The sequence below is a fragment of the Sturnus vulgaris genome, chromosome 17, assembly GCF_052056855.1.
Source record: "Sturnus vulgaris isolate bStuVul1 chromosome 17, bStuVul1.hap1, whole genome shotgun sequence".
NCBI classification, from domain to species: domain Eukaryota; kingdom Metazoa; phylum Chordata; class Aves; order Passeriformes; family Sturnidae; genus Sturnus; species Sturnus vulgaris.
The window spans coordinates 8,725,990-8,838,774 of NC_142259.1; the positions used below are offsets into that span (position 1 = coordinate 8,725,990).

The 112,785-nt window shown below is 48.5% G+C and overlaps 7 protein-coding genes and 1 long non-coding RNA gene across 20 annotated transcripts; 5 read left to right on the top strand and 3 right to left on the bottom strand.

The window, feature by feature from the left end:
• Nucleotides 1-740: 740 nt before the first annotated feature.
• Nucleotides 741-2,241, top strand: TP53RK (TP53 regulating kinase). The gene is made up of 2 exons (XM_014888937.2): nucleotides 741-1,113; nucleotides 1,623-2,241. Exons 1-2 carry the CDS (start codon nucleotides 744-746, stop codon nucleotides 2,099-2,101), a joined length of 849 nt encoding a protein of 282 aa, XP_014744423.2. The 5' UTR covers nucleotides 741-743; the 3' UTR covers nucleotides 2,102-2,241.
• A 543-nt stretch (nucleotides 2,242-2,784) lies between these two features.
• On the top strand, nucleotides 2,785-34,423 carry SLC13A3 (solute carrier family 13 member 3). Of its 2 annotated transcripts, none has more exons than XM_088174965.1 (13): nucleotides 2,785-2,805; nucleotides 17,478-17,743; nucleotides 18,074-18,237; nucleotides 22,684-22,750; nucleotides 23,480-23,665; nucleotides 24,556-24,681; nucleotides 26,893-26,988; nucleotides 28,683-28,787; nucleotides 29,785-29,882; nucleotides 31,159-31,271; nucleotides 31,556-31,717; nucleotides 32,061-32,198; nucleotides 32,782-34,423. In XM_088174965.1, the coding sequence occupies exons 2-13, from the start codon at nucleotides 17,508-17,510 to the stop codon at nucleotides 32,965-32,967; spliced, it is 1,677 nt and encodes a 558-aa protein (XP_088031091.1). In that variant the 5' UTR covers nucleotides 2,785-2,805; nucleotides 17,478-17,507; the 3' UTR covers nucleotides 32,968-34,423. The 2 variants fall into 2 exon arrangements, with proteins under 2 accessions (XP_088031091.1, XP_088031090.1); XM_088174964.1 differs by lacking the exon at nucleotides 2,785-2,805 and adding an exon at nucleotides 8,402-8,549.
• A 3,687-nt stretch (nucleotides 34,424-38,110) lies between these two features.
• On the top strand, nucleotides 38,111-42,914 carry OCSTAMP (osteoclast stimulatory transmembrane protein). 2 transcript variants are annotated; one of them, XR_015807338.1, is made up of 4 exons: nucleotides 38,111-39,293; nucleotides 40,167-41,205; nucleotides 42,163-42,646; nucleotides 42,695-42,914. XR_015807338.1 is itself a non-coding variant. In XM_088174966.1 (3 exons), exons 1-3 carry the CDS (start codon nucleotides 39,250-39,252, stop codon nucleotides 42,529-42,531), a joined length of 1,452 nt encoding a protein of 483 aa, XP_088031092.1. In that variant the 5' UTR covers nucleotides 38,111-39,249; the 3' UTR covers nucleotides 42,532-42,914. The 2 variants fall into 2 exon arrangements, 1 of the variants encoding a protein (XP_088031092.1); XM_088174966.1 differs by having other exon boundaries at nucleotides 42,163-42,914.
• A 1,843-nt stretch (nucleotides 42,915-44,757) lies between these two features.
• LOC148221820 (uncharacterized) lies at nucleotides 44,758-52,510 on the bottom strand. 2 transcript variants are annotated; one of them, XR_015807339.1, is made up of 2 exons: nucleotides 52,473-52,510; nucleotides 44,758-45,400 (listed from the first exon to the last, which is right to left on the bottom strand). It is a non-coding gene; the product is annotated as an uncharacterized LOC148221820 (long non-coding RNA). The 2 variants fall into 2 exon arrangements; XR_015807340.1 differs by lacking the exon at nucleotides 52,473-52,510 and adding an exon at nucleotides 51,055-52,459.
• A 481-nt stretch (nucleotides 52,511-52,991) lies between these two features.
• LOC106860854 (thyrotropin-releasing hormone receptor-like) lies at nucleotides 52,992-60,155 on the top strand. The gene is made up of 2 exons (XM_014888929.2): nucleotides 52,992-53,778; nucleotides 56,826-60,155. Exons 1-2 carry the CDS (start codon nucleotides 53,017-53,019, stop codon nucleotides 57,192-57,194), a joined length of 1,131 nt encoding a protein of 376 aa, XP_014744415.1. The 5' UTR covers nucleotides 52,992-53,016; the 3' UTR covers nucleotides 57,195-60,155.
• A 3,368-nt stretch (nucleotides 60,156-63,523) lies between these two features.
• On the bottom strand, nucleotides 63,524-95,281 carry JPH2 (junctophilin 2). Its single transcript, XM_088175013.1, has 6 exons — nucleotides 94,467-95,281; nucleotides 86,579-87,362; nucleotides 72,428-72,546; nucleotides 68,135-68,910; nucleotides 66,937-67,034; nucleotides 63,524-66,026 (listed from the first exon to the last, which is right to left on the bottom strand). Exons 1-5 carry the CDS (start codon nucleotides 94,843-94,845, stop codon nucleotides 66,954-66,956), a joined length of 2,139 nt encoding a protein of 712 aa, XP_088031139.1. The 5' UTR covers nucleotides 94,846-95,281; the 3' UTR covers nucleotides 63,524-66,026; nucleotides 66,937-66,953.
• A 3,092-nt stretch (nucleotides 95,282-98,373) lies between these two features.
• Nucleotides 98,374-104,243, bottom strand: OSER1 (oxidative stress responsive serine rich 1). Of its 9 annotated transcripts, XM_088175004.1 has the most exons (5): nucleotides 104,172-104,243; nucleotides 102,982-103,061; nucleotides 101,822-101,938; nucleotides 99,920-100,033; nucleotides 98,374-99,183 (listed from the first exon to the last, which is right to left on the bottom strand). In XM_088175004.1, exons 3-5 carry the CDS (start codon nucleotides 101,899-101,901, stop codon nucleotides 98,496-98,498), a joined length of 882 nt encoding a protein of 293 aa, XP_088031130.1. In that variant the 5' UTR covers nucleotides 101,902-101,938; nucleotides 102,982-103,061; nucleotides 104,172-104,243; the 3' UTR covers nucleotides 98,374-98,495. The 9 variants fall into 9 exon arrangements, with proteins under 9 accessions (XP_088031130.1, XP_088031126.1, XP_088031132.1 ...); XM_088175000.1 differs by lacking the exon at nucleotides 102,982-103,061 and having other exon boundaries at nucleotides 104,172-104,239; XM_088175006.1 differs by lacking the exon at nucleotides 102,982-103,061 and having other exon boundaries at nucleotides 101,822-101,935; nucleotides 104,172-104,235.
• On the top strand, nucleotides 104,201-109,342 carry LOC106860889 (oxidative stress-responsive serine-rich protein 1-like). Of its 2 annotated transcripts, none has more exons than XM_014888992.2 (4): nucleotides 104,201-104,339; nucleotides 105,190-105,309; nucleotides 106,945-107,055; nucleotides 107,708-109,342. In XM_014888992.2, the coding sequence occupies exons 2-4, from the start codon at nucleotides 105,233-105,235 to the stop codon at nucleotides 108,390-108,392; spliced, it is 873 nt and encodes a 290-aa protein (XP_014744478.2). In that variant the 5' UTR covers nucleotides 104,201-104,339; nucleotides 105,190-105,232; the 3' UTR covers nucleotides 108,393-109,342. The 2 variants fall into 2 exon arrangements, with proteins under 2 accessions (XP_014744478.2, XP_014744479.2); XM_014888993.2 differs by having other exon boundaries at nucleotides 104,274-104,335.
• Nucleotides 109,343-112,785: the final 3,443 nt, after the last annotated feature.

Consider the following 112,785-nt stretch of genomic DNA (forward strand, 5'->3'; position numbering starts at 1 on the left):
TGCCCAGCATGGGGACCTGAGGTCACACCATGCCCTGCTGCAGGCTGCTGATCCCCTGCAGCTTACGGGCAAATCCCTTCTCCTTCCCAGCCACCAGCTGGGCAGCTGCAGTGGGTCTGCACAGGCTTCTGGCACATGAAAGAACAAGAGGCGGTGATGGACCGTGCTGGTGGTGATGTCGCAGAGATGGAGTCCCCATGGTGATATAGCAGGGATGAAGTCCCCATGGGGATGCTGCAATGGTGGGGGTGATGCCGTGGTGTCCCGGGGATGATGGCCTGGAGGGGGGTTCCACGGTGATGCTGGGAAAGCTTCGGGGGTTCCCGAGCTCCCACTTGCCACTTCGGGAAGACGTGCAGCCAACATCTCCCTCGCAAGCCCTGGGGCAGCTGCAGGTCCCGCTCTTGCACCGGCAAAACCACGGGAGCACGCGCCGGCTCGGGAATGCTCGGGAACAAGTCCCACCATGCTGCAGTTACCCAGTGTCCCCCGGCAGGGCAGAGGCAAGCAGAGGGCAGCGGGATTCACGGGGGGAAGCACAGGGAAGGGTTTGGAAGGAGCAGCACCAGGAGCAGAGCGGTGCAGGGCGCGTTATAGCGAGGGCAGCGGAGCGGTACAGCCGGGCCGGGCCTCGGCAGCTCGTAGGTTTCCGTCGCGGCCAACCGAGCATTGCCGAGGATGGCCGGAAAGTACCGAGGATTGCCGAACAGGAACCCCGCGCATGCGCTGTGTGGGTCCCAGTGATGGCGGCGGCCCAGGCGGAGGCGGGCGGTGCACGGTCGGTCACGGCCGGGCCCGCGGGCCCTGGGATTGGTGACGTGGGGCCCGTGGGCCCCGCCATGGGCGAGCAGGGGGCCGCGGGCCCCGCCGTGGACGGTCCCGAGGGCGAGGCGGGCGCCGCCACGGCAGCGGAGGAGCCGCCGGCGCTGCCGGGGCTGCGGCTGGTGCAGCAGGGCGCCGAGGCGCACGTGTACCGCGGGCTGTTCCTCGGCCGGGCCGCGGTGGCGAAGCTCCGCGTCCCGAAGCGGTACCGCCACCCCGCGCTGGAGGAGCGGCTGAGCCGGCGGCGCATGGCCCAGGAGGCGCGGTCACTGCTGCGGTGCCGGCGGGCAGGTGGGCACGGGGACGGGCGGGCCGGGCCGGGGCTGCCTGGCAGGACAGACGGACGGACAGACAGACAGACAGATCCCGGGGCGGGGTGAGCCCCATCAGCCCTGCAATTCACGTCGCTCCGAGCGGATCTCAGGCACTTGGCGCCATCCTGAAGGATGCGGGGGCTTCTTCTGAGCCCGGGGCGACACGCTCTGCTCTTTCAGAGCGCCCCTAAAACTCGTATTGCCCTCGGTGTGTCCCAGAGCCTGTTTTATCGGGGATCTCTCCCCAGGAAGGGCTAGGCTGTCAGAAGGTTTGAGCTGCCAAGTCGTTGTAAGACTGCAGGGCAGTGCAGATGGCTCGGAAGTGAGTGTTGGCCGGGCTCTTCCAAGGGGTGGATCATCAGTGGCGGGGTGTGATCTCAGCTGGCATTTCTGCTTAAAGGCTTTTGTCGCTTGTGTTTTGTTGTTAAAATAAAACTGGGAATCATGTAAATTAACTGCTGGCATTTCATTTGTTCTTTTAATTAGGAATTCCAGCTCCAGTGGTCTACTTCGTGGATTATGTCACCAACTCCATCTATCTTGAAGATATTGTAGACTCAATTACTGTTCAGGATCATATTTATTCTGTACAAAAGAGTGGAGGTGATACCAGTGGCCTCCATAAGTTAGCAGAGAAGATGGGTGAGCTGTTAGCAAGGATGCACGATGAGGATATTATCCATGGGGATCTTACAACTGCCAATCTCCTCCTGCGGCCACCCATGGAGAAGCTGGACTTGGTGTTGATAGACTTTGGACTCAGTTTTATTTCAGGTCTTCCAGAGGATAAAGGAGTTGATTTGTATGTTCTGGAAAAAGCCTTCATTAGCACTCATCCAGATACTGAAACAATGTTCCAAGCTCTGCTAAAGACCTATGCAGCCACGTCTAAAAAGTCTGGTCCTGTGATCAAAAAGCTGGATGAGGTTCGGCTAAGGGGAAGGAAGAGATCTATGATTGGGTAGAAGAGAGTGGGGTTAGGGATGGAGAAATAATAGGTTTTGCAAATAGGGTTATTTATATTTCTAGTTGGTTTTATTTCACAGATCACTATTTTGATAACTCTGTCTTCAAATAAATAAACTTGAAAGAGTTTTAAGTGTCATCAAGTAACCGAAGTAATTGTGAGACTGGGGCAGACCCAAGAGAGAAAGAATTAGAGGTCACTTCTGTCCTAAATGTTAAATATTTCTAATACAAAGTAGTTTACAGTATAATTCTACTCATCTTTGTGTGATTAGAATCATTCAGAGCAATCTTTCTCAGCCTGTAGACCATAAATTCGTCGGAGGTTCTTACTTCAGAGACTACAAAACAGCATGTATAAAAGGTAACTGAAAAAAACAAGTGTGTTGTTTTTCTCAGAAGATTTTACAACAAAGGGTTTAAATCTGTTACGAATGACTCAACACGTCCTGATTATTTTTAGAACTGAATTCTGGAACATGGCAATGCTGAAATACCACACTAAACATAAACTATTTTTTTCTTCCAGTAGTAAATTTTGGCTTTTTTCACTCTCAGTCAATAGTACTGTCTTAAGGAAATACAAAATTTGTTAATCTAAAATACTTTTCTACTGGGAAACTTCCACTTTAAGCAAGAAGTCTGCTGTAAATTTCCTTTTTTGGAGCTTTTGGGACTGCTGGTATTGCCATTGCCTGCCCAGGTAGGTGGTTGGCAGAGGTCGGCAGTAATACTCTTTCTTGTAATGTTTTCTCTATATTACTTCATTTTTCTGCCTTACTGTATCTAATAGTGTGAATGGAAGGTGTGGCAGAGGAGAATCTTGCACACCCCGCAGTGGGTGGGTTAGAAGATTACCAGCTTTGTGAGCAGGTTGGGATGTGAATTGGGTGAATGCGGGAGCATCATTCTCTTCCGGTAATGATAGAAAGAAACCGTGAACTTCTTGCTGAGCGATTTGCTGTGCTGGGCACTCTTTCTCCGTCGGGAAGATCCTCTAGTGTTGTGCAGTCCCTTGTGCTTTGAAACTGATGGTGAAAAAAGAGGGAGCGGAGTCCCTCGCCTCTACACAGCCACGGGCGCGTCCCGCACGGATGCTGGAGGGAGAAGGCAGCTGTGAGAAGCCGCTGTGCCAGGCAGGGCAGAAGGGATGAGGGCTTTTCCCTTCCCTTGGAGCAGCACGGCCCGCACAGAGGAGTGGGCGGGCGGGGCCCCGGGGCGGACGGCGCGAAGAATCACAAGGCGGCTCGACAACCGTAATCCAACTCCGCTCGGTGGCGCCGGCGCAGCGTCGCTGTTTTCGGTCCTGCAGGTGGCAGGTTCGAGTCCCGCAAGTGTCCTAGCGCGGCGGGCTGCCCGTGCCCGGCGCGCATTCACCTCTTGCCAGAATGAGCGCCTGGGCGAGTGCCCGACCCCGGCGTGTGGGGCTCGGGTTCCACCGCCCAGCCACAGCTTTGGCTGCCGCGCCGGGCACCCTCGCTCTCCGCAGCACCGACCTTGCGTTTTGTTTTCATTGCCCGTGTGCGCTGGGCGCTCGCCCCGCGTGGCACATGGGCGAGGAGCGGCTGCTGCTTCTCCTCCGTGCCCGGAGAACACACACGGGCACTGGGCTCGGTGGTGTCCGTGGTGGGAGCAGGTGGCTGTGAGCTAACGAGTCCCTAACGAGGGGTCTGAGCCCCGAATGCCGGCCCCGCTGAGGGCAGGCAGAGCCTGACCCCCCCCTTGCCCGCCGTCCTCCATCTGTACAAACAGCTCTCTCACCGTGTCCCGCTATGCCAGGATTGAGTTCTGTTTGCAAAGCCCTTTGAAGAAGTCTGTTTCCAGCTCTCGTGGTGTTTGTTGAAATGCAGCTCTCCCTGCGGGGCAGCGGAGCAGGAACAAAGCCGATCCACGGGCGGTGTCCGCGGCCGGCGCGGTGCCCCGAGCCGGGGTCGGCAGCCTGTGGTCAGGCCAGTCCTCCCGGGGAGCTGCTGCGTGGGACTGGCCTTCGAGCGGGGACTCCTGAGCTGGCCTCTGCTGAAATCAGCTCTGCCAGGGAGCTTCAAAACAAAGCAGGACAATACTGGTCATGAAAACCAAAATGTTTTGCTTTTTCACTGCGTGATAAACCCCTCCTTGTTATATAAGTGTTACTTTCTGCACATCTGTGTTAGGGCTTGTTGATATTTCCTCTTGATCAGCCTGGTGTGTCATATGGATTGCTGTAGAGAATGCTGAACTGTTGCTGTTTGAAGGTGGAATCTCAGCAGGCTCGTGTTAAGCAAAAAGGACCTGCAAAGCATCCACCCCACATCTTCTTGCAGCCTCAGCTGTATAGTCCATCAGGACTCAATGATCCTTGGGGATCCCTTCCAACTCACTCTGATTCTGGGACGAGTTGTGTCTGCAGCAGCAGCTCCTTGGATGAAAACCACTGGTTCCCTGCTTGGTTCACAGGGCAGGTGGAGGTTCCAGTTTTTGTTGGCTTGGAATAGCTTGACATGCTGCTGTGTTCGCTTTCCATGCATCCATGTGATCATAAGCAACGCTGAATTACTATTATTATTGTTATTAAAATAATTTACCATTACATTATTAATACTCAGGCATTATGTCCTGTGCATGTGCATTCTTGTAAGATAAATAGGATTCCATTTCCTTCCTTCCTTCCTTCCTTCCTTCCTTCCTTCCTTCCTTCCTTCCTTCCTTCCTTCCTTCCTTCCTTCCTTCCTTCCTTCCTTCCTTCCTTCCTTCCTTCCTTCCTTCCTTCCTTCCTTCCTTCCTTCCTTCCTTCCTTCCTTCCTTCCTTCCTTCCTTCCTTCCTTCCTTCCTTCCTTCCTTCCTTCCTTCCTTCCTTCCTTCCTTCCTTCCTTCCTTCCTTCCTTCCTTCCTTCCTTCCTTCCTTCCATTTATCTGCTGAAAATCCAGTTTTGAGTCACCAGTATTCTTCCAGAGTTTGGCCTGACTTTTTACAAAGTCCTTGCAATCCACACTGGCAGAAGTGGTGATGTCCAGAGGGGCTGTTCTCCCAAAGGCTTTGTTGTCCTTCAGCCCCTCCAAAATCTTCTTGCTTGCCTGTTGGGAGGACCTCGAGATTGTGAGATGTGACAAGTGGTGGCTGGTGGTGCATGAAGCCACTGGGGGTCTCTCTGCCACCATCACTAGCACCAGGAAAATCTGTATGTTCAGAGAAAACCTTTGAGCAGAATGTATTTACAGCTGTGTGCTGTGTACAGTTGATTACTCTGGGTCTTTCTACTGCTTGAATCTTTTTGCTTTTAAGAATGAATTGTTGTCTCAGGGCATCAACTCCAGGCTTGTTGGGAACAAGCAGCACCTGCTTGATCTTGCTCTACACCTGGATATCACTCAAAAATGCCTTGAATACAAGGAGATACAGATGAGATGTGAAAAGAGGAATGAAAGGAAAGAGGGAAAGAAAAATCAAAATAGAGGCATTTTATCAGCAGAAAGTACAGTGTAGTATTTCTGAGGGAATTGCTGATTTTTGATGGAGTTGCCTTTTCTGTTTATTTTGGTATCTATGATTTCTGTGGTGAGAGTGAGGAGCTCTTGGCAACTAGCCTGACGTTAGCTTGGCAATAAGATCAAGTTCTGTTTTGCCCACTGATGCTATGAGGGCAGAGCTGAACTAAGGGGATTTTTTAAGATAAATGTGAGTTAGAGACCTAGAGGAGCACTAAGAGGAAAAAGAAACTTGAAAAAAACCATACAAGCAAGGAACAGGGATGGAGACTCTGCTGAATAATCTGGGAATGCTGTTGCCATGATTTTTGGACAGTGGCTGCTCTGTGATGGCAGTTACTGTGTGTATATATAAAAACTGCATACAAGATATATGGTGTAGCTTTTTCAGTGAACTTTTTATAGTCTAGGACTTGATGGAAATTTATATTTTCCAGTTTTGCAAGATGCAGAACACTGATAACCTTTTGCAACCCTCTTCTCCCATCACTGCTGATAGAAAAACCAAGTTAGTGCAATAAAAGCATAAAAGCTCATTTGTAACCCAGGGTTCACTCCATGGGGGTCACTACAGATAAATAAAGCCTCTCCCTGGCCCAAGCACAAGCTGTGTCCCACAGTGGTCCCTTTGGGCACTTCACAGCACCTTTCTTTTGCCAATAAACTAAACTCTCTTTAAGTAATGGCTCAGGAGTGGTCTGACCCCAGTGATGGCCGTGGAGCACAGGGAAGGCACAGGCAGGGCAGCTGCAGCTGCTGCTGGCACTGGAAATGAGGGTGATAGAGATGGAGTTTACAAGGAAACAAACTAATTAGAAGTTAATTCCAGCTGAAGTCCAGGAAGGCAGAGAGAACCAGCGTGTAGCCCCTGCACAATGGGCTCGGCTGGGAAGCTGTGAAGGCTGAGCCAGCGTCTGCCCCGCTGAGCCCAGAGGGGTCGGGTGGGGTTGGGGAAGGGGCTGGCCAGGACTTGGAGGGGAACGTGCTGCCCGTCCCCTCGCCCTCCACACTGCCAGAAATGTGCATCCTTGTAAGAGAAAGAACAAACTGTGCCCGTTGTTACGGTTTTGAAGCTTTTTTTAACTTTCAGGGTTGATTTTGAGAGAACAAGTTTTTTGTAGAGCTCCTTTGGTCCGGCATGTGGCACACACTCAAACACGGGCTCTCAGTCTCTGGCTGATGGGTATTTTGGGTAAGCTGAACCTTTTTTAAGCAGTTGCAATTTTTACTGGCCTGAATTTTGCTTTCAGTTCTTCAGTCATCTCTCTGCCCATCCTCTCCATCACGCACCCGAGTGATGAAGCAGCTTCTGCTGCCACAGCCCGCTGTAGTGGCATTGGGGCAGCACTGCAATCTCCTACCATTTACTTTGGCCGTGATAACTTTGCATTCATGTTGTTGAGCAGCTAAGAAAAAGCAGGATAAGAATCCTCATGGATTTCTCTCTCGGTCAGCTCTGAGCTCTCTTCTGGGCCCCGGGGGAAGGTGCGTTTGCCAGCGGGGCTGGGCAGCCGCGGGGCCGGGCGCCAGGCGGATGCCGGATCCTCGCCTTGCCAGCGGCCCCCGGCAGTGCCCGGCAAAAGCTTTTGTGTCCGTTCTACTGTTTGAAAAGAGCCGCAGTGGTGATGCAGCCACCCTTTAGCCCCTGCTCGGGATGGCTGAGGGCATTAACTGATTTGGTACTATTTGTGCAAAATTACATGTATGTTGTTAAGGAGAGGGAGGGGAACGGAGGAGGTGGATCCAGAGCCGGAGCAGAGTCCCGTCAGATGGGAGCACAGTCCTGTCTCTGTTGCTGATTGTACCACCACACTCTAATTTCTTGTTCCCTGTGTGCCAGTGATTCATGGTTTGTATAAGGGGGACGAGGCTTTGTCACATCTGCTTTTTAATCCAATACATTTGACTCCAACTTCCTTGATGATCTGGGAAGTAGTATCATTAATAGTGAAACGGAGAAGTTTCTCTGCTGAACGTGAGTTTTATGCATCCGTCATATATGGCACTCAGAGGATGCTCGTGAAGTACTGTGCTAATTTGCTTTCCCGTTTTTCTCCCCACCACTCAGCTTTGTTTAGCCTTCAATTCCAAGAATCCAGGCGGTGCAAAAAGCAGCTCCCTTGGCTTTGATCTCTTGCTCGTCTTGATAGTGGAGCAGCTCGGTTTCCTGGGGTGTTTGCCTCTCACTGCGCTCAGATGAGACTGGCAGCCTCCGCAGCCCTTGCTGAGACTCACTGCGGTCAGGAGAGGCGATCCTGTCCTGCCCCACACACTCCCCCATTTTCTTTCTGATGACCCCGATACAGGGCACGGCTGGCAAGAAGATCCATCCTCGGACTTCAAATTGGGCAGCTTTTGTGTTTTCTTTTTGGTTCTTGAAGCATCCTTAAGGTTCAGCCTGATAGGACACACAGGGTACAGTCATATGCTCGTCACTTGCTTGCTGGGGCTCACACTTGTGTGAGCCAAGACTTTGCCTCTTGCTTTTCCGCTATTTCCCATGGCTCTGTCCCGCTCCGCACCACTGACCTTTTGTTTGCTTATTTTTAATAAGAAGAAAAAAAAAAAAAAGAAAGAAAAAGAAAGGAAAAAAAAAAAAAAAGAAAGAGAAAGAAAAAAGGCTGGGAAATGATGAGATGGGGGAAAGGAGGGGGATATAATAGGGGCCGTATGAAGGGGGGGTATAGGGGATGGAGGCGGTATAGCGGGGCGCAGTGCGTGGGGCGGTGCGGGGCCGCTCCCGGTGGGCGAGGCGGGGTGGAGAAGGGCGGAGGGGTTCCGGGGGGGTTCCGGGGGGGTCCCGCCCACCGGGAGGGCCGTTCCCGGGGGATAAAGCGGGAGCGCGGCCGTGGATGCGGCGATGGGCGCGGGATGGCGGCGCTGGGGGCGCTGGTGAAGAAGGCGTGGAGCGTGCGGAGGTTCGTGGTGCTGCTGTGCGCGCCGCTGGCGCTGGTGCCCGTCCTGCTCAGCCTCCCCCCAAAGGTATTCGGCAAATTCGGGACCCCGGGTGGGCACTGCGGGCTGTGGGGACGCCGGGCACCACGGAGCAGGAGAACAAACTGGGGACGCTGCCTCGGGACCAAGGGTACGGAGCGGCGCTACACCCTGGGAGCTGTGGGACACGGAGCGGGGACACAGCCCGGGTGCTCCGTGCCACCGCCTGCCTCTGGACCAGCAGAGTTTGGCTCTCCAGAGGGTCACCCTGCTGCCTGCCAGGGCTTGGCCATGGAGAGAGGGGATGGCAGAGTGTGGGCTGCGCACCTCCTCACCCTTTCGCAAGTGCCAATGGACGGGGCATCCTGCGGCCACGTCGGGTTTATAGGGGAAAGCAGGGATAGATAACGTGAACTTGTGATTAATGTTTCTCATATAGACATTGGGAGGTGGGAGGATCGAATGGTTCAGCATCAGCTCAAGCTCAGTGGCACTAATCAGTGCCTCTTGCTGGTACCCAAGTGCCCCGTAGTTTTTGTCAGTAGTGCCCAAATGGCATCTGGGGAAACTGAGGCTAGACCAGCATCACCCAGGGCGGGGTTTGCAGAGCTGGGGCAGAAGATAAGTGCCCGGTGCTGAGAGTCTGCCTGGCATCGCTGGCCCATCTCCTTAGCGATGGGAGTGGCAGTGGGACAGGGACCTGTCCTCTGTTTGTGCTGCAGGGCTGGGACCGCCGGGGAGACCCGAGTGCCACCCACACCGCTGCGGGTGACTCTCAGGGGGACCTTTGGTGCCGTATCTGAAAAGGCTTTGCGAGGGAGATAAGTGGTGTTTTGTAAATGTGGAGACTGGTCTTCTCTTAGGGTTTGTGCTTTAGCATGTGATGAGCTGCACATAAAGCAATCTGTGGCAAGGCTTGGGGGCTGGAGGTTTTTTGGCTGTCCTGCATACACAGCTCTTGTGCACCAGGAACCTCTGAGCCTTGGGTGGAAGTCCACGGGGCAGTGAAGACACTGTGGAATTTTGCACTGTTGACTTCAGCGCGAGCAGGATTTCACCCTCAGGTTCTGACTCAGATCCATTTGAGAATGACTTTTTTTACATTGGAAAATAAGTAATGATCCATATGTAGTGAATAAAGAATAGTTTAGGTGTTGTAAGCACACAAAGTTGGCACTTAGTTCTTCCTGTTCAGTGCTTGTCAGGTGAAACCTTCTTGTTTGAGATACAAAATGCACCTGTGAAATTAAAAATTAATGTAGATTGACCATTGCTTTATTTAGTGACACCGTAAAAGAGACATTTCTTTGGATTTAATGTCACCTTTTTTCTCTGTTTTATATTATTGGCTGAGTTATGAATAGGACTGTGTTAAATGTGTGCCTCAAGGAGCAGAAAACACATTGCACAACAGGTGCTAAATTCCCCTGCGGATTCATAAGTGAATAGTTACATTTCTACACTCATTTTCAATAGCTGAGCAAATGACTTCAAGTGTATTTACTAGCATCTTGTTTGACTTTGGCACTTGGTAAAATTGTGAGATAGGATTATAGATGAACCCAGTGCAGTGGGAAGGGCCTTGATCTGGGTGCTCTGTGTGCTGGTAGAAGTGCATAGTGTCACCCGGGCTGTACCAGGATTTGGATGTTCAGAAAGGGATTTCTCTATGAGTACAGAATTAAATGTATCTCTGTGGTGTAATGGTGCTGCTCACACCCACTGAGCCCCTTCAGTGAGCTGGTAGCCCTCTCCAGCGTGCAGTCCATGGAGGATCTCATGAACAGGGTGGTCTGATCAATGCTGTTTTATTAAAGAAAAAATGTGTTGGGCAATTGGAAATGTTTGCAGCTGAGCTGGGCAAAGCAGGGATACAGCTGTGGCAATGGAAGGAGATCCTGGCAGAGCTGGGTGCTCTGCTGCTCACCTTGGGGGTCTGTTCTTCATTCTCCACGGGCTTTAAGGCATCAGAGGAGGTAGCAGTGACACTGGCTGGTACCTGTGCTGGTTCCTGTCAAAACCTGGATGCTCACATGAGCGAACCAATGCAACTTTTCAAGCAAGTCCAGCTGCACCTTCCCTAAATTCTCCCAGGGTCTGGCATGGGGGGGAATCTGTAGCTGTTAACTCCTGTAAACAATTGTATCTGTTCATGTTCAGGGGTCAATGATTCATCCAGGGTTTCAACACTAAACTCTCTCACTTGTTCAACAAGAAAAGAAACTTGCTGTTGCATCAACAGGGGATTAAGTTCTGACGTCTGGAGCTTGCCTGACCCCCCTTCTGCAGCCCGAGGGGCTGTGGGCGAGGAAGGAGCAGGTTACTCTTCTAACCACAGTGTGAAAGCACCGAGGGGAGGAACAGGTCAGCAGGCAGGGATCAGGGTGGCAGAGTGTGGAAGTTGTCCTGGCACGTGATGGCAGAGGCAGGGGTCGGGAGGGCTGGCCTGGCACAGGACTGAGCCCAGCGCTCTCCAGGACAGCCAGGTCACCAGAGCTGTGCAGGTGTCCAGCAAGAACTCAACTGACTGGGCTGCTGCACTGGGAGCCTGTCCCGGGCAGGGCATCCGAGGACAGCAGGGCAGGAGGAGCTCCTGCAGGATGTGCAGTCACTGTAACAGCCGTGATGGTGCTGAGTGCTTGTGCCTCTGGAACACGGGGGCGCTGGACGAGCTGGAGAGCCCTGTGCTCCTGCTGGGGTGGTCGGAATGCTGCCTGGCAGGGTGCAGCACAAACTGGTGGGAGATGAGAAGCGGTGAGGCTCAGCCTCTGCTGGTGCCAGGATGAGCCTTCCCTTGTGAGAATGTGTCTTACAGGCACCTCTGAAGTAATTTCCTGCTCTGTTGATGTTAAAAATCTGTTCTCACATCATGTCACCATTTACCTTCTCCCTACTGGGATGCTCAGCAATTTTAATCTCCCAAGGGATTTCCACCATAAAAAGCCACCTCAGCTTTGGTTTCAAGGGCAGCATTTCACTTGGATCTGGAGACTAAGAAATCTTGACTTAAAGCTGATAGAACACAGCAGGATGTGGCTTCTTGGATTAGTATGTCCTTTTTGAGTGATACCTTGTGATGGGGGTGCAGTGAGTTTTCCAGTGAAACCTACACCTAAGTGACATCCCCCTGGAAACCCAAAAAGGGAAAAAACATCCATCAAGTCTGCTCTTGCTTACTGGTGAGGGACTTCAGCATCCACATCTTCAGGCTTTGATTAGAGCTCTTGCCAGCTGTCACTTTGCAGTGGATTTTCTTCAGATCCCTATGTGAGTCCCTTTACAGAGGGATGGCGACAGGACTGGCTCTGCTGCTGTTGTGTTAATTGCCCTCGTTTTTAATTGATAGGTGATGGTTGTGTAGAGGGAGGCTGGTGTAAATGGTTTTGTCTGCAGCCTCCTTTCTGTTAAACAGAGAAATGAAATTTCTGCTTTGTGGGTGTGTTTGCTGAGACCTCAGGGTGTGCTCCCCAAGCTGTGTGGTGGAACAGTGGTTTGTGTCCTTCACATCAGGCAGCAGAAGGAAATACTCTGTGTGGAGCCACTTCCCAGGGGGCAGTTCTCTGCACAAGGGTCTGTGTGTCACCTCACGCTCTGGTTGCTGCTGAAATGGCTGAATATTTGTCCCGTGAGTGGAAGTGCCTGCGACCCCCCTGCTCGGAGGGCTGTGAATGATTGCAAAGAGCTGGGGCAGGGCAGGAGGGGCTGGAGGAACTGTTCTGCTGGAAGGGCCATGGGGGCACTTTTAATGAGCTGTGCAAAGAGCTTGTTCCAACAGCTTCTAATGAACTCAATGTCTACAGCCTCTTGGCTTGGTAACAGCTGAGGCAGCCAAATCTGCTAAAAGGAGCTCTGAGCAGGCAAATAGGGCCCAGTGCCTTCAGAAAACAGACTTGACTTCCTCGGTGGCCATAGAGCAATTTAAAATTAACTTGGATGTAATGGGTCCTCCTGGTCAGAACAAGGAGACTTTAAGATCTTCCAGAAGAAAAATTCCATCGCTTGCACTGGAAAGCAAAGAGCATGAAGGGCATCTTTGTGGGCAGAGGGGTGACAAAGGGGATGGGACTGGGTTGTCCTGCACACTGGGGGGGAGCTGAGTCCTGGCTGGAGAGCATAGCAGGAGCATGGACAGGCAGGGAACAGTTAGAGAACAACTTGCCAGGAGAAATAAGTGATTGTAGCCTGATTTCACATTTCATGCACAAAGTCCATCTCTGCAGTGTTTGTGTGTGGTGATTTGAGAAGGCCAGTTTCACAAAACTGGGAGCAATGGTCAGTTAAAAGATGGGAGCAAGAACTTCAGTGGGGAAAGAAGGGGATAACTGAAAGTACAGTGATTACATTTTACCACGTCCAGAGAGAGGGCAAGCCTGGCAAAGAGCGAGCTGGCACTGGGAGGATGTGAAAGCAGCAATACCTGGGTTGGGGGAAAGGGAAGTCTTTATTGACAAGAGTCAATATTAATTGGAAAACACGACTGCATATCAAACATGCCTGCCTGATTCCTGCCTCTGTCTGCAATGATCGACTCAATGGTTGTAAAGGTCTTTTCCAAACTAGTTTCTGTGGTTCTGTGAAAAGAGATGTGGAAGAATTGAGGGAGAAATCCCTGGGCAGGGTGTTGAGGGTGATGAACACAAATGTTGTAATCTGTTGCCAGATGGACAGTGCAGAAAAAGCCACATTCAGTGAAGCATTTTTGTTCTATACTGAGCAAAGTTCTGATAGTGCAATCCTACAGCATAAGAAATTGACTGATAATAAATATTTTTACTGTGACAGTAATTAAGCAGAAATTTAAAATTTCATACATCTAAACCTGGTTTCTTTAAAATCTGTACATTCTGACAATGTACATACAGTAATTTTGCAAGAACTGCCTGAAGAGTTTGTTGTGTACCAATAAACTGAATGTATTTCTACAAGCCCCAGTACAGATGGAGATCACCAGGGATGCTGACCCCATGCCAGGCTGATCTGTAGCCTCCCTTGGGAAGTATTAAAAAAAAAAAAAGGTGGGAAATCATGATATGTGATTAGCTCAACACAGCTACAGGACTGGCTGCCCACAGCCTAGGTGGTTCATGTGACATTTGTGTGTATGGGATGTGTGAAAGTTGACAAAAGCAGAGAAGAGTCTTCCAGGCTGCTATTTGTTGAGTTGGTGATTTTTTGCCACACACTCAGTTTGCCCACTTTATCTGACTTCAGCTGTCTCATTTTAAAACAGAGATTTTTTTTTTTCTTTTTTGGCCAACTATAAAATACCTCAAGAAGTTTACATAGAAGTGTTTAATAAGCTTTATGTCATTTTAGCAGAGGAAAATAGATTCCCTGAAGGTCTTGCAGCTTTGTGGCCCTGTATTACTGGCCCCTTTGTAGCCACTCTGCAAATAGCCAGCGGGAGCAAAACTACTCCACTGCCAGGGAGGCTGGTAAATAGGGCTTGGGTTGTGTCCAGATTACATAATGCTAGCAGGAGCTGGGTTAGTAGAAATCAGATTCACATGTCCATCCTGCTGGAGAACAGGTTGGAGGCTGGTAGCACAGTTACAGCTGTGACATGACAGCACTCAGCGCTTATTTTTTGCTCCAAGTAGTTCTGTATACCACAGGTACGATGTTTCTTTGTGATAAATGGGATAAAAGGGCTTGAAAAGCTCCAATTCAGCCAAAATCTCTCTTGGTATTGCTCTCAAGGTCCTGGAGGAGCCCCATCTGCCACTCTTTGACCCTGTTATAGGGTGGTTACAGGGGGAGCCTGTGTGGGCTGGTGGGGCTGTGATGACCATGCAGCTCAGGGGCTGATGGAGAAAACCCAAAGCTTGGCAATGCCAAGGCAGGGCTGCTCTGAGAGCTGAGTCTGCCTGGTGGGGAAGCTGTGGGCACTGAGTCTGATGGGGAACAAGGTCCAGCTGCAGATCCTGGTGTCCCTTTCAGGCTGGCACTGGGGGCTGGTGGCTGTGTCTGTCTCAGTGCCTGGCTGAGCCAGCCTTACCTGACCCACATTCCCTGCCAGAGCCTCCTTTCCCTGGGACACCTCATCTGCCCTTCCCGGAGACCACCAGCTCTCCTGCCCACAGGAGACAACCTCGTGGCTTGGCTTCCTCTGCCACAGCTCAGCAGGTCCCCCAGGGTGGAAAATCCCCAGTGCCTTGGGTGTAGCAAAGACAGGATCTGTGTCTGGAGGGGCAGAGGTCGATCCCAAGGCTCTTGAGCAACAGGAAGAAGAGCTGCTGCAGTCCAGAGCCACAAGTGCTTTCCTGGAAATCATTAAATGGCATAAAATTAACCTGATCACAAGATCCATTTTAAAGTTCATATGTGCCATCATGAACTTTGATAGAATTCTGTTGAAATACATAAATACAAAGCTGCAGGGAGATATAAGAAGTAAAAGGAGTCTTAACAAGGATGCAGCCAAGGGATTGAAGGATAAAGATGATGTGGAGGGGATGGTGTCACACAGAACAGCGAGCTCAGCTCAGCCTGTCCAGGAGCACCCTTGGCCAAATCCCTAAAGGACCATTCTCCTGCCATTTGTTAGCATTTACTGTTTGTGTACTAACCAAACACTGGGGACGTCAATTAAATTAACATTTGCGAAATATCCTGAAATCAAAGGCTTTCAATTTCATAGAGAGTTTGGTTTAATTTTATTGATGACTTTTGTTTTTTCATATGGGGAATGCTTGGTTGAAATTGAAGTTGTTGTGGATTGGTCTTGTTCCTTTCTTTTGTTCAGTGGTGGTCCTGTCTCAAAAACCTTTTCAATATAGCTGCAATTTGTCATCTTTTAGGGTAGAAGAAATTGGATAAACAGCACTATGACTTACTTCAAGTGATTTCCTGTTGATCCATACAGGTTTCAAAAATCCAGGGAAGCCTTTCACATAGCAGCTCTTTCTGCCCTGTTTTGATTTTACCCCTTGGCTTTTGATCTTGCAGTGAAGAGGAGTTATTAGATTGAAGCTGTGTCTCATTGCAGTGTTTTCCAGAACATTTTCCATACACTGGAGAATAAATATCCATTACTTATAATTAGTTTTGTAAATTGTATATCATCTATTTTGTAAAGTCAATTAAAGCCTTCACTGATATACTCTTATATCATTGTTAAATATTTTCAGTTGCTCTACTCCTGTAAGATCCAAAGTGTTTTTATTTTGAAGTTGACTTTGGTGCAACTTTCCTTGCAGGAAACTCAAGAATATTTTGCCAGTGGGAGAAAAAAATTATCCATATGGCCGTTGGAAATCAAATGGAAAAGAGCTTAATGAGAGCAAAGCTACTTCTTTGCCTATAAAATGAGCCACAGTAAAGAGGAATCATCATTTGGCACAGGAATTAAATCACTAATCTAGTGGCAAACGCTTTAAAACATGATTCTTCATTTTTGTAAAGTTTAGCACTGCCAGGTTTGCTGCTCTGGTCCTGCTGGTTTGGGGGCAGTGAAGCACAGGGAACCCATGAGAGCTGCCAGGTGCCAGGGCTGAGCTGAGCCTGAGGCTTTTGCTTCACACACTCTCCTATGTCATTTTATTGGCATCTAAAATTAGGTCTGAAAGTGATCTTTAAATCCAGATCTTGGGCACTTCATATGAGGCGTTGACACTGCTACAATTAATGTAAAATGAGTTACACTCAGTTCTGCTGTGTTCATGTTCCCATGTACTCTGAAGTGCTGGGGCAGGATCCCTTGTGAATGCAAAGCCTGGGTGCTAAAAGCAAATCAGAAATTCTATCATTTTGTCCACCTTTCAAACTCTCACTTGCAGATGTAGTGAACAATGAGTCCCTGTTGGCTCATTCAGCCCAGGCCTGCAGGTGAACAGGCAGGTGCTGGCTGTGCTGTACCTGCTCTGGTGCTTGGCTGAACCCTCAAATGATGTGGTTGAGACCACATTACCCCAAAATGGAGCTGCCCACAGTCCCCAGCCCACGCTGTTCCCAGCCTTGGCAGGGAGCAGAGCCATCATCTCCCTCTCAGAAGCCCAGACTCAGTCCAGGGGAGGAAGGTCCTAGCAGAGGGACAGAGGTGCCTTTGAGTAGCAATTCAACCTGCTCAACAAGCTGGAAAAGTGATAAAATAAATAGTTCTGTGGCTTCCAAGTGATTCTCAGCAGTTATTTATAGTGCTGTGGGCACTGTGCCTGTGCTTGCTGACAATATCCCTGTTCAGCCCTGCCGTGACCAAGACCAGTTCTGCACTGGGCTCTCCCATCCTGGGCTTGGGGCCGCTCTCCTGACTTCCTTCCACTGCTCATTATTTTGGCTGTAGTGACAGATGGCTTTGGTCTAGTTTGTGCCTCCCGGGTGGAAGGATGAATTCACAGTGCAGTGTGGGGGCACTGGGGTTCTGCCAGCCTTGGCCAAGGCCGGGGTGATGCCGGGCGATCCTGCCTGCAGGAAGTGCTGTGACACCAGGGTGCTTGATTTACTGATTTCCGTAGGGGCTGGGATCAGTTGCCATGGAATGGGCTCTCACAAATCTCTTGGGAGACTCTGATCCAAGACAAGAAACCTTTCTGTGTGCTGCCTGTTGCAAATGTGTGGTGTATATATCTCCCAAGGTTGTCCTTGCATGGCTTTGCAGAGCACGCTCTGTGGAATTTGGAGGGAAAGCACAAACATTAAATGGGTCATACACTTGAGCATGGTAACAGAAATGCCAGCCCTGGTTCAACATTGTGGGACTGTTCCTGCTCTCCAAAGGTTCCTTGGTTGATGCCTGTGAGCCTGCAGCGCATGGGAAGATCAGGCAATCAAGGAGGATTTTGGTTTTGCTGTGGTCTCAGATCAGCCCTGAACCCCTTACACAATGTAGGGGGGAAGATGTTGTACTTGATGGAAATGATTTGGAGAAGTACTGTATCCTTAAGGGAGTAACTGGAGCATTTTGCTTCTCTACGTGTCTCCAAGTGACAAGATGTCTCTGCAATGCCACATCTCACTTTTCCTCTCCTCCCTTTGCAGGAAGGAAGATGTCTCTATGTGATCCTGCTGATGGCCCTGTACTGGTGCACGGAGGCACTGCCCTTGGCTGTGACAGCTCTGCTGCCCATCGTCCTCTTTCCCTTCCTGGGGATCCTCCCGTCTAACAAAGTTTGCCCACAATACTTTCTAGACACCAATTTCCTCTTCCTCAGTGGTTTAATCATGGCCTCGGCCATTGAGGAGTGGAATTTACACCGCAGGATTGCTCTCCGGGTGCTCATGCTGGTGGGAGTGCAGCCAGCCAGGTGACTATGGGAGCAGGGGCTTCTCCATGGGGGATGTGAGCTGCAGGTGCTTGCCAAGAGGCTCTGCTGTGCTGCTCCTACAGTGGGGCTGTCCACACCTCCAGCTTCTTGTGTTTGTTCAGCTGTTTGCCCCTGGGCCAGGGGAGCACAGACAGAATCGTTTGGTTCATACTCGTGCCCCATACCTGTGCTCCATCCAGTTTCAGAAGGGTCAAAGAAATCCTTTTTGGTATTGATATTGTTATGTCTGCACATGAGCTTTTCTTCCTAATGTGTCAGAGAACTTGCCAAAATGAAGAAATTCAGCTTTTCCTTTTTTCTCTCTTTCAGACTAATCTTAGGGATGATGTTGACAACGTCTTTCCTGTCCATGTGGTTAAGTAATACTGCTTCCACTGCTATGATGCTTCCAATTGCAAATGCAATTTTAAAAAGCCTCTTTGGGGACAAAGACACATCTAAGGATATGAACAGGGAAAATGAAGAAAGCCAAGGTAATTGAGACAGGGCAGTAGTATACGCCAGCTGAGGTCTGCCCTGCTGCTCTCAAATCTGCCCCATTTTATTGACTTCACTGCCACAAATAACATATTCCTTAGCTTACAGCTCGATCTCAGGGCTGGTCCCACTTTATTCCCGTGGTGGAAGAATATTGGCAGAAAACTCCCTTTTATCCTTCCCCTTCCTCATGTCGTGCAAGAGGCACTGCTTGTGAGTGGCCTGGAAAACCAAAAAGTGGAGATGCCCAGCCAACCTGCTCCATAAAGCTGCTGCTGGCACAGGGTGAAGTCCAGCTCTGTGGCACGGTGGTGCTGGGGTTTGCAGGGATGCTGTGGGGATGGCTGGAGCCAGGGAGGGCTGTAGACAGGGCAGGTCCCTCCCTGTGGCACACAGAGCTGGACACGTGTGTTCTCTTGTTTTCCTCTTTGTTCACCCATGGGACTGGAGCCTGAGCTGGAGGAGAAAGCAAGGACTCAAGGGAAGGCTGGCAGGTTAAATATCTATCTGTAAAGTGCTTTGTGATTTTTTTTCATCTCAATGCTGCTGTTTGGTGTTGTTCCTGAGCAGGTTGAGGACAGGTCAGGGGTGTGTGGCCAGGTAAGGCTTTCCTCCAGCCCTCTCTTCACAAGCCATTTACCAGAACTTTGGGCTTCTGGCAGGCAGTGATGAGAAACAGCAAACCAGAAATGATATCCTGACATCCCCTTTGCAGCTACTGCTGATAGCTGGAGCAGTAGTCACAGCTTCTTCCGCTTCTTCTTGCACTAATTAGTAATTCATCTGCCTGTGTGATTTAAAAGCAATGGCTTCTTAGTTCCTGCTGAGTGCTGAGGCAGATAAAGGAGTCCCCAGAAGAAGGCTCTAACGTGTGCACACTCTAATAAAGATATAATTAATCATTCATCACTGATGCTTAGCAATCACGAGATATTTGCACTCTAGGTTGCTTTATCATGTTTGCTTTATGAAGTTTTGACTGTTCACATCTATTAAAATCAACCCAACTGATTTCCTTGCTATAATTTCCTGTTCTGTGTTTTGTCAATCTGCTTTTAACCTTTTTGTCCCCAGCCTCTGAAACTGACTGTGTAGTTGTGACTGTAAATACAGTAGAGTTTGGGAACACATAAAAGGAAGATTCCCCCTCTTGTCCTAGACACTGTTAAGCACAGAATTAACATCCTTGACTCACAACACTTGCAGTGGTAAGAGAAAGCAGAAAAGGCAAGGGAGGGGCATGCAAGTAGAAGACTGAATAAAGTGATGCTTTGCAAATATCCTGTGATGGTGTGATGATGGTTTGTTTTTTGGTTTTTTTGGGGTTTTTTTTTTGAGATAAAGGCTTTTAAGAGTTATTTATGATACAACTGAAGGAGCAATCATCTGTAAAATGTGCAACTTTTTTACATCAAAATCTGTATTTTCATGTAGACTTTTTATTTGACCTTTAGTGTCCCAAGGTAGACTCATCCTTTTCTGTAATCTTTCTGAATGGATGAGTAAAGTGGAGTTCCTTGAAGGAAGCCCTAAACCTGAAGTCAGTCATAAGTGATGCATCTGATGTTACACTTAGGAGTGGAGATGTGCAGATAAGAAAAAGGTATACTCATAAATTTCATAGTTTATTAACTGTTTATAATCTATCTGAATTGTGATCTGTGCTCCAAAAAAGACAGATTCATTTGTGAAGGGAGCTGTATGTGGAAGAAAACTTGTACAACAGCATGTGGTAAGATCAGCTTGCCAATTGATTTGGTTTCATAACACTGTAGTAGAGTCCATGAGGCTAAAATATATTTGAGTAGTTAAAAATAATAATTTAAAATATAATAAAAAATATGTGACATTTCAAAGCATTTGACTTAGAGCAAAAAACCTCAACAAGTGTGTGAAACCAGTTTTGTGTAGGTCTTTGCTTACACAACACAGTGCCTGAATTTAAGTGATCTCACATCAGTTGGTGACACTTTTTTCCTGATGAGAGAATTCAAGCTTTTGATCACTTATGTCCATGCTCAACCATGGGGGCAGCATGTTATAGATCAGCAAATATTTACATTCTTGTGTCATTGACAGCTAAAACTGGGTGTAATAATTTGTTCATTTTCACACACTTGGCTTCTGATGCAAGAGAGCAGGTAGTGAGGCTGAGTGGCTGAAGTCCCACGTGGTTTTGGTGGATCAAAGCAGGATTATAAATTTATAATCACCAACAGACATTTTTCAGCTTCTAGGACTTTCCTTTTGGAGGTGAGCCCTGCAATTCTGTCTGACATCTCCAGAAATAGGTGTGTGACAAGCTGGAAGCTGCTGTGCCTCTCCTCACTCCTGCTTCTGCCCACTAACCCATCATTGGCAATATTTCATTTCTCTGAGCACCTTAAATATCTCCCAGAAAAAATCACAAGAAAATATTTCCATTAGTTTTTCCTTCATAGAGAATATTCTGCAAATTCAAGATAAACTGCATTCAGTGCTTGAGGTGCAACTGAGTCACAGACCTGGAAATTATGTCTCTAAAGGGGAAGGTGGGAAATGTGAATTTTTGGACTCTGCTGCCTGGTTTGACTGCCTAATCCCAGGCAGTGCTGGCAGGGTGTGGCCACAGCACTGTTGCCTGCATCCATCATTAGGTGGAAATAGTCCTTTTCATGTCTTCTCAACCTTTTAGAAACAGTAAAAATGTCATTAAAGAAAAAATTATATAGGAAAAGCATTTCTGCCTCTAGGATATATGAGGTATTTTGGTGAAATAGTCACAGAATCCTCATACTGCTCTCTGGGAGGTGTGTACAGATGGGTCCAAACTCTGATATCTTTGGTCTTTTCTGACTTACGGATGTGTAATAATTTTCAATTCCTCTTTTACAAGTTTCATAGGAAGAACTCTGAAGTATGCCTGGCTTTCCTTTGCATGGTTACCTTTGCAATCCTTCCTTGAAAGATAACTCACAGATGGTCCTGCCCAGATGGGCTGGTAGTCTGAGCTTAGCAGGGGAAAAAAATTAAAAAATGTTGAGGTAGAATGAAATGTTTTTGCAGAGCCAGGACTGGGCTTCAGTGGGACAGAAGTGTTCGAGCCTTTGGGTTAAATCCATTGAGGGTTCAACAGTCAACCATGGGTTAATATTCATCCTTCTAATTACATCCCTTCATCGTGGCAAGGTTGGGATGAAAGCTCAGCATGTGTGTGTCCAAGGCAATTAACTCCAATCCAGTAAATTAGCGATGTGTAAAACATGACATTGCAGGAATCCTTGGTTCACTGAGCTGCAGTGAGCACAGTGCCTTTGGTGCACACGTGAGTGAGTGCACAGACTTTGACCCCTGCCTTCTCTCCGTGCTCTGGATCTCTGGGTCATGCTGGGTGGAAGGGGATTGGGTTTTGGGCTAGGAAGGGGTGCAAGGAAATTTGGGCAGTGCTTGGGTGGCAGTAGCAGGGATTGGGCTCTATCTGTAGCTGTCTGCAGAGTGCAGGGAAGTGCAGGCACACAAACCTCTGGACCCAAAACCCAAAACACAGAGAGGACAAGGAAAGGCAGCAGGGGTGGGGAAGGACCACCTGGGCTGAAGGTGGATAAAACTCACAAGTTCCTGTGAGGAAGATGGGAAATGGAGTTTGGCAGCACATCTCCCAACCCCAAGCCATGACCACAAATGCCACGAGCCTTAATGTCAGGTCTGCTAACAGAGAGCGATTGTATTGCATTTCCATTTTTTGATTTCTGAGTTCTCCCGTGGGTTGGTGTGGTCAAGTGGTGTGCAGCTCCCAGTTTACTGGGACTGGCTGCTCAGCCTGCAGGGTCTGTCATTTATGGAGAGGATGATGGGCTTGAAGTGGTCCTTGCTGTCAAGGTGGCTTTTGGAGGACCTGGTACAAAACCTAATCCCCAAATGTGTCTCACTCTTGTCTTTAAAGAAGGAATTACAGCCTTATGGTGACTGCATTAGTTGTCTGCAGGGTGTAAAATTCTCACCCCATGGGAATGAAGCTCAGTGACAGAAGTGCTCCTGCTGTGCCCTGGGGAACCTGCCTTACAGAAGGCCCAAAAGTGTTTCTTCCTATGAATGACTTAAGGTTAATCCTCCCCCAGGAAAACCCACCCCAAACCCGTGACTTGGTAAGGGATGCCCTGGAAGTTTTGCCTGTGTTAGAAGATCCCTAAGGCTGGCCTGTGGCAAAAGCTGTAAAGGAACCAAGAGGCGGGGTGTTGGAGGAGAAGCTGGGTGCTGTGGTGGGGCTGGAGCAGTGGCAGGAGGAGGTGGGATCCTTCATCCCTGCCAGGTGCTCCTGACCCCATCCCTTGGTGTGAGCTCATCCTTCCTTTGCACAGCCCCTCCTCTACAATGGTAGTTGTTTCTTCTGTCCCTCTGTTTGGTTCAAGGAGAATTTTCTAGATGCTTTGAACTGTTTTAAAGTCCTCATCTTTCTTTTTCAGCATGTTTACAGCAGAATAAACTTTACACTGTACCAACTGAGATGCAGTTTCTGGCAAGTACTGAGGAGTAAGTTAACTATAAAGTTTGTATTAGAGAGTTGAGAGAGAATTATCCCCTGAGCTAGACCAAGTGTTAGGAATTTGAAATTCAATCATTGCAATGTTTTGATTATGCCAAACATCCCAGTCGTTAGCAGCCTGATGATAAAAACCCTCCTCTGTGTGTCCAGCATCCCTCTGCATGTCCAAATCACTACAGAGGTTTTTTTTCAGCCACTGTGAAATCATAGCCAGAGGTGTCTCCTGCTGAGGATTTGTGCCTTGATTTTCTCAGGAACATCAAATGTGTGAAGCCCATGATGTAAAATCCCCCAGAATTTACACACTGGCAATGGTTCTGCTTTGATAACGAGGATAGGGAGGAAGCATCTTTTCAGGAACACAGTAACAGATGTTTCTTTCCTCAAATTTGTCAGATTTTAGTTCTTTTTCCTTTCGGCAGTCCTGTGGACTGTATGCTCAGTGTTACCAGCTGCTGAGGGGCTGGGCAAGGCACAGGCACCCTCAGCTCCCGTGGTGGGTCTGAGGGTGCTCTGTCCTCTGCAGGGCTGACAGCTCTGTGTGCCACTTCACCACACAGACCCGTCTGCAGCACTGAGCTGCTGAGCTGTCCTTGAGCACACTGGTAGCTTGGATTTCTAAAAACTGGGAATTTTCTTTCTGTCAAGGCTCTGAAGTGGTTGCACTGTATTTAAACCAGGGCTTTCACCGGATTCTCTTTTGGACTATTTTAAAGCAAAGATCTGGCGGAGGAGAAGGCGCTTTCCAGTGATGCTCTCTCAGACTTAAAGAAGGAGGAGGAATACAAAGCAAACATATGGAAAGGTTTCCTCATCTCAATCCCATATGCAGCCAGCATTGGAGGTACAGCAACGCTGACTGGAACTGCACCAAACCTCATCCTGCTGGGACAGCTGAAGAGGTATGGGAGGCTGTCCTGGGGATCCTTGTAAATCCTGCAAGATGGAGACACCTTCTTCATCCCTGTAGGAAACTCCTTTCTGTGCTGAGTGCTGGTTTGGAAAATCCATGTCCTTCCAGAATGTTTTGGGGAATGAAAGCAGGGAGTGCACCAGCCTTAGACTTAATAAGCAGGTTTGCAGCAGGCAGGCAGGCTGTCAGCCAAACTGGAGCATGTGTGCTTCACCTCACTGATGCTTTTAATCCCACTGAATTTAATGGGACTTGACTCCACGCCTACAATTAACCTGGTAACTGTTTTGATGAAGCACACTGTGTAGTGCTTTGTGAGCAATTATAGCTACTGCTGTGTGGGAGAAAGAAAAATAATGAACTCACTACTTCTGGCCTGTTTTCTTAGTCATAAAAGGTTCCTCCTATGTGCATAGGAAGAGAGATTTGTGCCAGCCCAAGTGCCCACAGATATTTCTTACTTTTGCTGAGCTCTACAAGAAGTACATACAGCCTGTCCTGGGCACTGCAGCATCCCTGTGAGGTTCGTGTCCAGACTCTCCAGCAGTTTCTGTAGCAGAATTTAATCCTGGGTGTTCAGGAGTATCTTTGTATGAAGACATTGACCATCTGGAGAAGATTTCCAGATCTTTCCCTGCAGGCTTGCACAGCTGGGCTGGGTGAGATGGGGGTGGCAGGGTGGCCTGGGAGTTGTCCCAGCACAAGTCTCCTCACATTTCCTTAGGTGCACATAACTCCTAAGGCACATACAGGGATAGTTTTTAAATGCACAGGGGCAGGTTTGTGGGATATTTCACTGCTGATTTTAGATGTTTTTTACCCGTGGATGGAAGGGTGCTTTCCCATCTTGCATTAACTTGATTTTTCCCATTTGCTTAGTTATTTTCCAGAATGTGATGTGGTGAACTTTGGTTCTTGGTTTATGTTTGCATTTCCTTTAATGCTGATTTTTCTTCTCATGGGATGGCTATGGATCTCCATCTTGTATGGAGGAATTAACCTCAGGTAGGTTGATATTAACTATACATATATGTAGTCTGGTTGTATCAGCATTATTAAATACATATTCATCATGCTTCTCAAGCCTAAATCTACCCTCCTGAAAAGTGGGGGAATTTACAGTCATCTATTTTTTAAAAGCTGATATACAACAGGAAGATTTTAAAGATATCTCATAGTTACATATACCTTATCCAACTGAAATACGTGTACAGAGTATGTATTATATTCATTCAGTTAAATGTATAATTTTTAAAGGTTGTTGTTTACCTTGGTCTCTGGAGGGTAAATGGCAGATTTTTAATGACAGAAGGAAAAGCAGGATCTAGCATTGAAGACTGTGATAAAATTGTAGTTCCCCATAAAAGAGACAGGATTTCTTCTTGGGGCAAAAATCTGGGTTTGGAACAGATTACCTCACAACAGGGCTTAATTTTACAACAACATGTTAATCTGTAACTGAGAATAACATGTTTTTCCAGTAAATCTTTGCTGGACACATGCAACCCCTTAGTGTGCACAACCTGAAGTGATTGCAGCACTGCTCAGACCTTCTTCCCCCTCCACACTCTCACAAGTGACAGCAACAAAGTCAGTCTTGCTTCCTCCAGGGATCATACAGAATTTGTGATATTTAGAAAAGCCTTTAATTGTTGTTTTGACTTTAAAATGCAAATGTGGAGAGGGGAGAAAAAAAGAGAACAGGTGTCCAAATATTTACATTGTCTCAGACATAGGGGAAAAAAAAGATCAATGGGAAAGTTTTAATCCAGAAAATGCCAAAGGCTTGTCCTTAACTTGCTGGTGGGGTTTCTGAGGAGGCTCTGCATGCTGCTGTGTGATGCTGGGCTGGCTCCCACTGCTGAGAGCTGTCACCGTGTGCCAGGGCTGGTGGCACCCCAGGCTGGATGCCCTGGCGAGGGCTGGGCACGGCACAGCCCCAGCCCCGCAGGTGAGGGCACAGCAGAGCCCTGGAGTGCAGAGCTGCTCTGGGGCTCCGGGAACGTGCTGCTCTGTGTTTGCTTTGGCTCCTGCCCCCAGCACAAGGCTGGCTGTGCTGGGAGAGCTGGAGCAGTGTGGATACCAGAATTCCCCCGTGGTGGGAGTAGAGGAGACCTGCAAAGCTCCACAGGCACAGCCACGGCTCCACAGGAGCCTCTTGGGGTGCCTGGGCTGTGGCTGCTTGGGGATCGTGGCTGGACCTGCTCTGTGGCAGCTCCTTGGTGCCTGCAGCAGGTGACTTTGGCTTTGCTTGAATGCAAAAGGCATTAAAAGGATGAGGTATGGGCTGGCTGAGCTGAGGCTGCTGTTAGTAACACCTCCCAAAAACCAAGAAATTAAAGGGCCAGGAACTTGAAGTGCAGGAGCTTCTGAATGATCAACCATTCATCTATACAGAACATCCAGCCACCATATCCCTTTGAAACAATAAATGAATTAAGGAAGGGCAGGGACCATGGTGATTGGCAGATGACTCTGATACAGAAATTTGGGGTTGTAGGTTTAATCAAGGTCACAGGCAGTGTTAGAAAGCAGGTTCAGTGTCATGGGATATGATGGGAGATGAAGTGCAAGATATGAACATATAATTTGTATGCACATGCTACAAAGGAGCAAACTGTGTGCAGTCAGTGCAGCCAGGCTAAGAGGCTTAGCCAGGAGCACATTAACATTCCCAGCCACTTAGAAATTCCTCACATTTTTGTTGATCCTCAGCAGCATCCTGGGATCACCCAGGAAATTACAAGTGACTTGAAAAGTGAAGGGACAGATTAATTTTCTGTGTCACCCTATTCCTAGTCTTTCTGTCCAAGTAGGTAACTTGCTTGGAAGGAAGACAAGGAAACCCTGCAATGTTGGAACTTTCATTTGGCAATCACAGTCCATGCTGGAGGAAACAGTTCAGAATATAAATGAGAGGAAACTTCCTCACCTCTGCAGGGTCTCCTTTGTATGAATGCAGAGACAAAGGATATATAAAATAAAGCCTTATTACCTTTACCTCAGCAGAGATTTTCATTGTTAGTCTTCATAATCTGAAGATAACACAAACTGAGCTGCCAGAGATGTGCAGCTCTTTGAACCTTGAAGAGCAGATGCTGGAGGACACTGAGTTCTGCATGTGCTGCATAGAAAATTCATATTTCCTATGTGTCACTTAGGTATGTCAGAGGCATGTAAAAATGCACGTGAAAATATAATTGTGTTTCTTGGCAGGGGCTGGAAAACAAAAAAGTCAAATATAAGAGTGGATGCAGAAGCCCGAGCCAAGGAGGTGATAAAGGAGGACTATCAGAAACTGGGTCCAACAAAGTGAGTTGTAAAGTTGGGATAGAAATGAAAAAGAAATGAAGTGGGTTTGGAAATATCCTGTCTTAAGAGTGGAGGACTATGGGGAATGGAACTTTTTAAAGAAAATTATACCTGTATTTCTACTCAGTCTGTTTGTAACCTGCTGAACTTTGCTTTTTGCGTGCTCCAGCCTCCTCACCTTTGCTAGCATGAATAACTGCAAATAGCAGCTTGCACTCAAATCTTCTGAAGAACAACATTCCTGTTACAGAGGGAATTCATGCTGTGTTGTTTAATTAATCTTTATGATTTTTCTACTCCAGGAACAAACCCAGTTCTGTGTGTGTTAGGTGCTAACCAACACAGGCTGGATTTCAAAGGTTTGTGCATAGCTGTCCTGCAAAGCAGGAGGTGTTTGCTGAGAAGGCTGGTGAATCATATTATGGATATGAATCATATGGATTGTGGATATACTTTAAGAAATCTTGAAGCTCAGAGAAAGTATACAGAAAGAAGTCAGATCCATGCCATGGAACAAATTATTTTTTCTGAATAATTCCCTCAACTATGCTAGTCAAGTGAGGAAAGTAAAAGCTGGTACAAACTGCCATGATGGGGATTATATTTTGGAGTAAGACACCAGCAGAAAGAAACATGAGTTTTAGACTTCTGAGAAATGCCAAAAAAAGGAGGAAGTAGGAAAAGCTGAGTATCTCCAGAAACCATCCACTGATATTTTGGGCAGCCAAGGCAACTAAAGATCATTGAAACTGCAGGGTTTATCCTTAAATGGTCTGTGCTTCCCTATCTGTAAAATAATATTTTCATACTCAGGGCAATGCTGTGAATATCCAGCGATGTTTGTGTCGTGCTACCGACATTGTAATTATTTCTGTTGTGTGGAACATGGAGTGGTTCTTCAAAGACAGCTCCCTGTGCCTGTGCTGTAAATGAAAGAAATTGGTTTATTTGTTCCATTCAGTACATTATCGAGCAGCCTGCAAAATGTCTCTGAAAGAATCAAAGTCCCACTTTGAGGTCTAGGAGTGGGAAAGTGCATTAAGCTGAGCTCTACCAATTTGATTAGCACCCCCATAACTAAAAATCAACTCGAGCAGCCTCTTCCCAAGGGCTTATATGGCCTTGCTTGTGCTCAGAGAGATTTTAAATAGAATTTCGAGGCATCATCTTAAACCTTGGTTAAATCTTAACTCCACTAGATACTTAGTGAATGATATTGCCTTTTACCTGCTGTTTGTCATGTGTCTAAGGGACAGTGTTTAGATTCTGACCTTGGAGGAATTTGTTCCTGCTGTCTCATGTATGATTTGAATCTCAATCATCCTTTTGTATTGCTTGAGCTGCAGTGCCACCATCCCTGGCTGCCATCCTGGAGGGACAAGGTCAGAGGAATGACCATGGAGCTGCTGGGCTCTTCCTCTCTGCCACACCCAGAGGGTTTCAACCTTGCATCCAACTGTTGTCACATTCCTGATCCCCATCTTGCCTCTCCTTAATGTCTTCCAATAAGAGAGTATTGCTGGCAAACACCAGTATTTGAAAATAGATTTGCAATCTGTTCCAATGTTTCACTGTAGCTGTTTTTAGAAAATCAGCCTGACTTCTCAGCCAAGATGCTGCAGCAGGAGCTGGATACTTGTTCTAGCTTGGATCCACCCCATCAGCATTTTAACCTCATTTTTTTTTCATTTCAGGTTTGCAGAACAGGCAATTTTCTTCTTCTTCTGTCTGTTTGCAATCATGCTGTTCTCCAGGGATCCCAAATTCATTCCAGGTTGGGCCAGCTTGTTTGCACCAGGGTAAGACTTTATTTTCATTCCACTCTGCCATTTTGCAGTAACATTTCCGAATTATTGACATTCCTGAGTTTCTGATTGTGTTGCTTAACAGTATTACTCAGGTTTCCTGGAATAAATTAACTGAGCATCAAGTAGCAGAGCCAATGTTGCTTTTTCTCTCCCCTAGAGGAGGTGCATGAAGCTAGTGGGAAGTTGTGATGTGTCTGTTTGAGGCCATCCCTAGGATTTAATGCTGGGAATGCTGTTTATAGGTATATTTACAGTGAAATACTGAGTTCTCTAGTCAGTCCACTGATTTCACTGGGATCTGAAGACTGAAGAAAGATGGCAGGAGCTGATTCCAAGTGCTATCCTGTCTGTTTCCCGAGTTTGTGTCCCCTGTGACAACCATACCTTGTGAAGATGAATAGATACAGCAGTTAGGGAATGCTACAGCTCAGAGAGGGTGTTGTTATTTCTTTAAAGAAGAGACCTTCATTGTTTTGTGGGTTTTTAAAAAACAAAATCCTAGTTTGATAAATGGATAAATGTTTCCTTAATATAACAAAGTAGTTATGGACCTTTTCCTCATCAGTTAGTAACTCCTTAAATCTCACACATGCTTAAGCTTTTTACTGGATGGAGCCTGGCCTTCACCTGAGAGTTTGAGCATTTTGCAAAGAGCTCATATAAATAAGATGGTTTGGGCTCTGTCTCTCTTCGTCCCTGCATCAGGCTGAGAAAACTTGTCCCTATAACTCTGCAATCAGAAAACCAGAACATGAGTGTGGAGGGGATTAGATCTTGGTTTTTACTTTTGTAGAGCAGCTTTTCTGGGGGGTTCACAGCCCATGGTGGAAATGTAGCTCGACAGGGAATTAAAAAAGAAAAGTGAACAACAAGCTTTGTTCAAACCTGATGGAAACTTGTAATCTTCTTTGGTAAATCCCTGTTCTCATAAACTTTGTAATTCTACAGGCTTGTGCTTCTTACAAGTGTTTTTGCTGCTTTTGGACAGGTTTATCTCAGATGCAGTTACGGGAATCACCATTGTGATTATACTGTTCTTCTTCCCTTCACAAAAACCTTCCTTCAGGTGGTGGTTTGACTTGAAAGGTGAGTAGGAGACCCCTCCAGGCAGGGACTCTGTGCTTGCCTGTGTCCTGGCAGGGCAGGCATGGAGCAAGAAGCAATGGTCTCTCCCCTTGGAGCTGCAGCAGCAGCACTGGCTGTGTGGAGCAGTGTGGCCTGAAGGTGCCATTTGACCCTAAAGTGGCTTTTTTTTTTTTTTTTCCTGAAGTACCAGCAGAGGTTTAGCAGTCACTGCCCTGCTGCTGATGGCAGGAATGACTCAGTTGCTCATGTAGCTGTCAGGGTTGATGCCATGGTGGGATGAAGTGACCTGAAATGGGTGTTCATTTACCATGGCAGACCTGATGGTGGAACAGAGGTTTGGTGTTTGACTTCCCAACAGCTCCTGTCCTTCAAGGGGAGCATGCACCTCTGAGAGAGCAGAGCTGGGCTAGTTGTCTATTCTCAGATAAGGTGCACTTCCTCAGTTTCTAGAATAATTTAGAATTTGAACTCCCAAAGCTCAAACTCTCCAGCAGGTTTTGAAGTCTTGGGTCAGTCTTCTTGAGTAGCAATGAAATACAAATTTTAATTCATAAACCACTTGAAATAAGAGATAATCTGTATGTGGAGAAGTAGCTGATGAAGGACCTTTGTAGATGATGGAGCTTTGCCTGGGCTCTGTGGGAACAGAATAGCAGCTGCTCTGAGTCATGCACATTTGTTGTGTTGTCCATACACAGGAGGATGTTTAATCAGGCCTCCTGTGGATAAAATATTTGCCCTTTTCAACAGAAAATTTCAGCCCCATTAGTGCATCCTTCCATACAACAGAGCTCACTTTATCACATATTAAGAAATGGCTTTTAGGGGAGATGAGCTCTTCGCTGTAAAACTCACTGGCTGTTGAATGACAAATGGGTAATTAATAACATCTTTGGAATTCAGATGGCTGAAAATTTCCTCGTTCTATGGACTCCATCTCTTGAAGACAATGTTTATGTCTGTTACAGAGAGAAAATTAACCCGATATTAAATATTAAGAAAGCCTCAAAGAAGACTTTATTATATATATATATATATATATATATATATATATATATATATGTATATTTAAAAAAAAAATTTTTTTTACATCCGATTCTAAGTTAAATGTTCCTTTAGTTGGCTACCTCAAGACACTCCATGTGTGTGTTTGATCAGCAGCTCCTGGTCAGTGAGCTCCAGCACTGCTGTCAGACTCATGCTACCATTCAGGCAGGACATGACTGATGCTCCTCTTCGGGTGGGTGTTTGACACAGCCCTTTCCTCTTTGTCCAGCACCAAACACAGAGACCCAGCCCTTGCTGACTTGGAGGAAGGCCCAGGAGACCGTGCCCTGGAACATCATCCTGCTGCTTGGAGGAGGCTTTGCCATGGCCAAGGGCTGTGAGGTGAGGCCCATGTGGCATCACCCTGCCCAGCAGGGTTGGATTTTATCAGGGTGTCACTTGGCGTTCTCATTTGGCTTTGGAAAACTTGTATCAGTGGAGTCATCACACTCACAGGACATTTCTCAACTCCGAGTGACAGCAATACACAGCAGATAACTAAGGAGGCTACGACTCCTTGCCAGCTGCTTGCTGTGAGATGCCCTGAGGACAAGTTCTAGGAGAGGACCAGGTCCCCTGCAGGGATGCAGGAGGATGACTGCTGTTTTTACTCTGCCCTTCTGCAGGAGTCTGGCTTGTCTGTGTGGATAGGAGGGCGTCTGCATCCCTTGGAGGGTGTGCCACCCCCCGTGGCTGTCATCCTCATCACGGTTGTCATCGCCTTGTTCACGGAGTTTGCCAGCAACACTGCCACTATTATCATCTTCCTGCCTGTCTTGGCAGAGCTGGTAAGGTCCTCCCATGGCAAGACCAGCTCGTCCTCTGCTCCCTCCTTGCCCTGCCCCTTGGGTGGGCAGGTTTGTGTTGGGTCTGTGTTGGGATAAGCTCTGGGTAATTTTCCTGCTCCTGAGCTTCAGACTCTTCAAAACCCTTGGGAGCAACAAGCCCTGTAGCATAACGTGGGCACTGAAGGATAATAATCCTTCAGATTTTGTTGTGAGAGATGTGATTATTTATCCCAGAGTGTGGGATAGGCCTGTGCACGGTGCACTGGCTATTTGCATCCTTTGATTCATCTCTTGGCAGCTCGAATCCCCAAGGTCCAATTTCTGTTCCTTTCTGGTTTTCCAGGCCATTCGTCTGAAAGTAAATCCCCTCTATTTAATGATACCAGGAACTATAGGATGCTCCTATGCATTCATGTTGCCAGTCTCAACACCTCCCAACTCAATTGCATTTTCCTCTGGACATTTGATGGTCAAGGATATGGTAAGTTCCTTTAGATAAATAAAATGACGAAAACAATCAGCCTGAGTGTTTAAAGAAGGGATTTTTCTGTCCTGTTAGTACTTCAATATGTAGTGAAATGAGAAGACAGAAGTCTGATACTGTTCTCAACAGTGTTTGAAGTTACAGGATGGGAGGAGCTTGTATGAAGTTGAAATTTGGAGCCACCATGGCTCCAAATGGTGACAAAAGTGGTCTTGAATGTGGTCAGCATTCCCCAGCCCCTTGTCCTGTTCCTCTAGTGCCAGTAGCTCAACTTTCATAGGTTTCTGGATGCAGGAAAATTTCCCCAGCTCCGTGAATAAATTTTATGAGTAAAATTAGGCTTAGTCCCAGTTCCTGCTCGCATTCCTGAGGCTAAACAGATGTTAATGTTTTTGATGGATCAAAGCTTGGTAAGCAGCTGCAGAATGGCCTTTGTGGCTTTAAGCCTGCTTAAAATGTTCCTAATATTAGCAGCAATTATATTCCATTTTTATAATGTTTGCATTCAAATAACTTCGTGCTTCACATGCTGTAGATGTCCAGTCTAAACTCAACAGCTGTCTTTGTATTTCTTTTGTAGGCAAGAACTGGGTTACTCATGAATCTTATGGGAGTTCTGCTTCTTAGCTTGGCTATGAACACATGGGCCAAGAGCATCTTCCAGCTGGGGACCTTCCCTGCATGGGCCAACATCCATGCAGAAAATGCCACCTCACTTCTGACAGCTGTAGAAAATGTCACTTTAAGTGCACTAAATAAAATATGAACAAAGCCACCCCCGGGGAAGGACTCGCTCACTTAGGCCTGGGGCACTGGAATCATCAGAGCTTGCACAGGAGGAAAAGCCACGTGGCTGCTCACACTGTGTGGGACCTTCTGGTTTAATTTTATTTTTAGAAATTCTGGTCAGTGTCACAACATCCGTTTGTTATTTTCTCTGGAGATCTTTCCCCACCTTTTGCAGGTACAAATCTGACTCTCCCAGAGTCCTTCTGTCACAGGTGGTTGTTAACTGGACAACCTGTAAGCATGGAGCATCTTTGGGTAGATGCCTGTCCCCCCATGAGAGCTGACGAGCCTTGCTGCTCTAGCTTCTGATACCCTACCTCGTTTTGGAAAGCAGCCCTGGCAGCAGGGTGGAGGCAACTGGATTATTTATGTGCAACCCAATGTGAGTGAGTGTATCAGAATCTGCCCGGGGAGAAGGCAGCGTGGCCAGGTGCTTCTGGCAGGGTGTGAGGCTGGGGTCCCAATGCCACCTCATGAGGAATTCTCTCGTGGAGGATGAAGAGAATTTCCTCAGGTTTGTGTGTGAAGGGGTGACTCAGGAGATGTGTCGGCAGGACTCGGTGCATTGCTCCATGCTTTGGAAACTGGAAGGCCACAGTTTGTTTCCAAACATGTTCAATGTTTTGGAAACCTGGGACAGCGATTGCTGCCTGGTTCTTTGCACTGAGTACAGGGACGGGGGTTTGGGACCAAATTAATTTCTGACGTAACTTTGGACATTGGTGGTGTTTCACCATTGGTAACTGTGGCCAGTCTTAGGTTTGTGAGATTGACTCACTCACAAATGACCCGCTGAGTCACAGGTCAGTGGACAAGATGCATTGGAATATTATTGACCTTTCTTAAAAATAGGCTTTGATTCTTAACGTCTTTTTTAATCAGATTGCTTGGGTACTTTCAATGAAAGCATTGCAAATTGACAGTGATTTTAATCACCAGTTTATCTGATTATTTTTATTTTATTTTCTGTAAGAATATAAAATATTAAACTTAAATCATCAGTCATTGAAATAGATGATTGAATGATAAAAGATCTGATTCTTGCTTTATGGAAGGTGAGTGACTGGATCCCTGTGCTGGGACTGGTTTCTCTGACAATGTAAACTGGTGGAGCTGACAAGATGAACTGGCCTGGGGTATGGATCCAGTGCATCCCCCTGCTCCTGAGCTGCTGATAACCCCCAGGGCCAGGTGGGAGGGCTGGCAGGGAGATGTTCACCAGCCACAGCTGCTGCTGCACGGGTTACCCTGTGGGGGTTACCTTGGGGTGATGTGGCAGGTGGGAACTCGAGGGGGTTGAACTGAAATCACCAAAACCAATTGAATGTGGAACTTTGATCATCAAGTTACAAAAAAAAAAAAAAATCCTTAATGTTCCAACAAAATCCTTAATGATTGTGGAAAACTTAAAATAAAGCACGTTGGTTAGCACATCACATGGTCCTGTTTGCTCTGTAGTTTGAGGGGAGAAAAGCAAAGCCCGAGCCTCCCCCTGCTCCAGCTTCATCCCTGATTTGGGCAGTGGCTCCCCAGGAGGGCAGTGCAGTCCTGTTAAGCAGCAGAGCAATGGGAAAACCCCTGGCCCAGCATCTCAGGGCAGCTCTGCCAAAGAGCCTTTGAGCATCCCCCAAATCCCTGTTCTGCTTGGCTGTGCTGGGCTTAGGCACTGTCGTTCTGCTTGCACGCTCCTCATCATGATTTAGCAAAGATGGGCTGAATGGGAAGGGAAAATTGCTCCCTGCAGTTTGCTTTCTCAGCCAGCTGTCTGTGAACAGCACGGGATTGCTGTCCTGGTCCAGGGAACAGGGATGAGGGAACAGGCTGTGCCCGTAGGTGCTGCAGGAAGGAGCCCTGCAGTCCCACTGCCCTGAGCCACCTCTGCTGCTGCAGGGAATCCTCATCAGCCACTGGACAGAGCTGCCTCTGTCCCTGCAGCCTGGAGCATAGGCAGCAAGGGCTTTGGGATCATCCAGTTCTGAAGGGTAACATCCAGGCCAGCTCCCTTGCAGATGCTGGGCTCACAGCTGTGTTTATGGTCTCAGCTCTGACTTGGTGCATCCTTGGTGATTGAATCCAGGATGGTTTTCCTTGGGCTTGAAAGCTGAGCTGAGACCACAGAGTTTGTGTAGAAGTCTCCAAAAATCACCTCCAGTGTCCTGGCATGCCTGTGGCACTGTCTATCCAGGGATCAGGAAGTATTTCACAAATGCAGCCAGGGCAGGGTTGTGATCTCTGTGCCAAAATGAGAAACTGAGGCACAGAGGGGACCAGTGACTTACTCAAGGTCCACAACGAGGCCTGGGAAAGGTGTAAGAAGCACCTGGATCCTAAAGCTCTTTAGTCCAAGACCTGTTTGCCAGCTCTGTCAGCATCCCCTGTGTTTCCCAGGGCTCCCCAGAGGATCTGATTTAAGGCATGTGGACAACAGCATTCCCTTTTAAAAGAGCACTACCTGCTCTTTTATACCCAGGCATCTGTGAGACTAGGACTAGTCTGGCATGCTTGAGTTTTAATTAATTTTTTAAGCAGAGCTTTTAAGATTTAGTATTTCTGGGGTTCACAGGTGAAGAGGCCTGCATGAATAATTTCTGATTCCATTTGCTGCTGCTAGTACTAAGATTTGCCAAAAGCAGCTTTTAATGGCAAGTCAACCCCATTCGTCTTGAAGGGTCTGTGATACTTGTAGAGATATGAAAATTCCCAGGAAAGGGTATTTCAAGTGCTGTAGTGACCTTCTGTAACTTTGACTGTGTTATTTTAAAGGAACTTTGCTTGCCTATGCACCGTTTCTCTAGGAATGTAAAAATCCAACATCACAAAAGCCATTCACATTAGCAGCCTCCTTGTGAATTTTAATTAACAGGAAATGCCACTCACGCATTGAAATTCAACATCCAGAATATCTCTGCTTTACTCCTTTGATGTTCCCCATCCAGTCCTGGACCACCATCCATATGTTCTCCTGAGACACTCGGAGGAAAATAATTTTGGTTTATTTATTGTAGGAAAGCATTTTGTCGTTGTCTTTTATCCCAGAAGCATTCAAGCTGCTTTACAAACTGTTCACACGGAGGAGCTCTCTGTGTGTCCTTACAGCAGGGAGCTCTGGTCCTTACATTCCAGAGCTGTGCTCCTCAGTTTGCACTCAGCAGCCATGCTGGAATTTCAGGAGAGGCAGGGAAAGAGTCATGAAACAAAAGAAAGTCCAGCATAATAGGGAATTCAATTATTACAGGTTAAATAGTCTTGGTTCCCTGATCACATTTATCCCTTCAGGATTTTGCTGAGGTTTTCCTATATTTCTGTAGTAGTAACCTAAGAAGAGATGATCTGGCTCTGTATTACTGTAAGTCATTCATTTGCAAGTGATTTTAACAAAAAAAGAATCACCCCTAATTAGTTAATCTTTCCTACACCCTCAATTTCTCAAATGGGTAGAATAACATGATCAACAGGTGCTGATGATACTTCCATGGAGAATTATTTTCAAAGTTAAATCATTCAATTTTAGCCCTTCATTCATCTTCTTTCTCCAGCCATTTTCTTAAGCTATATAGAACATTTACCCCACCCTCTGCCTGGGGTACAGCATTGTACCCCCTTCCACCCCTGTCACCATGACAAGGTGACACTGTCACCACGGGTTGAACTTGCAGGTGTCTTGGCACAGGCCCACCCCAAACACTGCAGTCTGCACTCAGACCTGAGTTTAAAACCTCTGTCCTGGTGGGTACAAGCTCAGGGCTCATCCCTAGTCCAGGTAAAGCCAGGCTCTGCTTCCTGGCAGTGATGCCAATGGAATCCTCTGCTGTCTCACAGTTCCAGCAAGCTGCTCACAGGCATGTGGGGCTCGGTTTCCTCCTGTCGTGCTAAAAAGTCAAAATTAGTGATGTTAGAAAACTTTAGAGCTTGAGCTCGACAGAGACTGGAGCTTGTCAGGAAATCAAATTATTTTTCTACCATCTGGAAACGACATGGGATAGGAAAAGGCACCTTGGAGCATCCCGGGAGGACACAGTGTTCCTCCTTAGAACTCTCCCAAGCACAGTATTTTTTTTCATAACCAAAATGAGCCAGACCTCAGGGTCCTCGGGCAGAGTGTGACCACAAGATGTCACAGTTGCTTCACTGCCATGTAGGGTCCTGCCTTTCCCGTGTCCCAGTCCTGCCCCTTTCCCACTCCCAGGTATCCCTATGAACACACACACTGGTGTTTGGTTTTTTTGCTGCTGTGTTTTGTTTGTTGGGTTTTTGTGTTTTTTTTTTTTTTTTTGGCAAAGCATGTGTTTGTTCGTTGTGTTCTGGGGAAGGTTAGGCATTTAGGTTAGGTTCCTAGCTCATTTACAGATGGTATAAAATCGAAGTTACCCCACATTTATGCCCTTGCTGTAGGTCCAGCTGGCAGACAACAATTTTGACTAGAGTCAGAGGAAAAAAAATCTAAGTATGACTGCAAACAAACACTTCTTGGTGCTGCCAGAGTTACTGCTCAGTGTCCCCACAGACCTCAGGTGCCTTTGCCAGATGGTGTAGCAGACTCAGAAAACACCACAATATTGTGGACTTGAGAGGTTTCTGTTCTTTATAGCCTATTGCTAAATTTATTTCTTTTTCTGCCCCAGAAAGCTGCTTGTGTAGCCTGGATGGGGTCCCAGGGGCTGATGCTAATATCAGCTCACTCTGAAGTAGAGTGAGGGAGGAGTTTAGTCGTAGCAGAAGCTGATGAGCCTTGCAGGATCCAGCTATGGGTCTTTTGGGTTAGTCCCTTATAGAGTGCACATTGAATTCAAGACCTAATTCATGGCCTGTGCAAGCCATTGCTATGGATGCTCCAAACAAACAGCACTTTCTTTCCTGCCCGCCTGGCTGGTGCCTCTTCCCTGCTGGAGCCAGGCAGAGCTTCTCCTCTGGCCCCTGTGCTCCAGGGAACCAGGAGGAAAGCTTTGCTCCACCAGCCACACAGGAAAAACAAAAACCCCCAGCTATGAAAGCAGAGCTGTTGAGTGGAGCAGCAAGGGCACAAGGGATTGGTGCCTGCAGGAAGGGCAGAGGAAGGGGGCAGAGGTTTGCTCGTCATTCCTTGTCCTCCAGTGCCTGCCGTGGTCCAGCCATGTCCCCCCTCCTCTCTCGGGAGGGCAGAGCCTCACGTGCTTTGTCCCCAGGGGTGGTTGGGACAGGGCTGACCTCCAGCCCTTTGCCCTTTCCCACCCAGGGGAGCATGAGAACATCCCGGGGGCCCCGCAGCTCCCAGCTGGAGGGAGGGCTTGGCTTGGGCCAGCAGGTCCCCGTAAGGATGGGCTCAGTGGCAGCTGGGTGAGCTGTGTCACCTTTGCCCACAAATGCTGGCTTAGCATGAGAGTGTCTGGGCAAGGGGCAGGTTTGGTGGGAGCCAGGGAAGGCTCCTGTAACCCCTGAGCTCATAACCGAGGAGCAAACACCGTGGCTGGTCCTCATCCCCAGGTGAGCAGGTTTGGTGGCTGGAGCTCTGCTGGGCACATCCTGGAGGCCAGGCAAGCTGGGAGCTGCACATCCTGGCCTGTACATCTGGGAGCTTCTCAACAGTTTGGGAATCCTGACTGTGGCTGGGTTTTCTCTCAGTGGATTTTCTGGCTATAAGGAATTCAGAAATGTTCAAGATTAAAACTTCCTCTTTCTCTGCTAGGACTGTGAGCTGAGCCTTGAAGCTGTTTGTGAACTCTGCACACAGTTTCAGCAGGGAGCAGCAGCCTGTCAGAGCAGATGAGCAGTTACCAACTGGGATGCTGGATCCTCTGTGCCCTTTGTGCCATGACTGATGTCTGAAAGAGGAAAAGATCCCCTTAGCTCTGACAGATGCCAGCCCTGCCTGCTGCTTGCTGGTGGGCAGTGTGAGGAGTAGTCATCTGATTTCCCCACAAGGAATGATGACACCCCAGGTTCCATATGGTCCTTGTTCCATCCTCGTCAGCCCATGTGACTGTTTTTTTTTTCAGCTATGTGTCATTAAAATAAGCCTTCTCTGCAATAAGAGTAAGAGCAGAAAAAGTGTGAAGCCCAAGCAGTTCTGTGCGTCCTGGCACTGTTCTGTAGTGCTGTTATTCCCTGGGCTTCACTCACCAGGTTTTGCACACTTCAGGGATTGCCAGTGTTGCTGATCTGAATTGCCTTAGAACATCCTGGGTTTTGTGTCCTGGCTCTCTGGTGCTGCCTTGGTTTCCTGCCCTGCCTCTCCCAACAGCCACGTCCAGGACCCTCTCTCAGAGCAATAAGGCACTGGAACATGGAAAGTTTTTGGGCAAGTCTGAGGCACCTCACTGCCACTGGGTATGTAGAGTCAGCTTTAATCCCTCTCTTTCTCTCTGTCTTGATAGCTGTTGTATGGCTTTTCCACAGAAAACCCCCTTTCCTAGTTAAAATTGGCCCTCAAAGGATAACTGAGGCTGCTGTTCAACAGTGGGAGACAGGGATTGCCTGGCTGGGTTTAACCCTTGGGACAGGCTCTTCTCCCCTTTTCTGGTTTCTGGAGAGCTATTCCAGATATGAGGCCTGAGAAATTATATTCTTTCCCAATTTATTTAAATAGCTTTATGAGACATTTCATCCTGTCTGTAGTGGCCAAATTCTTGTCCTTGGAGAATTCCTCTGGCACTTTAGCTCCAGTGTGACAATGTTTTCTCTGTTTGTCACCCTTAAACATGTAGATTTGTGTTTGGCCTCCTCTTAATAGGCAGGGAGAGCACCACACAACTGCCTCCTGTCCATGTAGCACCTTTGAAATACGGAGCTGGTCTAATCATTTCCACAGAAGCCAGTTGCCTCCTCTTTCCCCTCCAACATCCTCTGCATAAGCACTAAAGCCTCAACCACTGCCAATGAGGTGGCCCCTCAGAATGAGTCTATTATGGTTTTTATAGAATAACACAATGTTTTCCCGTGCTTGCATTAGTAGAGGAGCAGTTGCATCGTACTTAGTATTTATTTTTCAATAAATGCCTTGAACTTCCCCGTCCTGTTGCTGCCAGGGGAGATCTCAGCCCCAGCTACTCAGGGAAGTTAGCAGGGAAGTAGAGAAGGGTGAGACCAGAGTCACTCAGGAAAGGACAACATAAAACCCTGTAAGTGATCATCTCAAGAAAGCCCCTAATCAGTATTTATGAACTTCTTCTGCTAACACCCAGGTACTTGTTCTGTTCCCAGGATGAGAGCCCGTGTTTACTGTGAAGACTTTCTGTTCCCAAAGGTGCACAGAACTATGGCAGAGCTGTGGTGGATTTACTCCAAACCTGTCCCAGCAGATGGCAGAGAGCTATGGACCTTGTTTCTGCAGTGTTCCTGCATTACAGTAGTGATTGGAGGCCTTTTTTACAACTGGATGTTTGCTTCCCTGGAGTACTCCTGGCACCTCTCTGTTGCCATGGCCATCTCCTTCAGTCCACTCCTTCTCCTGACTCTCTTTCTGGTGCATCCTGCCCGTTGTGTCTTCAGCATGATCATGCCCACCTTAGGCACCAAACAGGGCAGGAAGCTTCTCTTCTCCACCTGCATCATGATTGCAGTGGTGAACATAACACCCAACATCATAAGCAACATTAAAACCATACTGCAGGTCATTAAGTGCATCTCCAAGAATTCCTCTGACAGCCTTTTGAACTCAACTGCTCTGCTAGAGACAGTTTCCTGGGAGTTTGGAGATGCAATCCAAGAAACCATTCATTCCATTTATAAGCCTATGAATGGACATTTTCGCTTTTCATTGCTTCAGAACAGCTCCTTGATTTACCAAAAAATGCACCTTGCTGGTGAGAAAATTAGCAGAGAGTTCTTGTCTGTTGAGGTACTGGTCAAAGACTCTGTACGAGTAGCCAACAGACTGGCTGCTGGTTTCTTCATGCTCTATCTCTGTTTTGAATCCACCTGGTATTTGAAAAATTATCTCACCAACCTCCGCTTTGACAACTTTTACATCACCAAGAAGCTGGAGCGTTTAGCCGCCGACAGAGGAGCAGCTCATCTCTTGGTGGGCTCCTCCAAAAAACTCATCCGCCCAAGAGGCTTGAAGCTGTCCTGGGAAGAAGTGGTGCTGTGCCTCGTGCAAGCCATGGTGGTCACCGTGGCCCTGATGCTGATGCTGGTGGTCGTGGCCATGGACCACTTTGCGTTCAGCGTGGCAGGCACGGCGGTGACAAAGGCAGCTCAGTTCTCTGCAGTGCCTGTCACCCTCAACATCAAATACAAGGTGAGTGCTGGGGTGTCCTGCCCTGCCCTGCCCTGTGTGGGGACCCCACTCTGTGTCCCTTCAGGGAGGTGGTGGTGGGGATTGCAGTCTTTGTACTCTTATTTACACAATCCTGACTTCCCTCCCCAGCAGTCAGCTGGATGAGCAACAGGCTTTGGGGGAGGAGGCAGTGGCACAGCCTCAGTTGCTCCCCTCAGTGCATCAAATAGCAGCAGACACACTCTGCAAGTTACAGCCCCTAGGGAGCTTGGAGGGGAGCAAACAGTGCCTCATGCTGCAAAGACACTGCTAGACCAGGCGTGGATGTCCCTGAGCAAGGTGGAGGAATGGGAGTGCCTTGGACACTGTCCCCCCACTGCAGAGTGCGTGCAAGTTAAAAAGGAAGGGGAAGCTATGAAAACTGAGAATGACTCCTCATCCTATTGCACAGGCTGTTTCCTCAGTAGAAATCCCTGCTTGCTGGCTTTGTTGTCACCCTCTGCAATCCTTTCCACAAACCCTCACAGTTTCTGTTGCAATATTCTTGGGCTTGGTATTTTAGCTTCCCTCTTCTGCCGCACAGCCTGCCTCCTTCCCCAGCTCCAGGATCCTTAGTGCAGATATCTGCTTATGATGGATTTACAGGAAAATAGTCAGGCTTAGAAAAAGCCTCTAATATTCAGATATTCAGCCACTAATGCCACAGTGTGAATGGTATCTTTCACCATAAATCTCATACAGTGAATGCTGTTATGATGTGTGTAGCAGTGGATGAAGATGACAGGTAGGACTGGCTCTCACCCTGCCCAGTACTCAGTGCCTACACATCACACTGTTACTCAGCCTGATCACACACTTCAGTGTCCTTCTCTTAGTGCTGGAACAGTGATTCCACACCCCTAGGCAAATGCTTCTGTAGTAATCAGTTGATTTTGGTTTCTTCACACACCATTTACATTTTAACTCTCCTTATTTCAGGTTGAAATAGGGATCACACCCTTTCTATTCAAAGTTTTCGGGCGTCCTTCTGAGGAATTACTGCTCGGGGACTTCAACAAGACCTACCACCATTCTCTGGTCTTCAGCTCTGCCAGCTGCAGGATCAGCCCTCCCACACCTCCCAACCCCTCTGTGCTGCTCGTTGTGGGGCTGCTCTTCTGCATCCTCTACAGCACCGTGTTCCTGGAGACCTACGCGCGCCGCCTGTGCCGGGACATCGCTGCCTCCTTCTTCCCGAGCTGCGAGGACAAACGAGTGCTCCACCTGTACAGGAAACTGGCCAGGAGGCACAGGAAGGACCAAAATTGTGTGAAGGGTATCAGGGATGGAAGTCAGGGGGATGTCTGACACCACAGCAGCACAGGCTTCTGCCAAAGGATCATACATTTAATTTTCCAGAGTTGGCGAAGTGTTTGGATGTGGATATTGGAGTCAGGGAAAACAGTAATGTGAGATTTCTTAGGTTACTTGAAGGAAAAGTCAAGGAAACCAGTAATGTGAGTTTTCTCAGGTTACTCAAAGGATAACAGAAAGGAAAGAATTAATAACAAAGTTGTACTTGGTGTTGTGGACATGGGCAGTGCGTGTGAGACATGTTGGTATGGTAAAAGCATGTTTACAAGAAGTGTTGCCTTCCTTGGACCCATGAGCTGATCCTATTCTTGGTTCAGTGAAGGAGTCTATAAAAACGTGTGTACTTCTACAATAAATTGCTCCTTCTGTTTTCTGGAGGAAGCTGTGTTACTGTCTTCCTTTGCCACTCTCTAGCAGACAGCGACACTTGGAGCTTGGGGAGAAAATACTAAAAGAAAAAAAGAGAAAAAGGAAGTCCAAATGTCACATTTTTGCATTAATTTGAGAAAAATGGGCTACATTTTTTTTTTAATATCTAGAAGGTCTGGAGTCAGCTATTGCATATCTGCAGCACTAGGCAAGGCTAACTGGGAAATACATGGGAGTTGGGGTCAGGGAGGAGCTCATTTACCTTCTCCACCACATCCATACTGGAAGAAGTACACACTTCGTTTCTTTTTGAGTTATACCTTCAGGCAACAAAAAGGGAAGGTCATTTGACTTGATAAATTTATTTTTCAATGAGCTTTTCTTTCAGGGTTTGTGCACAGAAACCTGGGTAGACTGGATGAATTTAGAAGTTTATTCACCAAAGAAAGTGTCACCTCAGCCTGCTGAAGTAAATTCAAGATCAATATGGCCATGAGAGGCACATCCTGGGCATGGGTGGTGGAAATCAGCACATGAGGGCTTTACAAAATCTCTTCAAAATGGTTGTTCAAAATAAAATATAAATAAAATAGCTGCAGGACCTCAGAAGAGAATGAGAACAGTCAATAAAAGTCAATTTGGATGTCAATCTCTTTTCCCAAGTAAGAAGTGATAGAATGAGAGGAATAGCCTCAAGCTGTGCCAGGAGAGGTTTAGATTTGATATTAGGAAAAAATTCTTCAAGGTTTACCAAACACTGGCACAGGCTGCCTAGGGCAGAGGTGGGGTCACCATCCCTGGAGGGATTTAAATGACACATAGATGTGGCACTTGGGGACATGTTTTGATGGTCCCTTGGCAGTGCTGGGTTAATGGTTGGACTTCATGGTTTTAAATGTTGGGTTGTTTCAAGTTCAGAAACTGTGTTATTGTATCTGAATTAATAAATGCATCACTTGGGAAACATCTGAAATGTGTTATTTTTGATAGAGAGGCAGATTGGACACCTCTGTAAGGGCAGCAGCCAGAGGAGAGGGAGATAAATCCCTGCCAGGTTAAAAACCAAGCAACTTCACAGCTTCATTTCTTCGAAGCATGTCTATTATTTTCCTCCCTTCTTCCATTAAAGTCTTCATTAAGGTAATTACTTGACATAATGCACCTCAATGAGATTAAATGACAGAAATTGAGTGGTAGCTGCTGCCAGATGAACTGCATTTTCTCATCTTCTGAGGTACTTGAAACAAGTAGGTTTGGATTATATTTTTTTAGCATCTATCTAACAAAACCCTGGTGAATTCATCTCCCCAGGTTATTTTAATGCCCTGTTGTTCTGATGATTAATCCAAGCATGTTTATGCCTCCACAACAACTGGGGGCTTTGTCATGGTGTTTTTGTAGAAAATACCCTGTTCTCTATTGTTTGGGTGAAAGCGAAAATATTTCCACTGAGCAGCTTAAATTATCTGGAGCTGGGGGTTCAAATAGCTGGGAGGAGAGAAGCCCTTCAGGCAGCAAACCTTCTGAGCAGCATGTTGTCTTCCAACAAGAACAACTGGAGAGGAGTTTTTCCTCAGGAGGACTTCTCTTTTTGACATCAGCCATGTTGTCCCTGGTGCTGAATTGGGCTCTCATGTTTTCCCCTGACAGGGGAACTGGCAGGAGGCAGAGCTGCTGGAAATTGCTCTGCTCTCCTGAGAGGCATTGTTCCTCAGCCAGATAAAGGTGTGACAAAACAGAAAACATTACCATTATAAAGCTGTATTGCCCACTGGAGGGGTGAGCTGCCTTGCCAGGGTTTGCTTGATGTTGCAAGAGAGAAATGCTGAACAGATTAACCAGCAGGAAATGTTAATTTATTCACGTATTTTTTATTAAGTACAATCAATGTACAAGTCTCGTTATTTGCTGAGGAATTTTCACCCCTCAGAGCCTCATTCTCACATCTCACTCCTGCTCACTGGGGCTCTCATTGCTTTGTTTTCACTCAGCACATCCATCCCATCCCACAGGCAGGAGGAAATGGGGAGCAAAGCTCTGTCCTGTGCCACTCGCCCAGGTCCTGGGTGACACGTCCCCCGTGGGAACCCTGCTGCTCAGTGCTGCTCCTGCTCATTCCTCATGTGCTGTCCCTGACTGCAGGGAGTGTTTCAGCACACCTGGGCTCTGGATACTGGTGCAGTGCAAAGTTCAGGGTCACAGGCAGGGCTGGGGTGCCCCGAGGGGCTGGGGAGCCTTTGGTGATGGGCACCAAACTTCCTTGCTGCTGCTCATGGTGCCAATGCCAGCCCCCAGCTTTGCTGATGTCACTCACCCAAATCTGCTGCAGCTGCCACCAGTGGAGATGTGGCCCTGGATGTGTATCCACAGCTGCCATCCTTCCCAGGAGTTACCACCACATGTCAGCCTGGCAGGACACACAGGGGTGGGCCAGGCAGGTCTGCTTGCCTGGTTTCTTCTTTGCACTTATTGAGATTTGAGGCTTCTTAATTATCTAGAGAAAAATTTAAATCACAAGAGAGAAAGGCCCATGGATTGCTCTTTCCTCCACCAGTGCAATAAACCCAGGGGACAGACATTCCCACAGAGGACAAATTCTACCCTGAAGCCCCTGATTCCCTTGGAATTTTGTGGTGTATTTTAATGAAGGGATGGAGGTGAACTGACTCCATTTCCTCAGCCTCAGGTATATGAAATAAAATATATGCTAAGTTCCTGCTTATGGCTGGCTGGCAGGCAAGAATGCATGGCCTTAATATACTGAGGTGCAAGTGTAAATAATCCAGCTCAGTCTCTAGGAAAAATCTCATTCATATCCACAAATCTCCATCTATCAGAGCAGACAGGCAAGCAAACAAAAACCTCTCTCCAGAAGTATTTTCTGATTTTTAAGCAAACTCCATTTTACTATGTTTATCCTATCTAATAATACTCTTAGATGGTAATACTATCTATATTATATAATACTACTATTAGATAGTAATAGTATCTATAGTATTTGCAAATTCCATTTTTTATTGCATTTATCCTATCTATAGTTTTTGCACTGTAATTGCACTGGAGAAGAGACACTTCCATGCACCAAATTTTAGAGAAGGAAATATTAATGGACATAAATAAAAGCAAAAGGCTACTTCATAGCATTTTGCATATAATTCAGCATGAGAATTTCCCAAATACTGGCTGTTTGAATTGCAGATTGTGTCAGGGTTTCACTTTTAACTCAATGCCTCACATTTTGCAATAGAAAATTTCCAAATTAGTTTTAACTGGTTTTCAGCCTGCAACACAAACAGTGGAAATGAGGTAGAAGCAACACTGGTTATCCCAGAAGGCTGCTAAAAGCTGGGATGTGGATACAGAAGCCAATCCTCCAGGCATGTTTCCCGGTCCCCTGATTTCCAGAACTCTGAGCACATCACTGATTCTCAGCGTTCAGGTACTCAGAGAAGCTCTGAGACGTGTGACTTCAGGAAGAAACTCCAGGGGTTCACAGGATAACATTGGCACCTTGAGGGGATGCTGAGGGAATGGAGTCAGTTCACCTCCATCCCTCAAGCCCTTCCCAAGGACTGAGGCAGAGGCAGTTCTGTGTTTCTTTGCTGATGAGCAAAGATTAAATCTCCAGAAGAGATGTTTTCAATGCACAAACTGAACATGAAAAAGTACCAGGATTTTGCACATTTCTTATTTAGATGATATTCCAGTTGAACATTCTGTAATTTCTCATCCCACCTGGAAATAGCTGGGGAGATGCTTTCATATCCAAGAAGGGAGAGAGGCCAATTCTGTGAATTTATTTCCCAATAGATTTAAAATAAAAAGGCCTGAGTAGTCAGGGGTGATCCACGGCTTGGATGAGGGTTTTTCCCTTGAAGTAGGTTGAGAAACTGAAACAGCCAAGTTGAAAGGCTGAAAGCTTCCTCTTTTGCACTAGGAATTAATCTGTTCAGACAATAAAGTGGGAACTCTGTGAATTATAGGAAGGAGCAGGTCAAGCCAAGGCTGTGGCTGGGATGGGATGAATCACCTTTTCCTTTTAGCAGGAGAGGGAAGAAATTGTTCCATGTGCCCAATGCTCTGCACTGCCAGGGCATCAGCAATGCCAGCTTCACAGCCACAGCGAGGAAGGGAGGAACTTAGGTCCCATCTACACCTTTCCTAAAAATAAATGCCTAAAACCATGTGAATTTTGCTCTCTCAGGAGCAGCTGGTGATGCATGTGTGCTCCTGGGCTCTGCAGGAGGTGAGTATGGGACTCTTATGGGGCCAAAGGGAGGAAAGAGCTTTCTCTGGCATTAGAATAAATTCCTCTAAGAACAGGGAGATATTTGCCCTCTGTCTGGACACTGCAATGAGCAGTGCACACAGGAAAGACTGAAAAAATATTTGAAACCACAAATTGGGTGGAGGCTCCTGAGCAGCAAGAGGTGTTGCAATTTCAGCATCTGTTCTTTCAGACTAACCAGATCAGCTCTGGGGAGTGAAGGCTGATGGATCAGAGACATATTTTGGGGGAAGATCTGCAGCAGCAGGACCAGAGAGTTCAGCTTTTTTCATGTCCTAGACAGTTGTGTAGGGTGCAGTGATGGAGTTCAGTGATGAAGAACTTTACAGACACCAGTTCCAGTGTTTCCTGGGTGTTTGCACCACTGTCAGCAAAGGACTTGGAGCATTTGTTACATCCATTTTGTCACACCTGTTTGGTGTGACATCTAGTCATGGTATGAGCCCAGACCTGGATACCAAGTGAAGGTGGGCTCGTGTTTCCTCCCTGAGGCATGTCGTGGCTCTGCCTGCATGGATGGGGAGTGGGAGCAGAGCTGGAGGCTGCTGTGCTCTCCCAGGGCTGTGCTCAGGTGAGCAGAGTGCTGTACCAAGTGCTTGTTGTTACAGAGATGGTGTTGACATTTAGATGTCACAGAACATGAAATAACCCGTAATTACAGTTTAATTGTTCTGTCAGAGTTTTATTCTTTCATAATATTGCATGAAGAGCTTTTATCTCCCCTTAGCATTATCGTGGCTATTATCCCCCCGGGATGCCCTCCAGCATGCATCCACCCTGATTATTGTTCTGGGAACTGCCAATCTCTGTCCTGACTCCAGGCACATCCTCCCCTGCATGCTGGGAGGGGAGCACTCGGGATGAGCACTGGGATGGGTGATTGAGGCAGGATGTGTCACAGACAGTGCCCCAAAAACACAGCAGAAGATGTGTCATTTTTCACAGCACAGCTCCAAGCCTTGCTGGTTCTGACAAAGGCTCAGCTTTGGTTGCCCAAACCAGAGTTTCCTCTCACAGACATCAAGACCCCAGAAAGACTGGGACTCCCAATGCTTCCATTTCTTTGTGCTGCCCTGAAAGCCAATGCTTCCACCTGCTTCTCTCTTTTTGCTTATCCAGGCAGATTTCCTGGAGGATTGAGCACACTGGAGCAAGTGGCAGGGTTTATTGGTGACAGCAAGAGCTGTGAACCCTGACCTGATGCTGTGGCTGATGCCCAAGACCTGCAGAAGCCATGGGGTGTGCGGGTGATGCCATCCATGGGTGTTGGGCTCAGTGGGAGGGGAAGGGACACTTTGGCCCCATTCTCCCATGGCACTTCCAGGCTCCCCCAGCCAGCCCAGAGCAGCAGTGCTGGTGACACAGGGTGGAGAATCCCCTGGCACAAAGGATGACAATGTTTATTTTCACAGGCTTTGTAAAACACACTGTGTCCCACGCACACTTGGCCTCACTCAAACCTTTCTCATTCTGGTATTCTCTGCAGGGCTGGATAAATCCCCAGTGGTTTGGTTCATTGACTTATCAAATCAGTCCAATGTATTTTGCTGCAGATTTTTTTTTAAATACTTTTTTTTTAACTATTCAGGCTGCTCAGCCCTTCCAGGAGCTACCTGGAGCAGAGTTTGAAGGATGCACCTATTAAAATGTTAGTAGAGACAGTTCACAAATAAAATATACTCAGAAATGAGAGGCTCGTGAATGGCTGGCCCTGGCCAAGCCCCTCGTTTGCAATATCTGTTTTCATCTGTTTGATAATTTTAGGGCAGTGAGAGGCTTTTTCTTGAGGTCTCAGACTGCAAAAACAGCAATGAAGCAGGGGAAGGGAGAAAGGATAATTTTCCTGTTTGTGAAAGTGGCCTCACTTGACTTTCTTTGAAAGCTCAATTATAGTTATTAGCTGAAGAAAAGTCACCAGTTCCTTTGTGTCCTGAAGGCATTTGCAGGACACTGTGCATCACAGATTTAATAGGAACAGATCTTCAAAAGATATTGTACAAACCAGAGGGGGAAGTACCCAGAAGCCAGGAGGGAGCTGCCAGCGAGACAGGGATGAGAGGATCCTGAGATGACCCACAGAGCTGCCTGTGCTCCCTGAACCTGGAATTAAAAACCATCGCTGTCCTCATGAGAGCATGGGGAAATATCCTTTTCCTGTGGCAGCACTGCCCTGGGCTCGCTGTTGCAATGAGAGGTTGGAGCTCCTTAAGCCTGGCACTGCCAGCTCCAGCAGGCACCCCATGGGAAATGCTGCCTGTCCTGTTAAAGAGCCTGAAGATATTCTCATCTTCAAGCCTGGAATGGTTTTACCCACACAAGTCCACATCACTGCCTTCCTATTAATTGTTTTCCATTCCTTCAGTCTTCAGCATTTTCCATAATGCTGTTCCTTCCCTTCCACATCTCTGGCACAGATGTGATGCAGCCCAGGTCTGGGAGCTGGTCCCTCTAGGCCTGTTCACAGAATTCAGTAAAAAACCATCAGGGTTTTTTCCCCCCCACATTTTCGTATTCATGAAGCACAAACCCAGATCGATTTTGCATCTGTTTAATTCCTTGACAGATGCCTTTTTTGCTTGATCTCTGAGGGCAATAACCCAGAAAGCCCCAAAGCAATTTACTTCTTGGCTGTGACTCTGAAACAGGAGACATGTGAAGGTGATTTTGACAGAACTTCTCTCTCCTTTGTCTTTCTGATCGAGCAATAACTGCTGCTTCTGTCAGACTGACTCATACTCCATCTCTATTGGCACTTGTCAGCCCTCAGGCTGCTCAGCAGAGCCACCAGCACCTTCCTGCCTGGTCCCTGCTGAGCTGCAGGAGTGCAGAAATGGGAATCACTTCCCCAATATCACTGACAATTCAAAATTTGGCCATTGCCTAGGGCCCTAAACCCTGTAACCAGTGTCTCAAAACCACTTGTGGTTTCTGTAATTCCACTCTCCACATTCACTGGCACCACATAGACACAGCCTCTGTGCCCCAGCTCTAACAGCAGAAGTTTTATGGGTTTAATATTTGTAGCAATGAAGCCCAAGGGAACGGAAAGAAGTAAGTTTTTCACAGACTTAGGTAGGAATCTCACTTTCTTTTAGCTTTGTTTGTTTAATATATAAAGCCTCAGAGTTCTTTTTTGTTCACAGGACTAAGGGAGCTGCCCAGTGATGCTGTGTGAGAGGGATGAGCTGCAAGAAGACTTCATGGACATCCTGAAGCCATGAACTGCCTGAGCATCCAGCCTGGGCACAGTGCTGCTAACCTGGCCACAGAGCTGCACAGACACCCCTTTCCAAAAATAGCCCTGCCAGTACCTTTCCCATTTGGGGACCTTAGGAAAATAAGGACTTCTCTTTCCTGATGTTTCAGAGAGTGGGTGGTGGCAGGTATTCACAGAGGATGGCAATGCAAGGCAATGCCAGCAGAGAAAGAAATGCTGATGTGTCTTAAGAGAACAAAACATGGAATGTTAGTTTAAAAAAAATCAATGTCTTTGGCCATCAAAACATTTAGATTTAAGTCAAGCTGGAAGAAAATATTTTACATAAGTCAAGCTGGGTAGTCTCTTAAATACATGCCTCAGTCACATCCTGAACATCACAGTTACTGAAGGAGTCTGGAAAGGGAATATTAACCAGTCATCACAGCAAACTTCACAATTTTGATCACAAAATCCCCCAGTGAGTGCACTGGGCAGACACACATTCCCCCCCCGCCCAGCCCCAGCCTGGTGATGGACACAGAGCAGCTCAGGATCTGGCAGGAGGAGCTGCTTCAGCAGGGTGCTTTAATGCTGTTGTTATCTGCACTAATAACTGCTGGATTGTCAGTGCCACACAGCAAAGCAGCCAGGAAATAATTACCTGCAATTATCCTGCATAGTATAGTGTTCCAGGTCTGAAACAAAACAAAGCTTTTTCCAGCATCTGCAGGAGTTTGTCTTGGTTTTGTTTCCTGATCCCACAAAGCCAGTTCCTGGAATGGGTTTGAGGAAGCCGATGAACCCCAACTTCCCTCTCAGGACTTTTGTCCCTTCTCCTCTCCCACACACAGTTCTATGACATTCTGAGGACTCTCAGCATCACTGTGACACAGCAGCAGTGGGATGAAGGGCTGGAATTGTGTCTGTGTTAGAGTCACTGCAGAGCACTGAAATACACAACCCCCCGGATTATGTGAGCAAACACGTGCCCACACTCCCAGTCCTTCCCACAAAAGTGCAATAAGGAGTTTCCATGCCTCCCAAACCCGGGGCCATGCAGGGCAGGGGTGTGAGGTTGGCTGAGACTCAGGGGACCTGGTGCAGGCTGCCAGTGCAGCCCTAAAGAAACCAAATGGAAAGAGAAGAAGAGAATAATTGTCCTTTAAAACTAACCCAAAGCTGAATGAAATATCATGGGAAGTAGTGAACAGCTACATGGATTGTTGTCTGCCAAAGAGCAGCATCAGGTTTCCCAGAGCAAAGGGGAAAATACTATTTGCCACAGCAAGACAAAGCCCGGGGACACAGTGCTGCTCCTTGGGCTGAGGCAAAAGGAATTTTATCCACCCAGGTTTGTGCAGCCCAGGTTTAAAAATTTGCCTGTGAAACACTGGTCTTGAATCACCCAGCATCAGAATGATCCTTCACATTTTGGATACCCACCTCAGTGTTTGGGATCAACAGGACACCTTTGCCTTTGATTGAAATCTAATCTAATAAAAAAGAGAGTTGTCGCCTTGTCCTTTCCTCCACTCCAGAAGTTAAGAGGCCTTTATCACAATTGCTCTTTCAATTTGAAAATGCATTTTCTAACAGATTGCAGACATGTCAGAAGCAAGCATGGAGCTGGTGGCAAATTGTGTCTACTGCTGACCATCAGGGACACACTGGATCTCTCAACCTGACCACCAGGGAGCTACCAGATACCCCAGCCTCATTGTTGGAAAGATTTGGAATCTCCCAGTCCAGGACTGGTTGAGCCTTCTCCCTCAGAAGTGCCACTGTGCTTATTTGGGACAGGAAAGACAGCACGGGGAGGTCACTACCCCATGTCCAGGGAAGGCATTCCTCTGCCCCAGCCCCAGGGAAACGGGAAAGGCTGTGGATCTCACTTTTATCGTTCTGCTCCCATCCTCTTGAGGATGAGGAATACAGGACTGCTCACCCTCAGCTCTCCTTGCCCTGGGGGAATAGTGAAGCCTGTGCCTCGGCTGGGGACACAGGCACCCACAGTCCGGGGTGCCATTCACTGCTGGGGTACTTCCAGCCTCTGAGCCTCCCCACCCTGGGATCTCTCACCTGCACTCCCCATTCCCTGCCTGGGCTCCTTTCCTCCTCCTCCTCCTCCTCCTCCTCCTCCTCCTCCTCCTCCTCCTCCTCCTCCTCCTCCTCCTCCTCCTCCTCCTCCTCCTCCTCCTCCGGCTCAGCGGTGCGCTAGGACCCGGCGGGCCAGCCGGGGGATGCCGGCGGGACGCGATGCGGGGTCCCGAGGGAGCCCTGGGAACTGAGAGCCGTCCTGGGGGAGCCCTGGTGGTTCCCGGGGGTCCCGGCCGCTCAGGGGAGTCCTGGAGAGCTCCGGACAGTCCCGGGGGGTTCACGGGAGCTCCTGGAGGGTCCCAGGGACTGGAGGGATCCTGGCCGCTCCCTGCCCTTCCAGGCGAAGAGTTTGCAGGGGAGAGGGATGCAAGGAGCAGGGTGGCTGCAAGAACTTGGGGTGAATGGTGGGAAAAAAGGGGAGGGAGGAGCCAGGAGGGGCGGGAAGGCGGGGAGGGGGCTCGGGGCAGCCCCCGCTCCCCGCTGCCGCCGCAGGGTGCGCGGGGCTCCGCCGCTGGCTGCAGGCGCGATGGAGAACGGCTCGGGCAGCGGCAACCAGAGCCTGGGCAGGATGCCCCGGCAGCCCCTGGAGCTGCAGGTGGTCACCATCCTGCTGGTGCTGCTCATCTGCGGCGTGGGCATCGCGGGCAACGCCATGGTGGTGCTGGTGGTGCTGCGCTCCAAGCACATGGTGACCCCCACCAATTGTTACCTGGTGAGCCTGGCCGTGGCCGATCTCATCGTGCTGCTGGCGGCCGGGCTGCCCAACATCTCCGAAGTGGTGGCTTCTTGGGTGTACGGCTACGCCGGCTGCCTGTGCATCACCTACCTGCAGTACCTGGGCATCAACATCTCCGCCTGGTCCATCGCCGCCTTCACGGTGGAGCGGTACATCGCCATCTGCCACGCCATCAAGGCACAGCTCCTGTGCACCGTGTCCCGAGCCAGGCGCATCATCGCCTCGCTGTGGCTCTTCACCTCCCTCTATTGCCTCATGTGGTTTTTCCTGGTGGACACCAGCCAGGTCACCTTCTCGGATGGGGCGCAGGTCATCTGCGGCTACCGCGTCTCCAGAAGCCTTTACATGCCCATTTACTTCTTGGATTTTGCCGTCTTCTATGTCATCCCGCTGGGGCTGGCAACTGTCCTCTACGGCCTCATTGCCCGCATCCTCTTCGTGAGCCCCCTGCCCGGCACCCCGCAGCATTCCTCCCTGGGCTCCATGCACCAGGGCAGCTCCCTCAGGCTCTCCTGCCGGGGCAGCAGGAGCGCCCTGAGCTCCCGCAAGCAGGTAGGGGCTTCCCTCTGGCCGGGCAGCTCTGCCAGGGGCTCAGGGCTCTGAGGGGCATTCTGGCAGCGGGCGAGGTGCCACAACACTTTGTTTCCCTTTGTGGAGGGAGTGGGGAGTGTTGGTTTGCTGCAAAGGAGCCCCTCAAGCCCAGCTGGGTCTGGCAGCACAGACGGGCTCCCCTTGCTTTGGTTGGGCTTGGTTGAGCAGGACAGCTGGGGAGAGGCAGGAGTGCAGGCACTTTTGCTGGCTAATTAATTATTGATTGCCTCCCCGAGGAGGAGAAGTCATGTTGTGCCAGTGGGACTCACCTCTCAGACCGTGTTCTGTGCAGGTGAACTCAGATTTAAAGGGGCAAAGAGAAGGGAGAACTGTGTTCCCTTGGAGCCCCCCAGCCCGTGCAGCTGGGGGAGTCACCCCGGTGTCCCAGTGGTGTGTTTGCATTTTGGTGATTCCTGTGTCTCTCAGCTGCCTGCTGTCTCCCCATATCCTTCTCCATCCACCTCCTTCTGTGCTCATTGCTCGTCCTTCTCTATTCACATGGACAATCACTGCCTCGTGTCCCATCTCTCTGGACAGGTCAGTATCTAGACACGGGACAGCCCCATTCTGAATAGGCAGGGCCCATTCAGCTTTCCTTTTGAAGGAAAGGGCTGAATCTGGGAGTTTGGCTTGAGTTCTTGAAATCATTACTTCTGTAGTGATTTCCAGATAGCCCAAAGTAGACTTCAGCCTGCCCTGAAGTCCTCTGTTTGCAGCTCAGTAGCTTCTTGCCTGCCTTGCACAGGAACATCCATTCCCCAGGAGAGACCAGTCAGGGTCACACAGGGGAAGCAAACAGCTCAGAGGACGTGTATTTCTTCATGAACTTCTAAATCTTTCCAGTCCAGCTTTTCCTCTCTTTTTCTCTGGAAGATTTAAAGCAAGTGCTGACTTCTTCAAAAGCATTTGCCTGCTCTCCCATGACCAGTGGCTGCTGCAGAAGCCTTGGGCAGGGTGTTTGGCAGTGAGGGCTGGTTGATGGATCTCTCTCTTTCCAGAGAGGGGCGGGAGGGGCTGTGCCGGTCCCCTGCAGTGCTGTGCTGTGGAGTGGAGTGGCACAGCATGCTCCAGCATCATTAGCACAAGTGGCTGCTGGGGCATTCCAGCTCCAGGAAACATCTTGTGCTCTCTTTACTGTTACACCAGGAGTTTACCCGAGATTATCTTTACCTCCCAAAATATCCTAGCATGCAAAAACTTCCCCTGAACAGCCTGACATCACAGTGCTGCCATCATAAGAAATAAAGATGGCACTAAGTTTTTAAACTCTAAAGCAGTTTTCCATGGTTTCCAGGTGGTGGGTGTGTGTAGCTCTGGAGGTGTCTCTGACCAGAGTACAGGCACTCACATCAGCATTTCTCTTCTGGTCTCTCTTTATAGGGGAACTGGCTCTCCCAAGCCCCATGCACAGAGTTCTCTGGGAAAGGTCCTACAGGGGCTCTCTCAGAGATACCCATTTTTCTCCCCTGCCTAGATGGCTGAGGGAGATTTTCTGTGGCTGTGCTCCTACACAGCCCCAGAACTGCACTGCTTTTGGGGTGTGAAGATGCTGCTCTTCTCTCTCTGGTGTCTCTAAAAGCATCTAAATCCTGAGCAGAACAACACAAAGTGTGAGCTTTGCTGTATTTATCACTTCTACAAACACCTCCAAGTCCGTATTTCTCCTCCCGGAGAGGGACCACTAGAGGGAGTGGGATTCCTAAAAAAGGGATGTACAACTCAGAATGATGGTGCAGGAACAAGGAGGGAGGATAGTGGCTGGGGAGAAGCATCTGTGGTTTCCAGGAGAGGGGCAGAGGGTGGACACAGCTTTGTGAGACACCACTTGTATATTCTCTCATTCCCAAAAGGCAACAAACTGTGGCAGCAAACAAGCTTCAGTCTTAGCAACAGCCTCAACACTCACTGTATAACTGCAAGATCTTATTTTTGGAAGTGTCCTCACCTTTCCATTATACCACACACAGTAAACCCCGTCTATTTTAGCCATAGCTTGGTAACAGTCCCTTTCTTCTTTAGGGAAAATTTTGTTGCCACAAGTAACGACTCCCAGTTTCTACTCACGGCATTACAGGAAGGCATAGTTTCTTTGATGGAGTAAAAAAAACACTCCAAGCAAAACTGAGAGACTCTGAATGTGATCCCAGTGCTTATGTCCATACTTAGAACTGGATTATTGCACAACTCCCCTTCTGACTTTTGAAACACCACTGCCTAGATATGCATGTAGCATCAGTGTTCAGTCATACTTTCCTCCTTGGGGACATGTGTATTTTGTTAGTATTTGTCTGAGGAGGATTGTCACTTACCTGAAATAGCTGTTGAAATTATTATAATGACTGGTGTTTCAGTGCAAAACCCCAGTTTCCTAAACAAGCTTATGTTGAGCTGATGGCAATTCTGAGTTTTCAGTTTCTTCTTTCTTCCCAATATGTTTATGTAGTACTCCTCTGGTGTGCTGAAAATTGAAGCAACTGATGGTAAGTAGCTAAGCCCTGTATCAGCACAAGTAATGTAAGATTGCTGATAGTCTCCCCTGCTTCCAGGGTTGCTCTGTACCAGGAGCCTATTCCCTGGAACAATATAGGTGGTGTAGGAAATCAGGAAACCCTAGGGGAGGAGATTAAGTGTATCCCATGACATCCCTAAAACCGAGGTTCCCATCTTTAGACAGGTATTTTCCCCATTCATTTACTGAATGTGCAATTTTCAAATTTGCTTTCTGGTACAGACATTCTCATGGTTATTCCAGCCCATTTCAAGGATGGTGAGTATTTCTGAAGAGGCTCTTCCGTGGTAGATGACAATCTACAATTTCTGGTTTTATTTATGCAAGATTATTTCCTGATGAAAATGGTTTCAGCAAGAAACAGCACCATGGTTTTGGTGTTTCTTTTAAATGCTTAGAGAGACAAACTAGCTGTCTGCAGCAGTGCTCCAGGTGGGGAAGTTCTGCTGGAGATTTAGCACCATCTGGCTGTTTCTCTTTTTGCATGACCCCCACCAAGGTGACCAAGATGCTGGCTGTGGTGGTGGCTCTCTTCGCCGTGCTGTGGCTGCCTTACCGCACGCTGGTGGTGGTGAACTCCTTCGTGGACCCTCCCTACCTGAACACCTGGTTCCTCCTCTTCTGCCGCCTGTGCATCTACCTGAACAGTGCCATCAACCCCATCATCTACAACCTCATGTCACAGAAGTTCAGGGCTGCCTTTAGGAAGTTGTACAAGTGCCAGGAGAAGAGTGCTGAGCACCGTGCCCCGTCCATCACCCCGGTGTACTACAGTGCTGTGAAGGATTGTTCTCACAACAGCTCTGACCACAACCTCACCGAGCAGGAGGATCTGAGCAGGCTCCCTGAACCTGCAAAGAAGAACTAACAAATCCTGTGAGTCTGAAATAAAACAGGCAGCGGGAGCTATGAGGTTGTACACACCATGCTGGGAGAGTGCCAAGAAGAATTGCTTTGGCGTTGCAGCAGGCTTCATTCAATACTTCTTCAGGGCATTTAGCAAAACATATTGTTATAGGCAAATTAATTTGCTTTTCCTTAGTGCTAATTTATTCTTGTTTGGTGAAGTGTTAAGTACATGTCAATATTTAGAATCTCTAAAGCATCTGTTGTTAAATATAGCAGTGCTACCCCATTTTGTGTTATGTGCAAATGCTGAGTTGGGCCAAAGCATTGAAAGGAATCCCAGGAACAGAAGGGCATTCAAGGAAAAAATACACTTCTTTTTAGAGTGGGTCTCTCCTACCCAAATTGACATGCCTGTAACACAGACACCCATGGAAGCTGCTCCTCTGGAGTTCTTTTGAAGTTAATGAGAACAATTAGGCACTTTCACATGCCTCCTCTCATCTCAGCATTCTCCTGTGAGGAATACACATCCCTACAGAGGAGATTTATGTCTCCAAGATATGAGGCCATTGACTGTAAAGGGACTCTCAGGGGGAGACTCCTACATTAGGAATAACCAAGGCTGGGTGTCATGAGCCTCATGTCATGTCTCTGGAAACTGCAGTGCTGGTGGCACAGAAACCCAAGGTGCAGACCTGATGGATTTGCTACAATGAACTAATAACGAACGAACTAATAACGAGTGTTCCCTAATGTACAGAAATATTTCAAACGTTGTGGTCTGAGTTTCTTTTGGATAACTTTACCTTTCCTGTCCAAATTCCTCTGGTTGCTTGAGCTGGAAACTGTACTCTTGTCCTGTAAGCCCCAGTGTGGTGTAGTCATGTACCATAGGGCAGTGTTGCTCTCTGTCCCAGCTACAGGTGCATTTCAAGGTGAATAAATTATCTTATTTCCTGGGAATAACTTGTGAAGTCCATTACGTGTTTTATGACTACTGACACAAATATTTATTGCTGCTGTCATCCTTAAGCAAAGTAGATGTTCATACCCTGCAGCATCCAGGAGACCAGTCCAAGGACTCTTGCCCCAGACTTGCAAGAGACTATCTGGGCTATGGGTAAAATCAAAAAGATTATGCATGAGCCAAACCCTAGGGCTCTTGCCAAATAAAGCAAGTGTCTGCCACCAGTAAACCTCAAGTGACTGTGAAGTATTACTTGAACAGCCAATGCAGCCTCACTGTCAACACTGGCTCACCAAACTATAGTGTTAAAAGAGCTTAAAATTTTGCATCCGCTATGTGTGGATATCTATAGGTGATATTTTCAAGGGGACAAAATGTTAATTAACCATTCTGCATCTACAGAAAATCACTTTGCTGGGTAAGTCAGGACAAAAGCCCAAGTCCCATCAGTGTGTTGGAACTGTTTGTCCAGGACCTATTGTGTTTTGTGTAGGGAAGTTTTGCATGTATGATTATTATATTGCATGTATGATTATTATATTGCATGTTATGAAACCATCTATGTTGCCCCTAAAGTAGATACAGGACGAAGGAAGAGAACATTGGCTTTTTGCAATTATTTTAAACAGAATGGATTTGGAAAGTAAGGATTCATGCTATTTTTGCACTGTTTTGTGTATATTGTATAATGTGAATTTAGGAACAGAATTCCTATTTATTGTTGTTAAGAAAGTTCTGCACAGATATTTGGGAAGATTTCTTGAAGAAAAATGAGGTGTTTTTGCTAACATGTGAGGATTTACTTGTAACAACCTCTTTAATAGTACAGATTTTTTTTGCCCCTTAGAACAGATTTTTTCCTTAGCAGCTCAGAATAAGCCATTAATAAAAGCATGTGCAGACAAAACCAGAGCAGTAAGGATCAGGGTAAGGTGGAGGAGGGGGAAGGGGATCCCTGTGTGACTGCTGGTGCCTCCCTGGGGCCTTGAGCACAGGCAGCATCTTCTCGAGAATGGGCTGTCCTGTGTCCTGCAGCCCTTCACCCTGAAGCTGAGAGTGCAGAGAGCTGGATGTGGGAAGAGGATTTACTGCCAGAGCTTGGAAACCCACCTGCATCCTGACCTAAGGCACTTCTCAGGCATGGGATGTGCAGTTTGACAGCCTTGATCTCTGCGAACACAAGGAGCACTTTAATTCTGAAGTATCCCCAGCAGGATGTTTTCCACCTCCTCATCACATTTCCTATCTTCACTCTTCCCCTTTCTGCTTCTCTCCTCAGATGGAGACACCCTAAAAGCATTATTTTCTTATTTAAATTTCAGCCTCAGACCAACAGCTAATTGATAGTTCTGAAATATTTGTTCAACATACTTGAGATTCAATTAAAACCTGGTTCTCTTCTCCCCTTTCTGCACTTAGCTGCCAAGTACTGCATGACCCTTTGCTATTTTTTGAGAAGTAATTGGCAGATAAATTCTCCTGGAACCACAAGATCTCCAACAAATGCACCAGAGCATTAAACACTGTAGACGAGGAATGAGTTCCTGGTCCTTCCCCCTGCATGTATTCTAACACTTTAGGAGGAGCTAAGAGACTTTTAGGTGGAAGTGGAGGCAGAAGGTCAGCACTCAGCTTGCTAAGGAGATGCTGGTTGAGAGATGCATGCTGCTGAGAAATAAATCACTAGCAGAAAGAAATTAAAAGAAATAACTCATCACTGTAATTTCCTTTGGATGTTTAGGGCCTGAATAAAAACCTTAATTCCTTGTAAGAAATCAGAGAGCTCCCTTGAAGCATTACATTGTACTTTGCAACATCCCACCCTGCTCGTAAAGCATCAAGCTGTATTCTACCCTCAGCATTTATTTGTCTCAACAGCATGAGTGTGGGCTGTGAGTTTATAAACATGACAGCAAATAAAGAATCTATTGCTCCTAAGTAATTTATTGCATTGAAGTGCAACTCAACATGATCTAACCTGTTACTCTCCTAATTAAAGCTCATTATTTCTAACCCCTGCCCTTTCAGGAGTTGTTAACCTGGTAAAACACCATCTGGTTTCTTCAATTACAAACATGTCAGTCCCCTGGCAGGAGAAGAGGGATCTGGCAGTGCTGTAGTGAGGGTGAGGGGAAGAATTTGTGAGTGGTGCAGAGAGGGGGATGGAGGAGGCAGAGGCTTGGGGAAGAGCTGATGGGAGAGTGGTGAGTGAGGTTCCTGTGCCTCAAGAGCCATAGGTTGGCTGAAGCTCCTGGGATTCATCAGGGAGTTTCAGTTTAGGAGACACCACATCCAACACGTTTACCTGAATTTGGCTGGTCCCAGTGATAGAGACCACACAGTAATTGCCTGTACACAGGGCATGGATGGGACCTCAGCAAGGGTTATTCACTCTGGCAAAAAACACAAGTTAAAGTAAGTTACCAAAATCTGTAGTTAAAGCCCCTATCAGGCTGTCTTCTTACTTTGTCTCTAGATTTGAGTGGTGGGAAGTTGGGGAGATAGGGCATCTGTGCCAGCCTGTGTCACAGGAGAGTGGCCACGCAGGTGGTTTTTTGGGACACCCTCTCCCCTACAGTGCTGGCCAGCACTCTGAAAGCCAGCATGCTCCAGGGCCAAATTACGGAGTAACTCACAAAATACTAGAAGCTCCCTAAAAAGAGGGATTAAAAGATCATGAGGGCATCCAGCACCTCCCTGCAACCAGAGCAGGCTTCCACTCTGCTGTTCCCAACCATGTTTCTAAAATAAAATAGTGGTACCTTTAAATGAATACTGTTCAGATCACCAAAGAGGACAGTGAGCAATTGCTTAAATTTTTAAGAGCCACAAGAAAGGGTGGACCACATTAGGGAGAGAATTGGATGTAACCCTTTTTCAATCTGGGCTGGCCCCAGCTGTTTCTTTGAACTAATTAATTCAAGCAGATCATAAAATTAAAGAGCTCCTAATAAAACCTGGGGATAGTCCTACAGCAATATGAATGTAATCACTCCCAGTTACTTGTTTATTTGCAATTCCTGTTTCCCAAGGCTTCTGGAGGGCTCTTGGGCCAGCACTGCCCCCAGACCTGCCTCCAGGCTTGCACTCACTTGGGGGTTGCTCCTCAGGACTCTTCAAACCAAGGCAGGAATTGCAGAACTGCCCTGGGATATGCATGGGATCAAAGCTTGCCAGTCCTGTGGGACTGACTTTAATTTACTAAAATACCCTCAGTTTAGCAGTTAACCAGCCCTACACATTTCTGTCCTGCCAGGGTCTAAATGAAGACTCCAATAGGAGGGTATTGCCTGTGCCTCAAATCTGGGGTGCTTTCCCAGATACTGCCTGAGAGAGGGAACATGATGGCAACACCACGGGTCCCCGTGCCATGGGTGATGGGTAGAAGTACTAAGGACAATTTGTGTTTTATAATTGATGAATTTTCTTTAATAACCACTTCATGAATTGGGCTCTGTGTGTGCTGTTTCTATAGAGACAGGGGTTGCTGTGAGTGCACCAGTGGCTGCTCACTGCTCTGCCAATAGGGAATAAATGCCTGAAAACACAACCTGTGAAGCCTATAAAAACTTTTCCCTCTCAAGAAGGCCCTGGGGTGGTCCAGGTGCTAACGTGGTTTTGAGGTCCTCAGCAAGGGCCCACGGGGCTCCCAAGCTGGCTGATCCTGTCCTTGCGGGCACAGTGTGGGTGGTTGCTCAGAGGAAGTAAATTAAAATCAACTTTTTCCAGAGGAGAGGGTTCCACACTAAGGCTCCTTGCTGCCAGCCCCAACCTGGGCATGGGATGCCCTTGCTGTGGGTGCCTGTTCCCTGATGCATTAATGCTCCTGGGGCTCAAGCTAGCTTCCTCCAGGAAGGGTCCTGAAGCAAAGGCAGTGCTGTGGAGCCAGACCCATTCCTGGCTCCTGGGCCAGAGAGGACCACAGGAACCCTTCTGCATATTTCAGCACCTTGTCGGTGTCGGGGTCACCTTCACCCCAGCTATGACCCTTCCTCCTGTGCAAAGATGAAGACCAAAAGAGAGGATGGCTCCTGAGAGCCCCCATGCCTCACCAGGACGGTGGACAACAGCGTGGCTGTCCCCAGGATGCCTGGGCAGGTCACTGTCAGGGGACACTGGGGCTCAGATTGCACCTTCTCTCCCACCAGTGGAGGGTAAGGCTCCTGCCCTTCGACACAGGATCAAGCCAGTGCCTTTAGCCTGCTTCTCACATATCAGACACCTCCCTGCCTGCCCTTGGGGACACTTGGCTGGACATTGTGGGGATGTTATCCCTGAAACCAGCAGCTATTGAGGCAGAGAGCCCAACACTTTCCCCCCTACCCTGGGGAAGCTCCAGACTTTTTGTTCTGCCTTTATTAATGCTTTTAAAGCAATGTGTCATTGCTTCAGCAGCAGAGCCACCACCCTGCCTACTGCCTCTGTAACACATGAGCCAAAGGCCTGCTCCATTCATCAGCCTGAGATTTATGAGGTGCACAAGGCTCCAGTTACCTTGCTGCCCCTGACTGATGAATGAGATGTAGCTGGTTCCTTCCATACCAGAAGCAAAGGAAGTCCAGAGGAGAGTAAAGTCATAATTTCATCAAACTCAGCTCCTTAAGTCTCTACCATGAAGAAATCTTCTGAAACATGAAATTTTCTGCTACGAGACCACTCACACTCACAGAAGCCAGGGGCAGCACTCCTGCCCAGGAAGGCTGAGCCTATGTCCCAACCAGCCTCTCTGCACAGTCTGGCTTTGCTCATGAGAGACACTCCAGAAATAGAAAAAGGATTGAAGGTTTTGGCTACTCTGGATTCCTGGGCTGGAGCTGAGCTCTGCTCATCCATCCTCCCCCATAAATCACCCAGCTGCCATTTCCCTCTGCCTCGTGCCTGGCTTTCCTCTCACCTAGGCTGTCTCAAGAGGCTGAGTGAGAGGATGGGGCACAGGCAGTGGAGAATCTCTCCTCCCCAAACCCAGCAGCAGCAGGCAGTGACGCACAGCCCGGAATGAGCTTGGCAGCAGCCCTGGGGTCAGGAGGCACCAAAGGGACCTGTCAGCATGGTCTGGGCAGGCTCTGGGCCAGCAAGCTGCCTTTCCTCCTGGCCCTGTGCAACTCCAGCCAGAGGCCAGCACAATGGGAGCACCTGCAGTGTGCTCAGAGAGTCGCAGGGTCCTTAAAGGCTGCCTTAAAGCAGTTTGTGAAAACAACTCTCTTTGCAAAGTACCTCCATCAATTAAAAAATGCAAAATTTTGAATCAGATAATTAAGAAAAAGCTAAAAAACATCCAGATGCCACCAATGAAATTCTGCACTACTCTCTGCTTTAAGACTGGAGTGAATGTGTCAACATGGAAAGAAACCTGGAGATTCCGCTGCAAAAATCCACATGGATAGAGTGAGCAGATAACTGTTTATTATTGCACATAATCCAGCAGAACAACCGACAGAAAACTCTGGACAGTAGTACACAGATTGTAGTAAACAGCTTGCAAAATCTGTGATGAAGGTATTTTTGTGTGAAGAGTGAAAGGTATCTGCATCTTTGTAAGACCTGAAAAGTACAACACAAAATCCTAGTCAGTTTTGAAAGCATGCAGTTTGAGGTAAATCTGGTATTTTGCATCTAAGAAAATGAAATCCCTAAGGGGCTCTCTCTCTATGTATATATATCCATATCTCAGCACAATATGGATACAGTTATACATCACATAAAAGCAAATCTACCTACTTTTCTCAGAAGATTACTAGGAGGAAAGCACACTACTGAGTGCATATCACATGCATAAAAAATATGGGGGGAAGGAATTACCTTAGCACTGTTGAAAAAGATCCATTTTTGTGCTTAGTGATAAATAAAAGCCCCTCAGGTCTCTCAGTGGGAATTGTCTTGGTGGTGAATAAAAGCAGTTGGTATATTGAAACTGCAGAGTTGGCAAGTGAATGCCAGCAAATGGAGATAAAACATCAAAGGCAGCAGAGCCTGGGGTTTGCAATACATTTATACTTGAGGAAAGAAAAAAAAAAGAAAATAAGCAAATTGCTATTAAACTATGCTCTGTGGAAGTGTAGATGATGCTGCACAGCTTTCTCAGGACTGGTACAGCCACATGGCTTTTAGGAAAGAATCACATTCACTTCCCCCACACTTAATACCACATATTTGCTACTGTGGCAATGTTCCTGAGCTGAATAAGGTTAAAAAATAGACTTGGTTCAAAAAGAAAAGTACTGAATTATTCTCACTCTCTTATGCCATAACTAGAGTAGATAAATTAGGCAGGTTTTGCCCCGTGTCTCCAGTGAGTGTAATCCCCTGTATGTCTGCCACTCCGTCTCTGAAATCCTTTCAGACTGACCTTTGAAGCAGACCAGGCATCTGTTTTTTTCCTTAACTATCATTTCCCCACTCTTTCCAGTCCAACAAGGTTTTCCTACCCAGTCCTGTGCTGTGGGACTTCAGGATACACAGAGGTGCACAACCAACTATAAATAACATCTCTGATTATCTTAAAGAGGGATAGAAAATACACATTGCTCTTAAAAGAAGAAGAAATGTCCAAGCACTCAGCCTCACACTGAACTGTAACTTCATCTGTGCTGACTTTCTAAGCTCGCACTGCTAAGGATCAGAGCAGATCATGATGGAAAAATCTCCTTCCAAAGGTCACTCCCTGTGGCAGCTTTGGGAAAATGGGTGCAAATTGCCCAGGCCTCTCAGCCTCGAACACACAAGCAACAGCTACAACTGCCCCACTGTACTCTGCCACTGCTGAAAGCCTGGCTGCTGCATGTTTCTGAGCCCAACACCCAAATACACTGCAGTCACTCACATCTCTGCACTTCTTTCAGGAATAACCTCTCCCACGATAGCCACCCTGCATCCTCTGGCTGGAAAGTCTATTCATTGGGTGCAATGAGAGGCCAGGACCCTCCTGCAGCCCAGCATGCCAAGGGGAGGAACCTGCAGGTGTACGGAGCAATTTCAGCAAGAACCTCCTTTTCACTGTAACTCACAACATTTTCATAGAAAAGAAGGGGTAAAGGGACAAATTCAGCACACCTATTGCCTTTCCCGTTACAGCGGGAAGCCACCCACTGCAAGACGCTTCTGTGCAGAGCACTGCTGGTGGCAGGAGAGTGCTTGGATGGTGCCTGGTCCCAAAAGAGGCCCCATCTCCACCCAGAGCACCCTCACAGACACCAGCAGCCTTGGATCCACCAGTCCCTCACACCCCACCCCGCGGCCCCATCCGTGGTGCATCGGCCGCCGTGGGCAGGACTCGGGTCACACTTCAACAAGCCCAATTTCAACTTGCTCCCCCTCTCAGTCCTCCATACATGGAAAATGATGCCAGGTGACAGAGGAAAGGAAAGACTTTTTGTTCATCCCTTTGGATGACTTCCAGGCACGGAGAGCAGCGTCGTCCACCCCGAGCCATGGCACAGCTCTCATGAGTCATTCTGGTTCTGTATTGCTTCATCTCCATGCCATGGATGACAATCTTTGGAAAATCTCTGACACCCAGTCAACCAAGGGAGTTACAAAACACATCAGTGTGCACACATGAGACCTTCTCACTCATTTTCCTACAGCTACAGATAAATCCCTCATCCCTGGTATGGCAGGACAGTTGATGGCTTTGGTGAGAATAATTTAAGGCAACTGCTATTTTATACAAAGAAGAGGAGACCACAGTGCAGAAACCCTGGCTTTTCCTTGGTAGATGGCAGAGGCCAGCCACAGCCCGGGAGCAGGAAACTGATCTTCAGACACTCTCGTTTAAGGCTGATGTTTGCAGTGCAACCTTGGGATCTCAAGTCCTCCTCTTAGGTGTTTCCAGGTGGCTGAGCTTTAATCCCCGCCAAGGTCTGAGGTCTCCACCAGCAGCAACGCCTGTCCCAGACACAAATAAATGAGGAAGTCAAGGGAGAGCAAAATACATGATCAACACATCACCACAGCTGTCTGCAAGGCTTTCACCTGTGCAGGCTGAGTGAGACTAAAAACATGACAGAAAGCAGTGCCCAGCAGAGCAGTTTTGTCCCCCGGGAAGTCCAGGAAAAGCAGCCCCATATCCTCTCAGGGGCTTAGAGGTGTCTCTCGTGTTATGTTCACATGAGGCTCAAGGGTCAGCTTCAGCCTTGATGGTAGATTTTGTTTGAAATATTTGAGCCCAAGACAGAAGTCTTGTTCAAGCTCAGGACACTTTTCTATCTGTAGGAGTACCATGGGCATGAGAAACCTCAAAAGATTTTATTGCCACCAAAACCAAATGTAAACCCTTAATTCAAGTGGAAGACCTGAGCAAGCTCAAATCTTACAGATATCCTGATTCATATTTATCTGTAGTAAGACAATTATGTAACAACCACTGCAGAACTAGTACTGGTGCAATTAGAGCTGCAGTTTTCACAGTTTCATATTTTCTAGGTGTTCTTGCATCTTGCTGGTCTGAGTGCCAAGAAATACTATAATGCACAAGTTACCTGGGAGCAGCCATGTTAAAACAACAAATTGAAAGTGTTTCTTGAAGCATTTGCAGTAAACAAATTTCAAATTTAACATCACACACTCTTGCACTGGAATTCTCACTCCATTAAACATGCCCATGGTACTGGAAGGCAAAACTATATGGTGGGACTGTATCCCACCAACACGGTCTATTTCCTAATTTTGAGAAAACTTATGAAATTATGAAGCAATTTCATGCAATAATTTTATGACATTTTATGAAAAGTGAGTCAACCTTAAAACATCCAGTGATGTCTACATATTGAGGATAAAATCTCATTCTGCTTTTTACCTTGTTCAAGAGGCTCATCATGTCAAAAAATGTACGAATAAGATGGCCAGACCAATGTTCAGTAAGATGACCATGCAGATCACAATTGTGTTAGGTCCCTGAAGGAAAAACCCAAAAGAGAGTATTACACACCACAGCTCCAGGGAAGGAGACAGACACAGCTTGATTCTGCTATTCAAAAATACCACAATCACCCCCTCCCAATGCACTGAAATCTGGCACTTAACAACCAGCCTCAATTTCAAACTAGTGGAATGTTTATCCTGCCCTATTCCTACTTCTTCCCTGAAAATTCATTTGAAGGAGGTTAAATTTGGCTTCTTTTGCAGCTAAGTTAGATTAAAGAAGACCCTGACCACAGGAACATGAACTGCTGATCCCATGTCAGGCTGCTCCTCCCAACTCCCTTCTGCATCCACACTGCCTGTGTTTGTAAAAATGCCATTTTTAATATCACAGAATCATAGAATGCTTTCGTTTGGAAGGGGGCCTTGAAGATCATCTATTTCCAAACCCCAACAAATGAACCCATGTGAGATTGCTGTAATTTCAGACCAAAGTATTTCCAAGTTGTGCTTTTCTAAAGTCACATCGGAATCATTCACATCCAAAGGGCTGCAAGATGGGACTCAGAGGGCTAATAAAATGTCTGGGTTTCCAGCTGTATTTGCTAAGAGCAAAACTGAGTTTCAATGACTATATTTTAAACTTGGGAAATTGGCTGGTGATTCAACACCACAGTTCAGCTCATGAGGTGCCCCTACTAAAAAAAGTAAATGTAATGAGTGAAAGAGAAACACACGAGCTTTTCCTGTTTTTTCCCCCCAAGTTTCACATCCAAGTTGGCTGGTAATGGGGTGGGAAAAGAAGGTGAGAAAAGTGGATAAAATTAATTGGAAGATGCCTGGTTTTGCACAAATTTTGAAATACGATGTGTCTGAAAACATATCTGCCCAGGTAAAGACAGGAGGTCAAAACAGGAGGGTTGTGAATGTCAGGCCAAGCATGCAGGCAGGGCAGGAGAGGGAGATACCAACACTCTCCTCCAGCAGGCTCTAGGATCCCAAAAAGAGATCTTGGCACCCACTTGGCACCCACTGCAGCCCCAGGCACTCTGGGTCCTGACAGACCTCATGGGGAACAATAAAGGAAAGGCAAATGTGGCTCCCTGGAGGCTCCCAGGGATGCCCCACATCACCTCTTCACACTCCTCCGCCTTCTGTGCTGCCACCACTGCCGCTGCCTGGGCCGGGCCGCGCTTGGCCCCTGCCTTGGGCTCCGTCCGGCCCAGTGCCCTGGCCTCAGTCTTCCTGTCAGCCATGGGCTCGGCCCGGCCCCCGGCCCTGCGCTCGGGGCTGGGGCGCTGCTGCGGCTCCTTGGGCCGAGGCGGCTCCGGCTTGGCCTCTGCTGCGACCGGCGGCTTCTCCTGCCGGCCCTGGGGCGGGCCAGGGGTTCCCCCCCGGCGCTGGGGCTCCCCCCGGGGCTCCGGGGAGGGCGGCTCATTCTCGGGGAACTGATCCTCCTCATAGTCCGTGGCGGGGGTGACCGGGGACGTCCGCACGGCGTAGCTGTGGTAGCCCTTGAAGAGCTCGACGTCGGGCTCGCGCGCCATGCGCTGCAGAGGCCCGATCTCCATCTGTTCGGCGGGGCGGCCACGGCCCCGCGAGGCCGGGCGGCCCTCGCCATCCGAGGGTGCCGGGCTCCCGCCCGCCTCGGCCCGGCTGCCCGGACCGAGGGCCCTGTCCTGCCGGGGAGCCGCCCTGGCCCGCTTGGCCTCGGGAGGGGTGGCGGCGGGGCTGGGGGCCGGGCTGGCGCGGGGCCGCGGCTCCTCCTGCTCGTGGAGCTGGGGGCTCTCGGGCGGCGTGGGGGGCGGCGGGGCAGCCTCGGGCCGCGGCGCCTCCTCCTCCATGTTGACCGCGTGCTCCGCGTTCTCGATGATCTCCTGCAGCAGCTTCCGCTTCTGGTACTCGGGGCCTGTGGAGAGAAGGGCTGGTGTGAGGAGTCACAGCATCACAGAATAACTAGGCTGGAACTAGAATAACTAGGCTCCGAGATCATCAAGTGCAGCCCATGCCCCAACACCTCAACTAGACCATGGCACCAAGTGCCACATCCAGTCTATTTTTAAATACATCCAGGGATGATGACTCTACCACCTCCACAGGCAAAGCAGAGTCACTCTGGGATGGGGGACAGCAGGGTACCCCATGCCCTGGCATCATCATGGCTTGGGCATCTGTGCCCCCAGCAACAATGGGTTTGGGGACCATGGTGCGTGGGTCCAGGCTGCAGTCTAGGAGAGGAGGCACTCCCAAACCAGACCCTCCTGCCAGGAGGAATTTCCTTCAGGAACTCCCAAAGGCTTCAAGCCTTACTGTGGTCTGTCCAGTTAGGAGGAGCTGAAGGAGCGGGCAGGAGCTGCAGATAAGGTTAAAGAAAACAAAGAAAATCTGCAGCCCAGCTTGTTGTGGTCACACAGGTGGTCATGCTGGGGCTAAGGATGATACAGCTCCCAATGAACTTTGTGGGTTTTTTTATTTAATGGCTGGGAAACTCTTCCATGTGGCTTCCTTGGTGTCAAATAGCATGGTAACTTCGCAGCATACACAGGATGACCAGTGTCATTGGGAAAGGCAGGGTATCCAGATGATCTACATGCCATCCATCATGACAGGAAAAACATATATGGGACAGGGTTGGAAGTTATACAGCCCTCTTGTCTGCCCCAAGCTCCACAACAGCAGCAAAATTACCTGGCATCACCACGAAAGGTGACTCAGGGCTTCAGATTTCCTTTTGGCCTCATCTCACACATTGACTTGTGAGTCCCTAGCAACATTGCCTCACTTCAATTGTCCACCTATCATTAAATCTCTAGTTCTTATTAACCCTACTGCAAATTTCAGCTCAGCCTAGGCCAGGGAAATTCAGACAGAACCTGGCACTGAAGATACCCACCAAAATGCATCACTAAAGAACTGGGAATATCTTGTGGAATAACAACCCTCCACAGTGCTCCACATGCTGAGACATGCTTGGAGAAGGGTCCCCACACATCACTGTGATGCTCATAGCAAGTGAGAACAAGAAGAGCATCCTGTGCAGTGTGAGGTCGTAGAGCAGCTTCTTTGAAAGCAAAGCACCTGCTCTGGCCTCATTCTGCTGAACCCCAGTGATGCTGATGAGTGCAGATGTACAGGGCTTGCTCTGTGCTCCTGAACCACACAGATCCTGGAGCCACTGTCTCTGGCCACCTTAAAGTCCCTCCCCTCATCTCCTCCATCGCAAGGACTGATGCAGACCTGAGTCTGGTTGAGAAATTTGGCTTGGTGCTCCTTTCCCTCTCAGGGGATGATTTGCACACTGCTACCTCCTGTCCATGCAGGCAATGCCTCCACTCAGAGGGGCAGTGGGGAAAAGGAGCACCCTGATTTCAGCTGCTCTGCTCTGCCTGCACACTCCCGTCAATCAGCAGGTGACCCATTCAGGGCCATTTATTTATGGCTGCTAGTGAGTTATTTGGAAGCCATTTCAACAGTTGTTCAGACTCCTCAAAATAGGCTGCCTGCAGCTCCAGGCTCCTTGCTCTCTCCTGTTGCTTTCTTCTCTTCCTGAATAATTTACAATACAAAACCCCTAACTGACTGGAGGGCAAACACTCACCTCGCCACCTTCATTTCCCAGCACATTTCAGCAAGGGTTTTGGGTTACATCCTTCTCTAAGTTACTAGGGATGAGACCCTAACTGAATTTCAGGGCTCAACAGTTATTAGGGATATGGGGCTTACTGAGCAGGATTGTCTGTGCCAGACACAGCACAGTCAAGCTGCCAGGATAGCAGGGAGAAATTCAGCTACCAAACACTGCTGGGCTCTCCTGGCTGTGTGAGCAGCAGCTCTCAGTCCTAGCAAAATCCAAGGCTGGACTACTGTCTGTTTGTTCCTGGATGGTGCAACCACACAAGAAGGGATATATTCTTGTGCACTTTGGGAATTTAGAAGTTTAAAAGAATCATAGAAGAATAACATGCATTAGGAGCTTAGAAGACTACTGAGAGATCAGGACCCAAGTGAGTCCCTGCATCACAGCAGCAAGAGAATCCAGCACCTGAGGAGCCAGGAGTGGAGGTCAGGCTGCCCCAAGTGTTTTACAGACCGTTTCAATTGTCTCATTCAATTGCCATGGGTGGAAAAAATAATCTAGCTAGATGTCCAAAACCTCCCCATAGGAATTCCAGTTTCCTTTGTCTCTGTGCTATAAATACCCCAGTGTGCAAAGGGTGAATGTAGAGCTGTGAGTGGCAGCTGGGGGCTTATGCGAGGATCAAGCGACGTTTAGCCATTGTTAAATGAAGTGCCACGGGCTGGCTCATGCCCATGCCGGGTGCTCTGGTGTTTCCCCACTCAAGGCCAGCTCCAACTGGCCTTGCTGGGTGCTAGGGAGGAAGAGACAGCCCTCCAGCACGGCGTTTCCCCAGCTTGTAGGTGCAGGACAAGGCGAGAGTTCAGGGAATTTAGGAAAATCTGTCAGCATGGCTCTCCCCAACCAGGCACCAGTTGTTAGCAGTTCCCATTTCCCAGTGTGTGCCCTGGGCCGGACTGTGGTGCAGGAGAGGCAGAGACACCAAAATCAGAGCAGAGGCAGGCATCAGGTTTTGCTGAGCACGAATCCACCTTTGGCTTCTACCCCCATGTTTACCGCTGTGATAGTCCCTTGTGATCCTGCCTCAGTAACCATGGGACACTCTCTCAATAAATCCAGATGATAAGAAAGACAGGATGAAAATGTAGGCACTTGAAATTTTATTTACTGCCCTGTTATTACCTTCGGTCTCTGTAAAGGAAAGTTTTCTAGGAAGAGCATATCTCTAGCTAACTCAGTCCAGGGAAAAGCAGTGGCATTCACAATGCTGCTTCTAATATTACACTTCCCATCTACTAATCCTCAGTGCTTGGTCTCACAGAAGGAAGCTCCCAAGTGTTTTTCCAGCCAAATAATTAGCAGTGATGCTAACAAATTAATAGAGAATCAGAGAAATAGTATATTGTATTAGCTGCTTCCTTATAGGATATTACAGCCCCTAATTAGCAGAGTCTGATTGTTCTGAGGGCCCACAGGATATGGGTTTGTGAGTCAATGTGCAACACTTCTCCAAGAAAAAGCCACAAGGGATATATCTACAGGAGAGCTGCAGATAGCCCTGAGCTTGCTGCCTGTCCTGCCTGCTGTTCTGAGGGCTTTGGTGTGTGGAAAAATAGGAGAAGCTGAGAAACTGTGGGGTTCTCCTCCAGGCTATGGTAACAGAGTGAATAAAACAGTGGTGTAAGGAGGACAGCAAATCAGCCAGGGCAAGGGGCTGGCTGCAACTGAGCAAAAGAGGATTTAGGATAGACAGGAGGGCAACTTGTGGAGTTATAAAGTGGGTGAAGCACTTGAACAGATTCCCCATGGAAATTGCAAGACCCCTCTTGGAAGATGCCTCTGATCCTACCTGGCTGGTAGAAGTCTGGGGAGAGCTCCCTGGCCATCATTCTGGCTATGCCTGATTCGTTGTTGGCTGCCTGAGCTGCCTGCTCAGACCCTTCAGCCTTGGCTTTGGCATGAGCCGTCCTGCAGAGAGAAGAGGGGAGAATAGTGAGCACCCTCTGAGCCAAGGTCATCCCAGCTCACACAGCAAATCCTGGCTGGCACCAAAACTGGATCAGCCCATCTGGCATAACAGCACTCAGAATTTGCCCACATGACCCAAAACCTCTCCCTCTCTGGGAGAGAAGAGCAGATTTTCAACATGGAAGGGGCCCAGATGCTCAAGAGCAAGGTGGAAAGGCTGCACACAGGGAACAGGGCAGGTGGATTTGCAAATGTGAGCATGTTCACATGTTGCAGTGAGGCAGCAGGCACTGCAGAATGGGCTCATTGCTGTGCTGCTCAGAGGAATGACCAAGGCATCACACAGGCATCATTGGTGGCTGAACTCTGTGTGTCACCAGCCCTGAGCTGCTGCACCTCACCATACAAGATGGGTTTCCCCAAAATTTCACTCTTGTAGCTCTTCAGCAAACAACATGCCCTGTCCAGGGCTCCTTTACTCACTGCAGCCTGACAGGCTGATCTCAGCAGAGCTGTTGTCTCCCTCTCAGCTTGGCTCTCTGAGTCCTCTCTGCTCCCTCCCAGCACATCTCTTCCTTGTTCCATAGGGTTACAGGCTATGGGAGTTATTTTACTGGCCGGCTGTCATATTCCTCACATGCCTCATGCTCGGGGCCCTGTGATCTTCTTGCTAAAAGCAGGGCTGGCTTTACAGCCCAGCTGCTCACAGTCTGGGAAGGAGCTGACTTCAAACAGCAAAGTTGCACCTTAAAATTAAGGGTGGATGAAGCACAGTATGTTCAGCTGCTTTGTTGCACTCAGGTCTTACTGAGTGCTGCCTTCCCCATGCTCTCAGCATCATATTTTCTGAGTCTCTCCATATTCCCTGTTTCATGTACAAATCCACATATTTTTGTGTGATAAGCAGTTAGCATTCCTCAAACACCAATTCACCCTAAATAACAACCTGTAATGTGGTCTTAGGGTGTCTGATGAGCCCTTTTCAGGTGCAGGTTGGTATCTGGTCATGTTTTAGGACAAAAAAGGAGGAAAGATGCAGTTCTCATTCCTGAAGTGAAAACACTCCAGAGGAATTTTTGGACTGTTAGTCATGAAATGAGGATTGATTCCTTCCCATTAAACTAAGATGTAGTAGGCAGACAAGACAAGCTGAAGTCTGAATACTCAACAGGTGCAATGAAAAGAAAATAGAAATGCTGTTCTGAGACCCTTACAAGGGAGAAGATACACACATACTGAGTAGCTGCAGGGAAAGAACTAAAAGTAGGGCATCAATCCCAACTGATACAGGCAACAGTGTGACTTGACAAGGGGCCAAAAACACTGTTCAGGGCCCTGTGATAGAGAAGAGGGTGCAGAGCTGCTGTGGCTCAGCCTGTCCCTCCCTGGGATGACATCCCACTCTGCTGGAGCCATGATTCACCTCCCTGCCCACACTCACACATTATCTCTCTGCTTTCTCTGCAGGTTCAGCTGCCTGGGATTGCAGTCATTCTTGGTCTTTTTATCCAAAATTATTACAGCTCCTAAAAAACCCAGAGACATGATGAGGCAGAAAACAGCATTTTTAGGCTGCTGCTTGCAAGTAGGGGGTCTGAGCCAGTTCTGAACAGAGAAAGCACCTCCTTTTTTGGTAGCATATAATCAGTGTGATTAATTCCACTATAATCTGGCAGGGGCCAAGGGGGATGTGTCTGTGCTCTCCATGCCTGGGGGATGAGAGTGGGCTGGGTGTGCTGTGCCTGGGGCACACAGCCTGCCTGGCGCCGGCCCCAGGGAAGAGGCTTGAAGGGAGCATCCAGTTCTTCATCCTGGCAGGACGTGCTCCAGGCCCTGCCTTTGTCCTGCTGCTCCTGGAGGATGAGATTCACCATCAAGAGATAATATTCGCCCTTTCAGCTGCTCTCTGAGCCAGGCAGATGCTATCCTGACCAATTCCCAGCCAGACAATCAGCCAGCTGGCCCCAGCTGGGGGAGCAGCAAGCAGCTCCTGGCAAGTGCTTTCCTCAAAGTAGCTCCCAAAGAAGTAATCTGGAAATGCACTAGATGTGGGGTCTGCTCTCACTAGTAAGGACAGAACTGGACATGTCACCAAGTGGATGCAGATGGCTCCTGCATGCTCAGCTCTCTCCCAGCACCTGGGGACAACATAAGAGAAGAGTCTGGGGATGTTGGAAGCTGAGGTAGCTCCCAGTTATGCTTTTCTTCTGCTGGAGTTTTGCTTTCCTCCAGAGAAGATGCTGGATGCTATTTGATGGCAATTCCTTCAGGTGGAGAGATGGCAAGACCAAGAAGATCCAGCCTGGGCTGCAGAGGCTGCAGTGAGGATGCTGTGAGAGGTGGGGAGCTGCCATCACTGTGAGACACCCCAGCCCCAAGAGTAGCAGGGCTCTACAATGAGGGGTGTGAGGGCAGGGACACTGGGGCAGCTCCCAGGCTGCACACACAGAGTGGTGACAAGGAACTGAGCAGCACAACTTTGGCATCCTGCACTGCCCCACGGCAGCTCTCACTCTGTGGGACACAGCTGCCCTCTGCTCCTGTCCCCCTGCTTGCAAAGTCATCCAGAGGTGTTTGATTTGGGGGGGACTATGGTCAACAGCTGCACTTTCAAATCTGGCACCTCCAGCAGGAGACCACATGTTGGCCCTGTCAGCATCCCAGGAGAGCACTGCTCTCCAGCCAGCACATCCCAGGAGAGCACATCCCACAGCCAGCACATCCCAGGAGAGCACTGCTCCCACAGCCAGCAGCCTGGCCCCAGCAGGGATCCTGGCTCCATTGCTGAGATCATTTATCTGGCAGCAGCCAGGTGATGAACGTTTGGCTTTCAGAGACATGGCACGGTGTCTTAAGTTCACTTTCCCTGGTTGAGCCCCCATCCCCAGGGCATCAAGGGATGCAGTGCTGCTCACAGCCCTCCAAAAAAAAACACACACTGAGGGTTTAGTAGCACTGTGACAAAGCCCAGCCTAGAGGAAAGGGTCCAGCCATAATAATAACATCTAACTGGCTTCGAGTATCCCTGAATTTATTATTTATCTGCGTGGCTGGCAGAGCCTGGGAGCTCAGCACAGAGGAAAACTTGAGCCTGGCAGCAAAGTAGGAGACAAAAGCCAGCCACCCTGGGAGAGCTCAGTGCATGCAGCACAACAGCCTGTCCCATCCCAAACCCTGGGGTCTGCCAGGAGCAGGAGCTAAGGAAAAAAAAAGCCCAGGGTGAGGTTTGAGGGTGTCAGGAAGGTGACTGTCAAACCTCAGAGGTGAAACGTGCAAGAGGAAAAATTTCTTCCAAGGTTAAGATCTTAAAAAGCAGAATGAGCTTTCACAAAAAGGAAATGCCAGCCTTGATAAATTTGATGCTATTTAGGCACACTTTAATCAGGGCCACACTTTTTTATTTACTGCTGTTGTGTTGTCAGCTCCCAGTAACTCTGCAGTAAACACCCCCTGCAAAAACCAGCAGAGGAGAAAGTCTCGAGATAGACGAGCTCAGCAGGAAACTGAAACACAGACCCAGGGGCTTTAGAGCAGCCAGCAGCAGAATCCAAAGACCCTTTTCAAGACATCACTGGAAAATGAGCCATAAACAATAAACACATCCAGCTGGAGGAAATAAACACCAAGAGAGACCTTTACAAACCCACTCCAGTGCTCCCCATCCCAGAAAGCAGCACTGCCAGGATGAGCGCTTCCCAACTGCACCCTGAGCCATCTCCCTGGGCAGTGCTGTTAAAAATAGCTCCAGTGAATTCTTTGCAAGGAGGAGCAGCAGCTCGGAGCCAAGCTCAGGGGAGGCATGTGGGCAATGTCTGCAGCCCCTGTCCCAGCCCTGCTGCCACTGCCTCCCGGCTGGATCACAGCGGCTGCCGGGCTTCACACCCCAGCACGACGGCAGGGTTAAATGCATCTGCTGCTTTATTTGCTCCTCTGGCATTGCTCTAATGCTTTAATCGTTTTGGTACTAGTGCAGGACAGAGCACCACTCCTGTCCTTCCTGGCCATCTCCCAGAAACCCTGCCTGAATCATTCCTCCAACTGCTGCTAAAATCCCCCATGGACACACGAGCCGCAGCTGAGCACTGCGCTAACAGGTGAGGCCCAACCCCAGCCAGCACGCCCGTCTCTTTGGACAGTTTATGTGGTTTTGCACATCCACATCGGATTAGACTGCAAATGAAATTGGAATTAGCAGGGAATACTGCAAATACCAGACAGGGCTGGGGTGCCTGAAAATGCAGCAATGACCTTGCAGCTAGTAATAGGGGAAGAGTTCAGCTCTCTGCCCTCACATTCACTGTCCTTCCTTCTCCAGGGTCTCCCTTCTCCCATTGATTCAGCAAACTCTGAGCAAGGACCAACTGAACACCTCTGAACCCAGTCCATTCTATGATACTATGATTCTTGCCATTCTTGATATTAGGAGCTGTCTAGAAGACCATTAAGCAAAAGTAATTCATGAGTCAGTTCTAGGAAGATAATCTTCTGCTGAACTCCCCTCTCCTGGAAACTGGCTTTTCCACTCCCAGCCAAATCTCTGCTCCAGCATCCAGCAGGAATCATTTTGTCCTTCTGAAGAAACTTAAAATAATTGTTTGTCTTGGCAGGAATGTTTGCAGCACTCAGAAAGGATAAAGAGAAAGCTGAAGAAGTGTTTTTGTTAATGGCAACACAATCCCTTCTGTGCTCACATTGTGAAGGGCAAGAGGACACAGACCCGACCAGTACACACCTGGGCTGGGACTGGATGACATTTAAAGGTCCCTTCCAGAATTCTATGATTGTACACTCTGACTAGGACAGAACTTTCTGGCTTCTCCATTTGACACACTACTGCCACCTTGCTAGCTGGAGCATCCCTTTCTTCCTGCTCAATCCCAATCCATCTCCTTTGTGTCTCTCCCTGTGCCTCCCCATGCATGCAGATACCAGCAAAACCCTGCTACTCTCATTTGCCTGGAACCAGCCCACAGGACTGAATATCCCTCTTCAGTTCACCTCTCATGCCACTTTCCCTGCCCTCAGTCAAACCCATCTGTCCCATCCCACGGGTGTCCTGCCCTGACAGACAGCTGTACCATTCATGTTCCTTTTGCTCTTTTTGCTCCATCACTCACATGCACGTACCCACTCCACTTCCACTCTGACACCCCCGGGTGCATGAGCCTTTGCTGCTTTATAATATGGGCTCTGCACCTGCAAGGTGTGATCTAAAATGTGAAATTAGCATAAATCAACACACTTTGCATCCTAAAGGGAACACCTCCATACTACTGAAGCAGAAAGGCAAAAAGAGAAACCATCCTGACCTTGCAGAGTAGCTCACGAGGATTTTCCCTCTCAGTACCAGCACTTACACAGAAATGTTAGCACTTAGTACATGCCCAGGCTACTTGGCTGGATAAATCAGACCTTTTCTCCTTCCTTCCACAGAAAGGGCATGAGCAGGCCATTCAGCCTAGAGAAAAGCATCCTTTTCTGTGCAGTGCTTTAGGAGCACAGGCCTGGCAGAACTCCCTGCCACCTAACGAGCTCAGCCTTTATGATTACTTGGTGAATTTTTAAAATACCGAAATGTTATCCTTAGCTCTAAATAGCTCTGAGCCACTTGCATCTTTCACTGAGGGATACTTCCCCTTGGAACAGTTAAAGTGATATTAATCTTTCAGCAGACAGATCTGCAGCTGTCTTCAATAAGATGACAATCTACTCACCCCAGCCCCACGTACTGGAGGATGTGCTCCATCAGTCTCTGCCAGCCCGAGTGGCCTGGGAGCTGAGCGGGACTGGGTGGCCAGCAGGCACCAGGGCCTGGCTGTGCCAGCCCACACGAGAGCCCATGGGCTGTGAGGAGCCCGTGGGGCTGGCACAGCCCACAGCTGCTCTCTGTTTCTCCCACAGTCCCGGGATGCAGCCAGCAGCTGCCCAGAGCCAGCTCCAAAAGGAGCGGGGCAAGCCAGAGCCTGCGGGCTCAAAGGGCTGCTGGCACCAGGATGACACCACAGCCCAGGGACACTGCACCACGGGCAGGACAGGCAGCTCCTGGCCCTGCTGGAGCCTGTCCTGCCAGCACAGCCAGGCTGCGAGCAGCTTGTAAGAGCATCCACAGAGATATTTTTGGGAAAAGGGGGATTTGCAGCTGTCAGCTGGAATCTCTTCTTCTTCCCCTGGTTTTCAGGGCCACTCTGCTGCTCTGGGTGCAGATTGAGTGGAGTAAGAGCAGGTCCCTCAGAGCATCACAGCCCTGGGGCTATGCCCAAACTCAGTGAATTATTCCAGCTTCCAGGACACCACTACCAAAGGGGCTCAGCAAATAAATGCCCTGGGGACCCTGACTTAATTAGGTACTGCTGCAAAATGAAAGGAGCTGGGTTATCCCACCGACTAGTGCATCAAAACATCTTTAAAGCACATATGCAATCAGGATCCTTCAATCTTTCCATTCCCCCATGTGCTCCTGCCTCCTGCCTGTACCTGCACTGAGTGAGCAGGGGCTGCTCCCTACCCTGCCCTTGGAATTCCCACTCCCAAGAAAGACCAGGGATACAGCAGACATTTGTTTTGAGGGAGCTCACATGACCCAGGAGTCCCTGTTCAGCCCCAGGCTCTGCCAAACAGGCAGCATCCATAAGAGGAGTGTGTTTTACCACACTGCTGGATCCACCATCAATAAAATGGGTCAGAAAGTCTGTGTTTTCACTCTAAGATTGTTGTTTTTTTCAACCAAAAATTTTAGTAACTTCTAAATCAAATGTTTTTCAGATTTGAGCAATCCAAACCAAAAGAGTGAGAAACTGTTGTATCTGTTTTGTGGGTTTTTTTTCCCTCAGTCAAAAAAAGAAAAGCGGATTTTCTTTTAGGAAATGAAGGCGTATTCCTTAAAACATTGCATTTGCCCAAAACCCCAATTACTTATCAAAATTTTAAGTAGGAGCCGTTTTCTCACAGTCCTGTAGGTCTTTTGAGTTGATGCTCACAGATCTGAGGTCCAGGAAAAAGAAGAGAGGAAGCTGGAAGCTGTGAGGGCACCCAGCCCACATCCCATGCTTCAGCTCCCATGCACTGTACCCAAGGCTGCTGAGAGCACTCAGGCAGGTGGGACACCAGGACCCTGCCAGCCCTCACTAAAGAATCATCAGCCTTTGCAGGAGCAAAATGAAAAAACTTGGACTGAGAAAGCCAAAGGGCTCTGGCTCAGAATAAGCTGAAAAAAGTCCCTCCTCCAGGAGAAGGGAGGGTTTCTGCATCGCAGGCTTTCTATTTAAATTGGATGTTTTACTTTAAAATGATTTATTTTTCAAGATAAGGCTATTTCACATTCCACTGAAATGATGATAACCTGTGAGCAAAGCATGATTGAATTCAATGATTTCAAAGCCCAGCTCCCTGCCAGCTGATTGCAAGCACTTGGATGGGAGTCAGAACCCTCTTGTTCCATGCAGCAGCAGATCAATTGAACAAGATGCTATCATTTTCCACAGTCATTTTTGCATATTAAAGTCACACTTCATTTTTCCCTTTCTGTGTTTGTAAGCTGTTGAGATAAGGATTTCCCACAAGATCGGAATGAACAGCCCATTAATTCCACTTTTCCTGTCTGGCTGGCTATCTGTACCATCCCAGGGCTGACATCCTGCCATCCAACCTCTGCTGCTCTTGAGGGGATCCCTGCAAGACAGAGCCTTGCTTGCCCCAATCCTGAAGCCCAGGAAGCCCTGGAGAAAGCCGTGTGCTCTCCAGCAGATGCTTTCTCCTTGGAGCTATTGAAAATGCATGTTCCTTCTTACCCTAATAAGGCATGAAAGTGCCTGAAGAAATTCATGTGAGGTGGGTGGAAAACAGATAAAGCCGTGCACCCTCCTCCAGAGTCAGAGCACATCCCGCCTAAAGAGCACGGTGGGCCAAAAATGTGTCAGTGCTGGAACTGCAGCCAGCCTGGATGAGGCTGCTCTGGGAGAGGGCTGGAAGAAGGGGGTGAAGGCATCACACCATCACTCACCCAGTGACACTGAATCCCTCCAGCCCACAAAGCCTCACACACAGCCCCTTCTGTCAGAGGGACACACTGTGGGTGTCCTGCAGCTGGGGTGGGTGTCTGATCCTGGCTCTGGACCCCAGCACTGGGGCTTGCTGTCCCCATGGCCACACTGGATCAGAAATAGAGAAGAGATCACCCAAACCCTACAGCCCTCTCCCTGCATAGCTCCAGTGGATGGGTGAAACGAGGATTAGGCAGAGGTTTGAAAACAGCAATGTTTCTGCAGAGCTGAAGACTTCTGTGCCACACAGAAAGTGGGAGAGCTCCAGCCCTGGGCTTCAGCTGGTGCAGAAATAGATGCCAGCAACTGGGTTTCTACTAACCAAGGGTGATGAAACAGGATTATCCTCTTTATAAACACACCGAGCTCTGTGAGAAACATCTTTACTGGGACAGCAGGACTGAGGAGCATCCCCTCAATGCTGTGTCCTGGCACTCAGCTATAGCAGGGAGCCATGTGGCTGCTCTTCTTTCTCCCTGTCCATGTGCACAATGACTCTCTGAACCCTATCCATGGAAGCACCAAGATGCAGATTCCCCTTATGGGGCTGTGAGGCAGCCAGAATTCCTGGAGCAGCCAGAATACCCAGTCATCAAGGAGCTGTGCTCAGCTCAGGCCACTCCACCTGCCTCCACTTGCTAGGAGTGACCCTTCTGCTGCACCCCATGGGGAGGTGAGGGGTAGTCCTTGGCCCCCCTGCACCTCCATGCACTTGCCATTTAAGCCCAATGAGAGCTCAGGCTGTGACATCTGTGATCTTTGGTGTCTGATCAGAGAGTTCCAGAAATGCTGCTCCCAACTCCTGTGTGCCTCCCTGGCAAACAGCAGCCAACATCCCACCCGGGGCTGGGAAAAGCTCTGCCCATCTCCTGCCTGCTGCTGCCTCCGAATTACACAGCCGTCCATCACACTCAGAGGTGTGGAGTCCTGGAGCAGAGAGACTGTGAGGCTGGGAGAGCACAGGAGGATCAGTTGGTCCCTCCTGTCCTGGCAGGAGCTGTCCTGAGCCACAGCTGCTGCTGCTCACTCTCACAGGGTGCCATGAGCATCCTGCTCTCCTCCAGCTTTAGACCTAAAGGTCTGGGAATGTGCTGAACTCCTGAGGTATCTAATGCCTGTGCCTCTGGCTAAAAGTACATTTAAAAAAATCCTTTTGCTTTTCGTTAGAGCAAATCCGAAGTCTGATTTAACAGACCTAAAATCCCAGGTCTGAAATCTGGCCTCAGGGGAAGCTGAGCTGTGCTGTCAGCCCCAGGAGCACAAAGGCTACCGTGGCCACCAGCCCAGTGCTGCACTGGACACAAACCATGCCTCACCAAAGAGGTGCCTCAGGAAGTTGTCCCTTTGGTTTCCCACTTTCCCCACCATCAGTTTAAACCCCCAGGAGCAGTGGGGACAAGGGCAGAGCTGTGCCCAATGAAGCACCCTGCGAGTGGGAGAGCACAGCCGAGCCCCAGCAGCGTGGGCTGCCCCAGCCTGGCTCTCAGCTGTCACACTCAGGCCATGCTGATAAAGCCCTGCTCTGCCTGCCCTTATTTAGTCAGGAGCCTCTGCTGACTCCAGCGATTTTGGGACGTCATTTGCACCACACAGCCGCGTTCCCCAAGGAGACGCTCGCTGCTGCCCGGCCACGCAGCCTGGAAATGCTGAGCACAGGGAGACAGCAGCGACGCTGCCGGGAATGCAGCCAGGCACAAGAGGCTTGGAAAGTGATACAGGAGCTGTCAAGTGCTCTTGTTATTTGAAGGGAAAGCTAAGATGTGCCCCAAAGTCATGGGTATGGACAGAAAAACAACTTAGGCTTCAAAACCAGGCAACAGCTCACAATGTGAGCAATGCCCCTGTGTTGATGACACTGGAGCTCTTCTGTGTTTCCACAGAGCCCAGGCTCACCCTAATGAGAAAACCCCACAGAATCAGGAATTGATGCCCCACACTTCAGAACACAATCTAGAAATTCCTACAGATATCTACTGATAGTACATTAAAACAAAAGTAAACCTAAAATGTATTCACTTGTAGTTGTACTCTCTAGGTATAAACCACACAGGAGCTACAGGGCCAGCACGTGAGGACAAAGTGGTGAAGCACAGCAGTCATTACAGCCTTGAATATTTTGTTTTCCTATTGATCCCGTGACATCCTGCAGATGTATCTGAGGTGTTCCTGCCAGGACATGCACCCTTCAAAGGATCTCAGAGCTTGGCCAGACCCGTGCCTTGCAGGACACATGGCCAAGTCCCTCCATTGATTTTGGTCCAAGTCACTGGGAAGCACAACCATGTGCAGAAGCAGACCATGTCAGATACTGCTGCAATGGGATAGAGGTGGGGTTTGCAGTATTTACACTCATTTTATCCTTAAAAAGCACGTGAGAGAAGGAAAACCCCTGTAAAAGCTGCCTAGCTACTAAGCACATAGGTTTCAAAACATTAAAGGTTCCCCCTGCAGACAGTCCTGCCCTTCCTCTTACTTTATTTTATTTTCATCTGTTCTGAAGAGATGAAAGCTTCATGCTTCTTCCTCCTGTATTCTGTGGGACCATCCTCCTCATCTGACAGGCAAACACACACTGCTCCCCAGGCACAAGGAGTTTCAAGTACCTGGGGTACAAAACACCCTATTCTGTACCAGCCCATGTGCCCAGAAAGCTGTAAGGCAGCTGTTTCACACCTCAGCATGGCTTTGAACCAACTCACTCAGGGCCTGGTGGTGGCGGTCCCCTCCTCACAGTCCTCCAGCCAGTGTGTCTACTTCAGCTCCTGTGAGGTGAAGCCCCAGCTGTGATCCCAGGCTCTCCTCGTGCTTCCCATCCACCCCAACTGCTTTTCAAAGGAGTCTCCAGCAGGATGGTGGGCGGGAAAGGGGAGGTTGGAGGTGACACAGCAGGTGCCTTCACCTGGCACTGCAGAACAGCTGAGTCCCAGCTATGACAGGAATCCCTTGGGATCACAGCAGGACAAGTCCTGGAGCACCAGAAAGTGCAGGTTCATTAGCATCAGGGCTAATGAACACTCCCTGGGGTGTGTTAAGTGTGTTAACCCCACATCCATCCCTGGTTACCCCTGGGCAGGAGTAAAGCCATGTCTGCCAGCTGCTTCAGAGGCTGCATTCCAAGATGAGTTTTCTCCTGAGTGAGAGCAGCCAGGGTGAGGATTCACACTCCAGGTTCCATCCTTCTAGCTGATCCCCAGAGCTGCTGAGAGACATGCCCAGGGTTTTTACCCAACATCTGAGCAGCACCAGTAGGCTTTGCATGGGGTGAAGCTGGCTGACCTGGATGCACTGCTCAGGACAGCATGGCCCCTGCCAAATGATTTCCACTGAAATAATGAAAAACAGAGTTGTTCTCTCAGCTGACGGTAAGATGATGTCCTCAGCTTCTTGCACAACTGGATAAGCAGCTGGATTGCCAACCCAGGAGGATTCAGGAGGGAGCTGAGGAGGCCAGGGCAGTGCTGCAGGGGCAGCAGAGGCAGTAGGACAGGCAGTAGCTGGCACTGCCCACAGCCCTGGATGGAAGACCCAAAGTGAAAGAGCAGGTGGGACAAGAGCTGTGAAGCAGCCTGGTGCCTCAGACACCCTGGGAGCAGAGCATGGCACAGGGAGGTTTGGTGAGTGCACTGCCCATCGTCCCTGGCTGCTCTCTTGCTGCTCTCCTGCCCAAAGCTCACAGACAGGGCACCCCTCAGTGCTGCTGACAGCCCCCAGCCGTGCACCCCAGAGCTCAGCACGTGCCTGGGATTCCTGCGGCACAACTGGCTCAGGCAGCTTCCAGTGCTTGGGCTTGTTTTCCTCGGAATTTCTATCCCCAAAGAGCCTTTTATGGTGCAAAAGGGAGAAATCTGGCCTTCTGCTGGCATTTCACCCCCAGACAGCAGGAGGCTGTATGTTACAGCAGTTTCGTTCTGCAAGGGGCTCCCCTGAGTGCCACAAGCAAATGGAACTCAAACATCCATGTACAACAGCTCAGGTGTGCAGAGGTACCTGGGAATTTGCACAGCCCACCTGCTGTGTGCTGATAATTAGTGCCTAGTAATAAGCTTACATGCATAAATGTCATATCTTCCCCCAGGAAAGAACGGGTGTAGCCTCAAAGGGATTTTTTTGAGTAAGGGACACACTGCCGTCTGAGGAGAAATATAAATGCTCCATGTAGAAAGCTCCACCTCACAGTTATGAGCTCAGGCAAGCTAATGATAGTGCAGCCCTTCTATAAACTGTAATAATCCATTTTCACAATCCGTCTGCAATTACTCTGCCCTGGGTGTGGAAACTGAGGCAGGGTTCACAGCCAAAGCAAAAGTTGGTGGCAGAGCTGGGGTTTAAACTAAGGACCTTCTCCAGGAAAAATTATGTAGATTTAATCTCTACCCCAAATCTGAGGTGAAAGGAGGAGGGAGGAGAGCACGAGTCAGATTTACAAAAGTCATCAGGTAGAGAGAACAGCTCTGCTCCGAGCAAGATACACCAGGAATAAACCCTGATGGAAACACTGAGTTATAGTTAACAGGACAAGCAGCCTGAATTCCCCTCTCCCAGCGGGTCCAGCTCTGCTGGAAGCTGTGCTGCAGGAACAGGACTGGAGTTCCACACTGCCAGCAAGCACAACAATCCCTGCCCTGCCCAGCAGCCACACCACGGCAGGGTCTGCTGGCTGAGGGCTCCCTGGAGGAAACCAGCTTCCACGTCTTATTTCCTCCAGCTCCAAGGTTTCCTTAATAGGAAATTATTCCCCGGCCGCACTGGGGAGGGATGCAGCCCCCGCCAGGGCAGCGGGCGCATTCCAGCCCCTGACTGAAAACACTGCAGAGCCGCTTTTGATGCAAAGTGTAAATAGTGCATAATAAAAAGAGGTTTGTGTAAACCAGCCAAGCTCTCAGGGAGCAGTGTTTGCAGCTCCAGCCTCCTTATTCACGCTGTGGCCACACGCTTTTCGCGGGCACGGCAAGGCTGGTGTCAGGCTGAGCCTGCCCTGCCAGAAGGATCCAGGGCCCCACACCACCCCAGCCTGTTATTTTTATCCTAGCTGGTCCTGCATGGAGATTCACTTGCAATCCTGCTGGGTTTTCTCCACCAGTCCCCGAGGCAACTGGGTTTTGTTAAAAAAAATCAATCATGCTCCCCACAAAAGTCTGAAGAAGAAATGGCTGCCAGGAGAGTAAAGTGGGGGTTTCTCCAAGGAGTGGAATGGGGTTTGGTAATAAGTGTCCTCTTGCTTATTTCCCTGCTCTGGTTGATAATGAAGTAACTGATAATTACACAGGAATTAAAAGGAGTGAGACAGGACAGGAGTCACAGCCACTGCCCAGCAGCTGAGCAAAGCCTGTGCAGGGTGAGGTTTTCTTGGCGAGTCAGGTGAAACCTCAAGGACTGTTACGACCACATTTCCCCAAGGAAGAGGAGAGAAGGAGGAAGGCTCCCAGATCTCTGTTCTCTGCCAGGTCAGCTCTGAGACCGGCAGGAATGCTGCTGGAGGAGCACGCTGCCAACTCAGCTCGGACACAGGCAGGGATGTGAGCTGGAGGAGGAGAATTTCCCCTGCCCTTTCCAGGCAGACTTATTTCTGAAGCCACTCTTATTTCCTCTCTCCTCCATCCCAGGAGGGGCAGTGGAACAATTACACTCAGCTGCTAAAACTGACAACCCTAATGCATCCCACAAACTTCCTCCAGAGCCACATGGGGGCTCCAGGGCCAAACTGTGTTCTGCTGCAGCCCCAGTTTATCTGGGACACATCTGGCTGCTCATGAGCCTGTTGGATTTATCACCATCAAACCCTCTGTTTCTCGTGCTGTCCCATCAATGCCCAGCCTGGCACAGCATCAGGATGCTCCCCATCCTGCTGAGTGCCAGGACTGGTAACAATCCCCTCTGGACCAACCAGGGCTGCAGGGGGACAGGAGAGGGGATGAGGAAAAGGACAGCTCCTGAAGACATGGGATGGGGACCATCACCACGGGAACCTGTGTGCTGGGGCTCCAAGCACCCACCTGGATGCTGCAATCTCTGACTTCTGCCGGGCGATGGCCGCAGCCCTCTGAGCCCCCTCCACGCTCCTGTCCACCTTCTGCCGGATCTTGGCGCTCTTGAGGGGTAACACACGCTTCTTCATGCCCTTCACCAGCACATTGTGGCGGTACTTGCCCTCCTCCTTCTTGCCGTCGGGCAGCGTGGTGCAGCCGTAGCCGTGCCGCAGGTTGTCCAGCCATTCCCCCTCGTACTTGAGCCCGCTGGAGCGCTCGCTGACGCCGAAGCCGGCGCGTTTGTCGTTCTTCCACTCGCCCATGTAGGTCTCGGTGGTGGTGGCGTCGATGTCGGACTCGAAGGGGGTGTACTCCTCGCCCTCGGCGCCCTCGCCCAGGCTGACGGTGGAGGTGGCGTCGCTGGCAGCCGAGCTGATCCCGCTCTCGCTCTTGAGGAAGCTGACGCGGCTCTTCTGGCTGGCCAGGGATGACTTGGACTCGGACTTCTTCAGCTTGCCCAGCAAGGAGCCCCTGCGGAAGAGCCCCCCTTTCTTGGGCTTGCCGGCCTCTGCGTCCGCGTAGAGGCTGAGGGCGAAGCCGCCGCGGGTGATGGTGGGCGAGAGGGGCAGGCTCTCGGGGTTGGCGGCGGGCGAGTCCTGCTGGGGCAGGGTGCCATTGCTGTGCTCGCTGCGCAGGGAGGACAGCGATGTGCGCAGCGGGGAGCGCACCACCGAGGCCATGCCGTAGGGCACGCTCTGCCGCACGCCGTAGCCGTGCCGCATGCCGTTGGTGAACTGGCCCTGGTACGTGCCTGCGGAGACAAGAGGGCAGCGTGAAAAAGCAGCTCGGTTTGGCTGGAAGGGAGGTGAGCTGTGCGGCTGCACTGACCCCGGCTCCGCTGGTGCTCACCCGCATGCAAAAGCATCAGTGCCTGGGGAGCAGAGGACACCAGCACAAGGGCCTCTGCTGGCAGGTGACAGCCCTTTGCAAAGGGGCTGAGGCACCAGGGGACACTTTGCAAACTCAAAGCCACTTAGTGTACGAGATCTGGATGTTCATTCAGAGAAGGGAGCGGCAGGCAGCCCCCAGGGGTGGAGTTTGGGCCGTGCAGAGGGTGGCAGCAGCCCCAGCGGGCATGTGAGCTGCAGTGGCACATCTCTGCTTGGCTTGGTGACAGCCCCTTTGAGCCTGTTCTGCAGTCTGTCCCCTGCAGGCTGCCAGGACCAGCTCTAGACCCCTGGGTCAGGATCCCACATGTCCACTGACTGCCCTGGTACCTGAAGCCACGTCTCCTTGGTGCTGACTCTGGCTTCTCTGAGTTCCCAAAATCATGGCTGGCACCACACTGCACAAAGCAGGAGATGGGCAAAAAAGGGAGGAGAGAAGCTGCTCTGTGTGGGGTTCCTTCAGCTCTGCCCCAGAAAGCATCACCCCACCCCACTCCTCCAGACCCAGCTCAAGAGGGCAGATGGTGTCATATGATGGGATGCAGAGAACGGATCGTGTTCACCATGGCCAGGGCTGCACTTTGGCTACAGGACCCTGCTGAGAACAGCAGGACTTTGGCAGTGGCACCTTGAAGGAGGGGGACACTGCTCCTCTCCAGACCCCCTGATTCCAGAGGTGACCACATTTGCAAGCTCCAGCAGAGTGGAGACTCCCACTCTGACTTTTCTCACTAGGATGCCAAGAGACTTAAATTAGCTGCATCAGAGGCCCCACAAGAAGAGCTCCTGGGAAGGGCAAGCAGCTGTGGGGCAGCAAGCAGCCTTCACTCACAGCACCCACCACTCCAGCACGGGGAATATCAGAGCATCCCTGAGTTCTCTGGACTGGGGATGAGCCTGGGATGAGCCATCTTCCCAGTCTGGCTCTCATCAGTCTACAGATGCAGTTGCCTCAGAAACCAGCAAACCACCCAAAACAAAGGCAGCATTCCTCTCTGCTCCTGGTATTACAGGACCTGGAATGGGCCATCCCAAACCAGCACCCTGTGGAATGGAGGCTGCCAGCAGCTCCCTCAGCCTGGGGCACAGGCAGAGGGTGATGGGGGAGCACAAACACCTTTGGAAAAGCCACTCTATTCCTTTACTCTGTCAGGTGCTGCTTCATGTAAGCTGCTGTGCTGGGAGTATTTTCACAGACATCTGTCCTAAATCTGGTGTGCAAAAAGCAGTGATCTACCAGAAGACACATGATTTTGGGAGAGCAGGCACTCCCACAGTTCTGGGGGGGCTCAGACAGGGCTGGGCTGAGATGGAAGGGGGTAACCCATCTTCAAGGCATTAATTCCTCCCCCTCAAACACCATTACTGAGCCCAGGGATGACCCTGCTCCCCAAGGAGCAAATCCAGTTCCTTCTTTGGCGATCGTGGGAGTGCATATTTTACAGTCTCCCAGGCCATTTCTGCAGCATAATCTCTCCTCCCAAGCTTCAGGTTTCGTTGAAATCCTCTTTGGACCTGCCTGTGGAGTGTTAACTTACAGTGCTGAGGGCCAGGAAAGACAAGAAGTGCCCGAGTGAGCAGCAGCTGCTGTCCTGGGTGAGCTTCCCTCAGCCAGCCCCTGCCCACCCTGCAGCACAGGGGATTATGGGGTCCCTGTAAACAGTTGGTCTCCCCTAGAAAAACGTAGGGATTCAGGTAGTACATGGCATCTGCAGACTGCAGCCAGCCAAGGGGAGCCACTTGCCACAGCAAGAGGCCATTTTCCATTTTCTTGGATGAGTTTGAAGCTCTTCTAGGGAAAAACAAGGAAAAATAAGCATGGGTTTGGGCACGAGTCAGGAGTCAAGGACCATCACGGAGATGCCAGGCATCTGGGCATGTTCCTCACCATGTTCCCAAATCCCTCTCCATAAAATGGGGATGAGCCTTCCTAGTGGAAACTGAAGCTATAGAGACCCCTAGAGTGCCCCCATGTCCCTCCCTGGTGAGGTCAGTGCTCCGTCCCACCCGCCCTCCCAGAAAGCAGGGCTGACACATGATCAGGGTGACATTGGAGACCTTCTCCTAGGATGGGAACAACTTCACACGTATCAGGCTGCAGCTGGTAATGCTGCCATGTTAATTCCCTGGAAAAGCAGGTTAAGGGGGTTCAGCCACTCCTCAGGGGTCAGGTCAGAGCAGCTGCTGCACTCCAGCCCACTCTGTCCCCCTCCACAGCACCAGAGCCAGCTGGGTGGGAAAAGCCACATGGGTCTCCAGGGAGCAAGGATGGAGTGCCATCCTCAACACAAGGTTTAACACCAGCTCTGCAGGCTGCTCTCTACTCCCTGATTTCAGTCTGTACAGCACAAGCAACATCGTCCCTGTGACCAGAGCTGCCAGCCCTGCCTGGATGAGCAGAGGGCACTGACAGTGCTGCCCACGGCTGCCCAGCCAAGGCAAGGTGAGCAGGCACTGCCATGGCCCTGTCATGCTGCCATTCCCTGCCCAGCTGAGGCTCTGTGCCAGGGCATGGCCATAAAGCAGCCCTGGAGTGGAGCCAGAGGCTGCAGGGAGCGGCTGGAGGCGCCGGCAGCCGTGAGTCAGGGCACGCAGGGCTTGAGCAGAGCCAAGCCCTGCCTCACCAGCACGGCCCAGGGCAGTCAGTTCTACAGAAAACAGTGCAAGATCTCTCTGCAGCACGGCTGCACGTCCCCGAGCCACCACCACAGCCCAGTACCCACCCAGCCTGGGCAAGGGGCACGGGCAGCACACAGCTGTCAGCCAGGCTGCCACGAGCTCACACGCGTCTGAGGTTCTGCAAAAAAATAATTTTAAAAAAATGTATGTGGAACAAGTAAATCTCTATGATAGGGAGCCCACTTCCCTGCCTCCCCCCAGCCCTAGATTCATCAGGGCAGTGGGACAGACACCTCATCTCATCAGGGTGTGATTAGCAGGGAGAGGGGGCCCAATAATCCTTTATTGGCTGCATTTTTACTTGTCCTAATGACAAAAACCATTCTGCAACCTCCAAGAATACGATTCATCACCTCTGCACAGCCCCAACCAAAAGCACGTGATGCTGCCTGGGTAACTTCATAGGATGGGAAGGATTAAATTGTGGGATCAATGGAAATGACATCCCTGCAGCCTTCACCTCCAGACACTCCAAAGGGGTGGGAGCACCCTCTGCTTCACCCCAGCAGCAGGGTGGGATGGTGCATGGCTGCATCCAATGCAAAAGCTTCAGCTCCCAGTGCCCTCCAGCCCAGCAGCAAGATCCCATCACCAGCAGGGACACACTTCCCCTTCCCAGCCTGTCTCAAGGCTCCCATATAATTAGTGATGAATGTAAATAATACAAACAGTCATGTAAATAATGCAAACAGCTCAAATCGCATCCCTGCCCTACAGGCCCCTGCTGTCACCCAGATACTGTGAAGACAGGCAGGTTGGAATTCGATGTAAGTGGCCAGGGACATTTAAATGATGCACAGCACCCTGTGGAGGACAGGCCAGCAAAAACATAGTGCTGCCTTTTGGTGCCAGCAGTACTGTCTGATGGGTTCTGCTGGAAAAGAAAGCCAAAGAAAACCACATAGAGGGTAAAAAATTTCACTATATTAATTCATGTGTCAGGCAGGAGCTTTGCTACAGAGGCAGCAGATGAAAGCCAGCACCATCGTGGCTCTCCCACACCCCTTTCCTCCTTTCCCAGCCACAATCCCATGGATGCTGCTCCTTCTGTCCCAGTCCAGGCCCCTTCCCACTGCACTTGCCCTGCCACAGGATGGAGTTGTGCTGCTCCACATCACCCATTTCATCTCCCCAGTAGAGCACTTTTGCATTTCTTTTCCCCTCTTCTGTGGTCTTGTGATCACTGACTGGTCTAATTGTTTCCCCGTTGTTAACTGACACCACTGTCCTCCTTAGCACCCTAGAGAACAAATTGCAGTATCAAAAATAAGTTGGTTTTAGGTTGCATTGATTTTAAGTGATGTTTTTCCCCTTCCATACACACAAGCAGTTATTTATACAGCAAAGACAGACTTTGGGCTGGATCATGGGTATGCAGCATGATTCAGTGAGATCTTTTTCTACAGAAAAACTTGACTCAGGGTTTTGACTCACAGTCAAATGCACAAAAGTATCCAAAAAATGAGACCTTCCTTACAGCATGGACAAAACTCACTGGGCAAAGCCAAATAACTACATGTTTACTCATAGCTTACGTTACAGAACAATGAGTTCCTTCATGCTATGCCTTCCACAACCCCATTCACTGCTTCAGCCGGAGCATTCTGCCCCTCTAAAGGGCTCTGAGCTCTGTAGTGACAGAGCACGCACAAGTATATCCAGCTTGGATACACAAAGGAATGTATCAGAATGTCACTGTATCTGCCCAGCCACACACAAAGCTCTTAACCCCTTGGCTGATTTCAATCCATGTTACCGAAAGCTCCTTAAACCCATAAAGTCTCCCATAGCATTCACAAAAATAGGCTTTTGGTAGTGGGGAGAAGGGAAAATAACCCACACAGTGCCTGGGCTAAACTGTACCATGACCCTGGTTCTTACTAGACACCAAAAATCTATATGGGATTTCAAAAAGTTTCACTCCAGATTTGGTCTTTTTAAAAATCTTGGCCAGACACAAGATTCAAATACAGACAACCCTATAAGTATATTTTAATTGTATTTTAAAATGTAAATTTTTATGTATGTCTATATATATATATATATATATATATATATATATATATATATATATATATAAAAGTTAAAGTCTATTTTAAAACATCAGAATCAGCTACATTTCCCTGAAATCTGCAAGCAGTCCAACCATGACCTAAAGTTTCTGATGACCTGGCGAGGGCTGCACATTCCCAGAACCCTTTTCCTCGTGTGGCTGGCTTCCAAGGGGCTTGGGAATCGTGTCCCCTACTCGAGGGACGGCAGATATCCAAAGTCTTTCCAGATGTTTATCTTGGCAACCTCAAATTCAAACACTAACAGGTCCCATTAGCAGTCTGGCCACATCTGGATCCTGCAGGTTGCTGTGTGCAGGCAGGAGACAAAACAAAAGGTCCTGCAGGTCAGTGAGACCATTCCGCCCCGTCCTTCAGATGTGATGCCAGATGGTGATCCCTGGCTTTGGCTGCAGTTTTATCCATGTTCCTGTGCCATCAGAGAAGCTCATGCATTGAATGAACAGCTCAGACCAGCCAGGGTGTGATGATCCAGTGCACGGAGCAGCCCCTGGGCACCCCAGCACAACCCTCATGGGTTTTGGCAGGGCACATCTTCACAGATCAGGGCTAAACTGCCAGCCTCGAATGGCACCAGGGATCAAGCAGCTGGCACGTTCCTGGGTGTGGGACAGCACCCTGGGGAGTGCTGTGCTGACAGAAGCAGGATATTCTAAATCCTTACAGGAGAAAGCATTGGCTCATCTTTCCCGCTCTTCTGTCCCAAACTTTCAGTCCCATATCTAATCAAATCCTATGTCAAGTCTTGTGACTCAAAATCCTCCCCCAGAACGTTAACTGGAATTCCAGTAGTCCTTCACCCTTAGAAAGATCTGCATTTTAAGAAGCACTGTGCAAATTCAAAGGAGACCTTGACACCTCCAGAATGAAATTCCCAATGGCAGCCATTGCTGACAGTTGCCTGATTGCTGCTCTTTACTCCTCAGAGCACACCTTCCATGTCACCTACTCGTCCTATGGCCTCATGTGAAGGTTCTGTGCATGCAACCTGCACCCATTAAACCATTCCATGGTCACAGGACAGAAGGGGGAAAAATTTAAGGAGCTGGACGGATGTGTCAGTTCGTGTCTGTACCTACAACATCCAAGTGCACAAGGAAAATGGGTACACTTCAAGATTGGTTCTTAATCTTAAAGTTAGCCAAAAACCCACACAACTCATTGAGAAATATTTATGAAAAACATAGCCCTGAAATGCAGTATTGAATTAGTCCATTATTCTAATGCCTATAAATGCAGTACTTTTCATTCTGAAGATTTATATTATATTTTGCTTTTAAACTAACTCCAATGCCTGTCCTAGATAAACATAGATGCAATTTTGATCCATATTTTGAAGGGCATTTCTTTCAAATCACCCTCTCTATTTAGCTATCCTAAATGTGGCAGCCCGGAACATTAGAGTGTTGAAGAGCTACAAAATTACTTGCACAGAAATCCTTGCAATGTTTCTAACCCCAGAATTGCCACTCACACAAGAACACAATTAGAGCGAGTGTTTACAGAGCACAACAAATATCTGACTACGCAGTGCAGTTGTATAATAGCGGAGGTTGAAACCTTCCAAATAACCACAGGGATTTATTTTGGGGAAAGGCGTGTGGCTACATATTCTAAACAGCTTAGATGGACTTAACCAAAACTCTGGCAAAGCAGATGTGCAGGCAGGCTGTCAGAGGCATGCAGGCAGCGTTTGATGCATAGGAAAGGCGTGCTGGGATGCTGTGGGTGGCTTATATCCGACACGAGAACATTCACAGCTCGCTGCCTGGTGAGCGAGCACACGGCCACTGCGGTCGTGCACCAGCTGGGAATTTCTGGGTTGGTTCAGCCAGAAGCTGCAATAACCAGACCGCGTGGAACCAGGAGTCAAAGACTACACAAAGTCAAGTTGGTTGGTGTTAACTGCCAGAACAGACACTTCAGGGCAGCTTGGGGCAATGCTCCTGCTGCTCCTCCGTTGTGTCTGCAGACAGTGAGCCTCGTGCTGCGCCCACCTGGGAAAATCGGGGCACGCACACATTGACGAGCTGGAGCACCCCAAGCTCCCCTTCTTGACTGAGGCACCCCAATGGTTCATTGTAGATCACTGTCTAGATCTCACTGGTGGGGACAGCACCAGGTCAGCCCTTCAGCAGAGACAACATGCAACCTGTGTTGTCACAGGCTGGGTGTGACTGTTCATCCCCCTCCCACTCCCTCTGCAGGCTCCCTTACCTCCGTCAGCGTAGGTCTCGGTGCCGTAGCCATCCTGCAGGCCATTGTTCCATGTACCCTCGTACTTGGCTCCGCTGCTCATGCTCTGCCTCGCTCCGTACCGTCCCTTAAAGCCATGGGTCCACTCGCCTCTGTAAACCCACCGTCCTTTGGTCTCGATTCCCAGGCCGTGCCTCTTGCCTTGGGACCAGTAGCCTTCGTAGGTGTTGCCGCTGGGCCACGTGTATATGCCCACCACCTCGAAGCCGTAGTTCCAGGAGCCCGAGTACTCGCCCTGGCCCTTGGGGCCGGTGCAGATACCGTGCCCGTGGGCTTTGCCCCCCTCCCAGCCCCCGCAATAGGCGCCTCCATCATCGAAATCAAACCTGCCGCCGCTCATGGTGCCCTCCGGTGCCCCTCAGCCGGGCAGCGCTCCCAGGGGCAGCGCTCCGGGGCTCCCGCATCCCCGGAGGGAACGGGCTGGGCGCCGAGAGCGGCGGCTCCTGCCTCGCCTGGCCCGGCCGAGGGGCTGGGGCACGGCAGGAGAGAGAAATTGGACGAGAGGGAGGGGAGAAGGGCGGGCCGAGCTCCAGCCCCCCCGTAGGGGCAGCCGCTCCGAGCCGGTACCTGCCCCGCAGGCTCGGCCACGGGCCGCCCGCGGAGCCGCCCCCGCGGCAGAGGGAGGGATGGGGGTCCCGATCCCCGCGGCGGAGGAAGGGATGGGGGTCCCGAGCCGGTCCCTCTCCCCCGCCCGGCCCCGCCGCCCGCCCCGTTCTCCTCCCCCGCCGGGAGAAAGGTCAGCGCTGCCCTAACAAGGCCATCGGATCCCAGGAGCTGCTCCCAAAAATAACCCCCCGGAGCCCGGCCCCCGCCTCGGGGCCCTTTTATGAAGGAGGGGAGAGACACATCCCACCCCCCCCGCCGTTCCCCGCCCCGGGCAGGGATCCAGGCGGAGAAGAGGCTGGGAAAGTAAATGTCTGCTTAAAATAGAGCCTGGGAAGGGGCCGGCGCGCTCCCCCGGGCCGGCAGCCGCTGTCCCGCTCCGCCGGAGCCCCGCGGGATGCGAGGACGGAGCGCCCGGGCCAGGTCACTCACACCGTGTGTAACTGGGCAGAGGCAGAACACGGAGTAAGAGCACAGCTGTCACCCGAGTGCAGCAACAGCTCACTCAGCCCCTCTGCTACTTCCCAAGTGACTTTCCAGAGCTGCTTTAGGGTAATGAAAGAAGTTCAGTAGTAGTAATTTACCCCTCTCTCCCAAACAACAAACCTCCCAAACTTCCTTCTGTTTAACAGCCAGCAGCGTAATTCAGTCTGTGTGTGGAAAAGATCACAGACAGTTGCAGACACGCATAGTAACAAAAACGTCATCAAATACAGATGACAGAGGAAAAGGAGTGAAAGACCAGGTAACAGGCTAATCCAAGCCCTCTATTCTTCCAGCACACCCATCCCATTCCTAAAGACACTGTCCCAGCAAGACCACGGAGAAATTACCCTTCCTGACTGACCACCACACTGGGAAGCTGCAGGAGCTGTAGGGTGTTATCAGCCCTTCCAGGGGAGATCCCAAAACCTCATGGAACTCTGTGGTAAAGCTGCCACAGATGGTGGTGGGTTTGGACTCGGCTTTTCAACTTTCAACCTCCTCATTATCATTTCTAGGAAGAAAAGGTACAGAGGAACCACACAATATATAACTGCAAGAGAAGCTCTGTATATGGACAGCACATAAACACAGAACACCTGCAGGCACAGGTAAGAAGGACCAAGTTAGAAAGTTAATTACAAAGGGCTTCACTTTTAATCAGCCACAGGAAGCAATGAGCTCTTTGGTAAGGGACCCCAACACGACTCAGAAGTGCCATATGGCATAACTAGCCCTTTAAAGCCTTCTTCTAAAAAAGTTAGATTTTGAAATTGGCTCAAGTTAAAGTTTTTTGTTGTTTTAAACCAAGTCTTTAGACTACATAGGCACGTTTTCAAAGTTCTTCCTGCATAGTTAAGGGCGATAAATTGACATTTTCTCAAAGCAAAACCAGAAGGTTTTGCTCTATGGTTTCTGCGAGTACCAAAACATCTGAAAACACCTTGTGGTAACAGAAGAGAAAGCGTTAAGGCAGCGGTTGCAGCAACTCATGGTCTTCTATTCCATGGTGTTCCAGCACTTAGGAGCCCAAAGATGTTGTAACTGTCCCAAGAGGATGCCAAGTTCAGGCCTATGTAATTATTTACTTAGCAACTTTTCCTAATTACACAGCACAGTTGTGAACTGATTGCACACTTTGTTTAAACATTAATAACTTATGCTGATTTTGGCATTTAAAGAGCTTTTGTTGACCGCCAACAAACCCACACACACTTCAGAAAGCACTGACAGTCTGTGTGCACAAAGGCACCGCACAGAGCTGCTCTTTGCTCTGGCAGAAAAATTCCCATTCTCCCCAAAGACTGAGTCTGCTGCAGCAGCCAGCCCCAGCCTGGGCCTGACCTCTAGTGGCACTGCTCGTGTCCCTTCCCAGTCAGCACCAGCTCACATTTTTCTAGTATTTTTACATCTCCTGGATTTCAATCCACTGTAACACAGTACTGAGCAGTGGACAGTGCAATCCTAAACCCTGCAGTCAGGTCTGTGGTCACTAATGAATGAAATGGTAAAAGCACTGTAGTCTTGAAAGGCACTTTCAGCCCCATGATGGTGCTGTGCCTGAAATTTGCATTTCAGAACAATTAAGAATAATTATTTGAGAAATAAAGTCATTCTGCACTTTGTAGCCGTTTTGTAGACAAGTTACCAAAAAATTGCCTTGAACTCAGAACACAGGTGGCAGAAATGCAGCTATTGCAGAGCACAGAAAGAGATGTGGAACCCAGGTACGTTCTGCACGGTGCAGGTGACACTTCAGAACTGGCAAAACAGATAAATTCACATGGCCACTTGTCCTAAGACAGCAGGTGCTGCAACAGAAATTGCAAAAAACCCCTCCAAGATTAACACCAAATGATTCTGCAGGAAAATGTTTGTCTCCATTTCTTCTCCACATCTTACATGTCAGAAAGCTGAGGCACCACAAATAGTAAAGACAAACCAAACACAGCTTTTCTCACCCTCAACAAATTACATTATTTGATATCCTTTGCTAGACACTCATAAAAGAGACACTGTTCCAGGAGAATGCAAAGCTGGAGACGGCAGCTAAAGTGATGATGGTTTAGCAAGACTGGAGTGGAGACACAGTGCTCAAGATTTCCCTACAGCTGACAACTGTTCACTCCAGTCTATGGGTTTTAATGCCTGAAGGAAGGGTAATACTTGGTGCTATAGAGGAGGCTAAAAAAGAAGCTAAAAAAACCCCAAAACTGACAGACAGTGTATGAATTAAGACCTCTGAAATAAGCAAATTCTGGTTTGGTCACCATAACAAATATAGTGAGCAGAGCCCATGCCCTCACTTTTCCTTTGGTTAACCACAGCAGCAATTCCCCTGAAGAATGCAGGGTATTTCTCTTGCAGACAAGTCTCTAAGGCCTGATGGAAATTCAATAAAAGCTTTGCTTTCCACTTTTCCAGTAATAGTACCTAGGGGAGGGTAGGAGATGGTCACACTCCTTCATGAAATAAAATCAGAGGTACAAGCATGCAAAACCACAAGCCTGAGTCTTACAACCTGAGGTCAAAGTGATTTCAAAGGAGCTGAATGACACCAGGTGTCTCACAAGAAGAGCTCTAATCACCAAGCAATCTAGGGACTCCTCTCCCACAAAGCAAAAAGAGGATTTTGGAAACAAAGTAGAATTAAGTTTTGGGTCTCTTAAGTACAGGCAGGTATGCTCTAAGTTCCTGTAGCACATTATCTATTCCAAGCTTAAGTTATAATACTGAAACTAAACTGTTTGTCCAGCTTAAATAATCAGCTTAAAACATCAGCTGAGATGCAAAGAAGTGTTTTTATTGCAAGCACAGTGAGCAGGGAGTGGGTTGCATATTCACATGATGTGCCTAAGGGCAGATTTAAACCAGCCACCCTTCTGGTTTTAGTGCTCGTTGCTGTCAGGTGTACATCATTTCTGCCATGTGAGACATTTTCTTTGGAATATACAAGTAATATTCCATGTATCCTGAAAGATCTTCAATTGTCACATCATCCACAAAGGCCCTGGCTTGTTCAGAGCAAGAGCGTGGAGAACTTGAGGGAGTTCTTGATGGCAAAGGCTGGGACTGATCCTCACAAACCGTTCTATCAGGTGCCAGTGGGAGGGTGCTCTGCAAGCCAGAGAATTTGTACACTTCCATATCTTGCCACAGTCTGCACTGACAGGTTTTATCTGCACATGCACATGACCCACCCGTGTTCAGCTTGGACATAGACTGGAAGTCAGAAAGCTCTGTAGTCTTTAGGCTTGGTTTGGATACTGGAGAAGCTGCAGCTGGAGAGTTCTCCTGTGTGTTCTCCGAGCTCAACCGTGCAACAGAAACTCCCAAAGACTCATCAGCTCCCTTCTGGCCAATGTCCGGAGCGACGCTGCAGCGTTCATGTGCACAAACTTCCTTTGAGACTGGCATCCCAAACCCACTGCTGTCCTCCTGGGCATCAGCATGGCTCTTCTGCACCAGCTGGCTGCATGTGGAATGTGATTTTGTGCTGCAGTGGATAAACTTGGGAGGATGAAGAATTGGAGACTTGGAACGCCTGCGACGCTGGGTTCTCACAACTCCTCTCGAGGGCTTCTTCACAGAGCTGCCAGGGAAAGACACAAAGGGAATGAAGATTCACCAAAACACTTATTGCTGGGTTATAAGTAGCACTGGGCAAAATCTCTCCTGCATTTATATTGCATTCACGAGCTATAGGTCTCTGGGTATTCTGCTGTCTTGGAATTTGACTTAGTTGTAGACAAGCAGTTGTATACAATATAAAAGGAACACCACAGAAATACATCTCATAGAGAGTGGGCTTTAAAGGTCAGAAAATGGGTAAAGCACGTGAGACATGAGAAAATCATCTCTACAAGAAGGACAAAGCACAAGAAAAGAGCACAAAACTAATTAATCAAGGGCAAAGGATGGTTTTGTTTCAGATGAGCATGAAGTTCTGCAGAGATACTCTAGAAACCAACACTTTATTTCAATCTAGCTCCCAAGGCACGATGACAGCTTCTGCAGTACAAAACAACAATTGAAAGAGACACATTCATGACTGTCTGATTCAAAACAGCAGCTCACATTTGCATTGAGAAATATCTATAACTTTTAGCCACCTATAGGTGACCAGCATTTCCTTTCACTTCAAGTAACTGTAAAGAACAGCAGTCATATATGAAAAGAAAAAGGTGGTGTGAGTATTTTAAAAAGTTCTCTGGTAAAGACAATTCAGGTCCCTTGTTTAGAGGAGCACCAGCTAGGAACTGTCTATTAACATTACTTTTCAATGCAGTATCATTTGAAATAGTCTGATAATCCCAAGCTTCTCTTACCCATGCCAGGTTTCCTTAGAAGCACACACATTCTTAGGCTTGGATTCATCTGCCACTGTTCTAACTACTGCTCTGGGACTTGTCCCATCACCCACAGAGAGAGAAGTGGTACATCTGTGAGAGACAGAATGAAGAGTTAAAAGCCTACACCAGTTAGCATTACGATTACGAAAATAAACCCTTGTGCATCTTCTTTCGCAGAAAATATTGCTCCAAATCATTTAGAATATGTCTTAAAAGACCTACCCACCAAGACCCAAACCAGAAGGATGGGTGTTGACACACCCTATCTCCAAGGTCTGTATAACAGACCCTTTGACCAAGAGATGCCATTCACAGCTCCGCTGCAGAGCCAACCCCACATGTCAGTGACAAACACACACAATGGCCCAATTTCAGCTTCCCAGGAGAGGGCAGGGCAGAAACACCAGCACTGAAGAAACACGTCTCTTTTTCCAGAGACAAATAAGCCATTCTTTCCTAAAAATAAATGTTCTTTGGACATAAATAGACTTTGTTTAACTGAAGAACACTTAAGCCTCTGTCTAACATAGCCTGTCAACATAAGCTAAAACTCTTCATACTCCTGCAAGTTGAATCATTTGAGTCACAGAGTTGTGTCAGACCTTCAGCTTCTATTCAAGGCAGGGGCTTTAGTAGATTTATTAAATTTTCTGGTGCTATAAATTCATTCCACACTCTCATTTTAAAGGACTCTTCACGAGAACAATTCTTTCAAGTTGTGACTTTGTGTATTACACTGGAAGTCCCAAGAAAATTGTTTTCCAAATCCTATGCTAAATTAGTTTGTAAACAGGATGGATTCTCTGAAAAGTGAAAATAAGTCCCCACTCACTGATCTAGGATGGAGTTAAGAGAATCCAAACTGTTAATCAAGCTAATTTCCATTTAAAGGACAATGAATACAGAACACAAGATCAAGCACCACCAGCAAAAACACCGAAGTAATCAAATATGCCCAGCTGGCAGAAGAGATGCTGAAAAAATGGGAGGTAATTCATTACTAATGAGTTTAATTACTTAAACAAAAGATAACTTTGGAAGCCCATCTACTCACAATCTCAGCTCTGTGGTAGTTCCAGTTACCACCTTGATGCTGCCTTACCTACCCTTTCATTTCAGTGACAGTGTAATTGCATCACTGACAACAGCTTATGGGACCCCGGATTCTACAGGTAGTATGCAATAGTTCACATTTGTCAGCAGAAATAAAACCTTATATGGAAGCCTTCCTTTATTTAACTTTGGGTAAAAATTATCATTACCAACAGAAGACACACGGTGCTTGTGTTCTGCCACCTGGGACAGTGAAGGTAAGTGCCATGTGTCAGATCTCCACAAACCAAGACAACACAAAAAGCATTCTTTCCCAGTTAGTGATTTTGGTTATAAATAGAAATTTTGTGACAGCAATGAAAATAGTTTGTGTGGGAATCATGCACTGAATCTAACGCTCTCCCTTACTGACATGGAAAGAAAGTTTCTCTCCTGGGAAAAGATGTGATTTTATTCTCATGACAGCTTTCAGAACCATGGCAATATGCTAACTTCCACAACAGAGTTCTATTCCTATGAATTCTAGTACTGGAAACCTCTGGCAGCCAGATTCATGCCAAAATTCATTTCAAGCACATTGTCAGCTGATCATGATTGTGAGGGTTCTTTCAAACCTGGTGCAAGCTGACAATCAAACAATTTACAATTCCTTAAGAAGTGCAGTCTGCAGGTAGTGAAGTTATTTCAGTCTGTTTAACTACAACGAAAGCTTTCTGTGCCTAACCTTTTGCAATTACCTCATTCCCTCAAACTTCACAGCAAGGGTGTTCCCTTTGAGTCCATTTGTAAGATGTTAAGTCTGTGCCTTCCTGTGGTGTTACTCACCCAGCTGTGTCAACTCTCAGCTTTTTGAATGCTGTCTGCAGGCTTTCCTCTTCTCCATCCTTAGCTTCTGATTTCATCATTGGGACGGCCAGAAGGTGATAGAGTTACCATGTACTGCTACAAGCAGAAAAAAGACACATGAAAATAAGGGCCAAATCCTTGTTAAAAACATTAGTTGCCCAGCAGCACCATAATACATGAAAATAAACTCAAAACAGCACACTGAGCACACAAAGCTGAGGTCATTCTAGCAGAACATTTTTGAAAGCTGACTCAGAACAAGCTTTATGATACCCAAGAATGAAACAAACAGCCTCTTGTACAACTGTAGGTGAATTAACAATTCAAAGTCAAATTTGGTGCAAACAGCATCTTGCACATACATTACAGCCCAGCCAGGCTCTTCCACTTGTCTTATAGTGCTAATAATTGTAGAAGAGGTAAAAGTGAGAAGGAACAACACAATTAGAAACAATCAACCTTCTACAACCCTTCTTTCCAAATCTGGGACTCAGTGTTACATATACACTTTTAAAAAACCCAAACTAAAAGATTTTTCTTAAAACAAGATAAAGTTTTAAGCCAAACAAAACTTTTTGACCTTATGTCTAGGTCCCAGCAAGAGTTACACAGTCCTAGCAGAAAACAGTATTATGGTTACAAATAGCTGTTAAAATTTTCCAGTATCAGCTTGTGAACAAGCACAAATACAAACAAATACAAAAAACAATCAAGAAGCCTTGCTTTAAATTAAAAAAAAATTATAAAAACTGGCTGATGTATTTTTTAGTCTACCCTGGCCATCATTTAATCTAGCTACAACGGAACTCAAATCTTTCTAAGTTTGATGCTCTTTGGATTTGCTGGAGGTCAGGCACTAGCACTACTAGTGTATCCCAGGGTCAGGACCATCCAGTCCTGTTTAACATCTCCATTAATGGATGATGTGGGAGGGTACCCTCACCACATCTGCTGATGTCACCAAACTGGGACGAGTGGCTGAACACCAGTGGGAACTCACAAACTTCAGCAAAGGGAAGTGCAAATCCGTGCAGAAGCCTTTTTTGTAGCAAGGAGAAGAAAACTGTCTTGACTGAGAGCTGAAGCTCTGCAGTTCAACTCCTTATGCAGAGGGACAGGGGCAATCTCTGTTGCCTCACCCTCTCATTCCAGGTGGAGGTGGCAGCTGTCCCCAGCACTGTTCTGGCTGCTCACTGTGCTGTGATTTCACCTGGGCGCCCTGGATTGCAGACAGCTATTATGACACACACAGAAGGATGATGCATCATAACAATTTCAAGGCACATGGTATCCAATGAGTCAGACAGGGAGTAAACAGGAGAGGAAGAAGCTTAAACACTGACAACATGATGTTCATCTGAGCAAGTTACTATTTCATATTTTCTCTTAGCCAAATACTAGTACTCTGGTCAAACAGATGATCTCTACTCCACTTTTATTCCATAGCCCCCAGACCATGCTCAGATGATTCTTTGAAATATAAAAAACTTCAGGCTACAAAAGTTTTTGGTTTTTTTTTAAACAGCAACCTCCTATATTACATAACCTTAGCAGGAAGACGAAAGTAAAAAGTTTTAAAATCACTGTACATCACTCAAAACGAAGTACCAGTTTTTAGACTAAATATTTTATCGTGCTGCCCTTCATCACCAACACTGCAAACGCTCAAAACAATGCAGAATTAGTTTAGATAGAAGTCTCACTGGGTGATAATAAAGTATAAGTTAAGCATTTTAGATGCAAGAGGCAACCAGCACACACCTGAAAAAAAAAATCAATTACTAGGAAAAACAGTCAAAGTTTACCGTATCAAATAACAGACTAAAACTTACTAAAACTAAAACTCCCAGGAAAACACACACACCTTTTCTTTCCTATTTTATTTTCGGCTATTTCCCAGTAAGAGCGCATTACAAGCGCAGCTGAGCGCGGTACCGGTGGGACAAGGCACCGGCACCTGCATCCCGTCACGGGATGGGCACAACCCGGGCGTTGCGGGCCACGGCCCCAGGAGACAGCACACGGACCGCGGGACAAGAACTTACATATTTTCAATTTTTACCTTCTACGTTTTTAACCGCTCGGAGTTCGCTTCCCAGCCCTTCCCGCCCAGCAGCCCCAGCTGCGGGGCCCGGCCGTGACTCGGCACCGCCCCGCGAGGCTCCCCCAGCGCCCTCCGCCCTCACGAGGGAACCGGCGGCGGGAACCGCGCGGGAAGGTCCCGCCGCGGCGCATCCCACCGGGGCAGCAAGGGGGGACCCGCGGAGGGGACCGGGATGAGGACGGGGATGGGAACAAGGCAGGAGCCAAGGCCGGGACCCGCACTCACCGCGCTCCGCGGGCCGGGCCCGCCGCCTCCGCCGCCTCCGCCGCCCCCGGAACCGCCGCCGCTCGCTCGCGCACGCGCGCCCGGCGGGGCGGGCGGGGCCGGGGCGCGCCCCCGCGGGCGGTGACGTCACGTCCTGTTGTGCTGCGCGCCCCGGGCAGGAGGCGGTGGGTGAGTGGCGGCCCCGCGACCCCCGCGACCCCCGGGACCGGCCCTGCGCGGCTGGAGGGAGCCCCAGGGGCGGCGGAGGGGCCGGCGGGGAACGGAGGGGCTGCGGTGGATGTTCCTGGTGGGGCGGTGAGGGGAGGCCCCGGGGCAGGTGGCGGAGCGCTGGGCTATCGCGGCTGTGGAGGCTCGGGCGGGCACGGGCAGTGCGGGCCTGGCTCAGGCCTGGTCCTGGCCCCGCTTTGCTGCCCGTGAGGAGAGGCTCGGGAGGGATCTCAGCAAGGTGCGAAGTGCCTGAAGGGTGGGCACAGAGAGGACGGTCAGGCTTTGCTCACTGGTGCCTGGGCACCGGACCAGAGGCCGTGGGCACACACTGAAACGCTGTCTGAGCATAAGGAAGCGCTTTTCTCTTGAGGATGGCTGAGCACACGCTGTCCAGGGAGGCTCTGGAGTCTGGGGTTATGCAAAGGCTATCTGGACATGGTCCTGGGAAACCAGCTCGGGGTGGCCGTGCTTGAGCAAAGGAGCGGGACCTCCAGAGAACCCTGCCAATCTAAATCGTCCTGTGACTCTGAAACCTTTGTGAGGCTTTCCTGCAGGTGCTATGCTCACAGCTCAAAGTTACACAGGTTGCCAGGATGTGTATTCTCCCATTGATAAAAAGACACTTTGATATTTTTGACACAGGATGTGCTTATTCTGAAAAACTCAGACCGTGGAGTTCACAGTGAAAAGCCCAGAGCAGTCTGATCAGAATTGCTCACAGAAGATTGAGCACCCATCACAGTGTCAGTCAGTTTTGTACAGACCATCTGTGTTCTGACCTCGGTATCAAATCCCAGTTTCTGTGTTTCAGTTTTTCTATATGGCACAGTTGGTTACCCACTGAGAGCACATCAATGGACTTGGAAGCTAAAGATGAAGAGGAGGAGAGTCTACAAACAGCATTCAAAAAGCTGAGAGTGGATGCAGCAGGGTAAGTGAGCAACAAAAAAGGCAATGTAATTTATCAGGGTTTCATTACATATTTGTATTTGTTTTCTATTATTTTACATTTCAAAATGAAAATGTCATTTGGTGAAAGGTTCTTTGCTCTCCAAGGTTCTTTCCTCTCTCTGAACTGCATCACTTCAGAAGAAATACAGTTATTATAACTGTCTAATATGCAAAGTAGTCCTTTATTACAGAGTAATTTTGACTAATATCCGACTGAAATCACACAATGACTGCACGGAAACATGAAAAGACTCACCTAAAGCAGTGAACCCTCTTTTAACTGTCGTAGCTGTAGTCACCTGGTGTGATACAGAATTCGTTTGGCCCTGTAAACACTGGTGTCTGCAGCCCCATTATAAGCCTTTGTTTAGTGCACAAAATCTTGCTTGGAAGGCATCTGGACAACAGCACCAACACCTCAGAGTGTGCTGAGGGGCCCAGTCTCACTGGGAAAGGTCAGGCTAAATATGAGCTCTGAGCATTTCTGATTTCAGGGGATTTTGTGAAGTAAAATGTTTGCAGACATTCTTAACACTAAAAACTTACTCAGTAAGATACTGTGTGTGCTGATAATATGTAGTGTAAGAGCTGATAAAATTATCCAGTTTAACACTCTGAGACTGTTCACTTGAAGTCTTTTGGGAATTTACAAACACAAGAGAAAGTTTTGTGACAGTGTTACCTTGTGAATTCATCCCCACAGCCATCAACACAGTGAATGCAGGACTTCCTCTGCATGTGGAAATATATTTTGCTTTGCTACTCATTCCCTCTACTTCAGAAGTCTTCTGAGCAATGTGGAAAAAAATAGCTGTTCTCTATCAAGGAACTGTGGTTATTAATCATAACACTTCTGATGTAGTACCACTGGCAGACTGTGTGGGCTTCTGGTTGATTCCTGATGACATCTTAGGCATAAAAAGATCTTGTTTTGCAGGCATGTGTTGTGAACAGCTCAAATCTTGTGACTAATCTGTTAAGATCAACTTTGGGTGCAGTATTTGGGCTTTTTGCTCGAATTTCAGCCTCATTTCTTACAATCTCCCATGTTCCTAATCACGCCTGCAGCTGTCATAACTATAAGTATAGATTCATGTGCTGAGGCATTTACGTTTGTCATCTAAACCTCCAGTGTCAGATGCTTTTTTCACTCCATGCTTATCTCAAAAATGTAGTGAGAACTAAATAAATCAGGAATCTGTCCCTGCCTGTTGTACCTCATCCACTTTTCCACTGACTCCCCTCAGCCTGCTTCTCCAGGTGCCTGACTTAGCATTTCAGAGGAGGAGCATTGTCTGACAAGAACATTTGGAACTTGAGTTTACATTCCTTTAATGTGTCATTTTAGTACAAATAGGGCATGACATCAACCTCTGGGCATTTTGGCTGCCTTTCATTTCATCTCACCTATCTTTAGCCACTTGATGAAGCCAGTACAGTAAGAGGAGTTGGATAAATCTCTATAAGGCCTTGTTTCTACCAACTGACTACAGAGGGAGTCAATGCAGCAAATTTGATGAGCTTAGCTGAGCATCCAAAGCACATAGGCTGAATGTGGGCCTCTGGAGCCATATGTTCAGCATTTCTGTGATGTGGCATTTCCCTTTTTACCCAGATGTATTGCAGCTCTGTCCGTGGGCGATGGGACGATTCTCAGAACGACGACAAGAGCAGCCATGGATGGAGCCAAGCAGCAGACTGTCAGCTCCAAGGAAGCCTGGCATGGGTAAAACGTGACACATTGAACATTTGCAGGCTGCTTTCAGTGCCAGTTGTTGTTAATTAGTTGCTTCAAGATATCTTTCCTTTCTGTCACAAAATGTTTCCATAACTGATAAGTTGTTCTTACAGTGTTTCATTAACGTCTTTAAAAACAATATTGCATCTTCTCTTAAGAGAGGGTTCTCAAAACTTTCTTTTCTGTTGATTTCATCAGTAGTACTTTTCTGCAAGTCTTGAACCTTTGCAACCCCCTCTCATCTCACTCTTGGGTTCTTTTATTGCTTTTGAAGTACCTGGATATTCAGTGTGACTCTGCAAGCAGCTCCAACTGATGCAGGTTGTGCACTGCAATTCAATTTGAGATGACAGAGTGTCATTTGCTTAAGGCAGAAGATTTGGGGGGAAGCACCTTGAATGAGAAGACTTGGGGGGAAGCACCTTGGATAAGGGTTCCTTGTATGTATCTTTCCTTTGGGGGAACCCGAATTTCTTCAGAGTCCTCCACGGTTTGTGTCAGACATTGTAAGTGACCAGTCATCTGGTATTTCCAAGCAGAAATATAATGTTGTAAAATGTTTTTAATCACATTTTAGAGCTGACTGAGCTGTAGTGTAGATTCTGGAGTTATGCACTTGCTCACCTGTTGAACCCTGCAGGTGTGTGAGAAAGCCTTCCCGAGGATCGGCGAGGGTCCCGCGGCGCCGGCGCTCCAAGTCTCCGGTCCTGCACCCTCCCAAGTTCACCTATTGCAACATGAAAGCCAACAACCAGCTGAAACACAAACCCCAGGCAGACACTTCGAAGGGTGTCATCAGCTCAGATGGTTTTGTCCCAGCAGAACATGGTACGAAGGACGGGCAGGATTCTCACCTTGAGGCCAGTAACGACAGAACTGAACCGTTGGAAGCTCTCACCGCCAAAGAGCCTTTGCAGAAGCGGGGGGAGAATTGCCCTGCTCTCTCCTCATCCTTTGAGAACAGCCTGTGTTCTAAGCAAACCTCCGATTTCCAGTCCTTATCCATGCTTAGCAACGGCAGGCAGTGCCCTTGTACGGACAAGAAGTGCCAGTGCAAGCAGTGGTGCACCATGGAGGTGTACTCCTTCTCCGGCCTGCGGAGCGTCCTGTCCGAGTGCGAGAAGGCAGTCCTGGGGGTCCATGCCCAGTCCCTCCAGAACAGATCTCCCTCTGGGACAGCCTCAGCCAGCTCTCCCAGGTCTTGTTCTGAGCAAGCTCGAGCCTTTGTGGATGACGTGACTATTGAAGATCTTTCGGGATACATGGAATACTACTTATATATTCCCAAGAAAATGTCTCACATGGCGGAGATGATGTATACTTGACTGTAAGCAATAGAGGATCCTGAAGCGGAGTTTGTTACAATGGTTGGGCTAATTGCCTTGTCAGTGCCATGTTTTCACTGTTGTGTGTTTGATTAAATGTTTCTTTGCCTCATACAGTTTAGTTTTCTAATAAAATGAAAAATTAAATATAGTTTCTGAGCTTAGTTCTAAAAAGAATGCACTAAAGTCTCTGAACACCTTAACAAAAGCACTCTAGATCAAATGAGCTCTGTTTGGTTTTTGGTTTGTGCTGTGGATATTGAAGCTCTGTATGCTGTTTTCACTATGTTTTGGAAAAGAACCAAACAAAACCAAAAAACTTTTAGGTTTTTTTCTGATATTTTGAAGTGTTTGGAATGTTCATTCTTAATGTATCTCAGTATTTAGAGAAAAGTTTCACAGCTACAGCTCCATCCTCCTTATCCTGCTCTAGAGAGAAGGATGTAAAGGCATTCAGCATTTTGGATAGGATGAATCTCCTTTCCTTGAACACTAGCTGGCTCCTTTTTTAGTTGGATCAAGTTGTGAATGCTTATTCCTTACAAATTTTTTGAGAGGTCCAGAACATGCAGGTGTGTACTTGGACCCTTCCTTAATCTAACTCTCTCACTTTTAAGCAGTTCTATTTTTCTGCAGATAAGTGAAGCTCTTAGAAGTAAAAATATATTTTGTTATTTGTGCTTTACAGATGGAGTAATTTAGGGGGGAGTGAAGCAGGCTACCAGGTTTTTTGGGCTGTGCAGTCTCAGAAGTGGAGAGGTGGAACCATCTACAGGATGTTTCTGAGCACATCTGATACACAGAGTGGTGTGGAAAGGGGGTAAACAAGACGTGTGTATCATCCTGGCTTTGTGCTGTAGAGCTATGACATTCCTGCTGGTTGAAAATACTGCAATAAAAAATTCTGTTGCCGAGACTCGCATTAATAAATGTTTGTCAAAACCCAGCAACTTAAAGTCTGAATAATTTGACTTATATTCATCTTCCCTCAAGACCTTATGATTTAAAAAAAACCACCTAATACTCTGGTTTCAGTGTCAGCTGTACATGCTCAAGAAGCATGTCTGAGTAAAGTAGTGTAATTTTTACTTACATGCTGAAAAGTCAGTGGTCAGCAAGCCAAGGAGTCACAAGCAGTTGTGTAAAAATAGATGAAAAGCAGATGTGGACAGTTGGCCTTGTATTCTGTGCTGGAGATGGCTCAGACATTCTAGATGATAATCACTGTAAATTTTATTCTCACCATCCCTACAATTCACAAGTTCAGGAAGCTGAGATTTAAAATCCAAATAAAAAACATAAGAATACAACTAAAACTAATTTTGCTCTTAAGTTTCATGCATATATTTAGCATGCAGTATTTCTCTTACTCAAATTCAGTGTAACTGATTTCTACATTTTCTCATGTCACCTCCCTCTTCCAGCACTATCTTGCAATACCCACACACACTTTTTGGGTTTTCTCCACTTTCCCTTCTTTCTCCCTACAGAAAATCTGGTATCATATGTACTTTGCTTTTAAACACAAATATTTAGTACCAGTTATCTTTGCTGCTGCTATTTTTCGAAGGATGTTTCTGCTTCAGCAGAGGGTATCTGCTCCTATTTTTATTCATGTTTTGGTTCTGTGCCCTCTTTAAAACCATGGGAATTGTTGCTAGACAGAGGGTTTTTCCCCTTTTAACAGTTTCCCTGCTTCTTGACAAGCACTGATCCAGAGTCCGTGTGTGTGAAGCTGAGGCACAGCTCTTCCACGTGCACAGAAATGGTTATTTAAGCCTGGTATTGGTTGTCCCCACTCCTCTCTGCATTTGGAGCCTTATGAAGGGGCACAGCGAGGCCTTTCGACAGAAGTGTGGAGTGGCAGTCTGGTCAAGGTCACCTTGGGGCAGTTTCTGCTGTGCTGCTCTTTAATAAAGTGTGCAGAACCCCGGGAAGTGTCTGGACTGGTGTTACATAAACCCAGTACACATCGACAGTGTTGGAAGGGCACGTTTTCAGTTGTGGAGCAGGACAATGTGCCACAGACCTGCAGTGTTCAGGGGAGAGGAGGAATTGGGGACATCATGGAGGTTAAATTAGTCCAAGATCTACCCTGAAACTGAGGGCTGAGAAGTGAATTCAGGTTGCCAGAAGGCCAGGTGGGAGGGAAAAGCCTGAGAGCAGGTTCTGAGGGCACACTTCCATAGTGTCCTGTGGAGGACTGGAGTAACTGCTAGTGAAGGAAGAAGGAAAAGGGGAAAAAAGACAGCAACTCAGTCATTTTGTTTTCTGCCTGAAGCCCTGTTTTTGCTAGCGTTTAAGCACAGTGAGTGCTGCCTGTGGCAGAGCAAGGGCAGATATTTTGGTTCTTGACTGCAATTGTGAGGTTTGCAGCAAATGTACTGGAACGTTGCTGCTGACATTTGCACAGCACAAACCAACCCCTGGGGGTGAATGATGAGCCCTAAGAGAGGCTCAAACTTATTGTTTCCATCAAAACCTTCTCAGTTCAGCTCATCCATATCACTCATAACGCGGTGACTTCTTTTTGCTGCCTGCCTGAAACCTCAGGATTTATTGGAAAACTGCATCTTTGGGAATGTCTGCACAGCACCTTTAGTTTGATTGATGAGTAGAGATGCCGTGGTACAAACAGTGCTGAGTGCAGCAGCCCTACTGCTCCCAGCTGCTGCTGTATGTGCCTCAGCAAACCTGGGGTATTTTTTCTTTGTGTGGATGCTCTAGGATCTGTTCGTAGTCAATCTACAGAATATGTCTGAAATGTTCTGAGAGAGAGCACCGGTGGACTTGCAGTGCTCCCAGGATTTTCCTCTAATCAGATCCCAACTCTCTACTTCCTATCTCAGCAGGCCCAGCCTGGGTGTTTTCCAGTAGCTTCCCCACTCCCAGCACTTTACAAGTCCTTGGCCCTCTAGTTTCAGGACTAGTTCAACTGAAGCAGGATGCAGAAAGGCACCTTGGATCAATGACATTTTTTTCTTGCCTTACAGAAGCCAAATTGAATCCAAGCTGAGCTTTACATTGGTAGACACTGAATCAGGCCACTGGGGGGAAAAAAAATAATCAATGGAGCCGTTTCTAGAGCCTGTTTTCCACCCTCTCCTAAAACAGGAAGGGTTCTTCCGTGCCTGCAAGTCCTGTGACCGACTCCATCCTCCTGTTCTTTCATCTCTGTAATCTTTGCATCAGTTCTGAGATGAGACTCTGTCCTGGATTCAGTATTTCCAAACTGCCAGCAGCCACAATCCTGCTCCGATGGCACCTCCTGCCAGGGCTCTGCCAGTGCACAGCATCCCATGGGGCAGCCCCACGCCGACCCCTCTGGCTCAGGGAGGAGAGTCAGGGAGGCTCTGTTGAAGAGCTGGGGATGATCTCAAGGTCACACAAGGTCAGGGCACCCCTAAAGGGGGCTGGCACTACTCGTGCCCTTCAAGCCTTGCTCAGTTTAGCAAGCCAAAACACAGCTAAATAAATAGGCCCCTACAGAGGCGCCGTGTACCTGCAGGACCCATAGGGATGCAGCAACCTGTCCTGTTTTACTCCCCACGGCGCTGCATTAATTCATCGCAACTTGTACCACTAGATGGGGCCTTGTGGACAGCGACTCAGGGAGAGCAGCTGCTGCCTGGTCAACCTGTCCCTGCCTTTCCACACCCACCGTGTCCCTTCCAGTGCAAGCGGCCCCCAAAGACGCTTGCAAGCAGGGGAAGCTGTGGAGCAGAGGGCAGGGTGGTGCTGCATGAGGGTGCCAGCTCTTCAAAGCTCAGTATTCCCGTGTTTTTGCAGCCACAAAGCAGAGGCCAAGCAAGAGCCTGTCCCTGTGGGTGTCCCTGAGGCCAGTTCAGGGACTTGGGAACACAGTTCAGGGGCTTGGGAGAGAGGTTGTTATTGGGGGCTATTTCCTACGGGGAGAGGGGACAGGGAGGAGCCAAGGCAGAGCACAGCACTTCCCACCCCTGTCATCACCTTCCTGAACACCCTGAGGAGCAGAACATCATAACAACCAAAATTAATTTTCTTCTCCCAGTTCCTAGAAAACTGCTTCTTGCACTATTTATGCAGCTGGGTACCAGTTTGGCCCTGCTCCATCCCAGTGCTCCTGAGTGAAGTGTGCCTCGGTTTCCCTACTTGACCCAGATCTTCCAAATCTTCCTGTTTCTATCCTCACCAGACCCAGTGGTTCACACTGAGAGCTCTCACACAGCCCTGAGACACAAGCTGGCTCCCTGTGCTGCACAGCTCTCTCTCCCATCGTCACCTGAACCTGCCCCTACAACCCCCCTAACTGGGCTGGCTTTATGTCCTGGCACTGGCAATAGTTCCAAGGGTGAGAAATTATCTCCAGGCTCCCAGATTGCTGGAGATGGGGCATGACAAAAAAAAAAAAAAA

Bases quoted from the DNA above. Each gene is read 5' to 3' on its own strand.
- TP53RK (XM_014888937.2), top strand. From the start codon at position 744: ATGGCGGCGGCCCAGGCGGAGGCGGGCGGTGCACGGTCGGTCACGGCC. The intron at 1,114-1,622 runs GTGGGCACGGGG...TCTTTTAATTAG, and splicing joins GCTGCGGTGCCGGCGGGCAG to GAATTCCAGCTCCAGTGGTC.
- SLC13A3 (XM_088174964.1), top strand. From the start codon at position 8,439: ATGGCGGCGCTGGGGGCGCTGGTGAAGAAGGCGTGGAGCGTGCGGAGG. The intron at 22,751-23,479 runs GTAAGTTAACTA...ACTATTTTAAAG, and splicing joins TTTCTGGCAAGTACTGAGGA to CAAAGATCTGGCGGAGGAGA. The intron at 28,788-29,784 runs GTAAGACTTTAT...GCTTTTGGACAG, and splicing joins GCCAGCTTGTTTGCACCAGG to GTTTATCTCAGATGCAGTTA.
- OCSTAMP (XM_088174966.1), top strand. From the start codon at position 39,250: ATGGAAAGTTTTTGGGCAAGTCTGAGGCACCTCACTGCCACTGG. The intron at 39,294-40,166 runs GTATGTAGAGTC...TTCTGTTCCCAG, and splicing joins AGGCACCTCACTGCCACTGG to GATGAGAGCCCGTGTTTACT. The intron at 41,206-42,162 runs GTGAGTGCTGGG...TCCTTATTTCAG, and splicing joins CCCTCAACATCAAATACAAG to GTTGAAATAGGGATCACACC.
- LOC106860854 (XM_014888929.2), top strand. From the start codon at position 53,017: ATGGAGAACGGCTCGGGCAGCGGCAACCAGAGCCTGGGCAGGATGCCC. The intron at 53,779-56,825 runs GTAGGGGCTTCC...ACCCCCACCAAG, and splicing joins CCCTGAGCTCCCGCAAGCAG to GTGACCAAGATGCTGGCTGT.
- JPH2 (XM_088175013.1), bottom strand. From the start codon at position 94,845: ATGAGCGGCGGCAGGTTTGATTTCGATGATGGAGGCGCCTATTGCGGG. The intron at 72,547-86,578 runs GTGGGTGCTTGG...TTCTCTCTGCAG, and splicing joins TCAGAGATTGCAGCATCCAG to GACGGCTCATGCCAAAGCCA. The intron at 67,035-68,134 runs GTGATGTGGGGC...TTTTTCCTTCAG, and splicing joins AGGCGGAGGAGTGTGAAGAG to GGACCTAACACAATTGTGAT.
- OSER1 (XM_088175004.1), bottom strand. From the start codon at position 101,901: ATGATGAAATCAGAAGCTAAGGATGGAGAAGAGGAAAGCCTGCAGACA. The intron at 100,034-101,821 runs GTGAGTAACACC...TGTCTCTCACAG, and splicing joins CTGAGAGTTGACACAGCTGG to ATGTACCACTTCTCTCTCTG. The intron at 99,184-99,919 runs GTAAGAGAAGCT...TTTCCCTGGCAG, and splicing joins TCTAAGGAAACCTGGCATGG to CTCTGTGAAGAAGCCCTCGA.
- LOC106860889 (XM_014888992.2), top strand. From the start codon at position 105,233: ATGGACTTGGAAGCTAAAGATGAAGAGGAGGAGAGTCTACAAACAGCA. The intron at 105,310-106,944 runs GTAAGTGAGCAA...CTTTTTACCCAG, and splicing joins CTGAGAGTGGATGCAGCAGG to ATGTATTGCAGCTCTGTCCG. The intron at 107,056-107,707 runs GTAAAACGTGAC...TGAACCCTGCAG, and splicing joins TCCAAGGAAGCCTGGCATGG to GTGTGTGAGAAAGCCTTCCC.